Genomic DNA, 144,179 nt, shown 5'->3' on the forward strand with positions numbered 1-144,179 from the left:
TCCTCTTTCAAATTTTCCTGCTTTAAGCTAACAGCTGTTGCCTTATGCCATCCTCTTTTTTTTCTACTGAAGTGTCACTTCGTACCCAACATCTTCTCATGAAGCTGCTTAAATTTAAATCACTGATCTGCCAAATTTCATTAATAAATTAGAGAATGAAATATTCCACTTTCTCCATTCCTGGTGTTTCTCTGTAGAGTGGATTTTGCTCTTAATTAAGAAAGGTATTAAGATCTTTCTTGTTGCAATTAAAGACTTGGGAAGTAGTTTTGACTGAGCTTCCCAGCAGGTTTAGAAACAAGATGTCCTACTGTATATGATCAGTTGGTCATATCTGTGGACACCTGTACTTCTTGGGAGAAATGGGTGCACAGATCAATGTAATTTCATTTTGAAAAGCATGCTGCTAAATGAACATGTTCTTTATGGCATTGGAGCAGGAGAATGCACTGGATAAATATTTGGAGTAAATTGAGAGCTCTCTCAGCATAGCAGTGGAATGATGCTGGTAAAACCAGCTCAAGGCCTGGTCCAAAGCATCGATAATAAATTAGCGGACAAAAACAAATCCAGGAGGAGACCTGGAACAAAAATACACCTTAGATCCATCAAACCTGAAAGTCTTCATCTACTGATTGATAAATAAAGAGACTTAAAACACAGGAAACGGCCAACAGTTTATGCCACATTTTGCAAATTATGAAGTCCTGTAGGTGGAAGTTAACTGTTGTGTTTGCAAAACAACATCGTGAATGTTTTCTTGTCTCTAATCCCAAAGCAAATAATACATAGAAACGTATTTCACACGTAGTTTATGGAATGCGATGCTAGTACTTTATTTAAATAAAGCCACAAAGTGGAAAGCAGAATAAGTGCACTGCTCTAGGTCTGGACAAAAGCTAAATGGGGAACATTACCCCAAGGGCACAGAACACCAAATCCAGCCTTCAGCGAACGGCCACATGAATCAGCTCTCAAATATTGTCCTTCTAGGCACTACTGTTAATAGTCTTTGTATGTGTAATTGCCAGGTGCAGAGAAAAAAAAACAGACAGGAAACACCCCATATGCTTTTATTTACTGCTACTGCTAGTCTTCATCAAAATCTCTCATATTCATACATTATTCCAAGAAATATCCAGAAATATAAGCCAGTTCATGAAGGATGCCTCAGCTCAAATGTTAATTACCATTAAGGAAGAGGGTTAAACAGTGGAAATGAGGAAAGGCAGCCACAGAGAAGACTCACTAGCCCAAGAGAGTGATGACTGAGATAATTGTACTGCTACTGATGTGAAGAGGAATCACATCTTAAATTGTTTCTTGAATTGTTCTCGACTCAGATGAGCAGAAAATACCTTCTTGTTAGCTACAAACAGAACCATCCATTGGGGGAAATACATCTTGGTACTATAATGTGTCAGTAAGTCAGCTTAATACTTGGAAATGGTCCCACCTAGGGCAAAAAATAAAGGTTTAAACAATGATCATCCTCATGCCACTCCGTAACACCACAGTGCACCAATCTTTAATCTTTCTGGTTCCCTTTCCTTGTCCCAGAGAGGATTAAGAACGGGTACAGAAGAGGGCAAAAAGGATGCTAACGGTACAGCACAGGCTCCAGGCCGGAGGGCATAGGGCTTTTCAGCCTGAAAAATAGGGACTGATACAAAACCTTAAGCCATGTGGAGAAGGGAATGAAAGTTCACTGGCAGTGTAAGATTTGGGGGCATGGGATTTAATCAGCAGACAGTGGATTCAAATCAAACACAAGGGCTGCTTCCAGCACCGTGAAGTTCACAGGATGCCTACAGAACATCAGACTAGCTGGACCTCCACCCAGGGCAGTCCGCAGGGCAAAAGGCACTTTTCCACAGTGGCTGAGACTTTTCCTGTAAAGTCACGGTCAGGAGACACAAAACCTTCAGATTCACTCTGTGCAAAGAAACTAAAAACCAACATCTGTCAATACCTTTGCCTCTCGCCCCCAGGGAAGTCTTTCTTTAACGACTTACTTGAAAGCATTCAGGCTGCATGAATAAACGAAATAAGCAAATATAAAGTGGCTATTATGAGCAGTGACCAGCTAATCGGCCATTCCCCTGTTATTTTACAATCCGAACTGAGCTTAATATAGCTTTGTTGCGTGTTCAAATCGTTGTACAACTCATTGATGTAATTAACATCTTGTCCTTCTTTTTTCCACTGGCAATTATAAGCCACCATCAGGCCTATGATGAGAAACAAGAGGCAGGACTGGAATTTTTCATATCAAACGCAAAAGGAAAAAGAAAAAATATCTTTCAGATACCAACAAAAGCACAGGACTTTCCAGAAAAAATATAAAGGGGGAAGAGATACTGAACTGTTTTTTGTCACCTTTTGCATGTTGTCTTTAAAAAGTGAATGATTTTAGAGACTGGTACATCTTTAGGGTTTTAACCCACTAAGGCCTTTCTCTAAAAATAGCAGATTTCCTAGTAGTATAAGTTGAATAGCCTGGAATTAGGGAGCTGTCTCCAGGGCCTCCCAAATACAGGGATTATGTTTTCTCTTCTTGTCAGGTGGTTTAAAAGACAACAAATCTGTCCATCTGTTTGAACTTGAAAATCTACCAGGACTGAGGAGAAAAGAACAGCAAGGACAATATTTTTCTTATTGTTCTCTTTATTTATGGGGCTTGTTTGGTTTTTCATGCTAAAGCAAGCCTGTACCTGTGGTTTCTCTTGAGTTGAAAAGAATTGTATTTAATACAAAATGAAATGCTCCACGTCATGCTAGAGAGGGGAGGGATTTCCACATTTGCATCAGAAATATGGGTCAGCTTGGTCTTGAACTCTTTTTCCAAAATGAGGAATCCAGAGGTGTTTTATCACTGACCTGCACCTTGGAATTTTTCTCTGTATTTTCTTAGAAGAAGGACAGAAAGAGGACATACAGATTCGCTGAATCAGGCTGGGATTTACAAACTTTGGTCCACCTAACCCCTTCCAACCAAGTAGCTATTTCATAGGAAGCCAAATTCCCCAATCAACCATTCCACTCCCTTCCCAGCAGTGTCGGGTCTCTTTCCCAGCACAACTCAACCCACTCAAAGAGCTCATGGGAATGTTTGGGCCATCTCCTCTGCCTCCAACTACTGACAAAGCCATTTCCCATCACCCGCCTCAGCGTCTCTCAGGGTTGAACCCAACAGAGAGCCACAGGCTCTGCAAAGAGGAGAGATGCTTTTGCTGTGCCTCTGCAAGCTTCGCACTCTGGAGCTGGAGGAATCCCATAGTGACTGCATCGGCTGGTGGTTGAAAATGGAAAATGAAGCTTTGCTTATTTCCTCAGGCTTGGTTTCTCCCCAGCCCATTGCAACACTTTAAAAGATAAAATAAAAAAAAAAAAAAAAAAGGAAAAAAAAAAAGGTGAAAAGGTGAGTTATTAATGAAGTAAAATGAAAAGGAAAGAAAAGAAAGAAGGAAAATAAAAAAGGTGAAGGGGAAGCAGAAAGGGAGGGAAAGGGTGAAAAGGAGTAATAAGTGGCAAAAGGGTAAAAAGGGGTGAAAATGCGGAAAAACAAAGAAATGGGGATAAAAGAAAAAAGGGGGGGGAAGGGCTAGAAGGGGAAAGGAGGAAAGAAAGATGGGAAAATGGAAATAAAGAAGAAAGGGAAGAGGAATGAAAAGGGGAAACAGTGCAAGGGAAAAACGGAAAACGGGAAAGAAAGGGGGAAGAGAGGAAAGAGAGGAAGGAGAGGAAAAGGATAAGAAGGAAACAAGGGAAAGAATGGGAAAAAAAGGAAGGAAAAAAGAAAAGGGGAAAACCGGGGGGGGGGGGGGGAGGGAAAAAGGAGAGAAAGGAAGGGGAAAGAAGGAAAAACGGGAGAAAAAGAAAGGAGAAAAAAGGAGGAAGATGCAAAAGACGGGAAAATGAATAAAGGGGGAAAGGGGCAGAAGGCGGGGGGGAGGGAGAGAAGAGGGGTGGCAAGAGAGAGAAGGAAGCGGGGCCGGAGCGGGACCGAGGGGACAGCCCGGGCAGCGCAGCCTCCCCGCGGCACCTGGGGCGGGCGGGGGCGGGAGGGAGGCGGGGCGGCCCCGCCCCGCGCAGGGAGGCGGCCGGGGGCGGCGGAGCGGAGCGGTGCGGTGCGGTGCGGTGCGGTGCGGAGCAGCGTAGCGTGCAGCTGGCTCGTAGCTGTCGCCTCCCTCCTCACCTCCCTCCCTGGATGCTCTCAGCCCGGCTCCGGCCCCGGAGCCCCGCGCTGCCCTCCGAGGCCGCTCCGGCGTGAGGTTGCGGTGCGGTGTGTCCCCGGCTCCGGCAGCATGGGGTACGCGGTCCTGGGAGTCGCGGTGCCGCTGCTCGGCTGCCTCCTCTCCGCGGTGAGTGCTCCCGGCGGGACCCTGCGGGGCTGAGCCCCGCGGCCGCGGTGCCGGCTCTGCCCGGGTGCCCGCTCCTTACGCGCGGGGTTCGTCGGGTGAGCCTGGGGCAAACTTTGGGCAACTTTGAAAGTGCGTTGGGTAGAGGCAGGTGTATCTCTGCCGGCTTTGCTTCCCCCCCCTCAATAATCTAGAAAACAGCAATCGCTTAATTTTCTGCTTGTTCAAGGTACGCTTCCTCTTCAGGAGAGGATTTCTTCAGCTGGAGAGGTTTTAGAGTGATTTCAGAACCGGCTCTTGGTTTTGCTGTCGTTCGGGTTTGCAGCCTGGCTTTCGGATTGGTTTCTGTTCGGGAGCTTGATGGTTCCGTGCTAAGCTCCCCCCCCCAAAAAAAAAAAAAAACAAACAACTGGGGATAACGGGATGAAATTTCCCAGAGGGGGATTCAGCTGCAGGGCGGGGGGCTCTGGGGTGGGACCTTCCCCCCCGGTGGAAGAACCGCTGGTGAGAAGTTCAACGAAGTGCTGCTCTCTGACACCAAACCCTCACGTGGATGCGCTGTTGGAGGACAGGGCAGAAGCTGGGAGCAAAGGATGCGTTTGCTGGCTGCTGTGTCCCTTCTGCTTAGAATTTCCACGCTTGCAGGTCCCTGACTGGGGCAGTGCGGTTTCCTCCCCCACCGCAGATGGCTCATAGCTCAGCACACAGTTAGCAAACGGGATTCTTTCTCCTGGCGATGTGTCCTTGTGTGCACACACACACGTGCATGCAAAAGCCAACTCTCTGTGCAAACAGTGCAGACACGGGCTTCTGCACATTTCACTGAAGCTTTGTTCTTGTGGCTTGTTGCCTTGCACCGTGTGATTTCTGTTGAGGCATCATTCATTTTTATTCAGTGGGCTGGGTGCTGGCTGTGGCTGAGTTTTCCTTTTACTTCTAATCTGCTCCCACACTTGTTTTCTCTCTTTGAAATGTGAGGTTACTTCACCAGCATCCTGTTGGGTTGGGTGAGGTTGCCCACAGGAACTAGCGTGAGCCATCGGTACTTGGTTACAAGTCGCTTCTGTTTGCTCTGCTTCGTGATGGTGATTCCCTCGAAGCTGCTTGGATCCCCAGCAAGCAGAGTCAGACCAGCCAAGCCGAGCCTCAGAGAGTGGAAGGTAACCCAGATTTGACACTGCATCACTCATTTCTCCACTCTTCCCCCCTTGTCCCTGAAGAAAGGAAATAAAAGGATTTACGTAAAGCATTTTGGCTGTCACCGTGAGCCACCCAGATTTCTGCATTGTCGAAGACTTTCTTTGAGGAAGAACAGGCTGGGAAAATGGATTAAAGCATTTAAAAAATGACTGGCCATTAGTTCCTGGAATTCTACAGACTTTGCTTTAGGGAAAATCCAAAATAGCTCAAGTCCAGGGCTGGAACTGGGGAAATGAGAAGGGGGCAGCGCTCCCGTCAGCTGCTGGAGCTCCTCCAGTTCCCGCTTCCACTGAAGCACACGGGAAAAATCCCATTTCTTTAAACACTATTGGTATGAAGATGTCCTCTGGGGCCAGATCCTGCAGAGGGTTAGGTCACATAGTCTGCTGAAGTTCAACATGCAAGTGGTGGCAGTCTCGGGCCCTGATGCTGATGCTCCGGGGTTGATCGTTGCCATCAATAAGCACAAAGCCCTAAAGCTTTGGGACAATGGCAGGACATAGCCTAGGTGCAATCCTGTACTTATTCCTTTTCAACCCTCTTATTATCTTGATGTTTCGTACTTTATCTAGCTTCCTTGTGCTAGGTTTAGTGGAAACAACGGTTTCTTTCTCATTCTGAGTTCCTTTCTCATTCTGTCGTGGTGTTAATGTTCCTGAGACCTGGCTGATACTGGTGGGTTAGAGATTCACATGCTCTGCATCAGAGCTGATCTGCAAGGTGACTAATACTGGAGTGCCTCAATGCTAGCGAAAATCCCTGTTGTTTTTGTTTCTCAGGCTCTTTTTTAAAGCAAAAGTAGCTCTGCAGTTGTAACAACCTGGCTCTGGGACCTACTATGGCTCAGCAGAGTTTTTTTTTCTTATAATTTGTTGTGATAATGTTTATTGGTATGTCCTTGGAAAAACTCTGAAACAGAGAACGATAGGCTGATCGAGAAGTTCAGTGCTGTAAAACTGTTGCAGCCATGTGGTTTCTAATTGCTGTTATAAACTTTCACCTCGGCCTCTCGTGATCTACAAATGTGGAAAAAAGGGAAATCAGGCAAATCTCATTTGCTGTAGCTCATCAGACCATGCTCACCAGAGACTTGCCTCCTGCAATGCTCAGCTTATCTTGAAGTGCGAAAGTTGGTGGGGAGGCGGCATGGTGTAAATCCAGAACAATCCCTATTAGGTTCTAGTGGGTTGGTTTACATTTTCAGGGCTGTAACTAAAATAATCTGGCCCAGGGAGATGTATATTAGAATACCTTTTTTTTTTTTCATTGTGTATCTAGTAAATGGGATGTGGATAATTCGAGCAGTTGGTGGGTTCCACATGTCTTCAGACTGCAAGCTCGTTGAATTAGCCAGGTCTGTCCAGCTGGTGTAATTTGTGCTTTTCTTCAGAGTTTTATTCTGCTCCAGCCATGAAGTAGGCACACAATGGAAAGGCATAAAAAATTCAGATCTGATCCTTTAGCAGTCTGAGTGTAAAAAATCAGTGAAATTTAAGCTCACAGCACAACTGCTTCATCTGTATTTGCGTCTCTGTCATCCTGTCATTGTCTGCGAACCTGAGAAGTGAGTTAAATACACTTAAACCCAAGTAGTCAATGTTTCTGGTGAGGAGACAAGGTGCTCTCTGGCATCCTCTAGCCTATTTCCTGCATCCAGCACAAAGGTCCTTTAGCAATGACAACACATGTTTAGCAAAGGCCTTGCCACAAAACCTCGATGTGTTACCGGGTATATGACTTCTTAAATTCGTATGTGTATAAATGCATGACTGACTTTATTTATAGCCATCTAGGAGAACCAGTTGCCCAACCCCATATCTGGGTAGCTTGGAAAGTCTCACTGCCTCTCTATAACACTGAAAGTTTTCAGACTACATATTTTCAGGAGTGCATGTATTTTAGAAACTTATTTAGGGCACAACAAGGCAGAAGAGCAAAACAGGCAAAAACAACAGTATCTGAGAAAAAAAACCCCTATGTAGAACATTAAAAGCTGTTTCCAGCAGTGTGTTACTCCAGCCCACCAGCATGTCAGCAGGGGGGATTCACACCACAATTATCACACCCTCCCTGCAGCCCAGAGGTCTGTCTCTAGCAGGAAAACCATGGAGAACCAGTCGGGAGGGGAATCGTGATGGATCGTAGAAAGAGAAGAGTCCACCAGGGTGTTTTTTAAAAAAAGGGATAGTTGCCAAATATTCAGCATCAGGAGGCAGATGGGACCATGGACAGAGAAAGCTGCCGGGCTGGTGAATTTGGGTGCATATCTTGATGTCGTTTCCTTTTCCCCCCTTTTTACAGTGCTTTAGAAAGCTCTCATTCAAAGTCCTTCCCGTTGTAGTATCAGCAGTGGTGTGACAGCCAGAGGGCTGCACCAGATAAAAATGCTAAGTAGGGTGTGCTGCGTTTCGTGCTAAGCCCATCCAGTGCTGACTTGTGAGGCCGCTGTTACATTTTGTTCTTGTTTCCGTTGTTTTTTGTGTTTATTTTGTTCTTGTTTTTGTAGTGGCGTGACTTTGCTGAATGGTATTTGTCTCTTCTCGCTCCAGTATCCAAGGAGGGGTCACAGTGGTTGGTGGATGCAAAGTAGGGAGGTGTTCTGCACACTTGGCAAGTGGGCAACTGGGGTATGAGTAAGTGATGGGACCGGTGTCATGAAAGAGGTGTTTCAGCTCTCCTGAGGCACTGATTGCAAGGCTGCCTTGGACATTGTAAGCATAGAGAGTTTGTATGATTTTTCAGGGGGAAAAAAAGAAAAAGGACAGCTTTTTTCCTTTACCAGATGGTGTCCATCAGAAACAACTGGGAAGACTGGTATCTTGTGGAAATCAATCTTCCATTTGCCACATCATATGCTGACTTAGTCTAGTAGGACTGGGAAGTTACCTGGTATTTCGGCTAACTTCCAGATACAAATCTCTGTTAGAGATGGAGAAGAGAGGGAAGAGGGACAGGAAGAATATCTCCCTGTTCAGCATCAAGTGTCCCATTTATTGGCAGTCTGAGGTAGGGTAGCAGACACTGCATAGATCAGTGAGACCCAAGAACGAGATGATGCTTTTTGAGTCAGACCTGAGCACACTCAGAGGAGATTTGTCGCACTCTGCGTGGCATCTGTGGCTCAAATTCAGGAAAGGAGTCAAATTATCTGTGCGAAATAAAAACTGATACTGAAGTTCTGGTGAGGAGAAGGGCTTAGCTTGGTTTTATGAACACAGTAGGTCACATCCTGCCCTCAGACCAAGTCAGCAAATGTGTGGCAGTGACATTTCTCTGCTGCGAATGGGATCGCTGCTGCGCCACTCTGGCGCAGTGGAAATGGACATGTGGTTTTCCAATGCCTGGGACAGGTTGGTGATTAAATATAGCTTCATTCTCTGGTCTTATCAACTTTCTCTCCTCCATATTGGAAACATGAGGAAAGTCCTTCATAAGAACCAAAATCTAGGAAAAACATCCAAGAAAACTCCTCAGTTGTGGGCTAAAAATATAGACAAAATGGGTCAGAGATGCCTGGAGACCCCAGAGCAGGAGGGGATGGAGTTCTGGCCCAGTAGTTGGGATGCAGAGCAGGGGTGGACACACAGACAGGCAGGTCAGAAGCTCCTGCTCCTTCCGTGAGACTTGCCAACCCTGCCTGTGCCATGGCACTGGTTTTTCCTCCTGCCCCACGCAGCTGGGCAGAGTTTTCCTCAGTGAGTGCTGAGCACTTGCCGTTTCACTCCTCCCTCCCTTCCATGCTCCCAGATGTTTTCCAGAAGTCACGAGGTCTCACAGCTTCATTTAGGCGGGATCCAAGCCAAGAGGGGAGATGTCATTGCCTCTGAAAATGAGATCCCAGGGGATTTCAGTAGAAGAAAAATGAGACCCTTCGTTTCGAGGTACGAGAGGAGCAGCGAAGAGATGCCAGCCACCAGACTGGCCTCCATCCAGAGCTAACACAGCTAATGCCATAGCAGAGAGGTCTTGTGCGTGGTGGAGGAAGGCTGTTCACCAGCTGAGTTTTCTTGTCAGCAGTTCCCTTTTGGAGCAACCTGAGGCTTGCTTGGCTTCATGCCTGACCACCAGGAATTTCTCTGGCATAATTCATCTCTCTGGACATGAGCTTCACCTTTCACATTACAGATCCATGACATAGGGAGAATTCATGCATTAGTGCTCGGCAAAAGCCTTGGGGGAGGTGTGAGAAGAAGATGGGCTCCCTGAAGCCACCGCATGCTGGATGCTCCTTGCATTGTTATGCAGCCCTTTTATTTGTTGAACGGAGAAATATCAGACTTCTTCAGCACCGGGTTTTTAGAAAAACCTAAAGGCTTCTGGAGATGTAAAAATAGTGCAAAGTTTCTTTCTGATAAGGATGTTGTTAATAAAGTACCAAGATATTCTGTCCTGAAACTTCAGCTTTATTAGAAGCGTCTACTGGCTATTAGCTTTGCTACAAATCACTTTTAAACTGCTTAGCCTCATGCATAAATCCTAATGAGGGAAGAGCTATAATAGCAAGAGCACTTATGTTTAATAATTGCCAATTTGCACAAATATAAATAGCCTATGTGAACAGGGCTTGACCTGCTGGAAGCGATCAGGTAAGGTTAAGAGGCAGAAGCAGGTGCGATACTTCCTTGCGGTTACGGCTCCTGCCTCCAATACTCTTCCCCCCACTTATCCATTAGTCGTGCAGATGCAAGGCAAATGTAGTGCCCTGAAGTCAGTGCAGCCCTGATATGAAGTTAGCGTAGGTGACATCAGAACTCAGTCCAGTAATTTTTAGATGGTTGGTTTATAAAGTGAATTTAAGGCATTTTTGTGTGCGGGGATATGCATTGTGGGTTGCCTAAGGCTTCAAAACGCACATTAGTGCTGCTTTACTGGTGGTTTATTGTGCCAGATTTTATCTACAGCATTAACTTTTATATATATAGTATTTGTAGGACTGAAGGACCTATTTTAGCTTCTGATCTGTACATGAATTTTTAGACACCCTGATCTGCTTTACATTAACAAAGGCGCTTTACCAGCCATCTGAAACAGTGGTTGTTAACAGCCTAAAACTCCTCCATTAGTCACCTTAGGTAGATTTCTCACCCCCAGGGTAGTCACTAACCATCCATTTCACTGGTTGCACTGCTGGGAGATGGAGACTTGCACTTCTGTCATTTGCATTTGAACTCAAGCGTTACAACTGAAGTGGGATTATTTTCTAATTCAGAACCAAATTGAGAATATTTTCTGATGCATTTCACTAGTGGGCTGGACAACAGACTTGATGATGCTGTTTTGATAAACTCTTCTGGTTGTCATGCCTTGGCTTCTTTAATTTGTATCAATTTATAGCTGAGAAGAAACCAAAGGAACTGAATATGGAGACCCCAACTCTGTTTGCTGCGCCACCGTCCCCATGACCCCCTTCTTGCATTTTGTCCTACTCCTTACAGTCAGACGTGAAGCTGAGTATGAGCTCTACATTTTTTCAGTCTTCATCCTTGCTAAATTGTATCTCATCAAGAGGGAAGGGGAAAAAAAATCTATTTAAATATAATTCTTGTCTGGAGGGGAAAACATCAATACTTAGTGTCTTCTTTGTAAAGCTGAAATCTACTGGGTGTGTTTTAAAAAGACATTTCTTTGGGGCTCCAAACCTGATTCTGTGTTTAACAGATGTTTCAATTAATACCTGGTGACCTGTAACATCACAACCAACATCTGAGCAGTGAGTGTCTCCAGGGCCCTTATAAATGTCATAGTCTATCACAGCTAATCAGTCTGTGAGCTTCCTTGCAGGTGACCTCGGGGTGGGATTCACCCTGCAGATTAGGACACCTATGTTTCAGCAGTTCTGTGTTTCACGTTCAGGTCGGCTGCTCGCTCTTGGGCACCTCGGTCCATTTGAGATGGAGGAAAATATCCCTTTGTCCCACGTTATTCCTTTCTGGAGGGCAAAGACCCCGTAGATGCTGTTATGTGCCAGCCCCACGTGGATGCCATGAACACAGAAAATAAAGTTATTTATCTCAGATGGCACCACAAACCGCCATGATGCACCTTTTTGAACCCTCGTTGACATTACAGTGTCAGTTCAGTCCCCTGAGGTAGACACCTACCTTTAGAGATGTTCAGCTGCCAGCTGAATCACTCCCCAGGTTTCTCTTGTGTTGTGTAAGAATGAAAAAAAGAAGAAAATCTGCTCATGCTGAGCTTTTCCCTGCAGCCTGCTTTTTTCATTACTGAAAAGCAGCTTTCATTTCATCTTTCCTAAGTGACCAGACTGCTGCAGCTCAAACTTTAAGGAATACATCCCTTTGCAAGACAAAAGGAAGCAAAATGAAATACACTGAATATGATGCTCCCTCCCAAAAAATCTGTAACAACTCCATACAGTTGCACCAAAATTAAAAGCTGCTTCAACACTGACACTCAGCATTTTTATGTACTCAACTTGGAAACAGCCAGAATCCAGATCCTGCTGGAGATTAAACGTCTTCCACCTTTATTTTGCTGTAGCCAAATTCAACTCAGATTTGAAGTGAATGTGGGGATTGTTTTTTGCAGGCTCTTTCCCATTACAGACCCCTAGCCATTTAGCAGGGGAGGAGTGAACCAACCCCTTTAGAAAGTTCATCTCATTCATGGCTTTGTGGGACATATGTATAGTTTTAGGGGTTTTTTTTGTTTGTTTGTTTTTTAATTAAAGTCACCTTTCACAGCCCGCAAGAGTTTGCTAAGCAGAGATAAAACCCCACTGCCCTGGCAGATGTGCCTCTTGCAGAGGGAGGGACTGAACAAGATTTTCCCCGGGACCGTTCAGTCCTCGTCCAAACCACTCAGCCGTGGGGCTGCAGCAGCGCTAGCTGATCTGGTCACCAGTGTCCTGCTGCTAAAGTCACTTCATCCTCCTTGCCATCAGTGACTGCGCTCCTGAGCTGTGCCCAGTGTTTCTTGGCTACTTCTTCTCCTGTAAAGTGGGGCTTGTCATTTGGGATGATTCAGCAAGGAATGCAGAATCACACAATCACAGAATCACAGAATGGTAGGGGTTGGAAGGGACCTCTGGGGGTCACCCAGTCCAACCCTCCTGCCGAAGCAGGGTCACCTACAGCAGGCTGCACAGGATCTTGTCCCGGCGGGTCTTGAATATCTCCAGAGAAGGAGACTCCCCAGCCCCTCTGGGCAGCCTGTTCCAGTGCTCCGTCACCCTCAGAGGGAAGAAATTCTTCCTCATGTTCAGATGGAACTTCCTGTGCTTCAGTTTGTGCCCACTGCCCCTTGTCCTGTCACTGGGCACCACTGAAAAGAGCTTGTCCCCATCCTCCTGACACCCACCCTTCAGATATTTGTAAGTATATATTAGGTCCCCTCAGCCTTTTCTTCTCCAGGCTGAACAAGCCCAGCTCCCTCAGCCTCTCCTCATAGGAGAGATGTTCCAGTCCCCTCATCATCCTTGTAGCCCTCCACTGGATAAATACAGAGGGATGTGGCTGTTTTCTTCCACATTCTGAGTCCTGCCACACGCTGGGACTGAGTGATGGAAGCCCTCCACCAGCCTGGCGCTGGCTGGGCACCCCTTTGGGGCTGCCTCCCTGGGGAGGTCGCAGGGGTTCACTGTTGTCCCAGGGTCATTTCAAAGCAAGATGCGAGGGCGAAAGAGCCAACGCTGAAACAAGCCACTTGTTTCCTGCAACATCTGCATCCCTTTATTTGGTTATTTTTCATTTTCACCCTGGCTCTTAGGCATAATTAGGCTTTTCCAGCTTTTTTCACAATGGAACCGGGTTTTCTTCTTGCTTGACATGCTCAAAGGCAGAGAAAAATGCTGCTGCTGAGACAGTTCCCAGCTTCACAGGGCACCGAAAGGAGGCCAAACACCAAGTGAAGGATTACTGACGTGTTCAAGTGTTGACTGCTAGGCTGCTTGCATTTTGGGGGGGAGAATGATGTTAAGCACGGCTGCAGAGCCATGTGGATCTCAGCTATGCCACACACTTAATTCCAGTGCTGCAACGATGCTTCTTCAACAATTTTCCCACCCCTTCTCTTTTGCTTTGCTTGTTAACTCCTGCTGTACATTTTCCTTTTTGCAAAATTTCTCTGTGCAAAGCTTTTTTTTCTGCCTTCTGGAGCCGGTGCTTTGCAGTTGGTGCCTGGGCTGCGTTTACGGGCACAGGAATTCTTGCTCTTTCATCCCCTACACACCATTTCTTTCGCAGCACCATTTTTGGCAAAGTTAAACTTTGTTCCTCCTTGCCCCGCTCTCTCCACCCTCCCCTGGGAAGTCAGATGCGTTTCAGCAAACAGATTTTCAAGGGCTTATCTTTAGGCTGTTTGTGTACAATGCAGATGAGTCAAGGTTTGTCAAGAGAAATAGCAGCTTATATTGGAACAACTGAAATATATAGATTTTATATATATATATATTTATAAATATAAAATACAAATAAATACTCAGGCATAGCAATACTTCCTGAGCTCTGCAAGAGAAACAAAGCTAAGTAGCAGTTGCTCTGGGTTTAGCTAGAAGATGTTTATCAGTGGGACAGCACGAAAGGAAGGTGTGTTGGTTGGAGAGGGTAGCTTATTGCAAAACCATCCTTACTACCCTTCTGCATTATGGATCTACAACACATCTCCGCAAGCTAAGCCCACAAATTAATATTCAAAGTTCTGCCGGGCATTAAAAACCTCAAACTCAGAGGAGACATTGATTTTTATGACATGCCACAGTTTTCTTCATGTCTCATCATGTTCCAGTTTCTTGCTGTCACAGCGGTGATAATTCTCATCCACCCCCGAAGTCCCACAAGGGCTGATGATCCTATCACCTCCTCCCTGGCTAAGTGATTCGTTTGCTCTGCAGGTGCTAATTAGTCTTTTTTTTCTGTAATTAACTAACTTGACTAAACTCAGAAGAGTTATTTCAGACCTGTGTGTGTCCTGAAGTTTCCTGAGTGTGTTTCAAAGTTAAAAAGCTTCGAAAGCTTTTTTTTCCTCTGGCTGTACTAGTCACTCTAATAAAAAAAATATTATGTCCCATATATCAGCAGCCAATCATGGCTGTAATAGCAGTTAATAAAACTGTAGTGTGAGATGTTACTTTTAGAGATCCATTCATCTTGGTACCTAGTTCTTTTGGAGACGCTAGGCTGAATGTCTGTCAGGGGCTGAAGCTGTGCTGGAAAATTGTGATCTACACTATAATTAAATTTACACACTGTGAGGAAGATTCATAATGTTGGCATACGTATTTGTGCCTTCCAACTTGACTGTTGTTTTTATTTCGATCTTACTAGCTTGGGGATATAAGGCGGGAACAACCTTTCTGTCTCCTTCAGGGCTCCTATGGTATTCATACGGTTCTTTACCTTCCGCTTCTTAAAGTTCAGTTTTGCTGTGCTCCTTTGACTGGGAAGCTCTTCCCAGAGCCAGACAGCTCTGGTGGTTAAACTGTGTTAGCCAAGCCCTGATGGTTCTGTATATGGAAAGGAAATTAAAAATTAGAGCTTGCTGCCTTGGGTCTACTTGACCTGAGTCTTAGAAATGTCTTAAGGGACCAATAAGCATCTGGAAGTATTTTTAAACCTAACTATAAAGCTGAATCTTTAGTTGTCTGTTCAAATTTTTTTTTGCTACAGATTGTTGTTACAGGGAGATAAAACAAAGCCAGGGTTTATTGAAGGGGCATCTTCCAGAAATGCTAAATTCAGCTGTGGAAGAGTAGCAAAGTAAAGAGCTGAGTAAAGGCTGTTACTTCCTAAAGGAAAGACACCTAATGTGCTTGACAGCACTGTATTTACTCTTTGGAAAAAGAGATGCAGAAGGGGTAAGAGCCCAAGTGGCCATTTCAGCTGTGATGGAGGCCTCGGGGACTGGCCAGGACCTGTGATCCCAGCAATGCATTTGCCTGGGGATGTGGCGAGGGCTGGGGTGGGGGACAGGAGGAGGTTATAGTGCCATATGGAAGGACAGGTGGGAGCAGCAGGCAAGAGAAACATGAGGGCAGTAGTCGTGTTCCAGCTGCAAAGAGGCTGGGAACCTCAGCCTGTAGGTAGATCAGTTGTGGAACAATCCCACATCTGAGCTGAATCTCTTGTGCAGATTGACCACTGGGTCGGCTGATCCTACTTGGATCACTGATGTCTAGAAGGATCCCAGAACTAGGGGCGGTTGTCTCTGCTGTGCTGCCTTTTCCTAGCAGGTTTTTTCTCTGCATATTGCTCTAATGGTGTATTTCTCCTCCTGTTCCTTTCTGCTGCAGATCTGACAGGATTTGTTGTTGCACAACTGAAATCATCATCACAATAAAACAGCAACTGTGTCTTTGACTCAGGCTTGCTTTCTTCCCCACTGTAGGACTGCTAAAAAGTCACGTCTCTGTTTCAAGAAGGGGTATTAAAATGCTTGGCAGGTTGGTGCCCCTCTACTTTGTAATTATTTCTTCTCTGCCAGTTCACCACTCAAGCTTCCTGGGCTGTCAGCTCTGGAAACAAGTATTAAATATATATTGCAGCCCTGGGAGGAGAGCCCAACCAGTCGGAGTACAATGCACCTAAAAATAAAAGCTTATTTCCCTTGCAGAGTAGCCTGGGGAGACATACAGCAAGAAAGCGTCCACTGGAGTAACCATGAGTAGAAGGAAATGAACCAATAAATTCAGCTGCAGAGGGAGAGGGGCAACGGTTCAGGCCCAGGATGAAGCTGAGTTCTTAGTTCAGTTCCAGGCTCTGTACATGAACTTTCTGCTAGCGGTGGTCTGGTGGCTGAATGCTTAAAATCCAATCAGGAAATGAGAAAAATATGCTTCCTTTACTTACCCTTCACTTATTTCTTTTCACCGTTGTCTGTGTACGTTCTAAAGATTTCGTGGTTAGCATTTGGCTAAGTTAGCCTTGCAAACTGATGTCAGGGGGATAATGTGGTTACCCCCTACATGTACGCTTGTGATAACATCAAGGAATCACAGAATCACAGAATGTTCGGGGTTGGAAGGGACCTCTGTCGGTCACCTAGTCCAACCCCCCTGCCAAAGCAGGGTCACCTAGAATGGAAGCATCTTCTAAAGTCAAGGGCTCGTGCTAGTGCAGCAGTGTGCGTGTGCTCGATGGGATTGCATTTGGCTGGGTGTGGGAAGGTTTGTAGTGGTGCGGGGAGTGAGATGTGAGAACCGTCTGCCAAGAGTAGCACTGAGAGCCAGAAAGCCAACTTCTTTTGTGGTGGAGGTTGGCCCGTTTCTGAAAGGGAAGTGCTGTCTGTCACAGGGCGTGCCTCTGAAGGAGCCTTCCTATATGATGCGTATGTTATTCATCTGCTAAGGAGGGAGACCAGTTGGTGTGATGCTGTTCACAATGCAATGCTGGCTTTCCTGCTTAAGGAAAGACTTAGCAAGGCAAAACCACCTTTAACAGGAGCGAGGTGTTACCACAGTATGGACCTACCTCTCAGTGCAGTGATGGGAGGCTGGCTGGGCTTTAAGACTAGTGAGAGCAGGAGATGGAAACAGGTGATCTTGGAAAGCTATTGGTTTACTGAGAGGTGGGAAGGATCTCTCCTGGGTTTCATATTGTCCCCCCAGTATTGCAGCTTTGCCAGTTCTCCAGCACTAAGGTCCCACTGATGATGCCTCTCTTGAGAATCTTCCCCTTGGTCTCTTTTTTTTGAAGGTATGTGTGAGTGCGTTTGGGTACACGGTGGAACATGTTCCTACGGCAGGAAACACAAAGCCTGTGCTCTGCATGTGACAGGGGTCACTGCTCTCTCCCACCTTTGCCCCTTGTTTGGAGGGATCCATCCACAGTGCCAGCCAACAGTGTCATCATTCAGGCTGACACAGAGACCATGGCCATGAAGGGAAAAAACTGTTTTGTTAGGGAGCAGAGACAGGGAAAGGTTTTCATCAGGACGACCCTGGCCATATGCTCAGTGTTCAGCCAGGGGTTGGGTTGACAGTCCCAGCAAGGTGTTTCATAGAGCAGATATGGTGTGTTTCTTGTAAATCTTTCGTTTCAGATGGGAGAGAGAGGAGGATTAATATTTCTGATTGCTCTCATATGAGCAATAGAGAGTCTCTCCCAGATCCTTCACACCGTACTAAAATAACAACAGCAAGTTTAAAAATGGTTCTTCTCTCCAGAAAAGATGCAGTCAGCCATCGCCAACTGTACATGCACAGGGAGATCAGCTGCTTACAAGGGGTGAGAAATTGGAGGAGAGGGAGAGAAAATTAAAAGCGATATTGTGCAGCGACAGTGAGATCTACGGTGGGGAAACCATTATACTTGTGCACAGCTCACTTAATTCGTGGCTGCAGCTGACCTGGGAGTGTGGGGTGCATGATTACAAAGGAGATTTAATTAATCTTAAGGCCATTATATGAAGAACCTTGACTGATCACATTAGACCTTGCTGACTGTTTGTCTTCCAGAAGTATTTTGCTTAACAAAAACCCTAACTTTTTACTAAAGGAACATTTTCAGGAAGGTGGGGTTTTTTCCTTGTAAATTTGCAGAGGGTGAGTGAGATGTTTATCCTTGGGGATTCTAGTTCTTGAATGATGAGGGAGAAAAAATAAAGTAGATTTTCCCTTTTTTCTTCCCATCAAGGCACTGGAAAAGTTAACAAGTTCTATGTTATTTTTCTTGACAGAAAGTGAATAAAGAAATTATATGGATTGTTTTTAAACTTTCTTTTTCAGGCCAGAAAATGGCCAGAATGTGCCACATCTTTAAATTATGGCACAGCCATTTCTGGGAAGGAGGAAAATACCACTTCCCTGATTTGCGTGTCAGAAGACTGACACTCTCAGGAGGGATAATGACGTATATTTTAGATCATAGATCAGATATTGTTAAGGGAAGAGTTTCAGTTTTGAAAGCTGTTTGGTCACAACTGTTAGTTTGAAGCATATTCAGTCGTCGAGTCTGGGGATTTCTAACTCACTTTGACAGCAGCACATTTAACTGGGACAGAAAAATTCCAGGCCTGGAGATAGAATATTTGACTAAGTCTAGAGTTTAAAAGTCCTTAAGAATCTAAGAAGATCTTGACCAATGACATCAGGGTTTTGGTGTCTCCTGTGGAGTATATCAGTGGGTTACCTCCAAGTTATGTTTTCCTGCAAAAGGGTGGCATTTAAACCGTGTGACTGAAAGCAGCACATCTGGGTATCAGGAGGGAAAGGGCAGGAGGAGCTGCAAGGGTAAAACTGCATTTTCTTTATGATGTGGGAGACACTTAGAAATCAGCCTGTGTGTTTGGGGGTTTGTTCGGGAGATGGTTGTTTACAAGAAGCTCATCATGACCCGGCAGTGTGTGCTGGCAGCCCAGAAGGCCAGCTGTACCCTGGGCTTCATACCCAGCAGCGTGGGCAGCAGGGAGAGGGAGAGGATTCTGCCCCCCTGCCTCACTCTGGTGAGAACCCCCCGGGAGTCCTGCGTCCAGCTCTGGAGCCCTCAGCACAGAACAGACATGGAGCTGTTGGAGCGGGGCCAGAGGAGGCCACAGAAATGATCTGAGGGCTGGAACCCCTCTGCTATGAGGAAAGGCTAAGAGAGATGGGGCTGTTCAGCCTGGAGAAGAGAAGGCTGCAGGGAGACCTTATTGTAGCCTTCCATTATCTGAAGGGTCCTGCAAGAAAGCTGGAGAAAGACCTTTGACAAGGTCATGGAGTGATAGGAAAAGGGGTAATGGTTTCAGACTGTAAGAGGGGAGATTTAGATTAGATATAAGAAAGAGATTCTTTACGCTGAGGATGGTATGGCACTGGAACAGGTTGCCCAGAGAAGCAGTGGATGCCCCTTCCGTGAAAGTGTTCAAGGCCAGGCTGGACGGGGCTTTGAGCAATGTTGTCTAGTGGAAGGGGTCCCTGCCCACGGCAGTGGGGTTGGAACTAGATGATCTTTAAGGTCTCTTCCAACACATACTGCTCTATGATGCTGTTCTATGATTTCATGGTTATTTCAGCCCCTGCAGTCCAGCACCTTGTGGTTGCAATGGTCTTACTGGACCTAAAAATAGAGTAACTTTCCCAGTTGAAGTAACATCTGATCTCCTATCTGTCTGTGAGGAAAATGCTGCTGAGTTCCTGTAACAGTGCTGTTCTGATGGAAAGTCCCGCAGGATCATTGCAAACAGCACGGGTTCAAGACCTCAGTTCTAGCATCTGCCTCAGCATCCCTTTCCCTAGCAGGAGCTGGCACTGAAAACAGAAAGATAAAAGCATACAGGCACTCAGTCACATATTCGTTCGGCCCTAGGAATTTAACTAATAGTTGTGCTTGGGAAAATCCTACCCAGCCGTTACCGTCCTCAGCCAGAATAAATCAGCTTAGCTTCACTGACGTTAACATTGCTGTGCTGTGCCGTCTGAGGATCTGACTGTGAGATTAATGCTCATGAAAATTGTTACGGGAGCAACCCTGAAAGGCTGAAACCCAAAGGTAGCACAGGCAACAGCAGTCCTCCCCGTGGCCCAGAGGCTGTGGCGCAGGAGATGTTCACCTCGAGGTGGGTGGGTGGCACAGCTTGTGTGACCTGCCCTTGCCCATATCATGACCTGTGAATTTTGTTGTCACCCTATGGAGAGGCAAAATAAGGGGACTCTGGCAATAAGCCTGGATGACAGTGCTTGGGGAAAAAAAGAGGTCCTTAACCGATGGAGTGGGACGGTGGAGTATATCTGCTAGGAATGGGTCAGGTATATGGTTTCAGCCTTTGGTCTGAGGGTGCTTTTGAGACAGTGGGAAACCTTTCAGTTCTCTATGAAGATAAATAACTGCACAGCCAAGGAGTTGAAATTAAATGTATAGAGATTCTTTGCTTCCGTAGGGAATTTCCAGGAGTCAGCAAACTAAAACAAGTGTGAACTCCAGCAGGTTCATCCAGAAAGAGTGCTTTTGTATATACCTTTTTATAGAGACTCTGTAAGTCCTATATGACTTTTTCTTGTCTATAGACGGGGTGATGAGAGCTCATGTGGGACGGTCTTCGAAGGGTTACACATAGTTTAGCCAAGTGAGTTTGCTGTGCAGCCTGGCTGGAGAAAGGGGAACAGGATGCCAGAGGTTTCCACATTTCTGTTGTAATCAGTTAAGCGTTCTCACTCTGATAAGCAAAGTATGATTTTAATTAAAAAACCATTCCAGCTGGATTTAATTATTATGCCATTGAAGATGCAAATTACTGTGATTTCAAAGAGCAAAAAGATATGAGGGTCTTCTCGTTCCAAAGAGTTTTAATCCACAGCAGCTTGGATCCTAGGTCAAGGGTAATTTCCCTACTCCTCAGAAGTGTTGCGGCTTTTTTTCTCACATCTCCTCGGCAGAAGGACCAGTAAGATATTCCTGCTTTGTCTCCGTGTATTAAGGAGTTAATTATGCCATCCCAGGGGTTTTCTGTACTTGGGGAGCCAACTTTGACCTTCGTTGCCTTTTAAACAATGGCTTTTCAGAGAAGCGCTGTACATTTTGATGTACTCTGATGCTGAGGGAAGCACTTCCTTATATTTTCTATCCCTTTCTTGTACTGTATTTAATTTGGTGGAGCAAGGCCTGGAGCTGGTGCTGGGCTAAATCTAGGGGACATCTAGCTATGTTTATGGAAAAAGCATGTACATTTAGAAGAAATTAAAGACACTCATCTGTTCACTTCCTGTGTTTGGTCTTATCTAGTCACACTGTTTAGATGTGGCATGAGATGCTGCTGTCAAATAACTCTAGTAACAGCTGTCTGACAGCAACTTTTACCACCAAGGATATGTGACACATATCTTTCCCTAAGGCTGAAGTACAAAAAAAAATCAGCTGGACCAGAAATACAGCAATATGATAAACATCATCCAGAACTCTCAAATGTCTTGCAGATTTATTTTTTTAAGTGCTTTTTATTTCATTTATTCACCCACAAGAGTATTTCCAGTCCATATAATCACAGTTATAGTCTGGAGGGTCGCTGTGAATAAACGGGACAAGATCATTGAGTTTCATTTCCCTAAAGCACGGTGAAAGGCTCAGCCTCAGATATGTAGCTGGACAGGTGTGCTGGGAGCATGCGGCAGTGGATGGGTCCTTGCCCAGGTTGGGAAGGCTGTGGGCGAAGAGCACTTCCTCCTCGCCTGCCGTCTTGTGGGCATGCAAAGCCCATCAGTTGCAAGTGACAGTAAATGCAGCTATGATTATTGAAAGACTAGGCTTTGTATTAGAATATATGCCTTATAATAAGGTACTAATATTCGATTTTAGGCTTTTTTGCTTTTTCTCTTTCCTCACTCTCCGCCACTGCCACTGCTGTGTCTTATGTGTGATTCCCTTGATCCCAAGCGTGGGAATTTAGGAACGAAATGAAGAGACAAAGCTGCATTTCCACACTTAGCGAAGCCGTTTTCTCTCAGAAATAGTCATAGCTCAATGAATCTACGAGGGATGCACAAGGCACAGCCATACCTCAGTGCCAGTTTCGCTCTGTTTAAAAGCATTCCAGCTTTGTACTATGTTAAAGTGCCATAAATCCTCATCTACAAATAGCAATCCTCAGTAATGTGTGCAGGGCTGGGAATGGGATGTTCTGGGCAGGAAGGAACCCTCTGAGGAAGGAAACCCAGTCAGGGGAAGTTAATGGCAAGAACCAGATGATCATGAACACTATTTTTCATTGCGGTGGGCAGGCACGGGCTGCTGAACAGAATATCCTCATTTTTCACTTGTCTATAGCTGGTAGGCTGTGGAGCTGGGAAGAACTTCTTAACAACTCCTGTCCTCAAACATGATGCCTGCTGGCAATAGCCTGCCCTGCCTTGTCTGGAAGATCTTTGCTGACTGAAGAACCTTCTGCCATGGCAGAGGCAAGCTCATGAGCTTGTGCCACTGAGATGTGTTTTTGGCTCTGACCATAGCTGAGCCTCAGGGAAAAGTTTATACTCTTCACAGGAAGATTAAAGCTATTGGGTTTTGAAACCCCAGCTCTGCAGTTGTGTTCTGAGTCTGTGTTCTCGAATGAACACCCAGATGAGTCTGATGACCCATGTACCTCCTTTATATGGATAGGGCACCTAAGATAGCAAGTGGGTTGAAAAGCTGCCCTACAACGTATTTGCAGTCCCAGGAATTGCACAATGCATTAGTTTTCATTAGGTGAAGTATGTCCAAATTGTTTGTTATTGGCAGATGCAACCAGAGTTCACTGTGTCCCCGGCTCAGTACTCCAAGCCTTGGCTTGTAGGGTCCAGCAAACCCAGAACTGATGATGTGGATGTTCTTGCTTGGGAGACTAGAAGATAGAAAAGAAAATTAAGAACAGTGTCTCTTCCCTGGAACAACAGGATGGCTCCTTCATTCAAGATGCATTTCTTTCTCCCAGACACAGGAACGGAGGAAGACGTTACACAAAGGACAGCTAGACTCCCAGCACCCTTCATCTGTTAGTAAAAACTGCATGCAGACCCTCCTTTTGTCCTGTAAAAATGTCCCCAGGGTGGGATTGATCTGCAGATTAACGCGTGGAACTCCAGTCATTTCATTATGGTAACTGGAACATTGAGTTTTAATTTAGCTGCCCACAGGTAGAAGTGCTGCCCTTGCACTCTTTAATATAGTTTAGGGATCCCCAGTGCCTGTGCAGAAGGTATAGGTCTCCCATAAGCCCTTTCTTTTACCATCTAGCCCACATGCTGTCCCAGCACTGCTCAAGTATTTCACGTGGGACTGGGCAGCAAGCTTCAGACAAATGAGTTCTGCCTTAAGTTGCAATATGTTGGTGTCTATTCGTGGGCATACAGAGACTGCACTGGTGAAATACCAATAGCTGCTCATCACTTTTGGCAATAGCAAAAGCTAAAGAAGCAAAACCAGCAGCAAAAATCATGAAACCGTTCTGAAAAAGTACCAGGAGTTGAATTTCTCAGTTAGTTATCTCCTGGATTACTGATGCTCAGTGTCTTTCTTTTTCTGTACAGTCCAGATGACTAGAAGCCTACTGTTTCTGCTTCTCTGTTGATGGGGATGCACTAACCATGTCAGGACAAAGAGAAAATACTGCAAGCCTCCTGATGATACCCCGGGGATTGGCAGCACCCAGTGGCTCCTGCAGTATCAATATGACTTTGCTTTGTCTCTTTTGGCTTCACAACATGCATGTTTAGACCTTGTCCAGTCTTTTTCTAACTCAAACTGGAGTGCCCCTAAAGTGGAGTTTCTGAGGATTTCTGTGCAGTATTTCCCCCTCTTGAAGCTCAGAACATTATCAAAACTCCTTTATTCAAAAGTGTTTTTTTCCAGATGTACAGCAGCAAAAGCAAGTGGGCTTCCATGATCAGAGGCCAGCAGCTATTTGAGAAAATCCAAGTGGAATGTAGAGTCTTGATGTCGGGGCCAAGATCTGACATCAGAGACTTGGGAAGTGTGTGCAGTCATAGCTATATTAAGATTACAGTAATCCCTGGTGGGAAGGGTAGATTATTTTATTTGGCTAGTTATTGAAAACAACTAATTTTCACCAGTTACCTCCAGTAAGTTGAGTCCAACAACCTGTTTCTGATAAAGCATAACTTGCACTTTGATGAACTCTTCTTTTCAGGAGCTGAGATGGACAATTCTGTACATCTGTTGCCCCTTTGCCCTATCTATTAGGCACCTTGGAGAGAGTTACAAATCTGCATAGGTTTCCGCTTTACATTCCATTGTGCCTTTCTCTGCTGGACTGAACTGCCTTATAGCAGAGTACCTCTGAAGACGCTTGATTCAGTTGAACATGAGGAAGAGCTTCTTCAATCTGAGGGTGACGGGGCACTGGAACAGGTTGCCCAGAGAGGTTATGGAGTCTCCTTCTCTGGAGATATTCAAGACCCACCTGGATAAGGTCCTGTGCAGCCTGCTGTAGGAGACCCTGCTTCGGCAGGGGGCTTGGACTAGATGACCCATAGAGTCCCTTCCAACCCCCAACATTCTATGATTCTGTGATTCTGTGATTCAGTTGCCTGAACATAGGTGCCCAGTGTCTAATGAGATAACCTTATAGTGAGGGCATCCAGGTCTTGCTCCAGAAGGATGTGGAGCTCCTCTAATTGCTTTTATGTTTCCTTTCCACACACTCCCTTGGTCTTTCTTGCCCTTTTAAAATGCCTGATGTTAGTGTCACAGCACAGGTCTTCCCAATACCTTGTAGAAAAGGAGTACTATCTTCCTGGTCTCTTTACTGTTCAGTTTATACAGCAAACAGTTGCATTACCCTTTTCTCAGCAGTACGTACTAGGAGTTCATGCTGAATTGTTTATGTCTTTTAAGCCCCACACCCTCTGCCACATCACTTCTTTTCTGGAATTCAGGCTGCCATACTAGAGGTCTGTGCTGAATTTGTTCTTTCTTGAGTGCGGCTTTTGCATTTGGCTGTATTCAAATAGACCTTCTCAGCCAGTTATTGTAAGTGCTCTTCAGTGCAAGTTATCCAGGCCTGCTGGTTTTAAATGTTTATCTCTTGTGAATGTTGTTTAACATCTGCCTTTGTGACTAATAGACTGGAAAAAGCTTCTTCATCATCATCAGAGGCATGCATGTTGCCCTGCTGTTTTCCAAACACAGATCAAAATCACACGCTGAACTTTCTTCTAGTGGACTGTACCATCTGTAAGATTTTGTTTGTTGCAATGCTTCTGTTTAAAAAAAAAAAAGTACTTCCCCAAACCCACCAAAAAACCTGAACAAAACAGAACCCAAAACCAATTAACTAAACAGAAAAACTCCTGCAATAATAATAATAATAACTTCTCATTAATCTCTTATTCTTACCAGCTGCAGATTTTTCCTGATATCCTGAGGTTCCCATATAGTGCTTCTAAGCTTCATGATATATCATTTATATTTCTACCTCCATGTTTCCTTTCCATTTAGTAAATATTCCTGGGCTTGGGGTTTTCGTTTGCTTATTTATTTTCACTTCCAATTCCCTCTTTTAATTCATAGGTGAACTGAGATTAGGTTTTCCTCAAATTAATCATTTGGATGGGGAAATCATGCTTGGCTTGGTTCGTTATCTTTTTGGCTACCTGGCCCACCCTTGCAGAAGAACCGTGCCCTGTCCCACAGCACTGTGTACAAACGGGGCAACCAGGGGCAGGTGGTAAAGGAACTACCCCATCATAAAGCTGGTGCCTGGCCATTAGGAGGAGAAGGTTCTGTGGCAGGTAGGACTCACAGATCACAGGAGGAGTGAAGACAAGCTTTATTATAGAAGCATAATTTGAGGGACAATGGAGGTATTTTAACAGGGTAGCACAATGTGCTGGGGTTGCTTTCTGGAAGATACAGTTCAGAAGTTGGAGGTGGGAAAAGGATAACATCGTCTTAATGACATCATTCTGAAAGTGTAGGCATATGTTTCCTGAAAAGGTATGAACAATCAACACAGTGGAGCGCAGAAGTGCAGCTATCAATTTGCTACAACAATTGTTTACTCAAAAATCAACTTTTAATAAACATTATAATCAGTGCAGTGAAATTTCCCACAGTTCACAGAGACGATCTGAGAGGGGAACTTCATTCATTTCACTGGGAGATAGTTTTAATATTGTTATGAACAATTTAAGTGCTGTTTCGTTAACAATTTTATGGTTAGTACAATTAATAACACCAAAGAAGAAAAAGAAATGTGCCTTATATTAAACTCAGCTGTCAGTAAGTAGAATACATGCAAATGGGGATCTCCTGTTTGGTATCATTGTTTCTAGATATATGTCTGTGTTTATAGAATATATTCCTATTCATGTGACTTGGACGGCAAGCTTAAAGACTTGGCTCGGTTTTGTCAGTTAATGTTTTTAGAAAATTCTTGGAATACGTTTGTTGTGAGTCCATGCTTGAATGGTTACTGTGGTGAGTGCCTTCTGTGGGAAACCTGTGACTTCCAGGAGTTTGTAATGTCGCCAAGAAACCTCTCCTCAATAGAGAACTTTAGAGGGAAGAGCCACTGGATTTCTTTGTATGTTTTATCTTATTTTTTTATGATGCACTTTAATTGCTTTAGGATGGCTTAGGTTTTGTGGTTATTTCCACTATGGCATTTTGCATCTAGAAATTTTGACGGCAGCTTGAGCTATTGCAGAGGGATTTTTAATGGGGTTTTAAATCTGCTGGTACGGTTTTGTCTCTACATATACGCAGAACTTCTTGAAGCTGTGAGATTTATCCTCCTTGGATGGATACACTTGGCTGGACTCATAGTTAGAGAAACAGAAAGTGCATATGGATGGCTTAGCAGGTGACATCTTATTTCTAGTTGCATCCTGAATGAAGATCCTAACAAGACAGTGGTGTTGGCTGGGGATTGCAGGTGGAGATCTTACATGAATTGCTTTCAAGTACCAGGCAAGACATCGCTATAATGTGAAGTCATCACAAGCTAAAATGTGAAGAAATGTCATGGTCACAAACGAACTGAAAGGGCCCAGGCAGCTGGGCAGGAGGGACACAGCGTGAGGAGCTGCGGCCATCTCAGATGTAGTCAGATGCTTGGAGAAGCTATCAGCAATCTGGGAAGAAGAGCAGATGTTGCAGATGCATGAGCGTTGGCCAGAGATAACGCCTGCCTGGCGAGCGTCTGTGTTCGAACAAGGGGTGCCATGCCTTGGGGTGGTAGGTGCACCACTGCCGCTCCAAGCAGATCTCACACAGCTTCACTCATGGCTCCCTGGAGACCTCACTGCTCACATCAATGCGCAGTGATGTTGAAAAGCAGAGACAGATCAGGGCGGACAGAGCAGTAATGTACTGTGTCAACAGTGTCCCCCTCAGAGAGATGCTGCATTCAGGTCTGCTCACCCCAAGGGACAGAGAAGTTCAGATACTGAGGGTGACTATGTTTAGGGGATGATGTCAAGGTCTGTTGGCTGACTCTGGTCCTGGTCAGCTGCGCAAACCCTGGGAAAAAAAGGAAAGCCACAGCAGACTGAGATGCCTCCTCCGCAGAATAATTTCCCTGGTTACCTCCATTCCTTCACTGTTAGTTTAAGCTACCTGACCTTTGCAGGCAATACAATCCTTATTTATGATGAAGAAAGTCCTAGGTACTGTGAAGCCCACCTGTCTGGGAAGCTTTCACATGTGTGCATGTGAGCTTCTGGGCTTTATAAACGGAGATGAAATCAAATGAGGAAATGCTTATTTTTTCGAGAAGCTTTTCCTGTCACTTGCCGTTGCTGTTGCAATGTAAAGCTGTACTTTCACCCTTCTATTTCAAAGTGAAAGTGTATGTCCGGGAGATATTGGAACCTGTTGTGGCACTTACAGAGTTGGAAGGTACAAAGGGGAACGCCCTTTTCAGATAGCTTTTCTGCTTCTCCTCCAGGACAATGTTCTTGCTTGCAGTTTGTTTTTCCTGTTCAGCTGTGACGCCGCAGCACAAAGTTCATTGGAGTGTGGCATTCACCTGCTACACTGATATCACCGGAATTGCTGAAAGGTGATTTTATTACAAAGACTTATCTAAGGGATCTGGAAGAGTCATTCCTGGTTCCTGCTCCTGGTGAAACATCTTGTCCTCCTCAACTTTGTGACCTTCTCTTCTCTGCCCACAAAATCAGAATTTCTCAGGCTTTTTTGCCTGTTTCAGTCTGTTTTCCATGTCGAGGGTTCAGAGGAGGGGCTGAGCATGTAGGCAATCCCTCTTACATTTGGCTGCGGATTATGTTAGGCTGCAAGTAACATAAACAATAAACTGGGAACAAACTTTTGTTTTGGTTAAAGGAAAAGAGGCAAGGGAACCCTGATAGACTTTTAACTGGAGTACATGTGTCTGTTTTGGGGTAAAAGCCCTTGAAAAGGCTGGAGAGAGTCCAGGCAGGGCCAGAATGACACAAGGCCTGAAAAATGCTGTTGGGGGAAAAACTGAAAGAACTAAGGATGTTTATTCTGCAAAAACAAAACATTGAAGGGAGAAATCACAACTTGTCTTTATGTGAAAAGACTACTGCAAGTAAGAAGCAGGAGAAAAAACTCTGTTCTACATAACCAGTCTGGGTAGAACTAGAAATCTGGACTTTAAATTGAAGCCACAGAAATGTAGTGTTATACAAAACAGACTAAATCTTTCTGATGGTCAGCAGAGAGAAGAATCTATTAGGGATTGTAAGGGCACTGTGGAGTCTCTGTCACTGGGGACAGTTCAGAAAGAATGGGACAAAAGCTTGTCAGAAACCATTCCTGAGACTTCTTACATATCACACGGGCATAGAATAGTTGGTCACTTATGGATCCGCCTAATCTTTTCTGGTTTTTCTTTGCCCTTGATCCATGACCACGACAGTTAGTTTGTTACAAGCAGAATCCCAAGAATTGCATCTGCTCCCTTTTCTCTTGGCCAACTTGAAATCATTTTCGCACAGAATCACAGGCTGGTTAAGTTTGGAAGAGACCACTGGAGCACGTCTCTTTGACTGGGTGCAATTTAGTCTGAGCATCTCCATAGCCCCAACTATCAGTTTCTGCTTTGCACCTGCAGTACAAACAAACCTGAAAGATTAGAAGAGACAGTCCTGAAAAACTGTTCTGGTAAGTCATTCCGGTCAGTGTTAAATCATTCCCAAACAATGTTTTACTTTTAATCCTCATTTGTCTTATTAGAGAACTCCGTCACAGGAATTTGTTAAGCCTTTTTTTCACATTAAATAGTTATCCTTGCTGGGAAATCTTCTTATGGTTTAGACACTTGCTGGTTGCGATTGACTGGACTTTTTTTTTTTCTTCTCTCTCTCTCTCTCTAAGTTTAGCTGGGATGTTTTGTTTTGGCTCTAGCAGGTTTCCCAGACATTTAATCAGTCTTATATGCCATTCTCAATGTTTGCCGAGTTGGTTAGTCAGGGTGTATGTTGTGCCAGCTACCTGGAAACTTGGTGAAATCCTGACTGTTTCCAAGTCAATAGAAACCACCCTGACTGAAGTTTGTGTCTTACAATTTACCCTGCAAAAAGACTACTGTCTTCCAATAAAAATTTCTTGGATATTATTTTTAAAGGTGAAAAAGTGGACTCCTAACTATGTGGATGACCTTTTGCTGTGTAAGAGGTGGTGGTATGGCACTTCTTAGAGCTGAAGTTACGTTGTCACCAAGGTTGTATTCATAAACTACTTGAAGAGCACTTACAAACAAGACGGATTTCTACACTGTGAGGGTTCTACAGCAACAAAACACTCACCCAGAAACATTGTGCAATCTCCGTGCTTGAAGGTTTTTAAGACTTGGCTAGAGAAATTCGCAGCTGAGCAAGAGTAGTGTTGGTGTTCATCCAACTTCAGGCTGAAGGCTGGACCAGCACACTCCAGAGATCCCTTCCAGCCAACATTTCTGTGATTCAACGATTAGATAGCACTGGACACTGCCTGATCTCCTGTAGTCACCAGGATTCCTCTGCTGAATCCTTGCATTGAGCAATACTGGGATGTTCCTTTAGCCATATTTACTACTGAACAGGTTGTTAAAACAATAATTATAAGGATAACTCACACCCATGTTACTTTGCTATTATGTTGGATGAACTTCCACCAGCTTACAAGTGGAGAGAATTAGTTAATCAGGCCATGATTATGTTATTAGCTGGAGACATAATACCAGTGTCACTGATACAGTATTGAGATTTTTAATGGGGCTCAGGCTCTTGCATTCTCCTTGCCAGAGCATCTGACTGTCTCAGTTTTGTTTTGTCAAAACCAGAAATCATCGCTCAGTACCACTGAAAGAGTACCAGTAGATTCCTAGGCTGTATTAGCAAAAATGACCACTCTTGTCACACAGAGTCAGGTTTCTTTATGCATGCACAGAAGAGTTGAGTATTAGTGTGAAATTACCCCGCTTCATAAGGTCATTTGAGAGCTGAAATCCCAGTGAAATCAAAGGGACACCTGAAACCTCGTCTTCTGATGTCCTGTATTCTCTTCAATGTTTGAAAGGCACACAAGACAAAGGATGAATAAGCAACAGGTAGGGCTGATTTCTTAACAGCAGTTTTCCTTTTCTCCCCTCTTTCACCCGTTTGGAGGTGAATGCTGGGGAAGTAGTTGTTCCCTGTGGTCCTCACTGATACCCTTGCTGCTCCACCTGCTGCTGCCTGTCTCCCAACTAATTCAGTTTACATACTTCAAGGAGTTTTGGGGAGTCAGCAAAATGCTTTTTGAGTTGGTTTCTTACTTTCTTCCCCAGAACCAAAGTTGGGTTTAGTTGCCATCTTTTCTTCTCAGTATTTTTTTTTTCCCCTCCTGGCTTTCCAGCATTAATGTAGCTAATCTTCAGGACTGTAGTTTCCGGAGCAGCCATCTGGTATCCTGCAGTCACTTGATTTGATGTGACCAAGCATACAGCATCAAGGGATTCTGAAGAGGAGCCAGGAAAGATGAGGCTCTGGATGGGAATTTGCAAGGCAGGTAGGTGCTACTAAGGCGTGGATGAGGTGGCTGTGAAAGGCTGCCTAATCCAGAGGCACCATCATCATCCTTTATCCCTCTCTGTCCCTTTTTAAGGGTCCTTGCCCCCATCTCCTGTTGTAGACAAATCTGCATCAGCTGTTTGCATGCGTGTGTGCACATGTGTGATGGGTTCTGCACCACCCTGCTCTCAGAGGCCACCAAGGAGGCCCTCTATGGGGACGTTCAGAAAATGCCCCAAGAGGTGTTTGCTGGAGACAGAGACCATGTAGAGGAGACTATGTTGCCTATAATATCTTAGTTCTTCGTCTTTGTTTTCTGTGCTCCAGCGTTCCTCAAGTTCAATCAGCTAACAGCTCCTTCTGCTCTGTCATTTTCAGCAGAGGTTTCAGATTCTTGGGGATCTTTTTGTTGGTTTCTCCCTATTTCCTCTTCTCTTTGTATCACATTCCATCCTTCTTGAAGCCAATGGATCTTTAACTAATATCATTGCAGACCTCCCTGTGGCTTTGTGTTTCTGCCTTCAACAGAACTTGCGGTCTTCATACTTAACCACTTCCTTAGTTTCTTTCCAGTTGTTGTATTAAAACCCTTACCTATCGTTAAGGCATTCACTTCCTTTTAGCATGCCATCAGACTATTTACTGAAGTTAGGAAGGATTATATCTACTGATTTTCCTCTCTCAAAAAAAAAAAGCCACCAGGAACCTTATCAGAAAAAGCTATAGATTACCTTGCCACAATTCAGTTTTGATAAACCATATTTTATATCTCACCCAAATCTCTGGTTTCTGCCCTCCTTTCAATTACTGTTTCCTTCAAGTGGTGTTCAAAAGTCTTGTGTACGTTTATGCTAAGATTACCTTGCTGATAGCTGTCTGGATCTTCCCCCCCCCTTCCTACATATAAAAAAGCATTGCATTTGTTGACTTTCAGCCAGATGGTACCACTCCCACCATCCAATCTGAGCATGTTGTTCTCTTATGAGTAGCTTTCACCTCATATGCAACAGTTTCTGTACCCTTGTTTGCCTTCACAGTCAGCCCTGTTGTCGTTCTCAATTATTCAAGCTAAGCCATTTTCACCATGTGTAACTATTCACTTTGTATTAGTATAATTGTATTTTTACCTCCCAATTTGTTGGAGAAGCCAGTGAACTTAAGTGGGAGGTGGGGCTGCAAGTAACTTCTCCTTTTTTGGGGCTAAGTTTAGTTTTGTCTTGAATTTCAGCACTTTGCATAAAAAAATCTCACTTTTTTTTCTGTTGTTTTTCTTTTTATTCATATCACTGAAGAACTTTTTCTGCATAGCTGAGTTGGTCTTGACAGCAAAGGCTAGATTTCTAGCAGTGCTCAGAGGTTTGCTTCTCCCTCTGCTGCTCTAAACATTGTTTTCTTTCCAGAGACATCAGCCACTCTGCCCAGGTGTTCTGATCACGCTTAAACTCCAGCTCACAGTTTATCTTCCTAATTACTCAATGTATTATTTTCCTGATGTTGAATATTCCTCAAGTGAGATTTGCAGTCTTTCCCTGGCTCCCATGGAACAAGGGCTGACTCCTTTCCCACTCTGGTTTCCAATCAAATTCTCTTTTTCTCTGTTGGCTCTTTGCTGGTTGACCTGTGCATTTTGAGGAGAACATTTAAAGATTTCATACCAAGTGGGACATCTCTGACAGAGGTGGACATCAGCGTACATTGGCATATCGGAAGGTCTTATGCTGGTAACACAGAGGGTGAAGTATTTAGGGGATTTTGTGACTGCTTTTTTTTATCCATCCTATAAGGAGAGAGTTTTGGGAGGCAGCCAGATCAACATCACTATGTTTGGGGGGTGGGGGGTGGGGAAGTTGTGGGTTGGGATTTTTGAGGGACTGTTTGCTTTTTTCAATTTTTTAGCTACTCGCTTGATGGATAATCTTGGTCTTTCTGTCTTGGTTTCTCCTTCTGCCAAAAGAGGATAGAGATACTACCTTTGTAAAATGTTTTGAGATCTACAGCCAGAAGTCTGGTGACACTGTGCTTCTAAGGTTTGGGTTTGCCATCTAAGTGCTCCCATCATTTTCTGTGTTGCTTATACCCTTGTATATTTTCCCTTTTAAACAGACAAAGTAGAAACATCTTCCCTCTGAGCTTTTTCCCCCATCCGTTTTGTTACCAGGTAAGGAATGACAAAAGAAAATGCCCAGCGCAAAAAAGTAGAACTAATTATCTGCCTGAGTAACTGGTTCATCACAATCTAGTTACACAGTCGAAACTAGCTGCAAGTTGACTTTGCTTCAGAGACCAATGGGAAGCAAAGCTGTAGCTAACAGCCAAGCTTGGATGGTGAGGCCATGCAGGAAGCGAGGGTGAGATCCTCGCTTCCTTAAAGCCATTGGTAAACTCTTTCCTGGCCAAACCTTGTCATGTTCAACCTGAGGAAATTGCCAGTGGGATGCTTTGATTTGTAACACAGATATTTCTAGCATCTGACACTTCGCTTTGTTCACAGAATCACAGAATCACAGAATCACAGAATCACAGAACAGTAAGGGTTGGAAGGGACCTCTGTGGGTCATCTAGTCCAACAGACCTGCCAAAGCAGGGTCACCTACAGCAGGCTGCACAGGACCTTGTCCAGGCGGGTCTTGAATATCTCCAGAGAAGGAGACTCGACAACCTCCCTGGGCAGCCTGTTCCAGTGCTCCGTCACCCTCAGAGGGAAGAAGTTCTTCCTCATCTTCAGACGGAACTTCCTGTGCCTCAGTTTGTACCCATTGCCCCTTGTCCTGTCACTGGGCACCACTGAAAAGAGCTTGGCCCCATCCTCCTGACACCCACCCTTCAGATATTTGTAGGCATTTATAAGGTCCCCTCGCAGCCTTCTCTTCTTCAGGCTGAACAAGTCCAGTTCCCTCAACCTCTCCTCGTAGGGGAGATGCTCCAGTCCCCTCACCATCCTTGTAGCCCTCCGCTGGACTCTCTCCAGTAGCTCTTCATCTTTCTTGAACTGGGAAGCCCAGAACTGGACACAGTACTCCAGATGAGGCCTCACCAGGGCAGTGTAGAGGGGAAGGAGAACCTCCCTCGTCCTGCTGGCCACACTCTTCTTGATGCACCCCAGGATCCCATTGGCTTTCTTGGCAGCCAGGGCACACTGCTGGCTCATGGTTAACCTGTCGTCCACCAGGACACCCAGGTCCCTCTCCGCAGAGCTGCTCTCCAGCAGGTCCACCCCAAGCCTGTACTGGTGCATGAGGTTGTTCCTCCCCAGGTGCAGGACCCTGCATTTGCCTTTGTTGAACTTCATCAGGTTCCTCTCTGCCCAGCTTTCCAGCCTATCCAGGTCACGCTGAATGGCAGCACAGCCTTCTGGTGTATCTACCACTCCTCCCAGTTTGGTGTTGTCACCAAACTTTCTGAGGGTACATTCTAACTCTTCATCCAGGTCGTTGATGAAGAAGTTAAACAAGACTGGGCCCAGTACTGACCCCTGGGGGACGCCACTTGTTACCAGCCTCCAACTAGACTCAGCGCCGCTGATGACAACCCTATGAGTTCTGCCATTCAGCCAGTTCTCTATCCAATTCACTGACCACTCATCCAGCCCACACTTCCTGAGCTTCCCTAGGAGGATATCATGGGAGACTGTGTCGAAAGCCTTGCTGAAGTCAAGGTAGACAACATCCACGGCTCTCCCTTCGTCTACCCAGCCAGTCATGTCATCGTAGAAAGCTATCAGATTGGTCAGGCATGATTTCCCCTTGGTGAATCCATGCTGACTACTCCTGATAACCTTCTTTTCTTCCACTTGCTTCATGATGGCCTCCAGGATAAGCTGCTCCATCACCTTTCCCGGGATGGAGGTGAGGCTGACCGGCCTGTAGTTCCCTGGTTCATCTGTTTCACTTGATGCTCCGCTGCGTACTCTGCAGGAGTGACGATAGTGATAGCTCAGCCCCGTCACAGCATCCTAACATTCTGGAATCTTGAATCTTTTCTGAGCGTTATTAAGAGGAAGGTGGTTGGGACTGTCAGAGATATTAGATGTGGCCCTCAGGCTCCTGGGAAGGCATCAATGCTCTCTTCATGTGGAAGACATGCATTCCTGGTTTAGACAGTGTGTGTGAGTGTGTGTCGTGTAGTATTTGTTAAATTTTCACATGTGTCTGAGGCTCTTAGGGTCATGTTACAACCTGTTTAACCTGTAGCTTTCAGTCCTTCTTTTCAGATAGGAAGATCGGAACTACATTTGGAATTACTCCCGTGTTTTCTTACTGAGCCTTCACACAGACCACTCAAAATCATGCAGGGTGAATGCTGATATAGTTTCGGCTCTCATTTCCTGTCTCCTCCAGGAACATAAGTCCCCTCTAAAATCTCCATCTTTAGTCAGTCCAATAAGTCCAGATAAGAACACACTCCTCTTTATCAGTTGCTCAGATGTACTATGTTCTCAATACAAACTAGCCATAGGGCACAGTGTGGGGTATTAAACAAGCACCAAATCCGAAGCTCCCAAACCTAAAAGTAACTAGCAGCTTTCCTCTAGGAGAGCTCTAGACAACCAGACAGGGATCTCTAGCATGTTCTGCTCTTCTAGATCAATGCAGTCTCCTTCGGTCCATCCTGTACTTTCTTACGCAAGGATCTCTTCAGCTGCCCTCTGCATGGTTTTCCCCACTCCTGTGAATCTTTGTTCTTCACTGCAGCAATGCTCCCTGTGCTTGTCCTAACCTTACTGTCCCTCACATGGTTTAGCAAGTGATTTGCCCTTTTGCTTCCTTCCATCCTCAGCCAAAGAAGCAAAGGGGGGCCCTGTCCTGATTTTGTTGAAGGTGGTAGCTCTTGTGCTTAGGGTGGCTCCAAATCACTGTGATATTCTTGACTCCCTCATTATTAAGAACAATGACCTGATCCTTTGGTCTGAAACACAGCCTACTCAGGGAGGTTGTCCCAGTAGGCTCTTCCTCCTGGGAGACACACCTGGATGCTTCAGCCCGTCCATGAACGATCTTTTTATAGAGGTCTCTGATGCTTTATAAAGGATGCTTTATAAATCTATAAGTAATGTCTTCACCCAGAGCCTTGTTGACTGAATCACTTCTGCTTCGTTTGAAAGAAGGAAGATTCATTTCTTCCTGATCTCTGAATGAACCAAACTCATCTTTTGCCAACATCTTTGTATTTTTTGTACCCTCCATTGTAGGCAATCAGTCTTTTGAAGTGAACTCTTTGAAATGAGATGCATTTATAAATTGTTCCAGGCATGTACCTGTATTTCAATAGAAAGCTTTGAATAGTGGCACAAATGAGCCAGTTAAGGGTACTTTTTTAGGATGGGAGGTGATATATGAATAGGAAAATCATCCTGGAATTGGTCCTAATTTGATTTAATAAAAGACGTTGATGGTATTGATAGCCAAGAAGGTTAAAATCTTATCACCAACTGTGTTATAGAAAGGCACTGTGATGACTGCTGGAAGACATACACTGTAGAAAGGATTACAATATGCACGTCTTCTTTCTTACATTTTGTATGTTTCTTGTTCTTTTATCTCCTCCTGGTTGCTGTTGGGGAAGTGGCACTGGCCTTGAAAAACCTGTCCTCTGACCCAGTTTGCTTTTTCTCATGGTTGCTGGGACACAAGACTGGAAGATCTGTGTCCTAAAGTCATTTACTGTTCAGTGAGCTCAGCGAAGTTTCAAGCACTGAGTGCTCCAAATGCTGAATGTGTCCAGTTTTGACTGTTCAGCTGGAGATGCTAAAGCTGTTATGCTAAAGCAAGGAGAGGGCACCCAGTAAATGCCAAAGTCCCTCTTCTGTCCATGCTGCTAGCTGCCACAGAGCTTCGGAGTGCCTGCTCTGCCTAACAAAAGCTGTGCCTGGGACACTGGCTGCTAGGCTGCTCTGCAACATTTCCAGTTCGCTGTTCAGTCCTTCCCTGAGTGCGTGAAAAAAGAAAAGAAAACAAACAAACAAAAACCCCTGAGCTTGCAATGAGAAGCTGTGCATGGGAAACGCATCCTCTCCAGACAGCTCAAGGGTTCCTGGTGAAGTTGCTGTTTATTGCAGCTGTGAGGGCTTCCAGCACGAATGGTGGGCAAGCCTCTTGTTGGTCACTCCAGCCCTTGCTTTACTGTTGGTGCAGTAACACTGGATTTCTCGACATTCTCAGAGCTTTCAGTTCCCCTAAAAGTTAAAAGGAGCTGCCCATGTTGCTAACCAAAACTATCGTTCCTCAAACCAGACCACTGCAGTATTTCTGAGAACTAGAGAACATCCAGCTTTCTTTATCCAGCTCCTTGCTTATAAATAATATCCAATAGCCAGCTTTGCAGGAGGCTTGTGGGTTCCTGTTTGTTGAAGGTTATGTGTACAAAACCTGTGTCCACAGCTCCCAGGCAGTGGGAGAAGTCTATGGGCTGATTGAGAATGTGAAGGGCAGGGAAGAAACCACAAGGACTTCACTGAGATTTTGGTCAAGCTCTTCTTTTGTGACAGGCTCTGCACTGAACTGCCTGCTTACGTGCCCGTGGACTCCCCAGGATGTTGCTCAAACTGCCAGTCTCCACTGTCTTGGATTTGGGAACCCCGTCTGCTCTACACTCCACCCAAAGCCTTGCAACTTTCTGGGACCATCTAAGCAGATCTGAGTTCAGTCCAAATCTACTTCAATGTTGTGGTGGGTGACTCTGGGTTGGTTTCAGGAGGAAAACAAGGCGCTGGTGCCACAGTTGCAGTGAGATGAAGCAACAGAAGATGCAGTAAAGAGTGGGCAGGACTGGGTGGGGACTCTCTGTGGTTGCCCAGGACAAGTATTGGAGATGAATGGATGGAGGCTTTGTTAGGAGTTAGGATCCTGGAGACAGAAATGAGCACAAGAAACTCACAAGTTTTGCTGAAACATTCACTCAGAGCTTTCTAGTTCCTTCTGAGCCTGCAATTGAATTAGGGATCATTTCTTCTGTGTGCTGTAGTCGAGAGGTGTCTATTCAGGAGATGAGCAGCAATTCTGGACAGTACTAACAGGTTTCCTGCACATTCTTCTGAAGCCAAGTAGCTTTTTTGAACAACAGCGTTTCAAAGTCTGTATATGTTGAAAACAATACAACCTGTAAACATAATACAGCACTTAATAGTCTTTCACTCATCTTCTCGACAGAGATTCTGCCAGATACCATCTCACTTCTGCTGTTGGAGTACACTGGGGAAGGATGGGGCTTTCTGGAGGGGAAGGATTTAGATTAGAGACCACCCTAGGTCTGTGGGTTTTATCTCCTTTAACTTTAGATATTTGCAGTGTAGACATCCACCCCTCAGCCCATTGCCTAAAGCTCCCTGTATGAAGCAGTACAGGGTAAGTTTCTTCTAGCCTAACCTATTTGAGATAGCTCCTTTAGCTTGAAGTGACTCATGCCCTGAAGGTGCCTGCTTCTCTCTTGAGGTGAGGAAGGATGACCAATGTGCAGTAGGCAGAGGTAGAAGTATGCATTATAGTCACACATATCTGGCCCAATGGATCCCCAGATTATGTTTCTGAGTCCTGGGAGTCAAGCAGTTCTGGCTCTGCATTTCCTTTGTTTCTGCTGTTCCTGTAATTGACTAAAGCTTTGGAGTTTAATTTCCTCCAGAAGGTTTGATCAGTTTAGTAATAAAGATTCTGAACAATCTTTAAGAAAAGGAACAGAATTTTCCTGAACCAGGCTCTGGTCCTTAGACCCGAAGGTAAAAGCAAACTAAAAGCAGTCAACAACCAGTAGTTCAGGGAAAACTGCAAGTTAGTTTGCTGCCCTCCAGTTTCTACAGAACTCAGGTAGTGGAGTCCACTTCTTCTCTTCCTTTGCAGCCCCTGTGTACTCTTGGGATAATCACTGTTGTTCCTTGCTTATTTTTTCATCAGCCATAATAGAGATATTGTAACACTTTGCTCTGAATTATAAATCTAAACACCACGGGTCTCAGTGTAGCAGCATCCCTCTATTTCTGCAATAGCCTGAATTCAAATCCTTCTTCTGAGCTTCCTGGAAAGAGAATTCATACTTACCTTCTCCAGACGATAATTGAAAGTAAGGAGCTAAATGTGCTCACCCAGCCATCAGAGCTGTCTCCCACTCAGCTGTTGGTATTTACTCAAATGCTGCCTCTCTTTTAATTGCTGTGTGTCATTAATCCAGTGCCAGGGCATCATTTCTTCCTTAAGACCCTAATTCAGCTCTGCTTTCCAAGAGAGGTGTATACAAGCTTGTCACTAACGACTTAAGAAACACAGCTGCTCAGCTTCCCTTCCCTTCTGGTTCTCCAAGCTCTTTGCAAAACACTCTGCACATGTTTCCTTGATCTTCCAACTCCTCACACATAAAAGGGACAGTCAGACTAAATGAAGTCTCAGTGCCTCCAAGCTGCTGGATTGATTTAGCCAAGTTGCCTTTGTTTAACAGAGCCTGCTTGGATGAGCCAGAAAAAAACATCAGCTTTCCTTGTCAAATGATAGATCTGTTTTTGGCATGATTATATCTGGCAGGAGCATAAAATGGAGTGGTTTGGACAGCAAAGTGATAGTCAGGATACTTGGGTATTTGCCTGGACCTCTTTTATTTGGAAAAGTCTCCCAGGGACACATGCTGCTACCCATGCTCTGAGAGTCCCATACCAATGGCTGGGTGCAGAGCAGTATAGTTACACCGTGAGTAGAGGTCACAGCAGGAAATTGCTTGCCTCTGCTTAAAAACATTGGTTTTGCAAGTCTGTCTTTATTGATCCTACAAAGGCCACCCAGGGTATTTGGTATGTTTTGAACTTGGTGTTATCTCTCAATTTAGGTCTATATTACTGGTGTCTAACATTTCCTTCCTCATGCTGTCATGAAGTATTTGTAATGTGCTTTTGGATTCTTAGACACAGGTCCTTTAGAAGAGCAAATAATTATAATACTCCATAAATATTATTTTGTCTTCTCTCAAGACCACCAGAGCTTTTGCAGCTTATAAGTTTGACTGTGCTGTTTTTGGAAATTGTGTTATCTACTAGTATAGATAAAAATCCTTTGTTGGTGTCTTCCTTTGGTCCACTCTCTTTGCTATTTCTTGCACTTGTACACAGTATTGTTTTGATCACTCAGAGGGTTTTTTTAGGAATAAACCTGCATTTTCCTGGGGGTATTCAAAAGGAAGAAACTAAAAAGAAACTGAAAATCTAGTTTTTAAGATAGAGCTGAATGAAGTTGTGGAATAAATCAAAGCCAAGTCTGTTGCATGAGAAGTTTCTTCAGTCCTGTGTTCCTACAAATGAGCATAAATGAAAGCCCCCACACTGAAATCAATGGTGAGGTTTTCTGGCAACTAGCCAGAAGTAATTCCTTTGAGTTATGTTACTAAGGCTTGAAATAAGATTTACCTGCTAAAATCTTTCATTTCCTTTGCTGTCCACATGAAAAAAAGAGTTGAGAAACTCCATCTCCACCTAGAGCAGTGACCGAGGTCATGTTATAGAAACCGTAGGAAGGCAACTTCCACAAGAAGGCTCATGTCTTATACCATTATTACCATCACAGAAGCTATGGGAAGGTACTAATGGTAAAAGACGTCTTTGTTCAGATAACTAGAAGTGTACCCAAGTGTCACTGTTGTGTAGACTGTGGGAGCGAGGGAGGGGTGAGGGATGTGATTTCATCTTCATAGGTTTTTAAATTCTACTTCTTCCTTGTTTGACTCCAAATCCTGTTATCACTGCCAACACCCTAGTCCCCTTGGCTTCTGGAGTCTCCGTACGGTGAGCTCCAGGTGAGCCCAGGAACACTCTGAGGTCAGGAGAAATGTTAGTGCTGAGGCTCACATCTATTCTTGTGGTCCCATAGTCCTGTTTACCTGCAGCTGTGACTTCGCTGTGAATCCCAACTGCCTTTGAGGAGTCGCTGTGCGAGCAAAGGAGTTGGCCCATGGTTAGCCGGGTCCTGCTAATGGCAGACAGCATAGATGAGACTAAACATTTCTGTGGCTCCTTCAGTCTGTGACAATCCTTCGAATTATATTTAATTAAAGAGTGTACACAATGGCTTTCTTTGCAGTAGCAGACTGTACAGTAATCCTCTAACAATTGTTGGGTTCTGGAAGGAAGGAAAACTCTCATTAAGAAAGACTTTGGGGATAATTCCACATGTGAGTTGCTGCAGAATTCAGAGCTGCAGGAAATCACATCCAGAAAAACATTCCCTTCGTCTTTCTGCTCAGGGCTTCAGAGCACATTTCAGACGAAAAATAACCCCTAACAAACCCACCTGAATTTTTACATGGTAATTTGGGCATGCCAGGAGGGCTTAGCAAAGGAGGGTTTACCGAGTTGCAGCTTCACCCACAACAGATATGCTCAGGAAACTGGATTACTGTTCACTAGCTGATGTTCATGTGAGCTAGCCAAAGCTGGTCATGCTTTCCCTTTATCTAAATATTTTGGATGGAAAATGTGAATTATTGTAGTCTTCAACCCGATGTCTACGTGGCCAGTTTCCCCCTGCAATGAAAGATGCAAAAGCTCAAAATTTCTGCCTTTTCCACAGGACAAAACAAACAATCAAACCAAAACAACAGAGCAGAAAAACAGAGCTGGGGAAGACATGAAGTGAGTTTGTACCAAGCTGTCTATAAATTCTACTTCAACTTTTTCTAGGAGGAATACACCTAGGAAGGAGAGCTATTTAGCCTCTCATGCTAGGGAAGATGCATCTTGGCAGGCAAGACTCACAGCTCTTGAGGGGTCTTTTGAGGCATGAGCATCTTGCCAACTGGTAGATGAAATAAGCCAGCTGAACTTGCCGCTCTGCTCACTGTCATGCCAGCAGAACTAGTGACGTACTGACAAAAAAGCCACAATTTTCTGTTTCCTAATGATGTCCAAAACTGTGATTTTTTCTTTATTTATTTATTTTTCATTCCAACTGCCTTTGGTAGCCTGTAGCAATGAAGGCTGTGATATGTGAGGGTTATTAGTGTTATCACTAGGGAGGTAGAAAGAGGGTTGCTGTGATTGTTTGGGTTATTTACTTACTTATTTAAATAATGTGGAAAATAAGCCGTAAATGAGGCGGCCTTCAATGTGAGTCTGTTTGTCAACCTTCATGATTCAGTTAAAGATCCTTAAACACTAAATTCACACATCACTGACCTTCTCCAAGTATTTTAGTTTGAACTGGTCCAGCTACAGTCAGTGAAGTGGGATGAAAGCCTTCAGGGCTGATGCTCTTTAGCTCTCTGTGGACTAGAAGGAATAGCAAAAAATTAGTTCACACTGAACATATAGCTTTCACCCAGCTAAAATGAAGGAAGATGAGTCCCACTGGGAGAGAAGGTGCGATATATCCTACTCTTTGTTTGCTTCTGTGTTTGTTTATAAAAACATAGAATAATTTAGGTTGGAAAGGATCTCTAAGATCGAGTCCAACCATTAACCTAACACTGCGAAGTCCACAACTAAACCGTGTCACTAAGTCCCACACCTGCGCATCTTTTAAATACCTGCAGGAGTGGTGACTGTACCAATGCTTGACAATCCTTTCAGTGAAGAACTTATTCCTAATATCCAATCTAAACCTCCCCTGGTGCAACAAGAGGCCATTTCCTCTCGTCCTATCACTTGTTACTTGGGAAAAGTACAACCTCCTTTCAGGTAGTTGTGGAGAGCAATATGGTCTCCCTTCAGCCTCCTTTTCTCTAGGCTAAACAACCCCAGTCCCTCAGCCACTCCTCTAAGGATTCGTGCTCTATACCCTCCTCCAGCTTCGCTGCCCTTCTCTGGACATGCTCCAGCACCTCAGTGTCTTTCTTATAGTGAGGGGCCCAAAACTGAACACAGTACTCGAGGTGCGGCCTCACCAGTGCCAAGTACAGGGGCATGATCCCTGCCCTGCTCCTGCTGGCCACACTATTCCTGATACAAGCCAGGATGCTGTTGGCCTTCTTGGCCACCTGGGCACACTACTGGTTCATGTTCAGCCGTCTGTTGACCAACACTCCCAGGTCCTTCTTCACTGGGCCGCTTTCCAGTCACTCTTCCCCAAGGCTGTAAAACCCCATGGAGCTGTTTTGACTGAAGTGCAGGACCTGGCACTGACCCTTGTAGAACCTCATACTATTGACCTTGGCCCATCGATCCAGCCTGTCCAGATCCCTCTGCAGAGCCTTCCTAGCCTCAAGGAGATCAACACTCCTGCCCAACTTGGTGTCATCTGCAAACTTAACATTTGTTTGCTTTTAAGTATCTAGTACTGTTTTATAGAGCTTAATTTATATGCGGTAGCTGTTTTGGGGTTGACGGATCCTACATATCACAGAATCACAGAATCACAGAATGGTAGGGGTTGGAAGGGACCTCTGTGGGTCATCTAGTCCAACCCTCCTGCCAAAGAAGGGTCACCTACAGTAGGTTGTAAAGGACCTTGTCCAGGCGGGTCTTGAATATCTCCAGAGAAGGAGACTCCACAACCTCCCTGGGCAGCCTGTTCCAGTGCTCCGTCACCCTCAGAGGGAAGAAATTCTTCCTCACGTTCAGACGGAACTAAATGATTTACATGGGTCTGTGCCCCCTGGAGTGAAAGCTGTTGACCAAGAGAGATACCATAGGATATCTCAACTGAGGCGAGATACCTCTATTCGGGAGACTGAATCCCACCTCAGTGCACGGATGTTCTTGAAATCAGTGAGGATGGGACAGGTAAATACTCCTTCAGTCAATGGAGCCACTTACCTTGCTTAAAAACTCACAGCAAGTCAACACCAGGACTACAAAAGCCAAGAACAGCTGTATTTTGGTGATTTAGCCATTGGACACAATTTTTCCAGTGGTTTGCCTAACATAGAAGTCTTTCCTCTTGGACTGGGTGAAAAAAAGGTGATACTTTTAAAATTACATTTATAATCGAATTTACCTGAAGCTATCACGAGCCCGCTATTCAGATTACTAACGACGAAAGGTGGTGAAACATTTACGCAAAAGTAAATATCAGGCTGTTGAGGTAAATATGCGATCAACCAATTTAGGCATGCAGTTTTAGTGAAGGGAAGATGCTGCAGTGAAGTACTTGCTAATGGACTTGGTAGAAAATTCACTGCATTAAAAAAAAATTAAAATATGTTGTAGAAGTACACAGCGCTTTTCCAACCCCTATCAAAGTTATAACTATATGAATTAATTTATAAAGCGAAAACTTGATGTATTCATAGGTGTGAGATTAATTTGACAATAGTTTAAGTTAAGTTTAATGAGTTATAAGTTCGCTTTGAAAAAGTCAGAATGTTTTGAAAACATTTCAATCTTTATTTTTACAGCAAGTGTTCCGCAAATCTCTCACGCTTCCCCTCACACTTTTTTAAGGTTAAAATAAAAAGGCAAGAAGCACTGTAAATTAAAACAAAATGAATCTATGGTATTTTAAATGAGCCAAGACAGAATTTCCTAAGATCTGTTTCCCAAGGGGAAACAAAAATAACTGAGTACCAAGAAAACTCCAAATAGTTTCCCCCTTCTTGTGTTTATTTAATTTGACTAGAAAACCACATAATTAATTTTGTATACAGTGCTAATCAAGGCCCATTCCCAACCTAAATGAAATTACAGTCTGAACAAGACATGGGATGAAACAAGGAAGAGAGCAGATTGGGTTAATAAGAAATAGCGAGAATAAATTTCATGTGCTAGATTCTTTTTCAGTTTTAATCTGAAGGGCAAGTAACATCAAACAATTGTTTCTTCAAAGTATTTCTGAGCCTTCTGTCTTACAAACTTGGCTGACAAATATATGGATAAAGGAATAGCTCACGCATTTTGATATCAGACAAGAAAAGATCTTTTTTTTTACCTTTCTCTGCCTATTTCTGATAAAAAAATATATGCTTTTTCTAAAATCCAGAAAGAGTGAACACTAAATCAATGACTTCTTACAGGCAAAGGCTTATCCCCCGTCCTCAAAATCTCTCCCTGAAGCTCACCCAACTCATGGTTTTTCCTGCATTGTGTTTAATGGCAGCAGTATAAACTCAAGCCGAGACTTGTGCTCGCTTCACGCCATTCCCCTCTCACCATCTCTTTGCAGCCGTGTCTTTGAAAGAGATGGGGTTTTTGCGCAGCGCCGCGCTTCATGGGACCTCAACTTCTGCTTGCAATTGCCATAGTAAAGAATCAAGGTTCTCCCTCCAAGTCGAGAGGGTGTTGGTGACAAGGTGACGCTGTGTTATGTGACCCACTGTCCAGCTCCCGGTGCCTTTTTTGGAGAGCAGATTGTCATTTGCACGTTTTATGATTGAGACAGTTCATGAATTACATGTTGTAAGAAGTCCATGATTAATTACCTGAGCATTTATAGCCACAGTTGTATTACAAACACAGTACAATTAGGTCTGACTGAGGAGAAAGCACTTGGGGGAAATAAGTCTTGTCGTTGGGTATTTCCTGCTTTTTAGCTCCTTGATCTCCTAATCTGCATCAGAGATTTCATTCTTATTTGATTTGGTTTTTGTTTTGCTTTGAATTAGCATAAACCAGGAGGCAGGCCATGTGAGAATGGAGGGAACAAACCGTGTAAGCACAGATCTCACTGCTCTTGGCATGAATATTAAAACTGCCATCTTCCTGCCCTAGGTAGCTTAGTGCTAGGTTTGTCTGGCAAGGTTTCCGGAGCATAAAAAAGTAGAATTGCTCCTGATCATCGTAAAAAAATAGGTTGGTTCTTTTTTTTAAGGAAGACATGGAGAGAAATGCTGTTTTTTCAGCAGGCTCTGGGTTACACTCCCTTAGCTCAAGCAAACATAAAATGAGGCTGGATGTATGTCCCCGTTGTGAAGAGGCCCAGGAGATCTCAGATGGCCATGAATCCTCAGGATAACTGATTGCTCACTCTCTTCTTCTCTGTCTTTTCTGCAGGCATCCAGCACGCGTCCGGAATGCAGCATCATGCAGGAGATCGAAGAGGAGCGCAGCCAATGCTTCGCAGATCTTGACAAAGATAACCAGACTTCAGGTATGGGGATGCTCTCTTCCCTTCCTGGCCTGCAAGCCAACATCACGCAGCCTCACATCTGCCTTGCCCGTGACGTTTCTCACCGCTATGGCTGCTGGAGCAGGGCAGTCACTCCAACTGATGTTGAGCTCTCACACTGGGAGGGAAAGAAATAGGTACTTCCAAAGTACGATTCAATCAACGGAGAGTTTGAATAGCTTTCTGGGAATCACTCGCTGCTTCCCAGCTGCGTAAGCCTAGCTTAGGCGTCTCGGTGTGTTTACTCACAGTCAGTCATCCATCTCTCTGAACTGCAAGTGCCTTAACCAATTTTTCCCTGGGATCTGAGAGCCTGATGTTCTCATACTCCTTGCTTTGCTTCAAGGGAAGTAATGACGACCTTCTCTTTCCATTGAACTGCCCTCCCACTCCCATGCCAAAATTGCTCTTGTGCTGGTTGCAAAGCAGAGGAAAGAAGAGTGTGCTCCAAAGCTGCAAGGTATCTATGAAGTTGGGCCAGGCAGCTGAGATCCTTACCTGGTTTACATGACATGGAGCACACACCACCCTGGGAAGTCCTCCTGGAAGGCTCTCCAGTCCCTTAACCCACTCCTTGCTACAGTGATCAGGAGAGGAGGGCCAGGTCAATGATGTTACCTTTGCTCTCCAGCTTCCCAAGGTTTCTCCATCCCGGACTCAGGAGGTGTGCCTCTCTTGAGGAGCAGGCATGGGACACCACTTGTTGCACAAGTGGAGTTTCAGAGCAGTAGAGAGGCTGTGCGATGTGGCTGTGAGCAGAGGAGCTGCAAACCAAGCCATGAAGCAGGCCATGGGTGGGTGATGTCGAAAGGGTCTGTGCTAATGCAAGTCCCTGGTGGGCAGCCTATAGGGAGCTTGGGAGATTTTGGCACAGCCACCCATGCTTAACCTTAAATTGTAGAGATCAGTGTGGCAGAGAAGGCAAGCTTTTGGTTTTGGTGTTGTCCCATCCCATCCCACAGCAGCGCTGCCAAAGCCCCAGCCTGAGGCATCAGTTATGACCTTTCTCCCTCCAAGTACAGCTCTCAAGTTACAGGTTCCGGTTTTGTGAGTAAAGGAGGCGTAGGGACCAGTGGTAGGCTGTCAGGCTCCAAAAATAAGGGAACACGTTGCTGGGGAAGGGGTGGGAAGGTGCATATCCTGCTTGATATTTGCATCCCACCTCCTGAAAGAGGAAAAAGTGGAAGACGATGTCTTCTCATCCTCTCTCCCTTGGCATTGCTTGCAGTGAGGCTACAGACTGAAGGACTTTTGGCACAATGCTTATTAATGATGGAATAGCATCCTGGGGACAAGCTGATCCCAGGAGGAGCTTTACTGAATGCAAGCACGGGTTTTGGACCCTGCTTTTATCTGCTAAGATATGGTTTTCTTTGATTTGGAAACTATTTCAATTGTCCCTGTACAGTCAAATAGAGCCGTTTGAAGAAATGTTCTCCTGGAATGCAATAAGAGGAAAACACAGGGTAGTTAAAAACATTAATCTGAAAGCCAACTAAATGCTTCATTTCTTTTTCATGGGAATTTAAAGAAATTCAATTAAATACAGTACATTCAAAATAGAATAAATACTTGAGGTGTTAATATTTTTTTCTGCTTTTTCAAAATAATTTTTCTCATTGGAAGGTATATTCCAAAACAGCTTTTTTTTCCCTCCACCGAATTAAACTGTCGAAAATATTTTTCCCAATTCTGATGAGAAAACACAAGTGTTGCAAGTCCTGGCTAAAAATGCTCATTGATGACACAGTGTGGAACAAGTGTACGTAGGGACACAGCATGTGTCCAATCAGGTTTTACAATGCAAACTGTGTGGAAAGCTTATGGCATCCATTTGCCCCAGACCATCGGCAGGTATTTAAGAGCTCAATACCTGACTCTTAGCTAGGTACTCACAGCTGCCTGTGCAATCAGCAGAGAGAAGCCAGCATCTCTAAAGTGTTGGCTCTGAAATGGGTGGCAATGGGTGAATCATCTTATGGAGAAGTCTGGTCAGAAAGTGGTGTGGCCAAATAACTTCAAAGCATCTCAGTTTCCCTGTTGGAATGTTCAAGGCATAGCAAGAGATGAGCGCAAGTAGGTGGAAAAAGCTGCTTTTCTACAGCAGGGCTTCATAATTCAATAAATGTGGCTGAGCACAGCTGCAAAATAAAACTTTGAACTTTGAAGGGTGGGGACAAGGGGGAAGCTTGGTGGGGAGGAATCTTGTGAAGGTGATGACAGGAGATCATATGTAGGTGATGACTGTTTAGTGTGAGTGTTGCTTGAAGGAAAAATATCCTAGTAAAACTCCCAGGTAAAAATGTATTTTTAACGTGGTTCAGTGCCCCAGAGAAGGAGGGTGGAAAGCAGTTGAGATTCCCTGCCATCTGTAATGTAATACCTTGATTTAAGGCCGAGTAGGTGTATTGCCTTCCGTGCATTCCACATCCTTTTAGCAAAAAGAAAATCACTTGAGGATAAACAACCAATTTGTTATCCTTTCTAATTAAATGAGTGGAAATAAGCAAAAGCACCGTTTAGGTACAGACTGGAAATAAGGCTTTATTTAGGAGCCGTTATCAGTTGTACTGATCAGAGGGGCTTAATCACAGTTATAATTTGATGTGTCAGATAGATTAGTCACTTATTAAGAACACCTGATGGTAGTGCTGAGATTGATGACCAGCTCAGGATAAGCAGGTAGATTTCCACTGATAAATAATAACTGCTGTCTTAACACCTTTTTGTCTTTGAACTCCCATCCCTTATAGTGGGTGTATATGCATGGGTGAAATCAATGCTTTCTTTTCAAATCACATCTCTGTGTTTTCAGTGCCGGTAGTAGGTACCAATTTCTGTTCCTGGTGTCAGCAGTCCTGGACCACAGGTAGCAGTAATTAGCAGGACGGGAGTATCTCTGTTCCAAGTGTGATTCAGTATCAGTGAAGTTATCCACGTTTGTGGAGACTTTGGCGAGGACACAGGAGAGACACAGGGGTCTGATGAGAAGCTTTTCAGTACAGGACGGGCTGCAGGAGATGCAGCTGGGGAGAAAACAGCAGGGAAGACCAGTTTAAGCTGGTGGTGTGTACACAGGAGAATAAAACGGCTGTAAGATCAAAGTCTGCACTTTAAAGGAAGTTTGTAATCATCAGAGGATTCTAAACAGCCTTTCTGGACGTCTGCAGGAAGGAGTGTTTTATTGACTACATGGCAGAGCCTGCCCAGTTTATGAAAGGGTGTGTAAGATGCAGCTGTGCATTGCCGCATGGGGTTGGATTTCATGAGCAGGACTGTCCTTGCAGTCCTCTGCCCTGTTCTCCTTTTACCTCCATGCTGAAATAACTAGTAAAGATGTAAAGTGATAATGGAGATTCAGTATAGAAATGGATATGTTACCATTAAAATCAAGACTAAGTAGACTGAGACCTGTTTGTTTCACAAGAGCAAATAGCCATTGCGTGGGAATGACTTTTGGGGAGGGATTTCTTTCACCTGATTTTAAGTAGATCTAGTGTATTCTGGCCAAGAGTAGGCATCTCTTTCAGTAAGTGAAGAGTATGATCAGGTTGTCTTCTCTGTTGACAAGATCTTTGTTTACCATGAGGGGATTCTTAGTGAGCAGCTCAGCTGCATTGGAAATAACTGCACTTCGCAGATGATTCCTGTCCTGGCGTTCACTGGCTTGGAGGGGATTTGGCCAAACAAGGTGAACTCCCAGTTCCATCATTAGGAGTGATGAATCTGTTCGTTTGCATACAGATCTGAATTTTAGGAAGCTACAATTTCACTTGGGTAATTGTTAGATAATCTTTCCAGCCCTTTGGCCCCTGAAGAGTGCTCACAAAATAATTCAAGGCTTTATTAAACAAAATATTTTGAAAAATCTGGTACTGTGCACATGGTAGAATTCTTCCCCGCTCAATGTAGGAGACGATGTGCAAAATACCTCATCTGTATCTCAGTGCAGACTCTTCATAGAGGACCTAAAACTCAACTCCCTGAGATTGCCTGCATCATTTCTATGAAGTGACATGGAAGACTTTTTTTGCTGGATTTTGGCATGCTAGAAAAGGAGTTTTGGTCATCTCTGCCCTTATCATGCAGCTCATGAGAAAGTGCTGCTGGATTGCATCACACACAGACGTACTTGGGTATTAGACTAGTGAAATTCATAGTTTTGTTATGTGTGAAGTGTCTGGCTTTCCTTGCAGAAAATGGGCCGTTCCCACGGCAGGCATGGCTGGGCTGCACTAGGTAAAATACCATGAATGACACAGATCATGTCTGCTTGTAATGACGTTATGCAAATGTGAATCAATAGCTGTGGATGCCTTAATTTTGCACCCTAAGTATGTTTTAATCCCACTCCGTGCTAGTCTCACAGTTGGTGTCCCTGCAAACTTTGCCTTACTTGATATATATCCTTAGATTATTGTAACTACGGCAGAGCTATTGCTACACTTAAGGTGATTCCTGGGTCTCCTGGCCTTAGTTTCCCTCCTTTAAAATAGAAATATTAGTATTTTCCTATCTAGCAGGGGTAAGGTAAGGACAAACAAAATGAAAAGTGTCTACCTGTTTTATGATTAGGACTTATATTAACTGAGGAATAGGATATGTAGTATTTTGGCAGCACCCACAGTTTAAATTCACAGGAAGTTACTATGTATCTGGGGAGAAATAACTTGCCAAAAAAGAAAATTGCATGTCATCCAGGTTAGATTGCCTCTTCTCTTCCCCCACCTCTCTTCTCCCAAATAGATCTGTATACAGTATCCTACACCAATCTACAATGGCTGTGGTTGCAGGTTTTTGGGGATGGTGTTTTTTCCAGCAGCTGCTTAGGGAGTTCCTTGGGGATACTCAAATTATATCTGAAGTATACAAAGCCACGTTGCCCTGTCTGCCAGTGCCAAGCAGTGCAGTGCTGTAATGGACATGCAGAGGAAGGACCTAAAGTCCTGACAGTCCAGAACCATTAGGACATTTAGCTCAGCAGCATCTCAACGTATTTACACCAACAGTGGCTCTGCAGTGCTGCTTTCTGCAAGATGCAGGCACTGTAAGCAATCAGTAGCAGGTCAGGTTTGGTGGTTCAGCTGCATTGTTCAGAAGGTTCCCAGGTTCTCTGACTGTACAGGGCTACTTCTCTGGTGGCATCTCCCACCACTGCAACATAAAACAAATAAATAAGGCAATTCCACAACCTGGTGATCTCCAAGGCACTTAGTAGTTTTAGGAGCTTATAGTAAATGGAGTTCCTCAGTCCTTTGTATTGTTTTGGAGATGCTTACAAGCATATTTCAAAGATGAAGAATGCAACCCCAGCCCCACTGAAAACCAAGCTTTTACTGCAGATACTTTTTCAGCCGGGACATCTGTAAGCAGCACAGTGACTGCTTCGCTGATAATATAGTTAGCAGCAGCAGGGAAGCTCTCCCAAGGGTTAGGAGGACAGGATGACTGAAGGGGATTTTGCTTTCCAGGCCCACAGATGGGGGCAAATCTCTCTCAATGTGAAGTGTGGCTGAGCCCCTAAAGGCTTGCTGCAAGGCAAGTCTCACCACTCCATTGCTTTTTGCTGACTTCCACTTGCTTTTTTCATTTAATGATCCCTGAGCACAATGGAAGTTTTTGTTTTTAAGAAAGCTTCACCTCTCCATGGCTGCAGTTAACAAACAGTTCATCTCAACCTGAAGCACCCAAATAGAACAAAAAAGTAACCCTCTCTTTTTTTGTTAAAAACCAAGAAAAGTAAATCAGGTCTAGGTCAGCTGGCTCAGCTCATTATCTGTTTATCCCCTTCTTGCTAATTGGTTCGCTCTGCAATCAGATATTCTTTCAGAAGGAGGAGAGTCATGTAGTGATGGCAGTTGAACAAGGTACTGCGACTCGTGTTTGGGTAGGACAAGCACCTCTGGAGACCATGTCGCATGGTCATAAACTGCTTTCTTAGAAAGCTGTGGGAATATCAGGCAGCACCTGAGCACAGGAATCCTGGCCCAGTGTTGGAGTTTACTTTAATGGCATGGAAGTTTGAGTATGAGGGAAAATATTCAAGAGCAGAGAGGAGAGACCTTTAAACCACAGAAGACTCCTGACACCGGAGCCTGATGACCTGAGCAGGTGGGATATGGTTTTCTGCATTAAGATAGTTCCTTGGCTTAGTATTACAAAATCACTGAGATTGGCAGGGACGTCTTGATATCGCCTAGGCCAAACCCCTGTTTAAAACACAGTCAACCAAATCAGGTTGCTCAGGGCCATGTCCAGTTGGGTTTGAATATCTCCAGGGACAGAGACTCCACAATCTCTCTAGACAACCTGTTCTGGCCTTTAAGTATGTTAACAGGGGAAAGAAATCTTGTGTTTAAATGGAATTTCCTGTTTTTCAGTTTGTGCCTATTGCCTCTGTATTTTCTTTCCCCTGAATGCCACTGGATATTTACATGCATTGATATGATCCCCCCTGAGTCTTCTCTTCTCTAGGCCCAACAGTCCCAGCTCTCTCAGCCTTTGCTTTTATGTGAGACACTCCAGTCTGTTAATCTTCTTTGCAGCCCTTTGCTGGACTTTCTCCAGTATGTCCATATCTCTCGTGTACTGGAGAGCTCAGTCCTGGACCCAGCACCCCAGATGAGTCTCACAGGTGCTGTGCAGAGGTGAAGGATCACCTCCCTTGACCTGCTGACCACAATTCTGCTAATTCAGCCCAGGATTACATTCACCTTCTTTGTGGCAAGATCAGACTGCTGGCCTTTGCTCAACTTGGTGTCCACCAGGACCCCCATGTCCTTCCCTGCAGAGCTGCTCTCCAGCCCATACGAGTACATGGAGTTATTGCTTACCAAGTGCTTCCAACCTGGCATTTCTCTTTGTTGAATTTCTGTCATTTTATCATTTTTCAGGACTTTTTTTTTCTCCAAAAGAGACCTTCAACTTGATTTGGATCCTAAATTCTTGCAGTTGAGTGCAAGTGAAACCAGCTCAGAACTTCACAGCTGGAGGTTGCCAGCATCTCACAGAGTCAGACCAGCATTTTGTCTGTCTGTTCGCCACAGTTCATTAACATGGCAATAGCTGAGATAATATTCTGAGTGTCAGTGAAAATTGTCGATAGCCGTCAAGGAGATGCTACAGTCAAGCTGCTTCTGATACCTCGAGTACTTCAGCACTGCACTTTATATTTGCAATCTAGACCTGTCCGTCTTTCAAGCAGGATTTGAAACCAAATCAAAAAGTCAGAAAAGTGGAAAACATGGCAAAAATAGTGCCAATTCCCCTCCCAATGCATGTTCATATCTGCTTAACTTGTACATGCTTCACACTCATTGTGGGTAATAATGCTGAGTCCTGCAAGCTCATCATCAGCATTGTCACATGCAAAGAAATGCAGGTGGGAAATGACCCATGTTGTTTAAAGTCAGAATACTGCTTTTGTTATTCCACAGGCCTAGACTGAAGGCTGGCTTGAAAAGCCGAGTTAGGAGCTTGAGGTTCTTTATCAGTCTCCCTTGAAGAAGTCAAGTTGTGTTTGATGGGAGAAGAAGCAGTGAACATATGGAAATTAAAAGTCAAGCTGGAAAAACATTAATGAAGTTTAAATTAGGAGGGTATTTATTCATCACCATCTGTTTATAGTGCAGTAAGATAAGAAATAATTAATGGTTCCTTGCTTGCAAAAGTTCAAGTGAATTCTCACCTTCCAGTTGCATAAGACCTCCTGGGACAGATGATGTGTCGGTTGGATTTGTATGACAGTCCAGTTATCAGCAGCTCTGCAGGTGTTTCATCACTAGAGCAGGTACTATGTTGCTGATGACAGCTCAAGCATTCGAAGCAGTGCAGGCGGCTGGGTAGAGAAGGGGGGTGGGTCGACCACTCACCCAAGGCTGGAGAGGTGCTGTGTTTTCTGCCTGCATCAGGGTGGTGGCACATCCCTGAGACTTGCTAAGTGCTCCTATGTGTGCTCCTTACATCTTCACATACATGAGGATGGATGTTTTCATCGGTAAATGGCCGTTGGTTTAAACTTATTAGCAGAGGGAGCATTCAGATGAGCCACTGAACTGGCAGATTTGGAGGTTGGTAGCTTCCTGGGGTGCATTCAGAGGAGTGTGGCCAGCAGGTGAAGGGAACTTCTCCTCCGCCTCTACTCTGCCCTAGAGAGGTCCCATCTTCTGTGCTGCATCCAGTTCTGGGTTCCTCAGTTAAAAGAAAGATGAGTAACTACTGGAGAGAGTCCAGTGGAGGGCTACAAGGATGATGAGGGGACTGGAGCATCTCTCCTACGAGGAAAGGCTGAGGGAGCTGGGCTTGTTGAGCCTGAAGAAGAGAAGGCTGAGAGAAGATATTATAAATGCTTATAAATATCTGCAGGGTGGGTGTCAAGAGAATGGGACCAGACTCTTTTCAGAGGTGCCCAGTGACAGGACAAGGGGCAACAGGCACAAACTGAAACATAGGAAGTTCCTCCTGAACACGAGGAAGAACTTCTTTACTTTGAGGGTGACAGAGCCCTGGAACAGGCTGCCCAGAGGGGTTGTGGATTCTCCCTCTCTGGAGATACTCAAAGCCCTCTTGGATGAGGTCCTGTGCAGCCTACTCTAGGTGACCCTGCTTTGTCAGGGGGGTTGGTCTAGATGAGCTCCAGAGGTCCACTCCAACCTCTACCCTTCTGTGATTCTGTGATTCCAGGGGAAATATGTATCTTGCCAGAAGTCTGAGAGGGACTCTGGGTAATAATGTAAGGCGGCACTGGTGTAGCCAGAGGAGAGACCTGTCTACAGGTTAGGGTCTGCAGAGACACCTTTCTTGTAGGGGAAGTAAGCAGGCTTGTCCCCATGATTCAGAGCAGTCAAAGAAAAAAGTCAAGAAAAGTAGTTAGCCCCTTGGACAAGGATTGACGCTTGTGAGACCTTAGCCACATGTCAAAGTGCTTAACAGATGCTTCTGGATAATTCATGTGGCCTCCAGTTGTCATTTCAGAATTGTGTAGGGCTTTCATAAGTCTTGTACCATATCCACCAGCCCCTCCAAAAATCGCATATATCTTGGGACATCAGGAATGGCTTTAAATGACTACTGCTGGTCAGCTAAATCAAGCCCTGAAGGTCTAGTCAACATATGCAAAGAAGCCAGGAGAAAAATTTGGTTCAGTCTAAAATAGATACCTACATTTGATTATAATGATCTCTTTAAAGGCAAGGGGACCTATAGGACTTCTTTCCATGTTATCTTTTGTTAGCTTACCATTTACTGTACTTTACTACTCTGGTCTAGGTAATATAAAGGGCCTCTTGTGTTCAGTCTTGCTCTGACCAGCAGCATCGGGCAACTTCCAGATCTGACATCTGTCCTCTCCATTCTTGGACAATGTGGCCTCTCCTACAACAGCAGAAAATTCAGCCAGGTGACATCAAGACCTTAAACCCCTGATTCTCCCTTATCTGTCTTAGAAGGTTGGGACCAGAGTCAAGGTGCCTTTTATATAACAGAAATTTTTCTTCCAGTTGTTGGACAGTGGCCATGATACTCAGTTGGGACAGGCCACTGCAAGGTACCTCCAAATAGTCTTCATTCAGTAACACTTTCCTCATCTGCCCTGGTACTCTTCCCAGTCATCAGCACTTCACGTTGCAGCTCTTATGGAGGTGGAGCCTGCTCTATGGAAATTCCAACGAAAGAAATCTGCCCTGTAATTTTCAGATTATAACCTTTCCTTGACCACACTAGGAAAGATGACGTCTGAAACACGAGAAGGAAACACATGTTGCCAGGGTGGTAAACCCAACTTCAACACTTAGACGTGAGCAGCCCCCAGACTTTTGTGGTGGCTGCTTTGATGCAGTCCGAAGCGGATGGCCATCCTTCAGGGCCATGAGTCTCTTTCCGAGGAAGTAGTACCCAAAGGTGTTTTCCCTACAAAGCTGTTATTTGGCTGTCCACCCTTGCTTGGTAACCCACTGCTCAAAGAGGGTGCACCTCTCCTCTGAGGACTGCAAATTCCCAGCTCAGTGGTGGTACCTCCTCAGTTGTTTGTCACTGTCTAAGCCTACCGTATCACCTAATCCAGATACCTCCCAGTGACAGGATGAAATTCAAACACAGATCTGTACAGCACCTCATCATCCTTCCCCATAGAGCTCAGAGCTGTTTTTTGCTTTGACCTCACCTTTCTATAGACACAATCACTAGACAAGACATTACAACATCTGTTTTCTGCCCTTTACTGCTGTAGGGGTAGAGGCTTTGCTTTTGTTTTGCCGGTTGCTGTCATGTCGTGGCTGCAAGCTTTCTAACAAACAGCGGTGTTTATTAGACTTGGGAACAGCTGTCTTGTGGCTTGTCAGGATTTAGAGTCATTTAGGGGACGTAAGTTTTGTATTGAAAAAGGCATTTTGGTTTGGAAAATATGTAACATTTTTTTATGCCATCAGACTTTTTGGTTACTTTTTTTTAGCCTGGGGTAATATATAAGTGCACACAGCCTTAGTCATGCAAAGGTTTTAAAAATAAGGAGGAAATACCATTGCTGCAGACCAATGGAAAGCAGATTCAAAGCATTTTCAAAGCTCTGGATAACTGCTCAGATGAAATCCATCTATGCAGAGCTTTAGTTTCTGACAGGCTTGTATTTGTCCCCCTCACATCCCGTCAGATTTCTGGTTAAGAAATCTCTCTTTCCTCATCTTTTTAATTTTTCTTTTCCTGCTGACTGTATCAGAGCACTTTCATGATGGTATCCAACTTTTTTATGTCAGATAAGTACATTGGAAAACATTGCCTATGCCGTACGTTACGTCAAACTCCCATTACAACATAAGGTCAAGATCCAAAACCTGCTGCAGCCGGTGGAGATTTTTCCACTGATTTTACTATGGTAATTTACTGGTATTTCTGTTATCTAAGTGCCTTTATTTCTTGATGTCCAGATATTTTAATATAGAAAAGTGAAACTGTGGAGAACATGAGAAGCTGAGGTCAGAGATACCACACTTCACACCCACCAGGCCTAAGTAGGGTTTCTAATATGCAAAGCTTTCAAATTATCAGTGTCTCACAAATTTAGCTTTCTCTTTTTTCTTGCCTTCTAACCATTAAATAGGCGTCCAAGTGAAACCAAAGCTTTCTGGTCCCTATCGTCCCTCCCTACAGACCTAAGGTACAGGAATTCCACACAACCTTTCCGGCTTCTGCAGATGCCCCTTTATATTTCTGGGTGAGAAGCACATTTCCAGCACAAACTCCAGCACATTTAAGAAGCAAGAGGCAGACCATGAAGATTTTACATGATGAAGCGCTCTCAACTTTGCTTGAGGACTGCAGTATCTTTCTAGGAGAAGGACAGGCCATCTGTGGCTTAGAGTTTGCAGAGGAAACTTCCATTTCAGCCTTCCTTGTTTTCAGTGGGGTGTCATAACTTAGCCCAATATTTACCATGAAGAATAGCAACGCAGCATTGAATGAAACTCTCCTCCACTGCAAAGCACATCATTTGGTCTTGAAGGTACAGAATGATCCTTTAAAGTAGCAACAGGGTAGGATTCCCCTTAATCATGCCAGAATTACTGTAGGAGAGACCTCTCCACAGCTTATTCCAGACTTGTAAGCCAGGAGCCCATTGCCAAGGATGGCGTCGCTTGCTTCTTTGCCTTCAACAGCAAGTCAAACAGAGACAGTCAGAGAGAGGGTTTGCACTTCTTTACAGTGGCCAGGTCTCCTGAGCTCTCATCTTGATGCTGCCTTTGAAGTTGTCATGTACATTTAAGAAATTCAAGGAATTGATGCAGACTAAACTGAATGGGAAGTTGAGGAAAAGTCTCCTGACTATCACAGCTCTTGAACCATCAGAGAGACTTGCTGAACTCATGTCCGATCTTTGCTTGGCCTGTTTTATTAGGAAGACCCACAAAATCTCTAATGCTTTCCTCCTCACACCATCCCTGTCTTCTTCTGGTAGGCAAGACAGCAAAGTATGGAGGAGCTGCAGCCTGGATGAGTCCTATTTTAGGTTTTACATTATCAGAGTAGTCACTCTTGCCTCCCCAACAGTCAACAAAGCATTGATACAGGTTGAGCCTGGTCATCTTTACTAGGAATTGCTGTCTGGCGGTGCCAACACAGGAAAAGCCATATAGGAAGAGTAGGTTCCTAAACTTAAAATCTCGTTCTCTGTAAATCCAATTCTTTACAACTCCTGAAAGAGCAGGGGGGTTTGAGGAGAATGAGGAAACTCTGGAGTAATCCTTTGAGCATGCTCTGTGTCAGAACACTAGAGATCTCTCTCTTGTTTAGATGCTGGTGAGGAGGTAAGTCAGGCTTTTTGGCAACCCATTGTGTAAATCTTTGTCTTAAATCTTTGATCCTTTGTTTCAGTTTAGGCCTCAGGTCACAAATTTGATTTATAAAAAGAGTGATCTGGAGGGATGAAAAAAATGAAGTATTTATTTAGTTTGCTGGTTAAATAAAGGCTGAAAGATCAGAAACTTTTTTTTTTTACTTGTTTCCTAGTAGATGTTGATGATGGAAAAACTCAAAGGATTTTTGTGCTTAAAAATAACCCTTCAGAAACAGTCTCTGATGATTTCTTTCACTCTGATTACAATGACTCAGTCTGGGGCTTAAGGTGAGGTTTCCTCCATATGTCTTTGAGTCAAATTTCTGCAAACATTTAAGAAGAAAGATATCTTCTAACATTTCCTGTTGAGTGCTTGGACGACTTCTACTGGAAGCCGCTGCAGAAGTGCAAACCAGCTTCTATAGCAAGTGATGTTGTTCTTAGTACTCTCCAGCTTGTACACAGAGTGGGAAAGATTAAATCAATAGCTCTGTCTTGCCACAGATATCGAGGCAAAGTCCAAGGTAAAATCTTCTTGCTTTCTCTCAATATGGGGATCCTTTTTTGCTTTCTGTGATTGCCCAAGTCCATTTCCTGCTGAATAGGGACTGTAAATCCCTCCCTGAGGGATGAATAAAGGAGCATCAGTGCACCACAAAGAGCCCATCAGCGGTGGGAAGGAAATGCTACAGTGTCAGGGTTTTGCATGCCCAGGCAGCATTTTGGTTTTCCTGCAGCCGAGAGATTTCTCTGTCACATCCTGCTTACAGTGCTGGAGTGACAGCAGGCAGCACGAGAGGCAAAAAATATCCAAAACGACTGTAAAGCCAGGGAAAGTTGAAAAAGGAGCTCTGAGGGGATGGGTTTGTTTCAGAGTAGACTGTCAGTTTTAATAAAAATAAGAAGGTGATGAGATGGAGCGGGGGGAGGAGTGAGTGGGGCTGGGAGGGAGGAGGGCACAGCAGTGAATACGGGAGGGAAAGGGTCAAATTTTGCAGGGAAAGGCGGGAGGATTTGTTTAGTGAAACCTTGAAGGCAAGCTAGCCTCAGCCAAACCCAGTCTGTTACAGAAAAATAAGGTAAAACCCTATTCTGCCAGTCCAGGTCAGGGCAAGATGGGGTAGAACTAAAATCACAAAAGATACAAGGGAGAAATGATAGGGAGCTGCTTCTGTGCTAGAAGCAACTAAAGAGGCTAAGACACTTCAGCTTGAAAAAGAGATGCCTGAGGAGAGATATGCAAGAGGATTTTATGTTTTTTCTCCCCAGGGAAAGGGATATTGTGGTTAGGTTATGAATATTGCTGTCTTTGTGAAAGAACTAGGCAATTCCTAATGAAACCAGCAATGAGCAGGTTCAAAGCAAATTCAGAAAAAGATGTATTTTTTCCTTCAGTGGACACGTAAACTGTGAAACTCCTTGGCCCAGGAGGCTGTGAATTGTAAAAATTTCCATGGGTTCAGGAACTACATCAAATTGCCTTTATCTACAAAATTGTATAGAAGAGAAGAATATATCTAAGGTATTTTTCATTATTACATACAGCCTTTAAGATTTAAATAGAAGATTATCACTGATTCGGGAACTGCCTGCTCATTGGAGTCTGGGGCAGTAGTAGTAACCCACAGCTCACAATGGGCTTTCCCAGTCTCTACAGTGACTGAATTCAAACTGCTTGACTGGAACCGAGTTACTTGATTGTTGCAGAGACAGTCTTTTGGAGTCGGTTTTCTTCAGTCAGGCCAAAGCTTAGTGCTTGAGTGGGTCGAGAAGGTCAATGAAATGATAACTGGTTGTAGTGAGACCAAACTGGGCAACCCACGAGAGAGCACCTAGGCTGCACTTCTGCATGAGCTATCAGTGGGAGAGGAAATGCCATCCAACAGCTGTTTGCAGTCCTAGCCCCAGAGGGGTTGGAAACTGCCCACTGATGTCAAATTGGAGTGCAAATGAGTTTCCATTGCAAGCAGACCAGCCTGTGATGGTACCCAGTGATATCTCAGCTTGGCTTAATCGAACTGCACCTTTGCCTTGCTGTTACCTACCAGTGGGTAGCGAGAGGCATGCAGAGATCATGAGATACCCCAGGCATCAAATGATTACCTTTGCATCTGAACATGGAGTCAAAGAGCAAAAGTCTTGTGTGTGAATGTCCTTCAGAAAAGACCAGGAGGGACCCCGTTCATTAGGGAGAATTTGGTGCAAATGAGAAGTGTGATGAAAGGGTTTTTTTTCTGAATTGGGAGTTCACCTGAGCTAAGAGCGTGCCTGGCACCAGCCTACTGCCATTCATTTCTTTTCTCAGCCAAACCTAGTCATATCTCAGAGCCGTGCCAGAGCTCTGGAAGTCATGTTTATTCACGAAGGAAAGTTACTCTCTGCTGCTTCCTAGATAAGCTTTGACAGTATATTTGCGGTAAGTGTAGATATGACTCAAATAAATGTTTTTGTGCTCTAGTCTGTCAGTTCTGTAAACCACTATGTACCTGTGCCTCATGATAATTGACCTGTTTTCTGTTTATTAACCTTTTAAAGGGAGAGGAAATGAGGGCCTGAACTTTGATTCGTAATTAGAGAAGACAGTGGAAAAGGTTATCACCTTCTGCAGCTGTGGTGGGGCTTCCTAACCCACTGCAGCCAGGACTGTGTCAGTTGTCTTCAGCCACTTCTTCTGAGTCAGAGCCTGTTAGAGGAGGGCTCTTCAAAGTCTAGCTGAGGTTGATGTAGCCCTTGGCTTGCATTTGGGGCACCTGGCTTGCAAAGAGGGAGGCTGAGCTGCTGAATGTGAAGACCTGAGCTCCAGCATGTGGCTGACAGTCTCTGTATGGTTCCTTGCTGGTCCTCCTGGAGCAAGACATCAGGACCCCATTTCAGAAGGGAGAGAGTTGACTGGTAGTAATCACACTAACTGCATGGATTACAGTGTAGTGATGAGCAGTTCGATGTGCTTATCTGAGGCTAGGTTAAAAGGCGGCTTCCTTAAAGTTGTGAATGATTTCTCCCTGCAGCCCTCCAGAAGATAATTTGACTCCAGAGAGCACTTCACTATCTACCAGGGAACAACAGGACAAAGCTGCAAGTCATGGTTATAATAGTTGAATTTGAAAATACTCTTTTTTTTGTATATGTATGTGTGTATACGTATATACTTATAATGACAAGAGTCTAAAGAGTGTACCTGATTATGCAAAGACATGGTAAATGCTACCGTCCTGAAAAAGCCACAAGCTTGTTTTTACACAGTCTTTCTCCAGACTCTCTTGTGATCCCTTTCAAAGCAAAGTACAGCCCTTGGCAGTGTGCTTTCCTTGGCTTTTGATAACAAGCAAAGCAGTTCTTTTGACTGAAATGGAGTTGAAGGATGGGTGTATTCATGGCTCATTTGCACCCACTACCTTGGGTAAGGCTTGATAAATACCTTCGCATTCTTCCTGTGGACACTGAGTGCAAGGAAGAAAACAAAACTTAGAATTATTTAATGGAGAAGCACTCAGCAATCACCAAACAATGTTTGATGAGGCAAAATAAATTGTCATCCTTATTACATCCATGAAGGCCAAGAGATGCCACAGGGAAGACAGGGAATTCCCTTTTTCAAGGCACATTGCAGCTGTTTCTGCCCTCAAAGACCTTTTTTGGGCATTGGTCTGTCATGGTGACATGACTGAATATTGCCTGCCAGCCTCCTGATCCCAGCAGTTTTCCAGGGTGAGATCTATCAGTTTTGGAGAAAGAAAACCATTTTCTGGGAGGCCATTTGATAAACATTGTCTGTGTCCTGGTTTGGATGGACGGGCACAAACATTCCCCTGATGTTGTAACAGGATGACTACAGGGCAAGCAGCAAGCATTGGGCTGCAAACGCAAAACATCTTGCAGGTATCCGTCTTTGTATTGTTCCAGTTCATTAAACTCGAGTTACTCATGCCAGCCATCTTCTAGCGGTTGGAGAGAAAAGGACACCTCCAAAGAACAATTCATTTTCTGAACTTTAGATAACCATCCTACAGTGACATGGAGTGCCAGCCAGAACTCTGGTTTCCATTGGCTTCCTTAGGTATACACGTCTGACTTCTAGATGCATAAATGTAGGGATATGAATCCCACATTTAAAAACTGGACCCTCCCAAGCAGCTGCAGAAATATCGTCAGCACATCTGGGGAAGCAATAAGGAAGAAGAGTGTTGGAAGAACTAACAGACAGATATGAGAGAGGTCTTCACAGAGGAAATAATTTCTGAAGATCCACTTTGTGTGTCTTGCAAGGCCAGTCTTGTGTGTCTTATTTTAACAAAAGATAGCTTTTGTTACAAAACTGAACACCTAAAAACTTTTTTCATACATCACAGGTTGTAGTGAAAAATGCTAATACGGAAAAAGATACAGATCACAAAAATTCTCCAAGTGCGTAATTCAGGACATTTAAAAAGCCATCTGATACTATCACCTTGTATTTTATTTTGCATTATAACCTATCCGGAGGTAATAGGTGTACTATAATATATTGAGGTTGATGGAGGAAAAGATTGTGGAACATTAAAGTTCCTGTCATGAAATCATCTATTACACAGATGGAATAAATATCTAATATCTTAATACTTTTGGAGCTGCTGGCTGTTTGGCAGAAGACAAGTATGATGCTGTGCAAACTGAGCTCTGCACCTGATATTGGAAACCTGAAAACTGAATTTGAATGAATACTACAGAAGTGCATGCACAAAGTAGATACCGTCAGTTATTCCACTTTTCAGGCTCCGATAAACTCACCTCAGGATTTCATTTGAAAAGTTCTGTTTGTTCATGAAAGAAGGAAGGAAAAACCTGCAAAATAACTTTGAAAGAGAGCTGAGGGTTCTTTTTCATCTTCAAAGCATTTCTGTGTGCTCTCTTTATTGATCTGAGACAGCACGGTGCCTCAGTCTGAATAGACTGATGATGACACCAGCCTTTTTGTTAGCTCAAGTAGTAAGTGATGGTTTAAAGGAGGAATTTCAGTTCAGGATATAATTACCAAGAAATGCAGCTTGACAGTGGTTTTCATGGTTCTCTTTGCTTGCATGTGAAAAGTATTTTCTTCCTGCTTCATATTCTAGTTTCTCTTGTTAGGCTGTTGACCTTAACAGCAACACGTTAGTCACATTTGGGGAAGTGTTGCAATCTAATGGGGCGTGACAAATAACGGAGAGCAGAGGTGCTATAAAAAAGTGATGTCTGTTGGTAACCCATCTGTCTAATCCAGGCAGCAACTGAAATGCTTGTCTGTTGGAAATTTAAAGGGGGAAAAAAATGTTTTCAAAATTCTAGTAAGAACTCTAAAATATGTAACATGATGAGGCAAAAACACATCTGATTTTTTTTTAATTCATGTCTGGCTACTCCTTTGGACTTCAGTGATAATGTTAGATTATTCAACAGTGCAGCATGTATATGACATCATTAAGGTCTTTTGAGAAAGCAGAAATAAAACGGCAAAATCAGAACAATGTACTATAACTCTGTAGGATGGACATGTGATTTCTTGTCAAAAAAAGTTTTTATTCTATCCAGAAAATCTTCAGAAATACTTAATTTTAACAAAATGCTGTGTTTTCTGCCTGAAATTCATCCCATGGTTTATACCTTCCTCCCTAGTTTGGATAGCTAGGAGCATACCGCCTTGCACCACTGTTCCATAGAGAGCATCTCCCGGTGACAGCACTCTCGCTCCTCAGCCTCCAGAGGTGTTTCGTGCCTTCTCCCTTTTTAAGGAAGAAAACTTCTTCTGAGGCAGGGATTTGGCTCCTGATCCCTTGATTGCCATCAGTGTCCCCTTCCTGCTGAGCACATCCCCTGCACAATGATCTCCCTTCAAGGGGAAGAAAAAGCTAGAGGCAGAAGTTTGGGGGAAGAGAGAAGGAAGTGAAGCATGTCTCACATGTTCAGACCAGGTGTTTTAGTGCACAGGGAGAGATAAGGGTAAGGAAGAGAGATATTTAATTAGGCATTTCTGCCTGTTTCATCAAAAAAAGGCACTCTTCTCTGTTAACTCTGATTTGTCCGGTTGTTGCACCAATCTGCTGTTCTTTCTGTGCTGATTTCTGGAAAATTACAGACACCACCAGTGCTGAATTTCAGGGACTGGGGTAGTTGAAAGCCATATGTTTAAATAAAATATGTCTGTGCCTTTCCTTCCAAAAAATGCCTGCACCAAGGTGGTAGGCTCCACACGCCTTTGCACAGCTGCTCTGCTCTGTCCTGGTTCCTTTACTCCATCCAGCAGGTACCACTCATGCTTGTTATAACATCTGCTTTTCTCTTTTCCCCAGGTTGCAGAAGGCAATGGGACAACATCACATGCTGGCCTGAAGCGGAGGTGGGAGAAGTTGTGGTACGGTCGTGCCCAAAGTACTTCAGATTCCTCACCACTGTTCTCGGTAAGCAAAACCAGACAGCTCATCTCACAGAAATGGTCTTACAGCTTCACTGCCTGGGGAGTTTCACATCATCTCACAGAGGAGGCTTCTTGGTATAACGAGAGGGAGAAACAAGCTCTTTGCACAAAGTAATGGAGGTTTCCAAGCCATACATGAATGCCCAAACTGTTAGAGCACCCTCCCTATCCTTCTTGCAGCACCACATACTACTCTAGATCACAAGGATGCAAAAATGGCTCCTGGTGAAATCAGATAATATGGATGTTGTGCAGTGAGAATTGAATCAACCTGCGTAATAATGTTTGTTGTACAAAATAAACAGCTTAGCACTGTAATTAATTAATTCTCTGACATAAAATAAACAAGCTGAAAATGTATGGAATAAAGTATCTTTCTGCTGAAATGACAAATTTGGCCAGCGGCCAAGAAATTCACCTGACAAATAATGGGCAGGGAAGGTTAATGAGAAGTAGTTTAACTCGTTGTTCGGGATGTTCTGGGAAGTTTTAATTTACAACTTGGACCTCAAGGGCCGTGCTGCAACAGGATGCTTTATCTCCTGGTAGTTTATAGTCATCGCTTACTATTTTTATTATAGTAGCCCTGCAGGCCTCCACACAGAATTAAGCTCTTTTGCACTGGAGATTATGCACCGAGCTGGTTAAGTCTCCACTTTTACAGCCTTGCAGTCCAAACACACGTGATAGATAGATTATGAATGGGAGTAAGGATACAATATCATCGCTGTTTAACAGATCAGGACCCTACACTGAGTAACCAGCACATGCTGACTTACCTAAGGCCACACCAAAGTCTTAGCAGAGCCAGAAGGGAAATTCAAAATCCCGAGTCCTAGTGCCATTACCTCCCTGTTTCCAAAACTCCTCAGTAATTCGTCACTGCTTTGTCAACACCCAAAGGAAGCAGGCAGAAGCTGCTGTAATACGACATCTTGCAGGACAAGACCCCTGCGCATTGCTCCAGCCATGTGGAAAATTGCCTGCTGTAGATTCTTTGTGCCTTCTCCTCTCCTGAGCACAACATTGGCTCGCTGGGATTTAGAGACCCAGCAGAGTTAGTTAAAAGGGAAGGAAAAAGTTTTTTCTAATACCTCACCTCACTAGAGCTGTGCAATGACAAAAGTAGTATATATCCACATACAAATTATACATATGATCATATTTAATATGTATATAATATATATGATCATACATATATGTGTCATTGTGGCTGTGTTTAACTTAAGCTAGTGAAAGTGGGATGCCTCTAGTTGTGTGCTAGGACAGACTGATGAGACTCAATAAACTTGCCCATTCAGTGGCATCTACTACTCTCTGGAATGTCCTAGGACATCTCAGCTGGTCTCCAGGTTTACCTGCACAAAGGTGCAGTTCTCCCATAGTTCATGTGCCATTAGCTGTCTCAGGTAATTAAGGTCTCCAAAGACCTATGCTTAGGCAAGTGAATGGTTCCTATTCTGCAAGAAGTCCACACTCCACTGAGTCTCCACCGAGAGCAGTCAGGGCTGAAGATCTCTTTCAATGTCAGTTGCTGCATTGCTACATTTTCTCTTGCGGGTAGTAGAACTGCAGACACTAAGCTCGCAGACAGGGACCTACACTGTAGACACTGAGGGGTCCATTCAGTTTCCTTAACGTAAGCATCTGGTGCCATTTGAGATACCCTGGGGGATCTAAGAAAGCCTTAACGATGCCTCAATTGGTGCTATTATACCTGTATTTTGGGAAAGGACTTTTAACCTGGAATGGCATTCGTATCAAATGATTTTAGAGTTTTCCATAGATAAGCCTGTCTCTGAGATTGTTTTACAGTCAGTGGTGAGAAATAGACTCTTTAGAGGTGCAGTTCAGCTGACTTCCAGACTTCAATGTAAGGATGAGTTGAATAGCATCGTTAAACTGTGTGTTTCTCTCCATTTATAACTGAATGATTATAGAGTGGCTCTGGCAGATGTGAATGTCTTGAAATACAGGTGAATCCCACCTTAGCAGATCATACCTGCTAGCATCTCCTTCTGTAAAAAGAGAAACCGATGCCATTTCCAAAGCAGAAAAAACAGCTTTGATTTTCTCTGAGCTATGCACTTTGTACAATCATATACAAATGTTGAAATCAGATGTGGTGTTAAATAAAGGGAGGGTAAGATTGCCTCTTGGTTGATAGGCTTTGTTGCAAAATTAATGCCATTAAAATTTCTGAAGCCGTTCTTCCTTTGTAGTAGTGAGTATCAATGAACAGCTTTCAAGGAAATCAGTCATCTGGTTAATATTTCTATCTTACTCTTTGATCTCTTTGAAGGAACATGAAAGCTAATACCAAAGATGTGAGCAAGAGAAAATCTTTTTTATATTTGTAGCAGGAAAAGGGTGAAATACTGGGGAAAAAAGGGTTAATGTGATTTTCTTGCCTAATGGAGAATATTCTCTTCAAATGACTAATATCCCATCTCACGGTAAATAGAGGATAAAATATGGCATTTAGAAACCCTAAAATGCCTAGCAAAGTCCTGATCTCATTTGACATTAAATTTTTATGCCATTCACAAATCTAGATTTTCATTATTTCATGACATTCATCAGTTCCATTTGAAGATGGATGAAAATATTTTTGGCACTTTTCATTATTAAAGTGCATTACTTGCTATCCCTTGACCAAAGCGTACCAGCTTACTTTCAGTACAGAGAAGATGACATGTGTAATAAGGTTTGTTTCCTGCAGTTTCTCCAAAAGCAAATTGTCCGCCACGCACAAGTTAAACAGTAAAAATCAGTACTCACAGTTTTTAAGCTTCAATTATGAGATTAATTCACTTGAGGGGATGGGGATGGGAACAGACAAGCTCTGGAATTCCATTCACTGAGGTTGAGAACTTTTTGGGTTTCGGGATTGCCAAACTTGTTTTTGCCTCTGGCTCTCTAACTTTACTTTTGCTCTCCTTCCCCTTCCCTCATGAATGTGTTTTACTTCTCTTTATAGTATCATAGAATCATTAAGGTTGGAAAAGACCTCTAAGATCATCAGGTCCAACCATCAACCCAACACCACCATGCCTACTAAACCATCTCCCGAAGTGCCACATCTATACCTTTTTTGAACACCTCTGGGGATGATGACTCCACCACGTCCCTGGGCAGCCTATTACAATGCCTTACTGCTCTTTCAGTAAAGCAATTTTTCCTAATATCCAGTCTAAACCTCCCCTGAAGCAACCTGAAGCCATTGCCTCTCGCCCTATTGTCAGTTACTTGGGAGAAGAGACCAACACCTGCCTCGCTACACTCTCCTTTCAGGTAGCTGTAGAGAGCAAGAAGGTCTCCCCTTAGCCTCCACTGCTCCAGACTGAACAACCCCAGCTCCCTCAGTCACTCCTCATAAGACTTATTCTCCAGACCCTTCACAAGTCTCGTTGCTCTTGTCTGGACACACTGCAGCACCTCATTGTCCTTCTTGTAGTGAGGGGCCCAAAACTGAACACATTACTCGAGGTGCATCCTCACCAGTGTCGAGTACAGGGGCACGATCCCCTCCCCACTCCTGCTGGCCACACTATTCCTGATCCAAGCCAGGATGCCATTGGCCTTGGCCACCTGGGCACACTGCTGGCTCATGTTCAGCCAGCAGTTGACCAGAACGCCCAAGTCCTTTTCCACTGGGCAGTTTTCCAGCCACTCCTCCCCAAGCCTGTAGCATAGCGTGGGGTTGTTGTGACCAAAGTGCAAGACCCAGCACTAGGCCTTGTTGAACCTTTCCTGCTCTGCATCCCTTCCTTATGCTTAGTGGGCCTACTGACTGCAAGGACTTCAGTTCTTCTTTAATTCTGGTACATTCTTGTTTTCAGGCCGTCTAAAACAGAGCTTACTGGATTCTGCCTCTCTGCAGACAGGTAATACCTGCTTCTAGAGTTACCTCAGGCATGGCAGCTTGCCTGTGCTGAGCCAGGCACACCAATGTGTGCGTGCATTTGCATAGTTCAACTCAAAATCATTCAATGTTGGTCAAGTGCATCGAAACAATACCAGCACTGTTATCAGATATCACTGCAGCTTCAGCTGTATCTTCCTTCCCTTGCTCCATGAGCTCCTGATTTCCACCCGTTCTCCAGTACATAATGTCTTCATCTTCTTACTTGTTTTGTTCATCTTCATCATTTTTACACCAAACCTCAGCTCTTACCTGGTGTTAGAAACACACTGCCAGACACTGGGAATGCGTGATACGATGAACTTGTTGGTGTTGATGGATCCTACACCATGAATTTATACTTTTGCCAGGCTAGTAGACAGTGCACATCTTCACAGGTGTAACCAAACTATGACAGTGCTGTCTGGAACAGATGTTGTCATCAGTGCACTTTTACGTGGATAGGAAGCCATTGGAGAGTTTAGCTAGCATTGCCATCCAGTACTGGTTCATGCCCTGCCATTGACCTGTTGCATTTAGGCATAACCTGCTCCAACAGACTGAAATGCTAAAATCATATCATAAGAAGACAACAGAAATTCTGAGAGCTATTGTGACATTCATGCACAAATAAAGAAGTAATGCAAGCAAGCAGTCAGAAGATTTATATAGAAATTTGCCCGATATATCATAGATTACAGATTGTGACAATACCATTTTGAATGCCTACCTGAAGCCTTTATGAAGTTTCCACATGTCCATTTGAATATCAGACATCATCATTCCTCAATCATGCCTTGAACCAGCCAGATACTTGGGCCTGGGTTAGTATCTGAAAGGCTCCTGAGATAAACTGTGAGCCACTGGAGCAGCGTAGCTTCTCCATGGCTACTTTTGTTCCTCCAGAGTACAAGAGGGTAGATGACTTGCCTCATCCTACTGTGGTTTCCAAATATGTTGCCGTTGCTTTCCAGTCTTCTGCTGTTGCACGTAAAATAAAAAGATAAACTGAAGCTCTGGAAGATAGATATTCTGGTATACAAAAAGCCCATAATACTGGAAGACCACACTAAGACTGTGGCTTAGTGACCCTTGCTTAGTTTAGTAGCACAGAACATGAGAGTCCCCATTGCAAGAGTGAAATCAAGGAGGGAAAAGAGTAGTTTAGCCAATATTCAACAAAAGCAGAAAGTTCAAACTGCCAAGAACAGAGTCAAGAGTAAAAACTGGATCCAGTGAGGATTTATATGGGAGGTAAAGACTAACTTTGGAGATAGCTTTGAAGAGCTTTTGAAGTTATCAGATGATGTTAAGGATCCAGAACATCTCCAGGGCTGCTTCTGCGTGTTCTTCTGATGAACCCACTGCATTTCGTATGCAGTAAGCCAAAAATACAGAGAGGGAAAGAGACCGGACCTTGTCACTCACTGACTGCTAGGAGAGTGAGGGACAGAGTTCTGCATCTGTTCACTGAATATTCAGATCGGATTTGTGAATTATGAGCTATAAAGCCAAGCCAAGACTTTAAAGATTGGTCTCAGATGAATTTGACTTGCCTTAGCAAAATTATCCCCCCTCATTTGAATGTCATTGCTAAGAATGCTGTCCCTCAGTCTCAGGACATTTCCTGGCTTCAAGCTACTGCTCTTTGTCGTGTTTAGCTGTCCCAAATCCTACATGCTGAGAAGCTAATCCTCCAAGTCATATCTGGCTTTGGATATCCATGGAAGCGATGCTTTTTTTGGCTACCTGAAGTCTTAGAATGAGCATGAAGCTGTCCGTGCTTATTGTTGACAGGTTTTGCAGGCACTCATAGTTTGTTAAACTGATTTCTGTGGTGGTCATTCAGAAGGTTATGTGCTGTTCTTCAGGTAGGAACTAGGGTGGGATGAGAGTCATGTAACCAGACTCCTGTGGCTAACATCAGCTACAAAAATTGGCAGTTGTATTGTATGTCACCTCAAAAGTACATGTTTGTGCATACCAACACTAAACGTTTAGATTTGCAACCTTTTCTCTTAAATAAGAATTTTGAAATGACAGGGATATTTATCAGCAGTAATTCATGAAAACAGCAAGCTTTTCTTCTTCTACATGGCAGCTGGGATCTAAAAGGTCTAGGCCACATGAGAAAGATGATTCAATCCAGTCAAGAGATTTATAGACTCCTGAATTTAAACAAGAATGTATGTTAATCAAGATGGTGTTTCTGCTGGTTTCAGCCTTGCTCCTTTCTGTTTACATGGTGCAGGTAATCAGGATCTGTATCATCTGGTGTTAACCATATGAAAGCTCAACATCACATCCAGCCAAATATATGGGTTTTCTCCTCCAGTAAACAGAGAATCACATCCCATATGTCCTGGAGGTCTTTCTCTGGGGTTTGAATCAGCCAGTGATTTCCCCACTGTTCGTGGAGGGAAGTCTGTGGAGCAATTCAGAACAGGCACTCAGGATCTCAGCTACACGTGGAACAAATCTGCTCATCCACCAACACATACACAAAATTTGTCAGATGTATCTAAATCACTTGTGTGTTTAATATCATTGTGAGTTGAATGAAAATATTGTCTATATCTAAAGAACTTGGAGACAAATTCTTCCCTGAGTTTACAGCCTTTTAAACCTGGAGTAACTGAAGTTTATACCATCATTAGTATTCAGAATCTGACCTTAAGTCGTTAAACAAGCCCTTTTTTGCATAAGCAGAGCCCCAAGACTTGTCTGAGAAATCGTGGGTCTTGTTATGTTACTGTGGATATTTTAAATCATAATCCATCATGAAGATTTAATCTTTTTATTTACTTACTCATTTATTTTATGTCCTCTTATCATTTTAAACTTGCACATTCATACTCTTCTGTCAGATATCTTTTTCATTTGAATTTAAATGTTATCTTTTTCTCTATGGTACATTTCAATTCAACAAATATAAATCAAGAGGTTTTTGTTGTCTTTTGTCATTCTCTTTTTTGATGTTGTGCCCAAAGTTATCTGAACTACCCTTTGAGCCTATGCACATCTCAGTTGTGAGCACTTACACACAAAACATGGTTCATATCATTCCTGGCTTCTGACTGATGGCCTTTTGGTGAATTCAGTATGATGGACAGCAAAGGTCTAATTCTGTCATCTCATATTTTTGACTGATTCATCTGTAGAGAGATTTGGAAATGACACCCTCTCTCCATACTTTCACTTTGAAAGACATTGACTAATCCTTTGTAGCATTATTCAACTTCATTAGGACAAAGACATTCAAGTCAAATTCATTGTGTGTATGTCATTTACTGTTAACATCCCGGTCCTAATGGTTCAGGCTGAGGCAATACCCAAGTATCACCGCTCCCCACACCTTGCAGTTCTAGCATACACACAACTCTGCACAACTGCAGAGAGCAAAAGGAAGAGCTGCCGGTGAAATAACAAGAGAATGAACCACTCTTCGCTGAAGCAAATGTTAAATAGACTACTGCAGGTAGCTCTACTGATGCCGCCTTCAAGCTTGCAGGGTTCTCACGTGCTCTGTGTGGAGCCCTCCAGACACCTTGGAGTCCCTGTTGTCTCAGAATGAGTCTTGGAGCAGAGTATAGCCATGTCCTGGCACAGTCAAATGAAATTTGTAAGGTGGACATGGATAGAGACTCCAGGGAGCTGGTATTCTCCTGCCTTTCTTTTGGTTAGTTAAACATACGGATGAGAGTCCTTCCACTGAACCATGGGCACCTAACAATAAGCATCTAATATAAACTCTTTCTCTCATTTCTTCCTCCAGCACTTTCAAGACAGGGGTTGTCCCATGACATATCTCAGGAAGGGATGAGATGACCTTTGGATGTCTGGTATGACCTATACAGGGAACCTGATATTCTACTTTACACTAGACTCCCTAGATTTCCGTGGTGAAAGTTAGGTGTGATGAATCCCAGCCTTTTGCTCATGCAAAAGGGATCTATAATGAGTAGATGGAAACAAACAAAAATGTATGATCTCATTTCCTCCCCTCCAAAAATAATTCTCATTTACTTGAAAAACATCTTCAATCTCTTTTTAGGCAGCATTCTTTTCCTCAACTTTTTTTCTTCTTTATTCTCTGTTGCTTTTGTAACTGGAATGAAAACTGAATAAAATGAGGAGAGGGATGAACAGATTGCCGCAGACAAGCAGCAGACATTATCACTACCATAACGAACCCAGAAATGAACCAGACCCACTAATTATTTACTACAGTGCTCATTTAAAAGGCAAGAAGCAGCTGAGTGCATGCTATGTGGGTTTGTTCACTGAGACCCCTCAACCTACTCAGGTGCTCTGCTGTTCAAATGTGCCTCCATATCACAAAGGCAGAATTGCCAGGAAACCTCCTCATTTATGGGTAATTGTGCCAGTTATTTGCACTGCCCACCCTGAAGTCACAGAAAAGAGGACAAGTCAGCCAACGCTCCTGCTCACTGTGTCCATCAGGGCCTCCTCCAGTTCTGTTTGTTGTTCATTTTTCTCATTTGCCATGGACAACAGAAGGTCCTAGGCAGAAAACAGACCACATTTCCACAGATCACTGTTGATTTTACATCAGCATTTAAGAGTGCACCTTTCAAGTTAGCCAGCTCCAGCAACGTGCGTGGGTGTAAATAAAGAAACAGGTGGCTTTCCAGATATACGGCATATTTAAAGCTTCATTTTGCTTTAGATCTTTGAGATTTGTTTGCAGCTGAGGTGTCACAATGCATGTGCTCCACTCCTTTGAAGGACTGGTGCTGAGAAGGTTTTGTGAGCAATAGCTGAACCTCTCCACTATCCTACAGAGCACCCTAAGTCAAGTAGGGCCAGTGATACCAGTACACGCTGTTTTGAGGTCCTTAGGCTGAGAGCCCACTGCCAACCCGTGGTTTGTGGAGTTGCTTACCTTATCCTACTTATCCAGAAATGTGTATCTTTTTGTTGTAAATATTTCCTGTTATACTATGACTGCAATATCAAAAGATCTAATGAGAAATTTGTCCTAGAGTTTGACAGCTCTGCTTTTAGTGTGAGAAAACAGAGTTTACAAAGGGTGCTTAATTGAGGGGAACATGAGATGCTAAGAAAGGAGGAATTATCTGTATTTATTAAGGATCAAGATCTTCACACTTAGAAATATAATGTGCAGGAAGGGGAAAGGAAGATAAGGGAAAATGAAGGATTTTCCAAAATCCAGGGTGCAGTAAGCTTCAAGGCAATGGAGACATGGCAGTAATAACTGCCAGCCAAGTGATATGAAAAAGAACAAATGAAGAAACTGAAGGCTGTGTCTGTCGTGTGACGTGCTGACACCATGCCACAGGTTGTATTATGGCATGAAATGATGAAATACGGAAAATGTGAAATACCATGGAACGCTAAGCAGAAATTGTACTGAAAGAATGATCTTGTGAGATCATGACTGAGGCAGTCAAAGCAAGTTTGGAAAATATCTTGTCATGACTTAACCCTCAAGTTTCTCCCACATGTAACCACTTCAGCATCTAGTTTAGTGCAAGCTATAGCTCTCTGAAAGTCTCAGGTGTTTCCCAGTAACAGTGGGATAGATCAATAATAAAAATGGAAGCGAGGTGATCCAGTGGGCTTAACAGCATCTCAAGAAGAGTAAATTATAAGAATTGCTGTTGCTTTAATAGCTTCTGCTTGAAAAAATCGATTTCTGACCATGGAATATGATGACAGAGAAGCAGGACAGATTGCTACTCAGAGCAGACCTTCCCCTCTCCTTTAGAAGCTATTACAGGAAAGCGGAAGAGAAGCAAGAGGGAGACAAAAGCGAATAACCCTCAGCAATGACTGACCTTCTATCTCTTTGTATGCATTCAGGCTCCCATTAAAAACCAATAAAAGATTTTCTTCCACTAAGATCAAAGAGCTAAAACCTCACCTATGACATAAACTTTCAGGCATATATCCGAGTCTGAAGTGTGTATTTGAAACAGATGAGGGGCAAAAAGAAATTTAGAAAGATAAAAACTTTATGAGAACTAGACATAGGCAAAAAATTGCTCAGAATACAGTTATCTCTCTCCATTTATTCAGTTCACCTGTTCAGTATTTAAATCCTACCCAGATCAAACACCTTTTATAAAGAAAATCTTCTTGGTTCCACCAACTCCTTACTTCACTTCCTCTATTCCATGAATAATTCATGTTATTCCTCTACCAGGCCCTTTACTGGTTGGTGGAACTCAATCTGCAAAATCATTTTGATTCATAATCTCTTCCACATCATTCGCAAATACTTTTATACATCAGGAAATTGAATTAGAAGTTTTCTATGTGTATGTTCCTGTAAGTCTATCTCAATTAAAAAATTGTGTGTGCAGTGCTTTGCTGTAGAAGAACATGCCTCCATTTTTCCCATGGACGAGTGAAGAAAATAAATACTCACTGCAGAACAGAGTTAGATCCCTTGTATAAGACTATGAGGATCCTGGAGGCAGAGGGAAAAGACTTGGAGTCTGCGTTTGGGTGGTTTTTGTGTGCAGTAGAGGGACCGAGATCAAGGCCAGAAGACCTCATGGAAGGTGAAGGTGCAGCTGAGCAGGTCCCTTAAGTGATAGTGGGAGGTTCATGTGCAAAGGAGAATAGGGCCTCCATCACTGGAACAACGTATGAATAAAGGTATGGACAGACACTGTACAAGTAGAGCAGCTAGATTAATGCTCTTCTGTCTAGAAAAATGCGTATTGAAAGAGTGTAAATTGGAGATAAATACAGTCATGAATGTTGTGAGGAAAGTAGGCAGGGAATAATTGTTTCCTGGTGTACGAGAGAAGGGGTACTAAACAAAATTGCCTATCAGCAGGTCTAAAATAAGCATATGGAGGAATGTTTTCACACAACATATGAAGAAATGGTAGGGCTGATAGACCTGCAAAGTACAAGTGAAAGCCAAAAGTACAAAGAGCTATCAGAATTATTAGAAAGAGGTAAGACAAACTCAGAGTATAGGAATAAGACAAATTCAGTGGTTAGGTGTGTGGAACACTAGCTTATACACAACTTCCATTTGAAGAAGATGAGAAGATACTTCCACCATCACCAGGATACACAAGATGCAAAGCCATAAAGTCATTTAGCTGCTTAACTTGCCCTACTTCCTAGGAAGCTTCAACAGCTCTTCACTCAATTTGTGAAAAAAAATGAAACAAAAACAGTGGGTAAAGATTAAAAAAATCCTTCTTGTCTCCTGATCATTATCAGTAATGTCAATTCGTTGTTATTTATAGATCCAGCTAAAAACAGTAAGTGGTGTGGGGCAGAAAGAGGAGAGGAGAATGCCTTTATCCCCAGAAGAAACGGAATTAAAACAATAAGTTTGTTTAAATAAACAAAATAGCAAAATCTGAATATACAAAAACTGAAGTAAACCCAGGAATACTTGGACATTTCCCTCATGAGTTTACAGTAGTTGTTTTTTTTTTCATTTTTATTGGGGCTTTTTAATGCTAAAAAGAAACGGAGGGGTTTTAACCAAAAGTTGTCTCAGAATTTAGCCAGTCCTTCTTGTTGTCATTGAGAAGAATTTCCTTCCCTCTGCCTTTTCTACCGAGGGCAGAGAGTTTCTGAATCACCCTGCAACCAAGAAAAAGCCGCTTAGGATAGGTGTGAGCCATGTACCAGATTAAGTACAACCACACGAGCTAATCAGGAAGAAAGATAGCAGCATTTGGCTAATTGCTTACAACCATCAAATCCATTTTTGTAACAGACATGCCATCAGACCATGCAGATGAGGAAATTAGAGAGCGCTTTGTGAACTCTAAAGAGCATTTGCTTAAACCAGGAGCAGCTGCTGGCCAGATGGCGAAGCCCTGTCCTACAGCAGACATGATCCTAGGAAGATGCACAAGTGTACAGAGGATGTGCAGTCTCTCCTCGTGCTTTGTGTACATGGCAATTAATTGCCGTGGCACTCTCCAAGCAGGTTTTCAAGGAATGCAGGCAGCGGTAGCACATGAGGAAGAGCCGTGCTTTATTACACATACATATATTATCTATACAGCAGTTTACACTGACTTGGATGACCCATCCTGTCTGCTCAACTTTGTAGTTGGGTAGACTTTAGCATGCTGCAGCTGGTGTTGACCTTGGGAGAGACCCTGCTGATCTCTCTGGGGCTTGACCTGAAGCCACTAACAAGTTTGCACTTCTGTAGTCAATAGATCTGCAAAGAGGCAGAACTCCTGCCTCGGGCTGGACCAAGAAATGTGGCAATTTGATTAAACAATTATTTCCCATCATGCTACGCATGAGCCTTTAAGGCACTGTTGCAGTAAAACTTACTGAAAACTGGTTATTCAGGCCTGCGGCTTCATCCCTTGCTTTTCAATAGTGTTTTATGCCTTGACTGTCATAAACACTGATATAAATGAGCCAAAGGTCTAGCTTCATATTTACATTTGTAATTCCCTTCTGTAAGCAGTGGCTTTTATACCACAGCATGCTTTTGGAAAGCTGACTGATTAGTTCCCCATCCTGGTTCTCTGGTCGTAGCTATCGTTCCTTTAGCTTGTATAAGGATTATCTCTGCAACTTCTATTTGTCAGCTTTAGAGAACTAACTTTTTTTTTTTCCCTTTCATTTCTGCACTGTTATTTTGCTCCCTTTGTACATTCATCCCCTCCTACTTGGGAGCGAGTCTTATGAAAAGGTCATCACCTTGTTCCCTTTAAAATCTCATCTTTAAACTCCTTTGTCCCAATATCTGCAAAGAGAGAAGACAGCAGCGAAAGAGCTGGGGTTCTGAAATCCCTCTAACTGCCTCCCTGTGGTGCTTTGCTCAGGACGCAGATATACAATGGAGTTACTGCACCTTAGTAATTATTGTGCATCTGCCGAGCCAGAGTAGCTCCGACCATGCACGATTTACACCTTTGGCTGCCGTGGAGAGATTTCACTTAATTTACTCTACAATGAAAACACTTTAGCCTAGTTACCTTACCCTCGCTTTGCCGCACGCAGGGTTGCTGTGGATGAGTTGGAGAGCAGTATATCACCGAGGCATCAGTAGCAGCATCTCATAAACAATATCCCATCCTCAGGGAGCCACATGCCTGATGATTCTGCAGAGATTGTGCACTCCTGAAATGAGAACCAGGGATTTTCTTCTGTGCTCCTGACAGCACCCAGAAGAGTTCTTCTGTTACACACAAGGCTCCCATTCACAAATGCACTTCTGAAGTAATGAGACCCTCTTGCACTTTCTAAATGCCTTTGCATTTTATAACCATGGCCTAACTGAAACACAGGAGGCTCCATCTGAACATAAGGAAATACTTTTTTGCTGTGAGGGTGAAAAAGCACTGGAGCAGATTTCCCGGAGAAATTGAGGAGGTTTCCAAGGATATCCAAAAGCCATCTGGACATGGTCCTGAGCAACCATGTCTAAGTGGCTCTGCTTGAGCAGGGGGGTTGGATCAGATGATCTCCAGAGGTCCCTTCCAACCTCAACCATTCTGTGATGCTGTGAAAGCAAGAAGCTGAGTTCTGGTAAGACATGCTGTGAGGTTGTTTCTATCATAGATGAGAGTTAGTTGTGACTTCTTCAAAAGAATTTTTGTGGTTGTTTTTTTTTTTTTTAATTAGAAAACCTTATCTCATTGAAGTGGATGGGACTTTTAGGAGGAGATACACCTGTTTGACCGTTGTAACATTTCTGATCAAAAAGAATTACAAACCCCACAAAAGGCAGATTATTTCATGGCTCTTAAACAATACCTTCCCACACGCCAAAAAAAAAGATCATAGAGTCATAGAATCATAGAATTATAGAATACCAGCTTGGAAGGGACCTCAAGGATCACCTTGTTCAATCTTGCTTAGCAAAAACACAGTCTAGACAAGATGGTCCAGCACTCTGAAAGAGAAACCAAAAACGAGAGGACTTTTTTCACACCAGGGACTTGAACCTCCCATTTCCACGACCCAGAGGAGAGCCTGGAGAACAAACCTACCAGCAGTGGGATGCTTTACAGCTCTCACAGTGAATCTCCTCCACCGTGCACTGCAAATTATCTGTCACAGAGTTGTAAACCCCTGGTCTCCTTTCACATTAACTCTCCAGGAATACTGTTGGAAAAGATTTAGCTTCGGTCGGATAGGAAATGGGAAAGTTTTGGAAACTTTGTGAATTTTCAAAGGCTGGAGATACCATTTCCAAGTCCAGATGCTCTGCCTTTTCTGATACTTGAGCCAATAATTGCAGTGTGGTAAGATCTAGATCTTCTAACCTTGTACTTTTTGAATGTCCCAGGCATCTAACGCAGACCATGAGTGTTAATAGAAAGTTTTGTTGTGTCAGACCGTGTGTGTGAATTATTTGTGCATCAAAAAGTGACATGAGAAGCAAAGAGTTGTAGAAAAATTTTTATATTTGTTTAAATGATACTGTATCATTTTACTTCCCTCTACCTTAGTTTCCACATTTGCTAAAGCATTAAGAAAACTTTTGAAAGTGTTCTTGAAAGTGATGAGAATTACAAAAGAATCAAACAATTGTGAGCAAGTGCACTTAAAAAGAAGAAATAGGAGAAATGTGAGGAAATTAAGCTGAAACAAGCACCTCTTAGTTTGCTGAGAATAAGAAGCAAAGAATCCAAACCACCATGAAAGCTAAAGGCATCCCCAAACAGAGGAGGAGTTTTGAGCAGGAAATAGGAAGCAGAAAAGTTCAGATAATGAGATCCATTGTAATGAAGAAGAAATAACACAAATTACATAACACCTCAAAAAAAGAAATGGTACTGAACAGTCGTGTCCTGGATTTGTTTGCACAAGATTTCTTATGAAGCCGATATGAACCCTGGTAAAAAGAAATGCAGACAATGACTCTGCAGAAAAAGCCTGGGGAGAAGTAACCCACCAAACTGCACTGAAGTCAACTTCTTTTGGAGCAGCTGTTAAAATGAACAAACCCACTGGCCACTTTGTAGAGTTTAGATCTGTCGTAAAGACAAATTACAGGGGCAAATCTTAGTGTCAAAATCTACCTGTCACAGGGATTCAAGAAGTTAATTAAGACAGGGGAGAGGCTGCTGCTGATTTCAGTGCAAGACGTGTCTATGGTTAGGAAGATGTTCAGATGACTCCATTGTCAGAAACTCCTGGAGGTGATGTGTGAATATTTTCATGACACATAGCTGCATAATTGATTTGCTCCTGTTTGCAGGAGTTTTTTATTCCTATGTGCAAGAAACCCCATTGTTGGAAATATTTACAAAGCTCTTGAGTTTCACTTCTGTAATTCTTCATCTAAGAAGGGAGTTTTGACTACTGTTTGCTCATTCTGGTTTATTGCATCAGCTTTCCAGTTGGGGATGGCAGGCAGCTTTGTGTTATAAATGACAGCAGAGGAACGCCGCGGCGATAGACAGGGTAGGGACCGGTGGTCAGATGCAGTGCTGGGGGAATTTGGAATGTACTGTTGTATGTATTGCTTTTTTGTTCTTTCTGCCTAAAAAACATCTATCTTAGCCTTTTAGACTACCAAGCTTTTAGGGTAAGGCCTATCCTGGTCAGAGTATTGGTCTCTTCTTCTTTTGCTTGATTAATCTCTGTACAGCCCCTGGCCAATGTGAGTTTGAGGTCTGGCTGGGACAGGAAGCGGGATGCCTTACAAGGTGAGAATTGCTTTGCTTGGTGTACACTGGGCAGCCCCCTTATAATCCCAGATGGACCCCAAAGTGCAGAGTACAAAAAGGCATGTGAAAATCTCACAGTCTTGTGAGTTTTGGCTGAAGGAGAGAGACGTCCTTATGATAATTAAGGCTTTTTTTCAGCCCAGGCACTCAGCTTGCTTAAAAGTCCAGGAAATCTTCCTGCCTTTGAATGTACGTGTTAAAACAGGCAATACAGGTTGTCAGTATCTGTTTTTTCTCACCTCATAGCCAAATCTTGAAGTGTTTGGTTCTCAAAAACGTGTGCAGTAGATTTCCCAGGAATCACATTTGATCCGGGCTCATCTCGTAGGCAAGGTCTGGGTTTTGAGGACTGCATTCAGTTCCCAGACCCCTGACCTTCCCTGCATAATGTGAAATGAGCACGTTATCCATCTGTCTTGGCTTCTCGCAAGTGGAGTGAAAGACGTAAATACTTCACTGTTTTGTTTAGATGAAAAATTTTCCAGGAACAAAGGCAATATGACAATAACGCTCTCAAAAAATACTGGTGCAGTGCCAACAATTAAAATGTCCAGGTACAACCAGCACTGTGTTACCATTAGAAGAGATGTTTTATGGGCACCACAGTATAAAAATGTACTTGTTTTTGAGGTCTGAACTTTACCACCCAATGGGTCACTCCCATTTGTGCATTCTGTGTAATATGAACTCTTTGTAACAGAGAAGTATGAGAATTTTACACTAAGTGTTATAAGAAATGTGCTCTGGCATGTGAATCAAGGAAAGGCAGACATTTGTTTAACAGCAAGCTGAATTTTGCTTTATAAATCACCCTTCTCTCTTTTCTTCTAGGGAACGTGACCAGGAATTGTACAAGCCAGGGCTGGACGGATGTGTACCCTGCGCCTTACGCCGTAGCTTGTGGATATGATTCCAACAGCACGCCAGGGGAAGAGGTTTGTAAACCTGGGCGAGTAGACATCAAGATTTACCAGGGACCGATATCAGAATTACATGATCTTCCCATGACCAATTTTTTCCACTCCCACTCAGATTCCTTAAGAAGGAAGGTTCCTCGTGAGGATCCCTGGAAGCAGAGATCAAATGTCCAGTCAAAGAGCCGACCCTCCCTCTGTTTTCCAGGGGGCTGGCAGGAGAATGGCATCTGAGATGATCGTACCAGTGTCTCTGTGATGCCCACACATAACTTTAGGTGCTTTATTTTCCATGTTCAACTTTGAAACAAGCCCTCCATGTTTATATTTATCCTGAAATAGATATGGTGATTCCAGTATTTCTCGGCCAACATAAGCATCAAAATATCAAAAGGGATAAAAGGATATAACTCACTTGCCATCAGTGCTGCTCTGCTAATCTCAACAAGCTAAAGATCTAGAAAACTGTAGGGAACGCACAAATTTTCATGCAGTGTTACCAAATTTTGTAAGGAAATCTGCAAGCTCTCTGGGATACTCTCTGTATGTAAATTAATAATCACTGACCTAGGTGTAATTAGCTTTACAGAGTACTGTCGTTACACAGGAACGAGTTTGCTATTGTTTTGCTGCAAGCTGAGGCATGCAGGGAAATGTCTAAAGAGGATAACAACCGTTGTTAGAAGTGAGATTCACCTCACCTAACCAGAATTTCAACATCTAAACTAAACTTGTCACCTATAGCTGTCTGATAGTCAACAAGAAAAAGTTTGTGCTACGAAAGAATTATGTTTCATTGCACTGCACTGCGCTGCAAATTAAACCTGCACCCATGCTTTTTTTTCTGCTGTATGACACATGGCAGTGTTTGTGAGTGTTGGATATAGGAATCTCAATAATGAACAGATATATACCGTGAGAGGTCTTTTTGTATGGTCACACATTACCAAGGCCCTCAAAGAGTTAACATGGAATCTGAACAGAACTGAATCAGCGTTAATAGTAAAAGAGTACAGAAAATAGCAAAGGGAAAGTTGCACAAAGAATTTCAGGGATCTGCTGAAGAGAGCTTTATCCTTCCTTCGAGGTCAGTCACCACTTCACTTCCTCAAGTGTCCCATTTCTCAGATCGAGCTGTGTGGTACCTGTTGCGCGTCGCAAAAGCCATTGTTACGGGTCTGCTCTGGGAAGGTCCTCCATTGAGAGCTCTGGTTTAGGTTCCAGCTGCGAAAGGGATTTGGGAATTCCTGGGACATGCTTTGGCAACCCAACGGATTGCAGCGTTGCCAGAGTGCCACGTTACCAAGAGAACATGTATTGTGTTCTTTTAATTCTTTCTTAATTATTTTCTCTTGATTTCCATGGTTTTGTCATGCTGTTTAAGTCTAATTTGTGTGAAAGGTGGCTGAGGGGGTGAACATGCAGTACCAGTCTGTGAAGAATAGATTTTTGTTGTTGTTGAATTGGCTGCCAATTTGAGGAGGAAGAAGTAAAGACAATAGAAAAAAAGGAGAACAGCAGGCTGAATGGCACATGAGGTCCAGAACAGACAGATAACCTTCCGTGCTTAAAACACTTCACGCACTTTTAACATCTACTGGCCTCAAGTCAGAAACAACAAGAAAAACATGAAAAATAAATAGGGGTTGTGTGTAAGATTTTAGTTGTGAATTCTGGCAGTCCCTAAGAAGCAGATGATGCAGGCACCAAAGTAGTGCACTTAGGATCTTTGCAGTGGCAATGATTCCTTCTCCAACCTGACCTTTAAAAACCATGTATTAACCAACTGGGGGGTCTGTTTTGCTCTCCCATTGTCAGACATGATGCACATCTTCTCCCTTGTGTGCCTCCATCTGGTCAGAGAGTGGTCACCTCAGGTGTCCCCACAGGCTCTGTCTGAAGATGGTGAAGAAAATAGGCACCTCCAGAGGTCAGTTCATCCCGTATTTCTCTCCAAAGGGACCTCTGTGCATTGACTCTGGAGGGAGCCCTGATGACTTTAGGCTAGGTGACAGGAACCCAAAGCATGTTTGGGTGGAGGGCGATTGAAAGACTTGATTTCGGTATTTCTGTTCTTTTTCTCTTGCAGAAATAAATGTTTCACATTCTAATATCAGTTACCAAGGGACAAATGTAGAGGTTACTGAACAGAAACCAAGGAAGATAATTCTCAGTTAATCTTGCTTTAGCATCTACCTTAATAATTGTTCTTATCATGCTCCTGTGAAATTAAACAGAGGCTTTTAGAAGTCAGAGAGAGATTGATGAAATGATCTGATTTCATTTTGTAAATCAGTCTAGGTGTACAGCTAGAGCCCAGACATCCTGGCATGCATTTCCTTCACTTCTCTAAATCCCTTTTTTTCTAATAAGAATATTTTAGCAATCTGAATGCTGAGTGAAATTCCAATTCCTTTTGTTATTTAGGGTAAAACTCTCTGCTTTGATATCTGTAAGACAGGAAGTGATTGTCATTAGCAAGTGCAAATGAAGAGTGAGAAGTCGTTTTGTACTGTTTCCAGAACAGAGATGACCCCACATGATAGATTAAAGCTGAATGCAGAGACATCTCTCCGTACGCAAGAAGGATAGGTCATCATAAAATATAAGGGCAAGGAACTGCTTGTGGAATAACACCAAGATCTTTCTGTGCATAACATGCTCCTGTGAATAACTACGAAGTAAAAGCCCCATACCTTTTTATGCTTTACAGTTTTCATCTACCACCCCACTACAGATATATCCTGTGATATCTCTTAATTTCCTTTCCCTCATTTCTCTGCTCTCCAAAATATAATGTGGGATAACCTTTTTCTCAAACTCAATCCCCTACCACAAGCTCCCTTCTTCTGCTGGCCAGGTCTTTCCTGGAACACTTCTGTTCTGGTGCCATCAAGAAGAAAACTAGATAAGAAGAGAAAGATGAAATCAACATGAAGAAAGATGACTGTTTTTATTGGAAAAGTCTCAGCTGCCTTTGGGAGCCCAAACTCAAACAAGGCTGGAAACAAGAGTATATTTAGTTAGCTTTGGATGGAATCTGCAAGACAGTTGGGTAGAACAGTAGAACCTCCACTGTTCCTTACCGCAGTGCAAGTCCCTCCATCCAGAGCAGATGAGCAAGGCTTAGGTACGACCATACCATACTGGATGACTCCATCACTGTAGCAGCCTCCTAACATCATACGGACAAAGTCAGGTAGATAAATTGGCTTGAAACCCTTGCTGTGAATTATGTATTCAGAGTTACTGACCCAAAGCTCTTAGTGACGTGCATTCATTGGATGGGGTTGTAAAGACACGGTGCTTTTAGCTGTCTCTGAGGTCTGTGGTCTAAGAATCAATACAGATATGCCCAGTGCAACCTTAGCACACTCTGAAAGCTCTGTCTTAGCACCCCTCCAAGCTGACTTGTGTAAATGCTAGAGGATTACTACTCATGTCAGCCTCACTGGTTCTGTAAAGTAGCTAGTACATGTCAAGGCCTGTGAAAATACCGTATAAAAATGTCAACCCTCACTGTTATTTAAGAGTGTTTTTTTACAAACAAGGTTGGGTTTAGTTTTTCTGTCTAAATTGCTCTTTCCGGTTTTGTTTTTTTAGTATTTTTATAGAAAATGTTGTCAAGGAGGGCAGAGGAGGGTCAATCAAGGGCTGGAAAAATAAGATTTTCCACAAACTGAGTTAGATTCTCATAGAAACTTGGGTTCTTCATTGACAAAATAAAAGTCCAAACACCAAATGATTGTTTTTCCTTTTTTTAAACTGAAAATTAAAATATATTGGTTTAGAGTTTTGCTGCAGAGCCTTAGGAGAGCTGGAGTTTTGTTACCTTCCCATTTTATTTAGACCAAGATTCCCTGTTGGATTTAAGTCCTGTGATGCTCCATGCTCAAGAGGTTCCCTCTGTGTGTTGTCAAAGAGAAAAGTCATGAACAAATTTCCAAATTAACATATATTTCTGAATTCATATATCTATGATTTCAATGAGAGCACGTGAAGTTTTCATTTGCTGAAATACAATGTCTAACTTCCACGAAAGCAAATCAATTTCCAGACCAGTTCTGTCCTCAAACTTCCTTAATAAGATGAAGCTCATCATGCTCACCACCTCAGAGCTGATGTATCAGTGTGCTGTTTAACTGAATGTTAGTCATTCTTGTTCCACAAGATTGTAGCTGTGTAGCTGTCTCTGCAAGTGTCAAATCGGACTCCTTCCTGCATGAGCGTTTCCCTTGTGTAGCTGTAACATGGTTTTGGAGTGATCCAAACTCTACTGCAACCGGACATGTTCTTCTTACTCACACTGGTGGTATTTGAGTCATGTACTCTACTAGATGTGATTTTAAAGGGTGAAGGAGTTGGACACTTTTCCAGAGAATAGACTAGGATGGTTTCCTTGTCTCACCAAGAAAGTCAGTAAAATCTCAGTGATGGTGTATTTAGCAATGCATGTTGTCAACTCTTTGAAAGTCCTGTTTTATTTCTTTCCTTCACGTTAGCAAACGGCATTCTATGGCACAGTCAAGACCGGCTACACCATTGGACACACCTTATCGCTCATTGCTCTCACGGCTGCTATGATCATTTTATGTCTCTTCAGGTAAGACCATGAGCAAGACAGGCATAGGTAAGGGGATGACTCAAAGGACGTAGTGGCTGGTTAAGTTATACACTGTGAGTGTAACAGATGGATGCAAAAGACTTCTGTCAAGTCTCAGTTGGACAGGGGAGGAAAGTTCCTCAATCTTTTGCTATCACTGGGTGTCGGTATGTGATCTGTGACCTTTGTGTAAGAGTTATAACCCAGTCCAATTATTTAGGGTGGGATTCATCTGAATAAATGTGGATTCTTACATGGTGGATCTCTGTATCTGAGCTCATCATCCCATAATATTTTTATAGTCCACAGAGACCACTGCCTCCCAAAGTCCATTTCAGAGTCACTTCCTACTATAGCCCATGGATCTCTATGGCAAGACATAGACACCCAGAGCTACTTTAGACATGCTGATACCTCTGAAGTGTGCACAAGGTTAGCAGACATGATGCAGGACTAGGTTGCCCAGGGAGGTTGTGGAGTCTCCTTCTCTGGAGATATTCAAGACCCACCTGAACAAGGTCCTGTGCAGCCTGCTCTGGGTGACCCTGCAGGGGGTTGGACTAGATGACCCACAGAGGTCCTTTCCAACCCCTAACATTCTGTGATTCTGTGAGACCCAGGCCCTTATGGATTGATGAGCATATACTCTACAGCAAAAAATCAGACCTCCATATGATCAAAGAACATTCTAGATATGATTCTATCTACTCAGGCCACTCTCCAGTGGCTTCCCTGGAACACATTATATGGTTGTCCAATTTATGACAGTCTGGTCCAGAAAGACCAAAGAAAAAAGCTGTAGGAAGCAGTGTGCAGTCTAGGGTAACTCACACACAACCAAGACCGGCTTCACGCTTCAGGGTGTTTTCACTTCTCAGCACACGTGCTCTACTCCTCTTACAAGGGAAGAGTAAATCAGACACACAAGCAAATTATCTCATCTCAACAAGGTACAAGGTGCCAACCAAGCTGGTGAATCTGTCGGGGTTCACGCTCTTCGTTTGTGGGAAACAGCATAATTTGACTTGCCCTCACCTGCAGGTACAGAGGACTCAGCTCAGTCACATTATCTTGCCATCTTCAGAGATTAAGAGCATAAACTCTGCCAGTGCACAGTGACTCATTAAGAGGTGTTAAGTTGATCATGTTGCTGAGTGAGATCTGATGTGGTTCTGACAACTGCACAAAGTACCCATTTCCACAGTATTGGGCCTTTCACTTTAGCTGATGTAAAGTTCTGCTTGAAAAAAAGACCCACCTGATGAAAATCCACCTTCAAAATATTAGTGGACAAGGGGCAGAAAAACCCTGATGTTGTTCTCAATATCATTAATAACTAGTCTTTTTTAAGTGAAAATTTAATTCATATTGCTCCAGAAAGCCCGTAATATGTGTTAATTTTGGCAGCAGCTGCTAAGAATTTCTTTCTCTTCCTGAAGAAACATTTCACTTTGGAAAGAATCACTGCAGTAGAAACATTCTGCAGAAAATAGACCTTTATCGTGAGCACAGTTTGCTCAGTCAAAAACATTTCTATTCCAGTGGAGAGCAGTGTGATGAACCCATTTTCTGTCATTCTGTGTTTTGACCTTCTTTTCTGAGAATTGGAAAAGCAGCAACACTGCTGCAGATGTATGGATTGCCACATGTTTTGTGGGTTTAAAAAGGTTTAAGTGGATTTGCAGTGATTTACATCAGAACATAGTCAGTCTCAGGGTTTCTAATATTTGATTGTAAGTCTGTATCTTGGTGGAAGAAATACGTAAATAAATAAATAATGGTTTTAAGAAGCCTTGTTATTCAGACATGTTATTTCATCTCTTCCCAACAGAAAACTACACTGTACTCGAAATTATATTCATATGCACCTCTTCATGTCCTTCATAATGAGAGCCATTGCAGTCTTCATAAAAGATGTCATCCTATTTGAAAGTGGAGAATCTGAACACTGCTTTGTGAGTTCAGTAAGTAGCCGTACACATTGAAGTTTCCACTGTGTTCTGTTGCCCCTCTTAATGCACTGAAAAATACCTTGCAAATGCATATGAGACACTACTTTGGGAAGATTTCAAATTTTTTCTCATTTGAAAGAAACAAAACATGTTTGCTAGAGTTTGATTTGTATGGAAAAGGCATAAAATAAATTAGCAGGGTGAAAAGTTTATAGGAATCTGGGCCCTTCTGAGGTGAAACCTACAACTAGGGCACTGCAAGATTTTGGGGCTCCTGTCAGTCCTGCATCCATCTCCCAGTCCCATGCTGTTTTCTTGGATACCCTAGTCAAAGGAGACTTGCAGTCCTGTGTTTAAGGATTCAATAAAACCTTTCCCTTCAGTGAGGGTGGGAGTCAGATCCAGATTCACATAGCTAACTTCAGGTATCTACAGGTAAGTACCTATACGAGCTACGTGTCTAATGTGCAGCCATAGTCAGTTGAGCTCTAATTAATATACTCGCTGGAGTTTGGAGAGATGTTCACCTTGCTTTGAAGAAGGCGCCTCCATTTGGATGTCTCTCTGGGCTCCACTGATTGCAGTGACCAGATCTTTGCAGGCATTTAGGCAGGAAATCTATGTGTAGACATCATTGTCTATTGTTCATCTTGATCTGTATCCCATGCTAGCTGTCTGCAACTGTGGGATTTCCCCACTGCGATGATAAATGAGGGCAATAAAGGAAATGGGATAGTTATTTTCACTTTCAAACTCAGTGTTGTTATCTGGAGCAAACATCAAGGAGGGAGAAGAGCTGTTTATCTAAAGGCCGTATTGACATAAGAGGACACTAGTCATGAATAAATTTAGGCAGGAAAATGAAATCACCAACATAAAGAGATGTGATCAGAAGTTATTAAAAACAACAAAACAAAACAAGGAACCCTCCGTAGTAAATTCATAACATTAGATGAGCTGCTTGCTCATAATAGCAGGGGACTGGGCACAGCAGTTCAGCAGATCCATTTTATTGGATTTCTTTTCCATCCACCCAATTTCTTCCTTGCCTTCTGGCTTTTCTGTATCCTTACCCTGAGTCTTCTCCCTGCTGCTGTAATGACCTTTTTTTCTGAGCACCACTCGGTTGATATCACAGAGTAGCCTGCTCCCAGCTTTGTCCCAAGCACTGTCGGCAGCACAATGTGTTCCTGTTGCAGCAACCCTCTGGTATTTTTTCCCCTCCGTGGTTCACTGGGACCTGTATTCCTTAGCAATGGGGTTTTATTGTGAAGGTCCATGAATGGTTAGAAGGACATATAAACTGGAATAAACAATTGCCTGGTGTCTGCTGCCACAGATAGCTGCCAATGTGAATTGGCGGACGAGCCAAGAACCCAATGAGCCATGGAGTTTGAACTAACCTCTCACCCTTGCAGGAGTTTGCACCGGGTCGTGACTCAGGCATGGCTGCAGAAAGCAGTGTGAGAAGAGTTTGCTTCAACTGTCCATCCAGAAACACTTCTGTGTATAAATACAGGACTTTGTCCTGCAGAATCCACAGCTACTGGAAGCCAGTGTGCTTTCAGGCAGACCCGTGGCTACCACCATTGTGCGTGTTTCTTCCCATTAGAGGATTTTCGTGTTAAATGCCAGATCAGGGTGAATGGCTGGGTGATACACAAGGGTTATGAAAACATGTGGAACAAATCTGTCTCCACCACACTAGGAGAAGCATACCCTTTTGCAAAATCTTTACCTATCTTGACCCAACATTTTGGACAATGTTTTAAGTCATAGGGAAAAAATACCTACACGAAATGAAATCAAAATGCCTCTCCTAATATTCATCTATTTGCAGAAATAGTTATAAAATCCGCTTGTTTATGTGGGTTCAATTGGTTTAGATTGGCTTGAGTTAGGTTAAATAATTGGTTTGTTTGTGCTTTGAGCTTGCAGGATAAAGTTTTGACGTGGGACAGCTGCGTACTAGTTCATATACTCAGGGCCTAATCTGCAATTTACTGAACTTTTGTGTGTAATAGCTAGATATGGCCTTGAGCTCATTCAGTCTGAGGAGAAATTTGAAAAAACAGTTCAATTTACTGAACGCTCTCGCCACTATGCTGTTTTAGATGAGGGCAAAACCCAAAGCAATAACAGTACTTTATTAGAAGAGAAAATATTGTGCTTAGCTCCTTTAAGGAAGAAAGGATAAAGGCACCACCCCCCTTACAGAAAAGATTCGGGGCTATAAAATCCAAATCAACAGCAACGTGTCCCAGCATTTCTGACAAAGGAGCCAAATTCCTGAATTTGGCATTACCTGTTGCAGTAAGAAGACTTAAAAATGTGTTTTGTGCAGCAGTCACACAAAAACGCTTTAAGCTCCCCACCAACCAATATGTCAATGCTCCCATCAAATAGGAACTCCACTACATGTACAGGTGTATACGCAATCAAAAAATCTTGGTAATAGGCTTTGCCGCAATAGCATATTTACTTTGTTTTACCTACAGTGTGGGAAACCTCAGTTACGGTGTTAAGTCTATGCCATTTTTAACTCAGATAGTTTTGAATTACCATTGAGTTCAACATGAACACCCTGAAAAGTTAAGTTTGTTGGGCATTTCTATGGTCCACAAAGCCTGAGAACTCGGCAATAAGCATTTCAGGGCCAACGCAGCCAAAATACACGTGATGAGTATCACTGAGACATCATGAGGGTCACAACATGCACCATGCACTGGGTGGTGTTCACAGGGTGATGCGTGGCACCTGTGGCCTCCCTGAATTCCTTACTCCCTTCTTGATAAGCCTACCCTTCAGGGAAAGAAAAGTCCTATTGCTTGGGTGAAAAATTCAGACAATTTTCATGGAGCAGAAACCCTGAGCTGGCAAGCAAGGCTTGTTTTCATAACTAAATGTAGCAGGTTTAAATTATCATTGATCCCAGGACCTGCACAAGGTGACCCAGGCCCTTTGTCCTACACCAAGGAAACTTAGCAGCAGTAGCTTTACAAATGTCCCTCATGCCGTCTCCTCTCCCCAGCTGCCCAAATCATTCGGCTTGTTCTTAGGCACAGTGGGGATCCCTTGGCTTGTGTAGAAGCACACAGACTTACCTTCAGAGAAGGCTGGCCCTCCAGAAGCCCACTGTGGGATTTTCCAGTGGGAAACAAAGTTCTGCCAGGGACCTTGAATTTTCTGGAAGGGTAGAAACAGCAGAGGAGTCTGATGGCCATGTATACACACAGCATATTGCCCAAGGTACCAACAGTCATTGGTAGACCAAAACTTCTTTCTCTTTCTCTGTCATGCCTTTAGTCATTAAGTATGTCTGTAGTTATGTGTAATTGAATCATTCTGTTGCCTTGAATTTCTTAAAAAATAGGCATATACTCAAGTGTGTTGGTCAATCTGGGCTTTAAGCACTCAGCTGTAGAGAAGATCAGGCTAGGAGGGGTCTGTGATATCACCCACTACAGCTTTTTCAACAGCTATTCATTTTGATTCGTTCAGAATGCGTTCATTCTCAGTAATTGGTCATTTCTGATGGGAAAGTCGCTGCACGTGGCTTCACTGCATCCAACGATTACTCACACTGAGTGAAAAATTGCACCACTTTCCAGCCTGTATTTGCATGCATTCTTCTGGGTTTTTTTTCAGCTGCCAAACTCAAAAGGCCTCCTTACAAGTTTTGGTTTTTCATATTAGTTTACTCAGGCCTAGTGACCTTCCGTCTTGGCATTCCTACACTTTATCTTCCTCTTTCCTTCTTTCTCTGGAGAACACCCTGTGAAGTACAGTAGCCTGGTAGAAAGATTGAAATGAACACTTCAGCTGTCGTTTCATTTGATTTTTTGTGGTTTTGTGGATAGGTTTTGATATAGTTTCATTACTGTAATATATGGATAGCGTAATGACAAACCACTTACATTTCCAGCCTAACCGAAGGCAAAGAAGCTGACAATTTGATATAAACAGAGAGCAGGTTCTACAGATTGAATTCAGGCTGACTTTTTCTGAGCTCTGTAAATTTGCCTTTGCTGAAGATACAGCCAAGGGAGGCTAGATCATTTATCTTTTTCCTTTTGCATTCGAGAAAGACAATCAAATTCCAACAACAACAAAAAAAGTCTTTGCAAAGGACAGTGGGACTTTTAGTGATTGTGAACTTATACACGTAACTCATCTTTTCAGTGTGAAAATTGGGATTCTTCACACAAGCTTCCTCAGGCCAAACTGATAACAACCACAGACCCCTGAAAGAACTTTATATATGGAAATTACAGCAGACACATTTTCTTTTCCAGCGCACCCCCATCTGAGACTACTCAGATCTATATTCTCTGCCTCATGTAGGACAACCCCAGTACACAAGCTATTGGAGAGATGGAAGAGTATAAGCTTTTTTGTGCACTTGTGTAAAAATGAAACAAATATTAGACACTCAGCCCTTTCATTGAATTGCATCCTCTGGTAAAGACATCTACTCCCACCTACACAGAGGAGTGTGAGCTCTTCTTAGTAGGGCTGAACTTTGGCTGACTAGCTTGGAGGAAGACCCTGGCAGAGCTCTGTCTGAAGACAATGCGAATGTTTCCTGAGTTTAATTGGAGTAGGTTCAGCCCCCAAAATAAATAAATACATCAGCTGACACATTTTCAGTAGCTCAGCCCATTGTTCCAGAATTACACCACATCTGCCTGCTGAGTTCAATGGGACCATCCAGGAGAAAAGGTGCTGCCTGAGATAAGGAAGTGCTTTACAGTCTCTCTTGCCATGGAGATGGGGCCCAATGTGAAATGATGTCCACCTTCTTTCGCTCAGCTGTGTAGCATGAAGGAGACCCTTGCTCTTCCCACCTAATGGGTAACAGCTGTATTTGGTTTTCACCCCAAGGAGCAGCACAAGCAGCAAAAAGCACTGCTTATGTGAAGTAGAAGCTTCTCACTGTGCTCTTCCACTCGTATCTGACCTGAACCACCTCACCCTGTCCACAAGTTCCTATGAAACCCAGCCAAACGGTTCCTGTTAGCTTCAGAAGAGAAGTGTTGCAATGGACTGTCTTCAGTTCTACTTTTGAACTTTTTGACAGTGTTTGGTTTCTGTTTAGGATTCTGCTGAAGATCTCTGTGGTGCTGCTGCCACAACACAAACCTAACACACCCGTGTCCTTGGTCTACGTTTTTACCATGAGGTTAGATAAGGATATTTGCATCTTCCAAGCAACTTCTGTGGAAGATTATCCCCATATTTGCTGATATACCCATATCTGCTGATCACTGCTACAATCTGAGTTTTACAGCAAAACAAAGGACAGGGGAAAGAAAAAAAACCTACAGAAAGCTCCTATAAATTATACAAAGAAGTAAAAAACTACAGGAAGAAAGCAGGGGGAAGGAATGGAGGCATTGTATGTTTGCCAATTCTTTTTCAAGTTTCTCACCAGCACTTTAAATTTCACATCACTAAAGGTATTAAGGCACTTCTAGAAAGGACCATAAAATGAGGTGGGGAAAGAAGAAACAAAGACACTATTGCTACATTCCTTATTAGCAGGGGTTCTAATGGTAAAAATATTACCCAGAGGTAAAAAAAGATAATTAAAAATGCCTCAAATATGCTTTCAAAAATCAGTGCCAGAGTTAAATTAAGGATTTGCAACAAATTCAGTGAATGAAGGGGGTGTAAAGTAATTAGAAGCTATAAATAAGAGATTTGGGTTGTTAACTGCGTGTGGTCAGTAGCAGTCATGAGCATGGGATATGGGCTAACCATCCACCTAGACTGTTTTAATGTTCATGTTTGGATTTTGATTTTGACCGGAGATACCCCATCCAGGAAATTGTTGTCTCATCATCTCTTCTAGAACAGAAGAGGTCTCTACCTGCCTAAGACCTCACTGGCATTTATGAAGTAGGCCTTAGTCATCTCATAGATGGCCTCACGAAAGGGCCTGAACACCGGTCATCGCTGTGGAGCTGATGGCAAACAGTAACTTCCTTCTGTATTAGTGAGAGAGCACTTTATGTCTGGACACCTGAAGCCTTGGTTGCTGCACCATAGGCTTCACAGGGACTCAAGCACAGGGCTGGCAGTAGCAGGTGAAGTATAAATGAGATTGGGGAGAAGGACTGTGGTGTTGGGAGCTGAAGCTCTGCTAAAAGGATACGGCAGAAGAAGGAAACATGGGCTTCAGGTCTGAGTTTGGAAAGAAAGGAATGTGCAGTGGTGGAGAGTGAAGGGAACCTTGAGTGTCAGAGAAACTAAAGGTGAAACATCATTATTTTGAGACAGGGAGGCAATGAAAGGCAGTGGGATAAGAAGCTAGGCACTCGGGTTGTGGTGCTGGAGGCATGCCAGGCTAGCAAGTGAGGATGATCCGTGCCACAAGATTGGGATTCTGCTTTACAGATATGGGATTTGCAGTAGAAGATGGGAGGAGCAGTGGAAAAAGGCTGGATTTCAGCTATAAGTTGGCCAACATGGGAATCCCTACACGAAAGAGAAACTGAATATTTACCAACTAGTCCCACAACAGAATTAATGGGAAGCAACAGAGGGAGATCTTGATGGGAGCTCTGGCTGGGCTTCCTCCCTGAATGCTGGCCACAGGCCAGGTCCACAGAGGATGGACGAGGCGATCCATTCCTCCAAGGAGAAAGTATCAAATCCTGGGTTATGCCCCTTTTCTCCTTGGACTGTTCGTTTCAGGCAGCCTTTTAGCAGGTTTGGACCATGGAGACCAAGCTCTAACCTGGTTCTACACGGTTTTTCTTAGATGAGTTTGCTCCTGGAAATAACCCTAGAGTGAAGGCATAAAGTTAGACTGTGGAAGAGCTCTGGAGGGGGAAATTTCTTTGCATAAGTGACCCAATCGTGCCTGGCACAGCAGTGCCCCAGTCAAGGGCTGGCATCTTAAAGCAACGCTCTATCTCCAATAATAAGAGGAAATGTGACAAGTGCAGAGAAGGGATTATACAGCTCTGTTCACCTTCTCCTTTTAGTTGCTGCCTTGTGGTTGACTTGGCTTATTACTGAAGATGTGTTCAGAAGTGTCATTACTCTACGATTGATGAGCACGAAATAGGGACAGTTACCCCGTTTACTGAGATAATTCTATTTTTACGTCTAAACTCAACTCTGAGTCATCTGACACAGATGTTAGACAAGCTAGAGCTAATCACCATCTTGGAAATGCTCAAAAGACTGCCCTCAAAAATCAAACGAGTATTCCTAAGAGACAAAATAGAAAGGCTGAGTCCCTCAAAGTCTGAGAGTTACATAACCCCTGTTAAAATCAGTGGAAGAGAATGCTTAAATAGCCTTGAGGATCACAGTCACGGGGCTTAAACTTGCTTCTTACAAGAGGAAAAGCAGACATAAGAGCTTCCTACTGAATTCTACAGATAGTGTTGTATTTGAGGAAGCCTGCATAAGAAGTGGTCAAGGCATAAAGTGCAGTCATGTGGACCATAGTATTTGTTGACGTAAACTGTTACAGCTCCATTATTTTAATAGAGTTCTCAAGGTTTCTTCCAGTGCAGGATCTGACCTTGCCGCGCTTTTCTATGTTGCAGCATGTAAAATAGAATTTGCCTCCTGCAACTTCCATATCAGCACAGACAGACTTTTAAATGCCTTGCCATTTTCAACTGGCTTTCTGCTGGCATTACAGAGGTGAAGGCACAAAGCAAGACTGAGGTTATCCTATGGGACTTTGGGGTCCATATCGGTTGAGCTATTCGTATCAAAATGATAGTCTAACCAGAGCAATAATACGCTATCCAGGTTCAGTGGTGGCCCAGACTTGGTGGAAGTGGAAGTGGTGGCACAGTAAAGAGTGATGGAGATTGAGCCCAACAGCTTCTTCCTAATGCCTCCATCCTTCCACATTCTTGATGGGAGCAGGCAAGACTTAGCATGCTGAAGTAGTGTGTGCGTGTGCATGTGTATGGCTGTGAAGCACAGCTCATCAGTCTAGAAACAGCATTTCTGCTTTAAGAATGCAGTAACAAATCAACACGCTCAGACAGAAATCCAGGTTATAATGGCTTAATAAATTACCCAGTTACAGCTGACCTGGAGTAAGTATTCCAGTGTGTGCTCTTAGGCAATGATGGGTGCATGAAAATGTAATGTATTGTGACCTAGAGGAATGTGGGTTAAGATAAATTGAATCAATTTGCTATTGCCAAGGCTTAAGAGCACTCTTGCATAATGTTTCTGGGGCACCATTGATGCAGAGCAGCATGTTAACAAGGAAAATGTGTGTTGGAGGCCTTTTATCCCCATGCCTGAGATAGATGGTGGCCATGAATTCTGTTACGTTGATCTATCATCTGCCACACTTTTTATAGGGTTGACTTACAGTTGAAGCCACTAAGTGCAGCAGGAGCCGAAGAGTCCATCATCAAAGACAGAAGGTTGTTCTTCCCATGAAGGTCTTTTCTTATTATAATTCCTGATAGATGAGAAATTGCTTTAACTGAGGGTTTAACCTGGAAAACTTGGGCCCTCACAAACTGAAGGCTACATGTCTCAATCATAAGCCACTTTATTTCTATCAAGATGGCATTTTAAGAATTTCTTTAGTCAAAATTCTTTATTCATAGAGAGTATTAACTCCTCAATACCCCAAATTTCCATGCATCTTCCAGGAAATTTTGCAAAGCCACCCACTGGCGTAGCAATTTATCATTTTAAATTACTTGTTTGTCAGACTCTATGATAGGGAAGGAAGGAAGGAGTAAAAGGCACCTAACTGATTTAGGAGGAGATTTCTTGTTTGACTAGACCTCAATTCCCTTTCATGGTAGAACATAAATCTTGTGAGGCTTTTTTATTGCTAACCTGTTTGAAACTATTCTACCACTGCAATTAAAATGAGGAAAGAAATAAAAATGATGGGTTCTTGCCAGGCAGTCTTGTTTATTTGTGTTTAATTTGGTTTACTCTGCCGTTACACAAAAGGTTGAGTGTGCTAAGGGTAAGTCAACACTTTTTCTTTTTAATTTTCTTTTCCTTTTTTTTTTTTTTTTTTGTTGTTGTTGTTGTTGGCTCAGCAAATTGGTTTGACCCAAGGGCTCATTTTTGGAGGAACAGGATTGCCTAGTAAGAAGCTGTTCTATTTCTGTCAACAATTTCCATTGACATCATGCTGAATTTCTGCAAATTAGGCCTCCAGCATGAAGCCCTGTTGAAGTGGGCAGGGGCTTTGCCATTGGCCTCTGTAGGGTCAAACCATTACCCTGTGTAGCCAGACTGTCTCTGCAGAAAACTAGGCACAGTAGCAGAAGGTTGAGATAACAAATTGATATTCACATTTTCAGATTGCCAAGTCAGCTTCTGGAAAGATCTTCTCTACTGCAGTTTCTCTTCCAGGACCGTGGATGTGGCACACTTTTCTGCTCTTCTATCAAAGCCAACTAAGTAGTGAAAGGTTGATATGTAAAAGCCAATAGCCTTGAGCATGAGAAGAGACAAGAAATAGCCTGAGGTGATAAAGATACCACATTATAACTTAGCCACCTCCTCAGGAGAGGTCCAAGCCATGATCGACAGTCACTACTGAAAAAACACCTCTCTTCTTTCAGTGAAGGTGACTTGTAAAAGCAGATTGCTCTAGCCTCTAGCTGGAACAAAAATCCCCGCTTGAGCGGACAAGAGAAGTTTTGGTTTTGTTTCCAGTAAAAAATACTGTCTTGGGCACCATCTTCCTAGGACAAAGCTCAAAGAATATCCTCATCCTTCCTTTCTTAACAGACTAATACCTAGGCCAGTACAGGAGTGCATATGCACTCCTCCCAGGAACAGTTTTTTTCTCTGAGAGTAACAACCTTATCAGAAATAAATCTTATTGATTGTAAGAATAAGTCTTACGAAAGACTTTGAGGTGCTGGAGTGCATCTGAAGAGCAACAAACTGGTGAAGGATCTAGAGCACAAGCCTTATGAGGAGCAACTGAGGGAACTGTAATTGTTTAGTCTGGAGAAGAGAAGGCTGAGGCTAGACCTTATTGCTCTCTACAACTGCCTGAAGGGAGGTTGTAGCAAGGTGGGTGTCTCTTTTCCCAAATAATAAGTGATCAGATGAGAGGAAATGGCCTCATGTTGTGTCAGGGGATGTTTAGACTGGATATTACAAACAATTTCTTCACTGAAAGTACTATTGACCATTGGAACAGGCTGTACAGGGAAGTGGTTGAGCCAGCACCCTTTGTCATACTTAAAGGACTTGTAGGTGTGGCACTTAGGCACCTGGTTTAGTGGTGGACTTGGCAGTTAGGTTTATAGTTAGATTCGATGATCTTAAAGGTCTTTCCCAAGCTAAATGATTCTATGATTCTATAAAATGAAAGCAAATTTAAAAGCAGAGAGAAATACCCCTTGAAGAAGAAAAACATGTATTTGGAAACTAAGTCTATCCTGACATCTCCATGCAACATGCACAGAAATTAGTGGACAATGCATAGCTATGAACAGTGCTGTACAATATTTAGGTAATAAAATGCTTTGAAATTTGTCCATTTTATGAATTGCAGTGTCATGACAGTGAGGTGGTGAATTAATTATACCATGTAATCTTACAAGCAGAGCAATTATTTGGTTATTGCATCATCATTACGGAGCAATTATTTGGTTATTGCATCGTCATTACAGATTACATTATGCTTTGGCTAAAGTGGACGTCTCAACAAAAGAAGAGTTGGGATGGGATTCAGTCTGATTTAGGCATGAGAGGTGGGAATCAGCTCAAGACTGAGACTCCTTAATTTAGTTATGTTTATGATATGAGTTTCTAAAATGGCACTATAGTTGTGGAGCTGTAGGACTGGGCCAGTCCCTGAGCTTGAAGACCTTAATTTCAGCATTTCCAAACCAGGTAGTGCTTGTTCAGTGCTACCCCATATTCCAGGTGTGCCCCAGCACATGATCATGAGTGGGATCCATGAAAGCTTTTAAATAAGAACAAGGAAGCGTCCTTCACGAGACTGGCCAGAAGAGCAGCTGTTGCTGTGGGCAAATTCAGCATTAGTCACTCAGCAGCTAACCCTTCAGATAAGTCATGTCTTCTGGGCAACATAAAAGTGCTGTATAAATCTGTCACTGTGAAAATGAGTTTACTTGGTGCGAGACGAGGCATCTCAGACCTGCTGTATGGGCCAACCCTCCCTTGCCTTCGTATGTCCAACTGTCTATGCTGTATGCATCTACAATTATGACTGTTTAACTGAGGACTGTAGGAAAAGGAGACACTGTGATTACAAGTAGACTGCTAGTGTCATTTTAGGCACTGCCCAGTATTGTGCTGGGCTTCCAGCTGTTGCTCCAAAAGGATGGGCATTTCCTGAGCAGAGCTTTGGGATATTCACAGGCATTTTAAGGGGTATGAGATCCTCATGCATAGAGGGCAGACGTCTGTCCCTGATGGAGAATCCTTGCTGAGACAGCAAGACAGGAAAAAATGTACATACTGCACTGTACTACTGTCCTGAAAGGCTGGTTTCCTCAAATGTAGACAAATCTTTGAAATAATCAAGATTAAACTTTCTTATAGACTATGAGCAATTTAAAGAAAAGCACAAAAATGTTTGTTGGAGTCGAAGAGGTTTCTACACCTCAATGGCTGGAGGCAGAATCCATCTCAGCAGTTAGTCACCAGCAGCATGTGTGGAGACGGATGGGACCTCCGTGGGAAAAGCAAATGGCCCATGTCTAATGCAGTCCCAAAGAGGGGAAGCAGAGAGGAACAACTCAAGTAGATGTGCCATCCACAAAGCCAAGGAAGACCGTCTCACTGCAATATCTCATGTGGACACGAGCACGATGAGATCCCTGAAGGAAGATTGGGAAACAAGCTGTTGTAAATAAGACAGTGGAAGGGGGGAGAACAGAAAAAGCAGTGCTGTAATGCTGCTTTTCCTGCTGGAAATAGCTTTTCTAAACATAGCCTGTATTAGTCTTTCAACACTGACACATCATGCGCTTTGTGAAAAAAAAGTCTTCTATGAGTTGTAATAGCTCGTCTCTGTCTAGTGTCTGTCTTCTAAAGGGTAAAGCATCTTATATAAACTTGGATTTTATTTTTCAACATCATAACAGTCATTCTGAGGTTGAATCTGATCGATCAGGAAGGTAGAGACCGATTACCAAGTGCTGCATGAGATAAAGTCTCTCAAAAGCCGGGAAGGGCTGTTTTCCAAATATGTCATTGAGTTGACTGTCAAAGAGGATTCAACAGAAGAACACTGCAGTCAACAGTGAAACTGCATCTCTTATAGAAATATTGGATCTGGTTTAAACTTACCCACCTTAGGCAATGGTAGCAAGAAGCCCAGACAGCGAGAAGGTACCGTGATTTAATCTGTAAGACAGGACAGTGCATCCAAATCTGCTCCAGTGCAGGACATCCTCAAGCCACAGAGGATCCCTGGCTGCAATACGTTATTTTCATGTGCTGAAAATGATACATAAAAATATCTTTTCCCCAGGTAAAGCAAAAAATGCCTGGGGTGGTAGCAACCGCTTAAATAGCCAAACATACCTCAGCATGGAGCATTGATTTGCTACAGGTCTCTCACAGAAGAAGGGTTCCAAAACCCAGCTGCTGCCCATGTGTATGATCCATCTCAGGTCTGTACAAACCACCACCACATTAGGGAAGGAGGTAGGGCCAGAAACTACCACAAAAGCAATGGCTGCCAATACTGGGAGAAAAGGTGATGGGTTTGGGCACCCAGATCTGGGGCTTCTGCTGCCACTGCTTCCCCTCAGTGATAGCAGTAGCTCTGCAAACTCAGGCTGGGGATCCTTGCCTGAGAGCCTCTATTAGGCAGAAACGACGTGCACTTTTTGTGGGCAGCCTTTCCTGGTCCCATAACATATTGCAGTTCCTTGTGACATGCCCAGCCTTGTGTCTCTGCCATAGCTTCAATGAAACCATCCAGAAAGCAATCCCCAATGCTCAATCCACAAAGCAAAACCATTTATGAGGGGCATGTGCTTGAGATGCATCAAAACTGCTCCCTTAAACCTTGTGTCTCACCTGTGAGCTGCTGACTTAGGCTGAAACATGGTTGAGTACACTCACACCAGCAAATCCCCACTGGCTGCAGACACACCAAGCAGTCACTCAGGCTTTGGGTAAAAGAAAAGATGTGTGCCAACGTCACACAGCCCTATGCACACAATAGCAGGGAGAAATAAAGAGCATAGGGATGCCACAGGGAGGACGTTGCCACATCCCGAGTCCTTGTCAGCTCAGGTCTGTGTCTCCTTCCCTCCCTGGGAGTTAACTGCCTGCTCTGCCTCCACCTTCCACCATCGCCACCCTGCAGCAAGTCTCTGCTTATGCCATCTGCCTCACAGGAGGGAGTTGATGTGCACATAAATTGATTAGCAGGAGCCCGTGAGGGGCCCCAGTGTGACATACTAGTGGGTGCTAGGGGAGGGTTGAATTAATATTGAGTGATCAGTGGGGACAAGTCCCTCTCCAAAATGTGTGGTATCAAGAAAATACTTTTCACACTTCCCTTTTTAACCAGTGTGTTTCATAGCAACAGTTTTCAGCAGGAGAGGGGAACGGGGCGGGGGGGGGGGGGGGGCAATGTGATCTTATCACTGGTGCGAATCCAATATTGCTCTGAATTCAACATGTTGCACGCGCAGAGCGTCAGGGAAGAGTCACTAAACAGAAAGCACTGGCAGCCAGATTCTCATGCCCGTGCCCCAGTAAGTGCAGGGTATTGCCAAGCAGAATCCCTGCAGGCAACGAGACCGTTGCCAAATTAACATCTCAGGGATGCTTGGACAGCATGGATATGGGTAAAGATGCAGCCAATGATCTCCTGCAAAGCTGCTGCTGGACTTGGATACACCTTGTGCTGGGGCAATGGCCAGGGCTGGCACCCTTCTTTGGGCAGCTGATTTCTACCTTCAGGTGTTTTGCAGTGGGTTTGGCCCCTAAATGTTGCAGAGAAATTGCTGACTTTTTTTTCTCTTGTAAGTTGACGGTTCCTGTTACCTGTGCTGCAGTGAAAGTTTCGTACTGCATGTTACAGCATTTATTTATTCATTTCCTGAAGAAAAACAATCCTCCTTCCCTTTTCAAATCCCTCCCCTCCCAACGCAATTAAATCTGCCCATACTCATTCATGTTTACCCTGTTTCCCCTTCTTATCTTTTTCTTTATTTTAAAAATATGTATCCGAGTACTTCTTTTCCTAACTGAGTATTTATAATTCCTCATAGTCTTGGCTTTCTTCAAATCCCTGTCCCAAACTCCTTCAGTTTTTGCAGTATCTACCAGGCCATGGAGAGATTACAATTGGACTTTGCTTTCAAGGGCTAATTAACATGGAATTTTTTTCTTCTTTTTAATCCTGAGGAGTAAGTTTGTTCAAGCCAGAGGCTTTATTTCTTTGGGTTTGGAGAGCCAGGTTATACTAGCAGGCAGCCCCACTGAGAATGATGGGAGGGACCACGTTCCCAAGTCACACAAAGTGTCATTCCTCAAGATGCCAACTTTAGTGCCAAGAATAGCATTTGTAATTCCACCGATTCTTGTTTACTCTCCAATGCAGATCACTTCTATCCTGCTGAACCAAGTTTTTGTACATGGCATCATAAACCAGTCACTGAGTTTTTCTCAGTTCGAAGTAGCACCTTTTTGGAGGGTTCTTCTGAACCAGTGCAATGGTTCGCTTCACAGCCCAGCCCCATGAATGCACGCCTGACAGGGCAGAGAGGCTGGTGACTGCACATCAGGACAGCACGTTCTGGCAGCCACTCTGCTACTAAACCAGCTTCCCGCAGATGTACATCTAAAACCTACAGAAAACAGCACCATGCTGGTAGGGATCATGGTCCAGCGTATGAGCCTGTCATTGCTCAGGAGGATTTCCAAGCTTGAGTGCAACTCCAGGCTCAGAGTCAAACAACGTCCAGACCTGAGCTGGCTCCCTCAAGGATGTACCCTGTACTCTCCATGCAGCGTTTAACATGTGTCAAGCATGTCCCCTACAAGCAAGCTTGGCAGGGCTTTCATCTTTTTACCGTAAAGCTTATTCCATAAGGGCTTCGGGTGCTGCAAAAAGCAATCCCAAAGATATGCAGACACAGAGCACAGACACAGAGCAATGCTGACTGGTAATTTGGTGTGTTTACTATGGAAACATGCTGCAGTTCACGACTGTTCATTTCTTCTCTTCCAGGTAGGCTGCAAAGCCATGATGGTTTTCTTCCAGTACTGCGTCATGGCCAACTTCTTCTGGCTCCTGGTGGAGGGCTTGTATCTTCACACCCTGTTGGTCATCTCCTTCTTTTCAGAGAAGAAATACTTTTGGTGGTACATCTTGATTGGCTGGGGTACGCATCTTCTCAAAACTGAATGCCAAGAGGTGATCCTGACTGGCATTTTTAACAGCAATTTAATCCACAAACCTGGGGGCTCAGACAGCAAGAGATGTAGTCTACGTGTTACCTTGCTGCCAAGAATTGTTAGTGCATCCAGAAGCAAGACCAGATGATGGCCAGAGGGGTTTAACAGCATTAGCCTAAATCTTCAAAGGTGTTTAAGAACTTAGTTTTTGCTAGGTTACCTGGTAGTTGAGCATCTCGGCGTCTTAAAGGACTGTGGACCTGAAACTCCTCGTCACCTTTATAGACATTTAGTGCTTTGATACTGAATGGGACCCTAAAGTTGATATTATGCCTTGACCTTAAATTGTAAGGATGGATCCCAGCAAAGCAGGACTCCTGGACTGAACCAGACACTGCAGTCCGTCACCCGCTCCTGGTCTTACAGAATTCAGGCCAGCTAGCTCTCCCGAGATCCCATCCCCTGTGTGCTAATGCTGATAACCTTCTGCTTACTGTATTTATGATGTCTCCAGTTTTAATGTGAATCTAGTCTCAAAGACAGAAGAGAAAAGAAAAGAAAAGAAAAGAAAAGAAAAGAAAAGAAAAGAAAAGAAAAGAAAAGAAAAGAAAAGAAAAGAAAAGAAAAGAAAAGAAAAGAAAAGAAAAGAAAAGAAAAGAAAAGAAAAGAAAAGAAAAGAAAAGAAAAGAAAAGAAAAGAAAAGAAAAGAAAAGAAAAGAAAAGAAAAGAAAAGAAAAGAAAAGAAAAAAGTAAAGTAAAAAGAAAATGCCAAGGAATACAGAATTAAAATCTTCACAAAGTAACTCAGAGGAGAATTGCTAACTTATGCAAATTTATCCTACCAGATCAACTTTCTTTCTTTCTCCAAAGATGAAACAGAGGTCTCTTTTCCCCTTTAAGCTATTTAGCTGAAGATTTATGTAGAAGTAAGCAAAACGACTTTCTATTGCATGTTCTCATTAACTGAAACTGAAAAATAAATAGAGCGGGGAGGAATCTTGAAAACAAAAGGAAAAATAAAATTGTGTCATGTACAAGGGTATGCCTGGACTTGGGATTTGATCATAGCCATAACTTCCATTGAAAGTGACAGGAGTTATGCTTGGGTTCACACTGCAGAAGAGAGACAATTCTCCGTGCTGTAAGCATAAGAAGAGTCGATGTCAGCAGGCCTTGTTTCAGATGCAGTTAATCAGGTCAGAACTTCTTTAAACCTGCCTTGTGCACAGACACCCTTTGCTTCAGCACAGTAGAGCCGGCAGACTTTAAAGAAAAATATATGAAGCTAACGATTTTAAATAAAAGGAAATCTCTCGCACTGTTAATGTATTATGAGATTTCTTGGGTGAGGAAAGACAATTCAAGAAAATAACAGGTGCTGGAAGGATCTTTTGGCCTTTCAGTCATGCATCATTTGCAAGAGCGTCAGTGATGGATCTGAAATGGATCATGCAGGAATTAATAATTTGGATGCACTCATTAGAGTTCTTTGTTTTTATTACTGTGGCACTCAGAAATCACTGGTAATAAATAATATGCAAATCTATGACTAACGCAGAACAAAGCAAAATGTCCTTCATGGAGTAATTGCAATCTAAATCTAATCAAACACAAGAGGCAGAGAAAAGAGGCACCACAATGATGAAACAGGACTATCCTCGTCAGGCAGCAGATCATGCGGTGAGGAGAAGAGGCAGGTTCATCTGGCCAACTACAGACATCTACTTGTGAACTGGTCACTCTGGGCTCCCTTACAGTCAGTGGAGATCCAGGCAATACAGTCAAGGGAATCCAAGGGGGTGTTTCTTGTCCTAAAACAATGATCTGAAGTAGCTCAGATGACCTGTGTGTTAGAAGTACATATTTCTCCCCGTTGATGCTAAAGAGAGCCTGTGGTGACTGGCTTAGATACAGGTGTCCACACTGTAGATGTCTAAAGTGATTCCTACTCCTTGCATTTCACCATCAGAAATTCTTTTGTAGGCGCTGCAACAGGAAGATAAATCTGCTAGGGAGCAGTTACAGGAAATTCATCTTACATGGCAGGTGGAAGAGAAAGGCAACACTTCGCTTGTTTGGTGTGTGAGCATTGAAAATGTGAAGCATTTGCCCACTCTTGAGGGAAGGCATCACCTCAGTCACTCAGGAGAGATGGATAGTGGGAGAGAACAGCTCTGAAAACAATGATAAGGATTTCTGAAAGTAACACCATCTTCTCTCTTTCCAGGTGCCCCCTCCTTGTTCATCACTACTTGGACTATTGTCAGGATTTACTTTTTCGATGTTGGGTAAGCAACCGTTGAGTTTGTTTGTCTCAATTCTCTTTCCTTTATATTTCTTCTTTCCTTTATCTCCAAGGCAGGCCAAGGAAAGCCCTGAAGTTTTAGTAACTCAGCCATCCTGCCCTAACCCCAATGGCAGTATGAGCAGAACAGGGGCTTTCCTCTGCCACCATGAGCTGGGAAACTCTCCAAGTTCTCCCTGAAGACACACGGTTTATGTCAACGTAGGCCAGTCACTCACCCTCTTTGTTTCCCAGCCCCTTGGTCAGGCTTTTTGCAGAGAATTTGTGAACAGACCCTGATGGTTGCCTTTGGTCCTGTGGTCCTGTGTATAACAAGGATGCCAGCTGAGCAGCTGCCCACTTCTCAGAGCAGAGATTTGCATCCTGCAGAATTGACCCTGAATATTCTCATGCAGCAGATATTTAGTAAACACTCTTATTAGCTCTGCCACAGAGAACTCTAAAAACTCTTTTTTTTTCCTCCAGGCAGATTTTAGGATCTGTTTTTCATCCTCTTTAACCTAACAGCTGCCTTTCATACTTCATATAAAAAGCAGACGGAATACAGATAAGTAAATGAGGCAGATATTAGAGTTATCCAAGGATATATGCGAGCAAATAGGATCTGATCCTGCTATGCTCCTTCGTGCTTTTACTCAAGCAGTCAAACTACAGTAATTGGAAAAGCTTTTATGAGAAAACACTCCAGAGAGTTACAAAATCAGGTGCTTATTATGTAGTCACTGTGCATGCCCTCGCTTCTTGCATTTACAGCATATGGTTAACTCCATTTTCTCCTGTGCATTCTCTCTCTCCAAATGTGTCCTGATTTGTCCTTATTTCAGTAAGAGAAGCAGCTCAGATTTCTCATTGCATTTTTGATTTGTAGTCATGTTAACACGTTTCCTGAGGGCTACTGACTTCTTTTATGGTTTCACTCTATCTGCATAAGACTGCCCTTGTTTACTTTGTTAATAAATAGCCTCTACAATGAGATAGAGACCAAAGGATTTAACCAGTCTGGATACCAATTCTTCTTACTACATATTTCCACTCAGCTCCAGTAATTCTCAAGACTAATACAGACTTCTTTGCATTTTCTGGAGGCTTTAAAGCTCTACATTTGTGTGCCAAGTAAAACAGAGTGTGAATTTACAGGATGTGCTAAGACCTAACGTAGACTTTTTTGGCATCCTAAAATTACCTACAGAGAAAAATTACAGGAAATTAATCCAGATTAAATAGTACCTAATTATGTCACATTGGTTAAACAACTTTAAGCCTCTATTTAAGCATTCTGACTCCAAATTAAAGTGACCTTCATTCAGACTGCCTGAATTTATTTTAAAAATGAAGTGCACTAGACACAATTAGGGCCACTTTAATTCTAAATGAAAGGGCAGCATGCACCTGACTAAGTGTAAGCATCTGTATCTGAGCAATTCTCTCTAGTCTCCTTTTATAGCTAGTGGAGATTTAGTCAGTGTAGTCCATGGAGTGCAATTCTTTTCATCCCAAAGTTGATGCCTAAAATAGGTTTCCGGAACTGTGCCCTAACAGTGCTTCTCTTCATCTACCATCACTTGCGCTGTCAACATTTTTAATTAGAAGAGCTGAATCCAGGTGAAATTGTCTATGGTGGGTTCCACTAATCTATTTCAAGCATAAACGCAGACCAGCTTTCATGAATGCTCTCCTAAAAATGCACCTTTGGTCACCTGACTCTCATGAGGTCTGCAGATAAATATGTCCTGAGCAATATTAGTCATTTCCACGTCATTCCTATTTTGTCATTTCCTTGTTGGCTTTAAAATATAGTTCTAAATGACCTAGGTGAGTGGTGTGGTGTGCAGACAGTTCTGACTTCAGGATGAAATAAATCACACCCTGGACCCTATGGACTTGTCTGACTAGGTCCGTAGCTCAGATGCAGCTAGCTAGATGTAGTCTGACTAATCCCACCATAGGCTGGCTGTCATCTTTTTCAGAAGGGCAGGTGTTTTTTTTCTGATGGTAGGAATTGCTCTGTGCTTAACAAAAGCCCCATCCGTGATGGTGGATAGCACTGGAGGCCTCATGAATCTGTGGTTTTTGATAGCTTTTCCTTGCAGCAGACCTCACTGTAAGAGAAACAAGTGAATCACCATCCTCCCCCACATTAACACTGAGATAACATCCTCCAGCCCATTCCATTACCAAGGGGTAAAGAGCTCACAGAATTATATCTGGAGTAACCGCTACCTACCAGTGCTCAAAACCACTGCAAAGCAAGTCTTCAGCCCTTCCTGGTTCACGCACATCAGGTTTATTCCTCTTCATATAACCTAGTATAGCTATCTCTATCACTCAGAGAAACCAAGTATCCAAAAAGGTTACATAGCTGCTTGCTTGTATTTCTTGATATTTTAAGTCTGGTTTTGTTTCTCTTTAGGTGCTGGGAGGAAATAGTGGAATCCCCGTTCTGGTGGATCATTAAAACTCCTATTTTGGTGTCTATTTTGGTAAAGTATCAGCACATTCTGCTGGCTGCAAAGCCATCTTTAGTACTAAGTGGGGGGGGGGTGAAGGGATGTTAAGAAGTGTTCTGTAAATGTCTGTGGAAAATACATTGACAGATAAAATCCCACTGTATATTGAATGTCTGTCTTAGGTTAAGGAAGCTCACCCTCTGAATAAACATCTTTACCTTTAAGCATTGACCACGGGAAGAGCTTGAGTGTCTAAAGAACCAAGGTGGAGCTCATTTGATTTAACACTGACCACCTCCATCTCAGCTGGTCACCCCAGGCACTCCGCTGCAGTAGGTGTGGGTGTGTGTAGCCAGAGGAGGTTGAGGAACATAGGTAGAGATCCAGGAAAATCTTGTCTAATGAATCAGTGGATGTCTAAATTCGATCAGATTAATTGTGCCATGAATGTTTTTGTTTCTCTGAGCTGACCGTATGCAGAGCCGAGAATGACTTGTTCAGTTGTAGTTGTCAATACCATAAAGTAAAATGGGAGAAGTCCTATCGGAGAAGGCCTTTCTTAAATTTCTACCTAGATACAAAGAGGTTACATTAATTCCCCCTTATATTTGCCTCCTGTTGTAGCATCCAGTGCAAAGTTGGATTCCAGCTATGTGGTTTTTAAGTTCTTGAGAAGCTTGGCTAACTTCCAGATAAATCAACAAGTGCTTGACTTCTTAATTCTCTGGATATGATCAATTCTGATTACAGAAACCATGACACTTCTGAGGAACTCTGAGTCCTTCCACCCTTGTTGAATATTACATGTTTACTCTGTCGTGTATCAAGCCAAAACTTGAAATCAAATGAACTTGAGTTAAACTTAGCTTTGAGTTTTCTTAAGTGAAGGAAAGTATGTGGGAAGGGAAGAAAAGGAATGCAACAGAAATCAAACCAAATGTATCTTTATTAAACAGAAATCTTTTCTTAGACATATATTCTTCTTATTCCGCGTACACTATGACCTTTACAAGAAGACTTTTTTCTGTAGCATTTGTCATACAGGGATTCCAAACTGAAACTGTTTGAATAAATACTTATTCTTACTCTACTCACCTCACTGAAAAGAAATGCAATACTTAGGTGACACACCTCAAAATATTTTTATCATCATATAAAGCTATAGATAGTATTTCCCTTTCCTGAGATCACCTTTTGGTAAAGAAATACACCCTGTTCTCCTCGGATCAGTGAGTCTGTATTTTCTTTTGGCCAATAAATTATTTCCTCGTAGCCAAACAAAATTTGCCCAGCAATTTCTGATTTTCCTTCTGCAGGTATCATATAAATCTGGCAAAAATGAAGGGCGTGAAAACCACTAGCTGATGAACAGGAGGTTTCTTCAGGGAGGAATGCAACATTTTCTCCATATCTATGCAACTAAAACATAGATCTCAATGGAAGGAAGAAATACATATATAAGATATATATATGATATTAAGCACTGGGAACAGATCAAGTGCCTTTGATTATATTCTAGGTTGAAAAATAAACCAAACAACTTCTCCAATAGCCCCATAGCCATATCTTTTACCACGTAATGCTAAGACTGCACTAAGCCTGTAAGTCATACTCCACCTGACTCATCACTGCCCTGTGTCCATGTTTGCTCTTGAATACTACAAGCCAACACAGTCAGTATTTAACTGCTTCCATCTTATCTTCAGTGCTTCAGCTTGTGGGCTATCAATGCTTCTTAGAGTAATTAATCTAGATGATACTGCTCTGAACTCATAAATCTTACTTGCCAGCAAGTCAAATGCAAACCATTTTTATAAACAAATAAATATGAACAGCAACTGTGATAAATGGCATGGGATAGATAAAAAGTGATTAAGCAATGCATCATAACCAAGAAATACAATTAATTTCCAATCACTCATAGCCTTTGAAAAAAGAGTGAGTGTCTAATTTAGAGATGTGCTTCCATCTACTTTATTCACCTGTTGTTGAGATAAATGTAGGAATTGTTGGAGGAAATTTTACAATCTCTTTTTGCAGGAAATCAGATTGGCTGGTTAACACAATCCCTTCCAGCCACTTAGTCTCTAAACATGAGAATCATCTGTGAGTTCGCTAGCCATGAAAGGATAAAGAAAGACGTGTGCCAAACTACAACTAAACTAAACTAAACTAAGTCCACAGAAATCTGTCATCGCTTTTCTATTGTACATGTTGCATGAATAACAACGTGATTCAATGGATAGGACCTTGAAAGCAAATAGAATTGCATTCAACTCATGCCATCTACTACGCACCTTTAGGAAATTGTCATTCCTATCTCTACACCTGAGCTATTCAATAAGGTTAGCATTGCTTGAGTGTGTTGATGGAGCACGTGAGATTTTTTTCAGTGAAAAACACCATCTAAAATCTAGGTATTAGCTAGACTCCTCTGGTCTAATGTCTTAGGAGACAATGTTTTCCACTGTGTCAGTGTGATCTGTCACTTGCTATAAAAGGTCTCCATCTTCTCTCCAGAGAAGACATGCCCAATAGCATTGAGTAGAGAGGCCTGCAGGAGTGGATATTACTTTGTGTTTTGTTTTGGTTTCCTTGGCTCACCACCTCAGTCTTTGACATACTGAGCAGCCAGTCCCATGTCACCGTTTCCTGAGGTCTTTGACGTCCGTCGCTCTGCTAACTCCCAAGGCTCTTTTCCTACCCTGTCATCGGCACACCCCCGCGCAGCAGGACGTCGTGCATAACTGTGCTCTATGGGTTTGACATCATCATACTTGGGATGTATGACACAAAGTCCCAAGCAGGCTGATGTCAGGCCCAAGATGGCTGCCATCCTGTGTCGGTTTACTATGTGCTCCCAGAGTGTGGTTCTCTGCTCATGGCTTTTTAACAACAGCTTGCTCCATGACAAAAATATTGCAGTAAAATTAATTCCTCTCTTATGATGGGCTCTTTTCACTGGAGAAAAATACTAATTTATTATTTCTCTCTCTGTTTCCTTTCTCCCCAACCCAACAGGTGAACTTCATTCTCTTCATTTGCATCATCCGTATCTTAGTCCAAAAGTTGCATTCCCCAGACGTTGGACACAATGAAACCAGCCAATATTCGTAAGTCCTAGATTTTTTCATCCATGTGATATGGTTATTGGGAAACCTGTTTGGCTGTTAGTTCATTATTGCATCTGTCTGCATTGACCAGAATGAAGTATTTGTTAATCAGTTGAAGATGATCAGAAATTAGGAAATATGGCTTTTGCTAAAATGGCTGGGCAAGTTTTGTGTCAGTTTGAACAGACAGGAGGGAAAGCTTTCTCCTGCGATTAACGATGAAGTGAGAGCAACAGTAATGATCATGAAACAAAATATGTTTTTTCTTGGTTTATTCAATATTTATTGGATTCTGAAGGAAGAGGGACCCTGATAACAAAGAGTAGCTGTCTACACTATATGGGCATTTTTTGTACTGAACTAGTTACCCTCAGCTCCCTTTTTCAAAGAAGGAGAGATCTAGAAAATTAGTACATTCAGTAGAATCTATGTCTCAGTGGCCAGGACTTGTCTTTAGCTGCAGTATTTTAAGAGTGTAAGAACTCTGTCTGTCTGCATGGATTTATTCTGGCTTCAATGCACATAAAATAAAAGTTCAGACCAGCTTATTTTTTACTCTTGCCACTGATCTGGGTCAGCATTTCAACTACCCTGGATATTTATTAAATGTTTCCTAGAAAAGAACTGAAAAGAGAAAAGTCCGATGTCTATATGGTCACTGCTCAGAAATCTTCTTTGTCTTTGGAGGGAGCTGTGCACTTAGGTACCCTGAAGAATCTGACCTCCGTTCATCTTTCTGAAAGATGGTAGAAAATATCAATGTGGTCCTCAAATACTGACCAGCCATGACACGGAGTCTTTATCTCTAGTGACGGTAAATTATACATTTCATCCGCCTCAAGACAATCTCAGATTTATGAAAGGAAATTCCAGTATTTGACCTTAACTTCTCCCTGCAGCAGCCAAAGCCAATTACCTCTTTTTCTGTCATCACAATACACCAAATTTACCAGAGCCTGTGCTTTCTATCACCTCCCTTTATGTATTTCCAATCGGGCATTGTATCTTTGTACCCCCAGGATTGCAACAGCTTTGGCCAGGTACATAGATTAAATCAGCATATTGAAATATGTTCTAGTACTAAGTAGCAGCCTGGAGCAGTTGGCTCCCATTCATCTCAGTAGAAGTGCTGCCAACACGCATCGGAAGGGTTATGCCCGGATTGCCTCGGAGGTCATGCTGAGCTTTGGGTTCAGGGCTTTTTACTTCACATTTTCCAATTAAGTCAGGAGGCTTTCTTTGCCTTGTAAACAAGCGTAGCACAGCCGGGCAGTAAGTAACACGGACTTCCCCACACTGGCATGCCAAACAGGAGGCACTGCTGAGGTACAAATGATCTTCACATCTTCAGTTCCCCACTTCCTTTCTGCACCTGGAAAACATCTCAGCTCCATTAGGACATGAATCTGTTGCTCACTTACAGGTGTCCAAGCCATAGAGAATTATAGAATAATTAAGGTTGGAAAAGACCTCTAAGAACTTCAAATCCAACTGTCAGCCCAGCACCACCATACCTGCTAAACCATGTCCCGAAGTGCCACATCTACACATTTTTTAAACACCTCTGGGGATGGCGACTCAACCACTTCCCTGGGCAGCCTGTTCCAGTGCTCAATAGCACTTTCAGTGCAGAAATTGTTCCTAATAACCAATCTAAACCTCCCCTGATGCAGCTTGAGGCCATTGTCTCTCGTCCTATCGCTGGTTACTTGGGAGAAGAGACCAATGCCTGCCTCATTACAACCTCCTTTCAGGTAGTTGTAGAGAGCGATAAGGTCACCCCTCAGCCTCCTCTTCTCCAGACTAATCAACCCCAGTTCCCTCAGCCGCTTCTCATAAGACTTGTTCTCGAGACCCTTCACCAGCCTTATTGTTCTCTGGACACACTCCAGCATCTCAATGTCCTATGAGATGCTTTAGGACATTTGAGATACTTGCCTGGACCTGGCATATAGGACCAAGGACTTATGGGAGACTACTTCCCTTGTATAGTGGCAGCTGGCCACCAGTCAGATTTTCTGGGGCACCTGGAGGTCTCCTTGACTGTATTGACTACAGTGGGACATGAGACACCACACTTTACTGTGGAAATAAATATGAAGTGTCCCAACCTGAAGGCTGGATCCCCATGAAGGGGAGTTCTCAATGTGGTCATAAGTTTTTAGTGTTTAGAAAGCTCTCTGTAGAGACATCTGGGGTCCAGACCGTTTTATAAATGCCATTAGGGATGTGTTCTGCAATTGTAGGTACCTGGATTCTTTTACATGTCATTCCTTTATTATCTGAAATTCTGCTGTTAGCTTCAAGGGTTTGGCCTGCAGGACCCAAGAGATCTTCACAAAAAACTGCTGCTAATGATACATGTGGGTTCCTCCTGCCAAATCTGAAATAAGTATTTTTTACTCTAACAATATCAGGGATCTCTCATTTGCATTTCTCTCTCCTTCTTTTGTTTATTTTATATTGTTTACTTCATAAAAAAATAACATGTTGACATGTTGACAGTATTATTCAATTGCAACCAGTTTCAGTTTAGCTGCAGGCTGGAATTAAAGTGTGCTGCTGACTCATTCATTAGTGCTACAGACAGTGAACCGGGCTTTAACGTATTCAAAACTGTGAAAACAAATCTCCCAGTACAGTTTTCTGGAAATGACTGAGACATATGCAAGAATAGGACAGCAATATTTCAGGCAAATAGAAGTTGTTTGCTGCAATAGAAATCTTGAGCAAAATTCATCTCTTTCTATTCTGTACATGTTCATAGATCAATATCATCATCATAGTTTTCTGGGTAACTTTTCCGTTGTGCGTTCAAGGAGCATGACTAAAATATTGGTTCACTCTTACCCACTCCAAAGGAGAGCAGTAGGTTCAGTGCAGGCTGGTGGAGACATGTTTTCCCTAAATTGCCTGTCACCAGGTATATTTGTCAGAGAGGGTAGGACTAAGAAGTTCACCCTGTGCTGGGAGTGAAAGTAATGAGGTTTTTGAGAAGCCATGGCTTCCAGTAGGTAGCTTTAAACAGCTTTGGACAATCTCCCAAGCAGTTCTGCCTCCTGCACAGCCAGGCTTTAGTTTACTGGGAGAAATTGCACCATGACTAGAGAAGATGATTCTCCTCATTGCAGTGTTTTTTGGGAGGAGTCTTTTAAATATCATAGGGCTAGACCACAGGGCCCTTGCCTTGAAGCCAAACTGAGATCTAAAACATCACTCAATACTCTGGGGAAGCTCAGAGCTGGGAGTAAAAGACTGGTTTGGAGTGTTGTGCAAACTGGAGGAGGGGACTCCTAAGGTTTGGCTTTTATGCCCTTTTCATTGCCACAGTCCAGCCAGGAGGGAAAGTGCTATAACTGTGGCCCCGATGTTCTCTGCAATGATAATATGAAATTTTCTAGTCCACTGGAGTCTGCAAACAGTGTCTCTATGAATACGATATAGGAAGGTAGCATCCCATCGATCTCCTCTAGGTTGACTGTTCCTGAAAGACTGGGGAGACAGAAGAGATCTCTGCAAAGCCACTAATGTTATTCACTGAACTGGGATCTGCTCAGAAAGTTAGTTGCTTTCATGTATGTCAGGAGCTAAAGGAGGTCTAGTAGGGTCATATTAGTGTGGGCCACACTGGCCAGAGCTGCTTCTAAGAGCAAGGAATGTGGTACCCTGATGGTCACCTATGACAGTGACAGTCCTCTGGCAGAGCAAGACATCAAAAAGGACTCAGATTTTTTATCTACTCACTATAAGCTGGGATGTGCCTGCTGGTGAGGGGGGTGGTGGGAAAGCCATATTCCTGGAAAGATCCTTGGCTTCCTACAGGCACTCATTTTCCTGGAATGAGTGGCACCCAGCTGCCTTTCAGCCAGCACACATTGCCTGGGGAACCACAGCCTCCAACCACAGCCTTAATGTTAAGCTGTCCTTCGGCCAGACTCAGGGAAAGCTGGAAAGGTCTCCTGGGAGATAGAGTGGTGAGAATCATCTGCATAAAAGCGGGCACATCAGCCTTCCCAGTGGGCTTCAGCAGATGGCAAATAAATGAAGATAGTCTGAGGGGACTGAGCCGGATGAGACTTTGGAGGTGAAGGGTTTGCAGATGGAAGTATTTCCAGCATTGCAGCCAGAACTTCAATTCTTCCAGAAGCCTCTGGGAGAAGGGGACATGAGGTGATGTAGCGGACCAAGGGAGCCAAAACCCCCAGAAGTATCCTCCTGATTTCATTTAATTTCCATCAGCTATATTTCAATAATGATTATATTTAATAAATTATCATCTCTTCCTAATTAGACCTCTGATTATGCAGCCTGATGCCATTAAGCACTAATACTGTTCATCCCCCTCCTTTGGAGACACTCATTGTGCGATAGCCTGTCATTATTCTGAGTTAAACATACCATTTCTCTCCCAGAATCTGTAATTTTGAGAAATCCCAAGCAAACAAAGACAGCGCTGGATGATGATTTAGATTGTAGAGATGAAAAAAGATCTCCGGTGGGAGGGGAAGAAGAGAGAAGGGAGAAAGAAATACCTCCATTGAAGTCACTGGGAATAAAGATGTCACATTTTATGTTGTCACCACATCTGAAATTACCAGCCATCTGCAGTCTGCAGGCCAAGGAGAAATAATTTAGGGCTGATCACTCTGCCTCAACTGGAGGCACGTGTATATTTATATGAGAGCTGTTATCAAGGAGGAAAGCAAGCCTGTGGAAATGATCTCAGCACAGTACTTGGTTCTTGCTTCACATGTCATTGCATCCTATACCAGGTCATCAGAGGGATCTTGGGGAGGTTAGACTGTGAGAAGCTGTTTCAGCTTGACCCTTTCCTGGTACCCGAGACGCATCTTCCCTCTGGGCCAGGGCAGGCTCCTGATGCTGCCTCGCTCGAGGCTGCTGTTGAAAGGCTGAATGTTCCCAGAACCTCAGGGTAAATGGCCCATATCACATCTCCTAACGGCAAACAAAGGTACTTAACATGCATGATACAGTCTACATGATACACCATCCTGATCCAGGTTATCACCAAATATGTGCTGCAGCAAATTACAGTTTTGGGTTTGCATAGGGCTCAGCTGCAGAATTTCTCACCAGTTTACCCTTTAGCTCCTCGTCCCCCTCTCATTATGACTCGTGTTTGTCTTTCCGACAGGAGGCTGGCCAAGTCCACCTTGCTGCTGATCCCTCTCTTTGGCATTCACTACATCATGTTTGCTTTCTTCCCTGACAATTTCAAAGCAGAAGTTAAGCTGGTCTTTGAGCTCGTGGTTGGGTCATTCCAGGTAAGACAGCCTTTGGGCCACCAGGTCTGTTGGTAGGGAGAAGTATAACAAGCATGACAAGGGAATAAGCAAATATGTGAGCTGGGTTTTTCCTGGGCGTGCCCAATACTACTCTTATACCTTTGGGGAAAAAGCTACTGACTCCAGCTTGGCCAGGATGGAAGATGATTGCATGTTTTGCCTCCTGGAATTCCAGAAGGAGATGCTCTGTCCTCATTTTAGGCACAGGAAAAGAAAATGCACCTCTGTATGTTAGTCGCCCTGGGTTTTTTTGTACTGAAGGGAGAAAAATGAGCACCTCAGTGCAGTTTACGTATTATTGACATGGTGTAAGACAAAATAAATTGCCTTCGGGAGGAATGTCTACCTGGCCATTAACAAGAGCCTTGTCTGTCTTCAACCAGTCTACTTGCATGAACTTTTTCCTCATTAATAAGCCAAGTCCTGCTTGTAGATCCTGCTCAAGCACGATTCCAGTTCATTAGTATAGGAGACAGGTTCCCCATGAGGGTGGATAATGGGACTGTCCTCTGCCTTAATCCTCAGAAAGCCCTGATGGAATTTGCTTCTTAGACCTTCCTTCACACTTCACTTCCGTCAGTTCCCATGTTGTGCTGTTAACCTTGGCCCTGCTGTTGCATGAAAAATAGCACTTATTTATGTATTTCATGCCATTGCATTCATGCATTTATCAGGTCTAGCCACTTTGTGTTCTCACAGCTCGCAAGCAGGATCTGTCTGTCACCATGTACCATACACGTGTCAGTGCAATGCTTTCTTCAGGGGTGAATGAGTTAACGTCCCTGTCTACATCGTCATCCTTTCACATCTGGCATCTCTCCTTTGAGAGATAAATAGACCTACACTCACTTCTTGTCTTTAGTGTTTGCAGCCAAACAAGTGTTTGCAGGGATAGAGATAGAGATAGGTTTGTTTTATTTTTTGCAGTGAAAGCTGAGATTCTCAAAAACGAGGTGTCATTGCAGGGGAGATGGGAAAGGAACAGTTTAGCCCTATACCATGTCTAAGATCATTCTGACCTTGACAATGTACTAGTAACGATGTTTAGATCTCCCCAGTTTCAGCTGGCAAGACCAAGCAGGGAAGTTGTGTGTTGTATCACAGCCAGTTGCCTCTAACTCCCCAGTTTGAATGACCAAGTGCTGCCTGTAGAGCTGAGCTGACTGCTGATGGCTTTAACCACTAGTCTGGAGCAATCTTTGAACTCACACCCATACACCTGCTGCAAGGTACCTTAATCAATCTTCCCCTACTCCTTTTGTTGGGAAAATGCAAGCAAGTGGTTTTTAAGGGGCACCTTAGCAGTCCCCCAGCAGTGTGCACTTTCTCCAAGGCTACAGTGAGTTTGGGTGGTGATCAAGTGGAATATCAGCTATGAGGTGCTAAAAACCTGTTCTCTCCTTTTCCCTAGGGATTTGTGGTGGCTGTCCTGTACTGCTTTCTCAATGGGGAGGTAAGAGCAACAGTATTGTTTGATTAATGTTTGCAGCTAAGGCAAACTGAGTGCTTGTGGAGAGTGGATGGAGAAGTGTCCCATTCCTGATGTTACCATATTGGGGGACCAAGTCAAGTCACTCACTCCAGAAAAACAACGCAACCATTTGCTTGACAGTTTCCAGCACAATAAATAAACAAATTAGCACTTCTGTGCGCACTGCAGTACTGCTGCTGCTGAGTCTGTTGTTACTCATGAGACGGCATCAGCAGAACTCCCATATGACCTTGTATAACCCTGATCCGAATGGACCACCTTCAGCAGGGAAGGATAAAGCCCAACTTCCAAGCCCTACTCATGCCTAGCACCTTCATGAATCCTCCACAGAATCAGGCCCACTGCCATGATGGAGGCTTGTTAATGCAGTGATATTTTTGTACCATGCTCCATCTGCCCGTAAGAAAGTCAGCAGAGACTGATGAAACGCATATTGTGAAGGCTACCAAGTAGATGTGAGCAGCTAAAAACTTGGAGCTGCTGTCAGCTGGAGCACTTTCAGCTCAATAAACCGAGCACGGACAAGAAAGAAGCAGCTGTGATCTGGGTTTGTGTTCCAGCTTCCTAGGGAGAGGAAGAGTGTCCAGAATCACAATTTGCCCTCTTACAGCTCTGATGCTGCTTTCAGCCACGCTGATGCCATGTGTACATCACGCAGTGGCACCCAGGGCAGACAGCTGAGCTCCAGCAGAGAACTTTGCCAGTAAGCCTACATAGAGCCACGCAGTACCACACAAACTTGTTAATGATCCAAAACTGATATAGGCGTTGACGTAACTTGTTAGGCACAGACTGGTGCCAGGTACTATTCCTGTGCTTGCTGATCCCAGAGACCCTCAGACACACACACAGAGTTGCTTTATCCAATTCATACTGTTATCTAAAAATTGGGACTGGAAGGCTGTAGGAGGGGACAGGGATGGTGGCCAGATATGCTCAGGATTTAAATATGGACAGTGTAAACCAGATAATAACTGTAAACTCCCTGAGCAGGAGCATGCATCTTCTGTCAGAAAAGCACAGCTGTACTGACAGCTTTACAAACAAGCTATAGTTAAATCGTTTGTGTTTGGACAAAAACGGGGCAGTGAAAAAAAAAAATCTTAATTGTATTCACAATGTGTAGAATATGTTGCCATTAAAGTGAAGTAGTGTGGCACCTTCACTGTATCGGATAAGAAATTCCCTGTGCTCACCTTTCTGCTGAAGCTCAAGGATTTCGGCTCTAGTAGTTTACTGTCTGGAGTGTCACCTCTCTTTTACATGGTTAAAGTTCTGGCCAGGTGGAGTTTAATGACCTTTATAAAATAATTATTGGCCTCTCCATAGGTGGGTCACCCATGGCTGCTCACACAATCAAGTCAGAGCAATAGAAAACGCTCTCCTCTGCTGACTTGCTTGTCTTTCCACCACCTAGGTCCAAGCTGAGCTCAAGCGAAAGTGGCGGAGGTGGCATCTGGAGCGGTTCCTGGGCTCAGACATGAAATATCACCACCCTTCCTTAGGCAGCAACGGCACCAACTTCAGCACCCAGATCTCCATGCTGACCAAGTGCTCACCAAAGACGCGCCGGTGCTCTAGCTTCCAGGCAGAATTCTCTCTGGTGTGATGGCAAGAGGCTCTCCAAGCACTGAGCATCCAAGAGAGAAACTGAGAGACAGAAGGATCCCCAGGAATCAGTTATATGATGACAAATCCTCATGAAATGACATGTTAAGCATGAGCCAACACAGGACACAAAACTGGAAAAGCCACTGGCATCCAGAACAAGATCAGACAAGCCAAGAGGCAGAGAAATACTTTTCCTCTCTCTCTTCTCAGACCTTTCACTCTTGGGTTTCAAGCCCTCAGGGGTAGATAACTATGAGTAAAGGTCCCAGTCACTTCAGGAGAGCCTGGGAGATCCTGATGTGTCATAAACAATGAAGTACAGGGGGTAAGGGAGGGGAGAGCCTGAGTCCTTGATTGCTTTACAAGAACCAGCATCTCTGAAACAGAATAATTGCACTTTCAAAAAAAATGAGCCAATAAAGGAGAGAGGGAGGCAAGAAGAAGGGAAAATATATGCCAAACATATGAATGTGCCAAAAGTCACATTGATAAGAAGTGGTGATAAGGCACCACAGACAGAGTCGGGGACATGGGGAGAAGGGACAGGAGGACCATGAGCAGGAAGGGGAGAGGCCAGCGCACGTTTTTATCCATTTTACATATGTGAAGATGAAGCTGCAGCACCAGGAAAGCCGCTTGGAGGATGCCCTAGTGCTGCAGTGTGTTCTGCTAATTGCCCACCATCGTCGTTAGCAAAAGCTTTCCAAGCACCTTTGGGTGCCTTCTGGAAGAGCAGGTTGCTGAGAAGGAACAGCGTGAATGCCCTTCTTTGCACTGTGTTCACGACATCGTGTTTTGTTTGGTTGTTTTCAATGAACAGGAAACTCGATTTGCATGTATAAAAAACAGGTACAGATGCCAAAATCGGAGCGCGGCTGTGTTTTCCATTCTTTTTAAGTTCGCCCATAGATTTTGGTGGTTAATGCACCCAGGGTCATTAGGGATCAGGGGAAAACAGTTGGTCTGTAATTTGTTTGCACTTGCTTAGCACACACTGCCAGGAAAAGGAGATGTAGAACCCTGTAATCCTTAATTGAATCGGACCTGCCATAAGGAGTCACTCGCCAGATGAAAAAATTAGCGTCACAGCAGCAAGCAAAATCGCTTTCATCAGAACAAGGTTGTCTGAGCACATAACTGGCACCCCAGGAATCAGGAAGGAGTGAAGGAGCTACTAAATTGAGTTCTTCTTCAGCTTTTGTGGGGAACTTTCATCCTATGATGAAGGCATTGTTAGATCTTTAAGATGGGCGTGTGTATTTTACCTCTTTTCTGAAGGTCTATTACTTTCCATACAGGGGCAATCCCTATTTGAAAAATGCACATAGATCCTGATGAAACCAAGGGAACAGTTTTTTTTCTTTTCTTTTCTTGGTGGAGTGGCAGAGGAGAGGGGTGACGACAAATCCTCCTCAGACATGCCAGGCTGGCAGCTTGCAGGGCATCACATGCAGTTCACATGCTCAGGCACTGCGTTTGAGACCATCCCTGCAATCCCAAACTCATTCAGAAGACAGACAAAACAAGGGTGCAGATGCTTGTGTTGGTGTCCCACCCAACTGCCTCAAATGGGGTTGGAGCAGTTTTACGCTGGGTGTGGGAAATCCCTGCCAAGCTCAGATATACACTTCATAACTGGGCTTCTGTCATCATAACGTGTCACAGCACCGTCATTGTAAAGGAGAGTCTGGGTCACCGATACATGCACTTGGAAAGGAAAGTGGGCTCCTCTTTCAGAGATATCGTACTAAGAGCACCTGGAATTCTTTTTCTTCAAAATGAAGTATAGTTTTTTGAAGGGAAGCATCTTTAACTTGGTGGTTTGGGTTTTTTTTTCCTTGCTTGCTTGCTTGCTTGAAGCATCTGTGATTCATTGCCAACAAACCACACTGAGCCCAGGAGGAGCGTAGCAGATCTGGACATCCAGTTCCTTTCTCAGTTCTGAGAGGGCGGTTGTTCCACACTGTAACCCTCCCCAGAGCTATACCTTTTATCATCTGAGCTCGATGCTTCCAAAGTATTTCTCCATATGTGGGACTGAGAACAGTGTAGAGGGCTGAAGTCAGTAAGGGGCATGAGATACTCTGATACAACTGCCCTGAAGGGTAAACATGCACTCATGAGTTTCTGGTAAGCTAGCTCAGATGTTGTCACAGTGTAGTCATGGCTACCCAGACTGCAAAACCTGAGAGGATAGGTAGGTATTTGTGAAGGTAGTCATAATGAGCCCTGTGGTCCTGGAATTAAAGTGCTGATGAGACCCCAGGCTAGCCAGGTGCAAGCCATATTTGTTATGGATATGTTACACTGAAACCAAGCAGTTACAGTCCAACACTGATGTGTCATGAGATCTTCAAAATCCTCTCTTAGCAGCTCATCAATTCTCAAAATCCAGAGGAACCAAGAAGATGCTTGAAATTTCCCCATGTTGCTTGCACTGAAGCCCTTATGCCCTGACACAAGGTCCCCATAGAAATCTTCACGAGGATCTCAGAGGCAAGGTCCCTCTGTGTTTGGTGCTGGTGCTGCTCTGGTGAGTGCTTTCAGACCTGGATTAGGACTCACACAGAAAATGCTGCAGAAGTCCCACTATGCCTGGTTAAAATCAAGGATTTGATCTAGCTTTACATTTAACCAGAAGAAGTAAGGGATAGCTCTTTCTCATCTTCAAAGTTGTCCCACTTGGTGTAAAAATGCTTCCTCTCATTGGTTCAGAGTCTGGAAGCCATGTCAGTCTGGGAAAGATTTGCTTCATCAGGCTGCAAAGTCATTCACCTTCTTCATCTGTCACGGTACTTATTTACACCCAGCAAGATTGGTGGGCCGCAGAGGAGCACTGCCTGATCTTGTTAATGCATCCACTGAAGCGCCCAAGGTGTGAACTTAAATCCCAGATCCCAGCCAAGCGAAGGAGGAGTTAGAGCACCGAGCTGCTGAGTATATGTGATGCATCATTGCCAACAGCCTCCTCTGAGAGACGTGAGGGAAACCCTTCCCATCTGTTCTCGGCAGCCTTGCCGTGGTAGAAGATCCGTAACTGTGATCCATAAGCAGTGAGAACCTGAGTACGTTTTCACTACCCTGTTCTTCACCTTCCTTTTCCTCTCCCTGTGCTTGTAGCTCCATTTGCAGAAGGGACCTTCTGCTCTGTATTTACAGCTTCTTTTCTGTTTCAGCCCTGTGCTAACCTGTGCCAGCATCAACCCTATGCCAAAGGCAGCAGGAATGGGCTTGCCTTTTAGAGACATGACTGGGAAAAATTTGACTGGTTATTTACCGATGCGACAGGGCCTGCTGCAGACCTTGAGATGTGCCACCGGACTATTCCGCATGGGATCCTGAAGATAGGAAGTGAATTAAACTGAGGGGCTCCTTCAAAAAATGTTGACTACGTTAGCATGCCAGGAACGGTGCCCCCAGGCATCCTACTTGCAATTATTTCATCACCGAACATGCAGCCATGTCTCCATTACGCTGTCAAGGGTGTTTGAGAGATTAAATGAATGTGCTGAATATACCTGCTGTGACAGGCATGGCAATATTAATGATGCAGGCAGTGCAGAGCTGCCAGCCCAGCTGTGTTGGCCTCATATTTCAGGAGAACAGAGGAGTCAGTGGTGAAATCAGAGCTTTTCACTCTGGGGATATGAGCAATCAAGTGAACGATGACATTCCGATCAGGCCCTTGTTTAAGTGGCTTAGTGCAGGAATTTGGCCGGATAACTTGGACTCCTCTACTCTGTTTTTCATCCAACTCATCAATAAAATGGAGTTCAGGGACCTCACCGCAGCCCCAAAGGGCAACCCAAACTGCGTTGTCCTGACCCCATGCAGAACACACGGTGCAGAGCTCAGGGCTGCTGCTGTTGCTCACAAAGCACAAGTCTGACCCCCTCAACTCTGGTGTAAGGCAGGAGTGACGCCTGTAAAGGCGACTGCATTAATTTGCTGCAAAATAAGAGACATACCTGGGTGTGACAGGCTTTTAGATATGTTTAAGGATTATGCATTTGGACTCTAAAACTCTTTATAGAAATCAGGCTAAATTCTGATCCCTCCTGCACCAATAAGTTCACTACAGTGACTCCTGAATTACGCCAGCACCAAACTGGAATTTGCCTCTAAAATAATTGCTTTATCTTTAGCCTGGAACTGTTTACTCCCTTTTTATACCAGTGAGAGATCAAACTCCTCCTGTTAATTAGTGATTCTATATTTCAGTGATTAAAATATTAAGCAATTATTAATAAGTACAGAACAATTAAAATAGAAAAATTAAATTACTGTCTCAAGGTCTAAAGGTACAAGGTTCAATGCTAACTTTAGACTGTAGATATTTCTATTCAGCTGGGACCTATACTGCTCTGTGACCCTCTTATAAGCAGCAAGAAATGAGAATATGACCATGTTTAGGGATTAAAAAAGCAGTACAGAAATTCTAGGCTGCTGCAGAATTTCAGGGTATTAACTTGAAGCTAGTTTTTAAAATCAGAGGTGTATATGCAGCAGCAATGTTACTCCAGTTAAGGAATGAATAAAGGATCCCAAGCAGGCCCAAGAGATGAAACACCAGAATTTCTTCATTTTTTTTATATTTTAGTCAATTTTTTTTGCCTGGGAAGCGGTTATATTTTTCTGAAGGAAGGTGTTATTGGAGAAAAAATGTTTTTTGCATTAACTAATCAGCAGATTTACTTCTTTCCCAATATCCCACTTTGTTTCCGCTCAGTTTATAAGCATGAGGCAGGATGGTGTCTGTGTCACAGGGTTATGCAAGCGAAGGGATTAAAACCAAATCTCTTTTCCCATCTGATGGAAATACTTTCAGAGAGAGATGCACCTGCTGATTAACGAAAGGCTGCCTGGTAGATTTTAAAAAGCAAAATGAAGTTGCAAAGAAAACTCAGGAGTGAACATCGTTTGGCTCCAAGGCAGTGATTAAAGCGGTTTGATGGGATGATTCTGTCTCCTTTCCTTCTACCTTCACCACAGTGTTACAATAAGGCAAAACCTAGTGGGTTTCTGCAGGAAATATGAAAGATTTTCAGACTAAGAGGGAATCTCTCAAACTTGGAAATGCCAATATGTGTCTTTGTGAAGTTCATTTTATTCTGTCCGCACAAGCTCACCTGGTTTGACTGATGGCCTCTGGAAGTCCATGTGGTATCAAAAACAAGGAGCCTGAGAAGCAACATTTCTTCTCCAGGTTTAACACCAAAGCCCATGTAAAACATGCTTCCTCCCTGCTGTGTCCCAGCCTCTCTGCTTTCAGGTAGGGCATTTAGCTGCAGGAAGGACCTTGACTGGGGTGTCGACACAGCCCAGGCACAGCCCTGTGCCTCCTCCCAAGGCACCTTTGCACCAATGAATGTGCCAAACTCGTGGAGACTAGGACTGCAGTCCTGAGCTCCCTGACTTACAACGCAGCTTTGCACTTTCTGCATACTGATGCTTATAGTGGCAAGGACCGTAATGCTTCTTGATTGTACGTGACCCTCAAAGAGCAGTAGGCCAAGCTCTTGGCCTCACATATTCCCCTATCAATCTGGAATGACTCTGCTGCTATCATTCTGGTACTAAACTGGTGCAACAGGGAAAAAGAATTAAGTCCCAGACTGGTGCTTACAGTCAGATGTCCCAAAAAAAAACCCAGCAAGGATTTCAATCCATTTTCTTTCAGTCAGTCAACTTTCCACCCCATCTCCAAACCCAGTATTTACATGCCAGTCAGATGAGGTATAACTGCAATGACTGATCCTATTATTTTCCCTGCAGATCTGTGCAGTTGTAAACTAACTATGGCTTTTAGGAATTAGGAGTTCCCTGGGTCCACGAACCATCTCTTCCACCTCCTGCTGTCTGAGTGTCCCAACCCCTCATTTGCTTCCATGCAGTTGCGCTATATAGTGAAGACCTCTTGGTTTGAAACCCTGGTTATTTCTAGCATACTGTGAAATCCCGTGGAAGAAGACAAACCTCGGGACTGGGACCTGTTAATACAGGTCTGTAAGGGAAATAATGCTCATCTGGGTTCTGAGGGCCAGGTATTTAGGATACGCAAATTGGCATCAGCAAAGCACTAGTGTTTTATACCCCAGTTTTGTGGATACTTGTACATAGAGGAAATCTGAATAGCACATTTAAAAAAATTAAAAAATACCCAGCACATTTTTGATACTCTAAGGATGGTAATTGAAGTTCAAAAAGGCACTTTTGAATTCAAAAGTGCATTTTTAAGACTCTGTTTCAAACACCTCACGCTGTTGTTCAGCATCTGGTGCCAAATGACTCTTCTCACCCAAACTGCAAGCAACTCTGCTCTGCCCTCCTGTAAACAGGCTTTGACAGCAAAGAGTGATGAAAATTGGCTGTGAACAGAGAATCACTGTCTCCGTGGAATTCTGTGTACCTCAGTACTCGTGATGTATTCTTCATGCCAGTGAGAACAGGCCTGCTTCCTCAGCACAGGTGAAATCTCTGCCTTGTTTCATGGCCTTTTACCCGGTGTTATTTATTTCATTCTGACTGTACATAAGCAATGAAATGACTATTTTTTTCCTTTGTATTTGGTTCATCTCCTTGCTTCAGAGGAGGTTCTTCTCTGTGGTTGACACTGCTGAAAACAAGCAATAAAACCATCGTGAAGAGATTGTGTCTAAGATGTTTCACCTGATATTTCAATTTCTTTTTCTCAGACCTGAAGAAGACACAGACAGAGGCAGCAGAGAAAGAAAGGCTAAGAAGGAGGCAGTGAGCTTGTGAGGTGGTTGTCTAGAGTTAGGCACAATGGTCTCATTCTTTGTAAGGTTAGACCTGATAGACCACATCCCTCCCAGAATGGGAGACTGACTTTGAGAACATCCGTGCCAGTAGAAGAATCAGTACCAGCTCCAGCGTGAGTGATCCCCAAAACCACCACAATGAAGGCAACACACTGCATAAGCTGGGTGGCTGGGTGCAACCTCTGTTGGAGGTAAGACTCATGCATAGAGGTAATAATCATGCAATTACAAAAATGTTATAGTTCTTTTGCCCTGATCAAGAGATGTTAAGTGGTTCCTGTGTTTGTAGGTACATACACTCATGCACGCACATATATACGTATTGACTGTTACTAGAGTAGGGTTGGATTCTGGAATGTCCTCGAACTGTCTCACCACACCGTAGAATTCAGATTCATCCCCATGAGAATCCCCCTGGTACCCTGGACAGGCAAACAAAAGCTAAGGTCTGTCTTTTACTTCACAAACTGCAACAGTTCGCAACCACCCTCCAAGCATAGGTAAACCCCAAAACATGTGAAAAATAAGCGTGTTCTCATTCCCTTCAGGACTGAACCCACTCAGACAGCCAGTCATCCAGGCCATGTGGTAGGAGCACCTGTGAGCAGCTTTTTGAAAGCAGATGCGATGGGTCCATTTCACCCGCAGAAATCCTACACTGCTGCAAGAAAACACAATGCTTCACACGAGGTGCACAAGGGAGATGCAATCCAGTGCTCTTTGCAATATATGGCATATGTCATGACCAAAGGCATCTTACAGTGTAGTTTCCAGTTCAGTGCAGTGGTTTGACTTGAGCTTGTTACAACCAGGTGATTCCACAGCACTGGTGGTGTAAATTCATAATCTGAGCATCATGAGAACAGCCTGCACTCAGCTCTTACAACTAGACCCTCAACACATCCACCTCAGTACTTCGGAAAGCACACCAGCACAGTGTCAATGTACATGCATATACAAACACAACAGGTCTGACTATAGAAATAGTTATAGTAGAGAGTAATTAGTGACTTGCTCAGTCTGGGGTTAGGCATCCAGCTTCTTGGTTACTACTTTAGTTCGCCCTTTGCGACACATGGTAAGTTAGTCCTCCGAATGTGTTGCTTATCCCCCTCAAAAGGAATGCCTTGATGTTTGGAAGTACAGAGTTCATTAGATCATTTCACTGTGGCGTACAAATTCGTCTACTTAAAATTTGTCTACTTAAATCCCTTCACATACTCTGGGGTGAAAGTAGCTCTTTCTATGGAAAGAAGTCGGCTGGTGTTTGAAGACGGATTTTGCAAAGCCTCCAAATCTCCACAAGTTGATTCCAAATCATTGGCAAGACTTTTAAATTAACGCTTCTTTCAGGCACAGGGCTAATGAGACTTAACACTCTTCCTTTCCATTGCCACTGCCTCTGCATGGAGCTGGTGGTACTGCAAAGCCCAGGTCTGTCTCTGTCTCCTCCACACACTGTACATGACAAGCGCTGGCACCTTGTGCACTGGTCTCTGGAGCAGCAGACACAGCAGTAATGCTCAGCCCATGGGGACTGAGCGCTCATCCCTGGCAGCCTTCCCACCCTGCCAGGTGACCAGATGCCTCCTGAGCCTCCTATGGTGGCCTTAGCTTTGCAGCTTCCCCTGCCACCAAGAAAGGTGCAGATGCAGATTTCCCAAGGGTGCTGCATCTGCCCCTGCATCATATCTGGGTTTCATTCTTGCTGTGTGCCCCATTCAGTAGCGCTGTCTTTTCAGGTCTTTATTGCTCAGAATGAAACACAAGCCTTCCTCGGTGCTGGAGAAATGCCTAGCAGGCAACTACAAGTGAACAGTAATTATTCATATAAAAGACATTATTTAATGCACATGAATATTAGGCAGTGAAAATAGATCACGGTGAGAGGTCGGTGAGCTTTCCCCTGTTTATAGGACCAGTTCCACAGCTCATCCCCTCTTTAAGCTGATTTACACCCAGTGTTCAGACTACTACTGATAAAGGCCAAATCTGCAACTAGAGATGACAAGTCTTTGCTATATGTGTCCCTCCTTTTTGTGTGGATTAACCATTTTAATTTAAAAACAAAGGCCCTGATGCTCTGGGCCATTCTGAGAAGCAAAACTGTTGCATACTGACTTTCACTGGATCCCTCTTTGGATTAAACCAGAAATCAGAAAAAAAGGTTACAAAAGTTGGGGAAAGGGAAGATCAGCCAATTGCATTTATTCTGTATCTATAGAGGTGATGATAATCACATACTGCCAAAAAACATCTTCCATATGAGGAACTGCAATCACTGCCCAGAAATTAATTAGTGTAAGTGGTTTTGATGAAGGTCACCTAAGAAGTCTAAGGCAAAAACATCAGGTGAGACATCTTCAGTCCCTGTTGTGTGTCCACTGTGCAAGAGCCATCCTTCCTGGTTTACAATGAGCATAACATTACTTTTGTTAGACCCGCACCATTATTCTCAGTTTGATAGAACATACAATCACGTGTATCTCAAAATTTTTAAGCTTGACTTTTAGAGCTTCTTTGTGTAAGCTCAGTGGTGAAGTGGCTTTTTGTGACTGTAAAAACAGCATTCTCTATAAGAAAGAGCCATGATTAAAAATGACCAATGGCACCATTTTCCCTTGATCACCTGTGATATCCATGGCAAAATGCCAGGATGAGGACTTTTGTGATTGCCATGACATTGAAGAAATTTCCCTTATAGTGAATCAATTTTATCAGTTAAATTATCTTCACTCCACAAGCAACCAGCTGCATTCACTCTCTCCACTGGGGATATAAAGTTTGAACTGTGACTCAATGCAATCCACAGAAAGAGTCCAGCTGCCCTCAGACAAGTTCAGAAGGATTCTGGATCACAAATGAGTGTGGCACAAAGAGTCTATGCACTGCATCGCTGCTGTAATACCATACACTTTGAAAACTTTAAAAACCTCTTCCAATGCTGACTCATGCTCACAGAGCTATCCTTCGCTGGATAAAGAACTGGCTCAATGGCCGGAGCAGAGAGTGGTAGTGAATGGAGTTGAATCCAGTCAGTGGCCAGTCACAAGCGGTGCTCCCCAGGGCACAGGTTTGGGTCCAGTCTTGTTTAACATCTTTATCAATGATCTGGATGAGGGGATTGAGTGTTCCCTCAGTAAGTTTGCAGATGATACCAAGTTCGTCAGGAGTGTTGATCTACTTGAGGGTGGGAAGGCTCTGCAGAGGGATCTGGACAGACTGGATCAATGGGCCGAGGCCAACTGTATGAGGTTCAACAAGGCCAAATGCCAGGTCCTGCACTTTGGTCACAACAGCCCCATCCAATGCTACATGCTTGGGGAGGAGTGGCTGGAAAGCTGCCCAGTGGAAAAGGACCTTGGGGTGTTGGTCGACAGCTGGCTGAACAGGAGCCAGCAGTGTGCTCAGGCGGCCAAGAAGGCCAGCAGCATCCTGGCTTGGATCAGGAATAGTGTGGCCAGCAGGAGCAGGGCAGGGATTGTGCCCCTGTACTCGGCACTGGTGAGGCCGCACCTCGAGTGCTGTGTTCGGTTTTGGGCCCCTCACTACAAGAAGGACATTGAGGGGCTGGAGCGTGTCCAGAGAAGGGCAACGAGGCTTGTGAGAGGTCTGGAGAACAAGTCTGATGAGGAGCAGCTGAGGGAACTGGGGCTGTTTAGTCTGGAGAAGAGGAGGTTGAGCGGTGACCCTATGGCTTTCTACAACTACCTGAAAGGAGGTTATAGTGAGGTGGGTGTTGGTCTCTTCTCCCAAGTAACTAGCCATAGGACGAGAGACAATGGCCTCAAGTTGTGTCAGGGGAGGTTTAGATTGGATATTTGGAAAAGTTTCTTTACTGAAAGAGTGGTCAGGCATTGGACCAGGCTGCACAGGGGACTTGTGGAGTCACCATCCCTGGAGGTGTTAAAAAGTTGTGTAGATGTGGCACTTCAGGTTATAGTTTAGCAGGCATGGTGGTGTTGGGTTGACAGTTGGACTTGATGATCTTAGAGGTCTTTTCCAACCTTAATGGTTCTATGAGAGGAATTATTCCTACTGGTATAGCTACCTATGCATTTAACTTCTTGTTGGATCATGTGAACAAATCCCAGGTGTAAGATATGTATCATATGAACTTCCCCAGGCGTAACAAATCAAGCAAATAAGGGAAGAGACCGGTATGGCTGCGTCGAGACCTGCTGGCCAAATTAAAGTACAAGAGGGGACTGCACAGGCAGTGGAAGCAGGGGCAGGTATCCTGGGAAGAGTATAGGGATGCTGCCTGGTTGTGTAGGGATGAGGTCAGGAGGGCCAAGGCATGGCTGGAGCTGAACTTGGCAAGGGATGCAAAGAATAACAAGAAGGGCTTACACAGGTATGTCAACCAGAAAAGGAAGGTTAAAGCAAGTGTACATGCCTGGTGAACAAGAATGGCAACCTTATATCAACAGATGAGGAGAAGGCTGAGGTACTCAACAAATTTTTTGCCTCAGTCTTCACAGGCAACCTCTCTCCTCACCCCTCCCCAGTTGATGGACTGTAAGATGGGGACCAGAGGGGCAAAGTCCCTCCCACTATAAGGGAAGACCAGGTTCGGGACCACCTGAGGAACCTGAATGTACAGAAGTCTATGGGACCTGCCAATTCCTGAAGAAATTGGCTGATGTAGTTGCCAAGTCATACTCCATGATACGTGAAAGGTCATGGCAGTCGGGTGAAGTCCCTGGTGATTGGAAGAAGAGAAATATTGTGCCCATTTTTAAAAAAAAGGGTAGGAAGGAGGACCCTGGGAACTACCAACCTGTCAGCCTCACCTCTGTGCCTGGGAGGATCATGGAACAGATACTCCTAGAAGCTATGTTAAAGCACATGGAGGACAGGGAGGTGATTTGAGACAACCAGCATGGCTTCACCAAGGGCAAGACCTGCCTGACGAACCTAGTGGCTTTCTATGATGGCATGACTAGATGAGTGGACAAGGGAAGAGCTACGGATATGATCTATCTGGACTTCTGAAAAGCCCTTGACACAGTCCCTCACAACATCCTTCTCTCTAAATTGGACAAATATGGGTTTGATGGGTGGACTGTTCGGCGGCTAAGGGAATGGTTGGAAGGTCTCATCCATAGGGTAGTGGTCAATGGCTCGATGTCCAAGTGGATGCTGGTGACAAGTGGTGTCCCTCAGAGGTCTGTACGGGGTCCAGTACTGTTTAACATTTTCCTCAGTGACCTAGACAGAGAGATTGAGTGCACTCTCAGTAAGTTTACAGATGACACCAAGCTGAGTGGTGTAGTTAACATACCAGAAGGACAGGGTGCCATCCAGAGGGACCCAGACAAGTTGGAAAGCTGAGCCTGTGTGAACCTCATGAGTTTCAACAAGGCCAAGTGCAAGGTCCTGCATCTGGGTCAGAGGAGATCTATCTATACAAGCTGGGGGATGAGGGAATGGAGAGCAGCCCTGCTGAGAAGGACTTGGGGGTACTGGTGGATGAAAAACTTGACATGAGCCACCAATGTGCGCTCACAGCCCAGCAGGCCAACTGTATCCTGGGCTGCATCCCCAGCAGTGTGTCCAGCAGGTGGAGGGAGGGATTCTACCCCTCTACTCTACTCTGGTGAGACCCCACCTGGATTCCTGTGTCCAGCTCTGGAGCCCCCAGCACAAGAAGGACACGGAGCTGTTGGAGCGGGTCAAAAGGAGGGCCACAAAGATGATCTGAGGGCTGGAGCACCTCTCCTATGAGGACAGGCTGAGAGAGTTGGGGCTGTTGAGTCTGGAGAAGAGAAGGCTATGGGGAAACATTAGAGCAGCCTTTCAGTACCTGGTGGGGGCATATAGGAAAGATGGGGAAAATATTTTCATCAGGGCTTGTTGTGACAGGACAAGGAGCAATGGCTTTAAACTAGGGGAGGGTTGATTTAGACTAGATAGAAGGAAGAAATTTTTTACACTGAGGGTGGTGAAACACTGTAACGAGTTGCCCAGAGAGGTAGTGGAGGCCCCATTCCTGGAAGCATTCTAGGCCAGGCTGGACAAGGGTCTGAGCAACCTGATCTAGTGGAAGATGTCCCTGCTCAGTGCAGGGGTGTTGGGCTAGATGATCTCTAAAGGTCCCTTCCAACCCAAAGCATTCTATGCTTCTATGATTCTATGAACAAAGCTAAGTTGAAATGTCATCTCCAAGTAGCTGTTTCTCATGTCGAGGTATTCTCAGAGCTAGATTGGCTTTGCAGACACGACCAGAGAAGGAAAGAGTTTTGTACATATGGCATCAGGTGCCCATTTACAGTGCTCAGTGACGAACCTTCTCCTAGAGTCCACCCCTGCCCCATCACACTACCACTTGAATCTCTCCCGTTGGAAATATCTCCATCCTGCCCAGTTGAGATCAAAGCCTTGAACCCTTATCACACACAGCCTAAGCCTACAGGAACTAACCTGACATACTGAAACCAGCCAACATCACTCCCGCTCTCGGTTTGCAGAGCAACTCTACATAATTATTGCACATTGGCTGGCACAGAGGGAGGGAAAGAAAGGAAGACAACATCTAACTTGTAAGCATGAGTGTTGGTGTGTTTGTTGGGGAACCAAGACACTCTAAAGCACACTTCTTTGTCCAAACATTAAGAAGACAATTACGTCAACTCAAAACTTCAATACCTTGATAGTTAGATATCCTGGTGGCAAATAGGAGTCCTATCACTTAATATTGGCTCCAAACCAAGAGAACAGATTCAAAGTGGGGTCTCTAGCCAAGACGTCATGTGAGCGAGCACTGCAATCACGTCAGTAGCTCTGGACACTTCTCCACTTTTTCAGTAAGTTACACAAAATTGCTTAGAAACTGAGAGGTGTGGCTGGGAGTTGGGTATTGACTTTTAAAGTACATCAATGTGAATATGTGATGTGAAGAAAACTAGGGTAGAACCATGTCATGCCAACACCCACGTATTTGTATATCTTACCCTTCCTTCTGGCAGGTCCTGACAACTGGTTGCACCCCATCATCCCTTTTTACCTGAATCCACATACGACTTATTTTACAAAGGAAGGAAAACACTGTCAGAAAGACCCCAATACTGAGTTGGCCACTTCTGCCAAGAATCTGTCTCCCCCAGCCCTTACAGAGTTATTTCACCTTATCAATGGCTGTTTCTTATCAACCACTTAACTCTGAGCTCTTTGACATGAAGCAGTTAGAAGCCATAACATTTCAGTACATCCTATCTGCTCCCAGCTAAAAAATATGAGGTTCTGATAGAAACATGGCTTCATCCTGAAGTGAAGAAGGAATTTATTATGTGTAATAAATTTATGCGTGTAATGTGATGTCTGGTTTGGACTGGCTGCAGCTTTTCATTGCATCCCATCATGTATTTCCCACCAAGCCAGTGCCTATGTGATGTAGTTCTCTGCTGAACTCCAGCCCTCTCTCCTCATGTGCAGTTTAGCATGAGTGCGAGTTACTCAGTCTGATCCTCCTGCTGCCAAAGTTTGTCTGGTTTGTCCTCTTGGCTGAATCTGAACTCACCCCTTTCTTGGTTCATGACAGTCATATTTCCAAGGATCTGTTTGTACATTAGAAGATTATTTACAATCGCAGTAATTTATCTGATCTGGGGAAGAAGACTGTACGGTTTTCTACTTTCCTCCTTTCATTACTGGGCAGGCACCAGCAGTTTCTGAGAGGATTATCGTCATTGCGGCCAGAGCTGGACAGGGGTAAAGCTTAGAATCAAAATTATAGAGTACGCCTCACTGTTGGGTTCTCACCATCTCCCCCATCTCAGAGGAAAGCTTTAGCTTTCATCAGCTGGATTGGTTATTAGGACTTGCATGAATAACTGATTGCATTTGTTTGGATGTTGAGGAGTAAAGGGAAGGATAAGAAAAATCCATGGTTTATTTGGAAAAAAAAAAAATCCACAAAAAAGATGTGGTTTATTTTGAACAAAATGTTAAAACAGAGACTTTATGGGTTTTTTTCTCCTGAAAAGAGTAACATAAAAATACCATTCTGAAAAAAGAAGTAAACTCTGATATGGAATGGAACATTTCACTTCTGCCATTTGACATTATTAGAAAAAAAAAAAAGAAAAAAAAAGTTAAGATAAACTCATATGCACCCACAAGAAAAGAAGAAAAGACATCATTGCCTCTGTTCCAGTAACTCACCTTACAGGCAGAGCAACGAGGCAGGGTGAGAGCAACAAGCTGGATCTTCAAGATTGAGTCTTTTTACATTGTGCATAGTTGAATGAAACTAGTTAGTTTACTACAGGATTAAATAGAAGAATCTGAAATCCTTCAGTGCTTTCCAGTTGTGTTGTTATGCCTTTCCATCCAAACCAATCACCAGAAACTGCAATTCTGATATACTTTTTGGGACCCCTCAATGGAAAACTTAGACTTGATTAACTATTCTGTTCCATTGAGATGTGAGGAAGTTTGTGATTTTTTTTTTTTAATACAAATTGTGATTTCTTCAATAATCTAGGTTTTGGAGAAAACTTCACCATCTATGTTTTGGATTACTGGGAAACCCTGAAAAAAAGTGATTTTCAACCTGGACTGAAATAAGCTACATTGCTAAACCACTCTTACGGAGGCACTGGGACTTTTTGCCCAGAGAACATTTGTATAACATTACAAAGCGAAATGTTATACAAAACAGCACAGCCCAAAGAGCTGGACTCTAGGTCGCCCTCTCAGAATATTTTATGGGCTAGGTTAGTAACCTCTACTGTCTAAGGCGGCAACTTCTAAGTAAAATTAAACTTATTGGAAGGCTTAGCAGAGTTAGTTTATCTACAATAATCTTTCTACATGGGTAATGTTTCCAAAATGGTGATCAAAATTAATTCTGATTGCTGCAATGCCCTACTATGTCAGCTCACTTTTTCTGTGTACTTGATGATTCATTTGTAAATAGTTTATAATACACATAATTTTTGTGGCAGATTAGAAGCACAAGGATTGCATCTGTGAAGCTAAGCAGTGCTAAGAGTCAATGGGCACCTTTCCTAATGTCAACAAATATATATATAATTCAGCAACTCTCATTACTCAAATGCCAATCTAATTACACTGCAGCATGTAAATTAATGGAACATTCTTTTGAGATCTGCTCAGATCTACAGTAATATTCCAGTTCTGGAAGCTGCCCAAGACTTGAACAACAGCAAATTTCTTCAGATTCAATATTATCTGAAGTGCTATGACCTGTTCACGGTGAAAAAGCTTTTTAGGTGTTATTAAGTCAAAGCACAAAGTAGTAACTACACTGTTGAGGGAGAAATTTCTAAGGAGCATTTGAGAAGGGTTCCAAGTGGATCACGCACACTCAGCTAGAACATATCTCTTGTCAGAAGACAAACAAGGTCTTGAAAAAGCAAAGGATTTGCAAAGTGTTAGTGGAGTGCAGTATGACACACAGGTATGAAGAACTTCAGCAATGAAGATAAATGACAAAGTCTTCACTATTATACAGAGAATCTGGCTGCAGAAACTCGTTACTCTTTTTGCGAGCCGAAAGAAAAGAAAATTAAAAAATAATACTGTGCAGCTTGTTGAGATGGGCAATCCAGAATCCCATTATTTTGAACTCACATTTATTCTGAACTCCCATTTAAACATGCTCTGATCTCCTCAGATGTGAGTATTTCTGTTAAATGTGTTTTCTTACTTCATATAATCTTAACAGGGCAGTTACAAATTCCTAACATCAGCCAGGAGAATGCATCTGCTAGAACCCATTCAACAGCAGGTTGGATTTAGCCATCAATGTGGCAAAATCTTCTGCCCAACATCTCTCTCCATAAAGCCGTTGTCTCTCTGCGGAGACAAGAAATTGAAAAACCACATTTCATTGCACATAGAGGATCCCTGTTTTTTCTCTGTTAAGTGGTCCACAGTGTGCAAAACTATTGTCAGCTTCATAAACAGAAAGTAAAGAGCAGTTGTTATTGCAGTATTGACTTTCTGTGTGACACTCCTCTCACCAGGACTTATGGATCTATTATGCAGTTCGTAATGTGAGAGCTGCTAACATGAACTCCTTTCTAGGGAGCTCTTGTCAACGTAGTTAATTCAGTTTAGCAGGAAATTCATCTGTCCAGCTGGAGCAGATGAACTGAGGCAACCGAGAGACACAGTACATTCAAATAACCCCAGACTGTCTGACTTAGGACTTTGAAAATGAAAATACAGAATGGACACTGAAATTACAGATTTTCCTGTTTGAAAGGGGTAAATGTGCACCAAAGACCTCCTCTTCCAGGATGCATTGCATGCAAACTGTAAAGAAAGGATTCAGAGATCTACAAAGCTCTGCAGTGATGACTACAGCGGCATTGCCAAGGGGAACCTGCGTGTTCGATGAATGGATGGATCACCAGCACCCAAAGCTGTCCTTGACCTGAGACACAGCTATTCTGGTTCCTGTTGATTCAGTGAAGGCAAAAATTAGTAACAAGCTCTTGTGAAGAAAATTGTGTATAGTGGGAGGAAACGCCAATAAAAAGATAGGATGGTGAAGAGGAAGACAATGCACAAACTCGTTTCAGTTCAAAGCTGGAGGAGACAGGTGGTAATGATTATAGTTTTGCTTGAAACGCACACTTGCACCCCTCACAGTATACTTAATGTTCTTTCCTTTAAAATACATGTAATTGTTGTTTGGTTATGTTGTATGTTAATACTGAATACAAATTATTGTAATAAGAATGTTTTGGTGACCACTGCATATGGAAACCTGGACTACTACAAAAATATACTTATGATCAGAATGGACATTGCTGTTATTAAGAACATAATTACACTTACTACATAAGCATTTAGTGAAGGTTACCATTTGTAAGTAAGACATAAATCCGGAATTTTTTAAACAAGTAGAGAAAACATTTACTACCTCCAGAAATATACCTAAAACTTCTGACCTTGGCTCATTGACTGTACTCTTTAGAACAATTTTCTGGGCAACATAGGTTCAGCAGAGAGTGAATTTGACCATGGCTCCAGAAAAGAGATATTAACTGGGATAGAACACCCACCAGATGATCATTAACACAGTAATTTTCCTCGTAGGTCATAAATAGTTCTTTCTCTCCCCCCAAGATCAAATGAGAACAAAAGTGCACTTATATCCACTCAATTTCTTTACTAACAGAGTATTAATTTTTGTTTTTCACATGGCTGTTTGGGAGGTTTTGGTTTAATATATTGAAATTGCAGCTGCATGTATTTAAATTATTTATGCACCCAGACATCTAGACTGTGATTAAGTTTCTTATTTGGTTGTAACAGAAAGATCATTTCTTTTGCTAGTTAATTTAGCATGAAGAAACCTTCCCTGCGGGTCTGCTTCACAATAAATTGCTATTGGCAGATAGAAATGTCAGGTTTACCCTCTAGATGGGAGCAACAACAAATCAGACCTTTGCTTGCTCCATTTTTCCTTCTGCACATGTGACGAGCTGTGTGTTTCTCTCCACTTACTCTCAAATGTGAAATTATAGTGGGGCACTTTTTTACGTATGAATTTCATGGCCACCAAAAACTGAAGCAACGTAGGTCTGGGTCTGTGAAACTGGCTAAGAACAGCAAACTTCCCAGGTCAAATTTCAGCTTGACTATTCATCTATTGAAGCTGAAATAAATAATGTTGTTTGGATTTCCTGGATTGCACTTGTATAATGAAGCTCTCTTTATAATCATTGGAGGTTAGGTCGGTAGAAGCAACGCACCAGAGTTATAATCATTTCATCTCAAGTAGACAGCTAAATTACATCAAATTAATTACATATTAGTAGGATTCCATTGTGTCTAATGCCACAGGAGACCTCCAAGGTGTTGCGGACATCTGCACGGGGACAGAAGATGCGACATAGGACTTAAAGCAGATACACATCACTTTGTAAGAACAACTGTACTCCTGGAATGAAACCCCACAGCATCTACAATGACTCTTCAAACCTGCATTTCGGCAGCTGAAAATCTCACCCAAAGTGCCTGTTTCTTGCCTTGAGTACAAAGGGTTTACTGGGGCTCTCTCAGCTGGAGGTGTCAGCAGTGGCTATGTCTAATGCTAGGCCAGGGCAATTCATCCACTGTTGCGTATCTTGATCTATTGTGACCATTAGCGCTATGTAGCAAGGAGACTTTTTTTCTGTGGGTGCAGAATGCATTGATCTGGATGATAACTTACTGGTAGTGACAAGGAACAAGTCAGTACAGTCCAAGGGCAACACTATGGTTTCCAAGTTCCCAGACAGAAAACACTTACTTCAAAGTCTGGGTAAATCTGCCACTGTGGGAGAAACAGGACCACAGCTGAAGATCTATGGCTTTTAGGCTGTTCACACACCTACCGATTTCCTCCACCTTCTCCTCTGCCTCCATCTTCCTGGACATTATGGTACTGCCTTTAGCGTCTTCATTAAGGCTCAATTTGTTCCTGCACCTTCTGAATCACTGTCTAAAAAAGGCAACTAATAACAAGTGCTACTTGCTCCTGATGGGACAGGGGATGGTTAGCCACTACCGCCTACATTTTCAAGATGGTTTTCAGAGCCCCCCTCATGCTTCCCAGTTCAAGTTGAACTGCAGCTGGTGAGTAACCTGGGAATACGTTCATTTTATTTCCTTGCTTATTGTATCGAAGAACTTTAGTGACTGTACTAGAATTGCATTTTTTTGCCATGTTTTATTTTAAATGGACTGTTACACTTAACAAGGATGTAAACAGTCTTGTACATTACGTCACTGCTCATAACCACAAGAGATGGCGTGAGGGGGAAGGAACTGTCCGCTCTCAGAGATGATGACCCTGGATAGTCAAGTTATCACACTCAGAACACTGAAGCCAGATGAGGACTACATGCAACAGAAGAAGGATTTATCGCTGGAAGTTTTTCTCCTGGCTCAGTTCCTCATGATATCTAGGAACATATTATGCAAAAGGATCAGCCATCTTAAGCAGCAGATGTCTTTAGATCGCAAAAGTGGCCATAGCCCATCTTTGTCTTTCCCTGCTGCCCTTTCTCCTCGCAGCAGCCCATGTCGGTGATGATGGTGCTTCTCCAGACCAACTCTGGACTCAAGAACAAATCACAGGGTGTGACTGCATGGTGTCCACAAAGCTGTGGAATGTCAAGGAAGCATAGATGGGGAAAGGTGCCACTGCTGAGGAAGAAGCTGACTGTGCAACCTCACCACAGTGCCCTCATCAGAATGCTTATGTCTGTGCTACTAAATAGCAGGGTCAAGGTCTCATTCCCTGCCCCTGAGAGAAATGGCCTCGGACAGCTTGTTTCCTTCCCAATAAACTTTCTGATTCTGCAGAAATAAGTTAGATTTTCCATATTCCCTTCCAGAAACATTTCCACAAACACACCCCAAAAAAGCCAACTGGAAATCAGACACCTGAGATTTAAATTAATCCCAGTTTCCCACTGACTGGTGTCATTTAGAGAAACTTCTAGATCATGCAGAGATTCAAAGTGTGTCGTTGTTAAAGTCTTGACCAGGTGGTAGCAAGCAGTGCCTGAATCATGGCTGTCAGTAGTGCTAAGCTTGAAATCTAACAGAAAAAAGTGTTAAATAACACCCCAAGTACAAAGAAAGCTCACAATCAAAGTTATAAAAGGCTGACTATGTTTTGTCATTTTTTATCCCTTTGTTTTCACTGATACCCACCCTGCTCTGGATCTTTGCTGCAATTATCTCCCTTTTACACCAGGGCATCTTTTCACTGCATCTTTTGGGAATGCAAGGCGTTCCTCTGCCAAGCAAAAAGACAGAGAAACAGGGACTATGAAGAGCCATTCATGGGTCACCGTTCACCTCTCAGGTAACCAAATGTGGGTCTGTGTTTGCAGAAAAACTCTATTTTTTTTTGTCCTGTGGTAGTCACCAACATAAGAAGGACATGGACCTCTTGGAGGGGGTCCTGAGGAGGCCACAAAAATGATCCGAAGGCTGGAACACCTCTCCCACGAGGAAAGGCTGAGCTGGGGTTGTTCAGCCTCGAGAATAGAAGGCTCTGTGTGGACTATGGAGAAAAAAACAACTTTCAGGTTATTTCGATATCTCTCTAAACTAGACAGCTTAAATCCAGTCATCTGCAGTTACAAAAGATTAAACTGGATGAGTGTTCTGCTCACTTCCAGCCCCAAAACCTGCAGCAGTGTTGTGTAACGGCATGGAGTTCGGGGCTATTATTGCAGCTGCTCTGCTTCATCTCCCCCTCATGTTTTGTGAATGACAGACTGTGTTCATCAGGAGTGTCATGACTTTGGACTTCAAAAGGTTTACAGCCAGGGATAAATCTGATACACAAATAAGGTCCTACTGGGCTGTTGGGGTCTTTGACCTCACACAGTATGCCTGATCTTAGTAACCCTAGCGCCATGTTTGATTATAAATGTGAAATTACTTGAGGAACAACCCTTATTCTTCGTTACAATTATAATTAATTTGATACTGATTGCCTACAGGCTGAGTTAGTGGCAGGGTCCTAATGCATGTGCACATGTGCACAGGGTTCCTTCTGCTGATGAAACCTTTGAAGAATGACCATAGGTTGATTCTGCTCATCCAGCACTTAAATGAGAGGGCACAAGTTAATTGGCTGCTGTCTACTGCTTTTATAGGGAATTTAATGGGATTGACTTAGACCCTCCAAATATAGAAGTGACTAATGTGTGACTGGCTCAATCTAGTGCCACTCCTTGGAGATGTTTACTCATAGAGTACCTACACAGGCTTACAATCAGCTGCACTCTAGCTTGCCAGACTTCATGTTGGGCTGGGTTTTCACTTTCAAGAAGCTCTGGAGCCAAAGAGCACAGATGAGTCTGAGATCTGCACTGCTTTGTGAAAAATCAGAGGTATGTTTTGAGCAGAGGAATTTAAAATCAGTGAAGACCATGTGGAACCTGGTGTCTAGTTTGCCACAACCATGGGCAGTCATCACATATATGTCCTTTTCCACAAGGTCCTCATGTGCTGCACACTAAAGACACTTACCCAAATCTGTCACGAACTGAAGGCTTCTAGCAAAAGATAAAAGGCTACTATAACATGCATAGGAAAAGAGTAAGAGGGATTTGTAGTAGTCGGGAAACTGTTTTTAAAAACTTGCAGATGATCCTCAGAAGCCAGTCACACCCCTCACCCCAAGGAGAGACAAAAAATCTAGTGGCCTTGGCCAGTCTAACCTGGGAGAAACATCTTTTCCTAGCTTCCAGTTTGTAGCATGTGATAAGGACACATCGACTATGGACATGAAAGATTTAATAAGAGTAGGTGCATCAAGTGATTTGGAAATACGGGCCCAGTTTTGGGAATACTTTTCTCTCCAAGGAGTTTGTCCAGGCTCTGATATTGCAACAGTTAAGAAAATGACCTCCACGTATCTTCAAGCCAGTGCTTTCTTCATCCTCTCTGAACCATCACAGAGTGTCAGATACCACAGTCTCTGTAACACTTCTGTAAGTCCATAGCTAGTGGAGATTGAAAGAGTTCACACTCTTGGCATCATTATGGTCCCATGCATAGGTATCATGATGCAGTAGGTTATCTGAGAGTTCTAGTGAGCCGCGAGGAATGGTTGCTCCTCAAGGGACAGGCAGCCAGAAGCCAAGCTTGAAGACATATCCATGAGGACTGAAACAACTGGTCCTAGGTGAGTTGGGCATCTGTGTAGGAAGAAGGTACGACGACTTCTGGGCAGGGAGGGAGGAAGAGCAATAAAGGTCGTTGAAGTCAGGAGATGATACTCTTCACTGACCATTGGTGACCAAATGTGAATACAAGGTAAGTTCTACATCTGAGCAAGTCACTCAAAGCTGCCTCCACAGACAGCGGAGAGAAATTAGTTTTAAAAAGCAGTTCATCTCATTTTAAGGTCAATAAGCTGTGTGCTAACATGGCCTGTTCCTCTCAGTGACTATAAAGGCAGCGTGAAGTAATTAGCTCTGATGTGGTCACCAATAATGTCAGCTCTTCAAATTAAGTGAAGTCAATCTCAGTGAAAATGTCAGTCCCCAAGAAGCACGTCTTCCTAACCCTCCAAGGTCAGCTACTGGACAAACCAAACATTTCAGTCTGTGTTCCAGCATTTACTGGTGACAGCAAAAGGCAGCAAATTTTCTCCGATGACTTTGGACTAGATCCTCAATCACCTCAGGATGAAAGGCTCGTTATGCCTTCCAAAGCATTCCCAAGTGACAGGCCAAAGGCCACAGTATACAGCTTTGACTAATGCTAGTTAGTGATTTGTGGTTAAATCAATGAATTTCTGAGGTGGTCTGTTGAAGTGAGAAACGGTTTGCCAGCACTGAAGGAACACACAGAGGCTTCACAAAGATCTTTCTCCTTTTGTGTGACACTGACTTGAGTGTTGTCTCAATTTGTGTCAGGCTTCACCTCATCCAGCTTTCTACACCTTCTCTTAAGGTCAAAACTAGTCTTTCCACTTATTTCTCTGACTACTGAATTAAACTCTTACAAGCTTTAAGATATGTATATAGGAGAAGTGGAGTTTCATAAAAAACATTTGCTGGAGTTCTCCACCTGAAAATCTCACCAACAGATCTGTTCACAGAGCACAGCAGCTTTTAGCAGGAGTAGGGACAGTTAAACCTGATTGGTTTTTAAAGCGTAGGAGAAAATAAGCCTTCCCAGTCTCTTTCCCTAGGCACCCAGTATGCCACATTCGCCATCAGGGTGTGGTATCCCATTTCTCCTCCACTGCCACAATATGTTTCAGCCATGAAATTCAGACTGAGAGTAGAAAAGAGACAGTACCAGGGAGAGCCACAGAGATCCTAAACTATTCCTGTTCTGAACCACTACCCAGGCACAGCTCTCTCTCCACTGAATAAAATGGAGCTAAGACACTCTTAACACACCTCTAAAAGCTGCCTAAATTTAAGCCTGCAAACATGCCTCGAAACTTTTAATGAATATACAACAGGTATCACTATTTAACACTTTTCTCACTTCGTTTTCCTCTTTTGCTCGTAAATTTAACAGTTTGGGCTAGACATTATTTTTAATCCTAATTTTCCTCTTGAGACTAATGTTTTTAGAGAGAACGTGTTTCTAGAACGGTTGGGCAAGTTGCAAGAGCGAGGGCAGATTTTTCTTCCTTAATCTTGCAATCTGTTTCTTTGAGGGATTCCTAGCCCTGCTGCAGCAGAGGGATTAGAGTCTGAAGGGTGATTGATGCTGCAGGATGGTGGTTCTGTTCTTTCCATCTCCTTCTTTTTACAGGCTAAGATATTACCAACTGAAACAACTGCATTTCAAAAGCACTTTTTAAGTCACAAAGTCAAACCTGCAAAATCTAGTCAGTGCCAGAATGTGAAGGATACCTGTCTGTGTTGGGCCATTATGCAATAAATAAGAGCTGGGGCTGCACGTTCGCATGTGTGAAAAGGAGACGTGAGGAGCCATCCAGAGATGCCGGCAGCACAGTCTGTCTGTGCACCAAACTGGGTAGGTGCAAGGAGAGCAGAAACTGGAGTTTGCAAGCATTAAGACCAGTATTTCCAAACTCAAGGCCTGGAATGAGTCTTTCTAAAAGATATTACTCGGAGGACCTGAATAAACAGTTCATCTCTCTCTTCCAGCCTGTTTCACTGGATTTAACCCTGAGCTAAAAAATGGGAGACTGACAATCCCAAGAAGAAGGATGAGGAACAACTGCTCCCACAGAATCACAGAATCACAGAAACACAGAATAGTAGGGGTTGGAAGGGACCTCTGTGGGTCATCTAGTCCAACCCCCTGCCAGAGCAGGGTCACCTACAGCAGGCTGCACAGGACCTTGTCCAGGCGGGTCTTGAATATCTCCAGAGAAGGAGAATCCACAACCTCCCTGGGCAGCCTGTTCCAGTGCTCCGTCACCCTCAGAGAGAAGAAGTTCCTCCTCATGTTCAGACGGAACTTCCTGTGCCTCAGTTTGTGCCCATTGCCCCTTGTCCTGTCACTGGGCACCACTGAAAAGAGC

At 43.5% G+C, this 144,179-nt stretch overlaps 1 protein-coding gene across 1 annotated transcript; it reads left to right on the top strand.

Annotated features, from left to right (window-relative positions):
- Positions 1-4,100: 4,100 nt before the first annotated feature.
- LOC104326238 (vasoactive intestinal polypeptide receptor) lies at positions 4,101-120,254 on the top strand. The gene is made up of 13 exons (XM_075419874.1): positions 4,101-4,364; positions 45,839-45,935; positions 64,584-64,691; positions 81,113-81,216; positions 85,698-85,798; positions 87,630-87,762; positions 102,950-103,103; positions 105,344-105,404; positions 107,832-107,901; positions 110,890-110,981; positions 116,137-116,266; positions 117,699-117,740; positions 119,197-120,254. Exons 1-13 carry the CDS (start codon positions 4,308-4,310, stop codon positions 119,386-119,388), a joined length of 1,341 nt encoding a protein of 446 aa, XP_075275989.1. The 5' UTR covers positions 4,101-4,307; the 3' UTR covers positions 119,389-120,254.
- Positions 120,255-144,179: the final 23,925 nt, after the last annotated feature.

Source organism: Opisthocomus hoazin, chromosome 4 (genome assembly GCF_030867145.1).
Source record: "Opisthocomus hoazin isolate bOpiHoa1 chromosome 4, bOpiHoa1.hap1, whole genome shotgun sequence".
Classification (NCBI taxonomy): domain Eukaryota; kingdom Metazoa; phylum Chordata; class Aves; order Opisthocomiformes; family Opisthocomidae; genus Opisthocomus; species Opisthocomus hoazin.

Coding starts and splice junctions, on each gene's coding strand:
- LOC104326238 (XM_075419874.1), top strand. CDS start 4,308: ATGGGGTACGCGGTCCTGGGAGTCGCGGTGCCGCTGCTCGGCTGCCTC. Junction 45,936..64,583: donor CAAAGATAACCAGACTTCAG/GTATGGGGATGC, acceptor TCTTTTCCCCAG/GTTGCAGAAGGCAATGGGAC. Junction 105,405..107,831: donor ATTTACTTTTTCGATGTTGG/GTAAGCAACCGT, acceptor GTTTCTCTTTAG/GTGCTGGGAGGAAATAGTGG.